General features: G+C 46.6%; 4 protein-coding genes and 1 pseudogene across 9 annotated transcripts; 4 read left to right on the forward strand and 1 right to left on the reverse strand.

Moving 5' to 3' along the window:
* Positions 1–11543: 11543 nt before the first annotated feature.
* On the forward strand, positions 11544–77738 carry LOC108931630 (SLIT-ROBO Rho GTPase-activating protein 1-like). 3 transcript variants are annotated; one of them, XM_018747544.2, is made up of 22 exons: positions 11544–12145; positions 34549–34744; positions 40437–40599; positions 46486–46548; positions 49105–49287; positions 49710–49838; positions 51617–51838; positions 52323–52424; positions 57434–57631; positions 57998–58082; positions 59070–59097; positions 60201–60234; positions 60937–60997; positions 61760–61837; positions 62256–62390; positions 65158–65263; positions 65665–65889; positions 67271–67350; positions 70800–70980; positions 72351–72485; positions 74438–74765; positions 74984–77738. In XM_018747544.2, the coding sequence occupies exons 1-22, from the start codon at positions 12079–12081 to the stop codon at positions 75359–75361; spliced, it is 3177 nt and encodes a 1058-aa protein (XP_018603060.1). In that variant the 5' UTR covers positions 11544–12078; the 3' UTR covers positions 75362–77738. The 3 variants fall into 3 exon arrangements, with proteins under 3 accessions (XP_018603060.1, XP_018603061.1, XP_018603062.1); XM_018747545.2 differs by having other exon boundaries at positions 74441–74765; XM_018747546.2 differs by lacking the exons at positions 11544–12145; positions 34549–34744; positions 40437–40599 and adding an exon at positions 41965–42016.
* Positions 77739–79831: 2093 nt separating this feature from the next.
* kics2 (KICSTOR subunit 2) lies at positions 79832–83676 on the reverse strand. Of its 2 annotated transcripts, XM_018747217.2 has the most exons (4): positions 83519–83676; positions 82633–82881; positions 82037–82325; positions 79832–81178 (listed from the first exon to the last, which is right to left on the reverse strand). In XM_018747217.2, the coding sequence occupies exons 1-4, from the start codon at positions 83559–83561 to the stop codon at positions 80362–80364; spliced, it is 1398 nt and encodes a 465-aa protein (XP_018602733.2). In that variant the 5' UTR covers positions 83562–83676; the 3' UTR covers positions 79832–80361. The 2 variants fall into 2 exon arrangements, with proteins under 2 accessions (XP_018602733.2, XP_018602734.2); XM_018747218.2 differs by having other exon boundaries at positions 82633–83676.
* Positions 83677–83853: 177 nt separating this feature from the next.
* LOC108931483 (protein mono-ADP-ribosyltransferase PARP12-like) lies at positions 83854–90172 on the forward strand. 3 transcript variants are annotated; one of them, XM_018747246.2, is made up of 9 exons: positions 83854–84262; positions 85677–85812; positions 85961–86240; positions 86611–86700; positions 87175–87307; positions 87486–87654; positions 88049–88169; positions 88269–88367; positions 89610–90172. In XM_018747246.2, the coding sequence occupies exons 1-8, from the start codon at positions 83931–83933 to the stop codon at positions 88361–88363; spliced, it is 1356 nt and encodes a 451-aa protein (XP_018602762.2). In that variant the 5' UTR covers positions 83854–83930; the 3' UTR covers positions 88364–88367; positions 89610–90172. The 3 variants fall into 3 exon arrangements, with proteins under 3 accessions (XP_018602762.2, XP_018602764.2, XP_018602763.2); XM_018747248.2 differs by having other exon boundaries at positions 88293–88367; XM_018747247.2 differs by having other exon boundaries at positions 88052–88169.
* A 5992-nt stretch (positions 90173–96164) lies between these two features.
* On the forward strand, positions 96165–99075 carry LOC108931505 (dynein regulatory complex subunit 4-like; annotated as a pseudogene).
* An 876-nt stretch (positions 99076–99951) lies between these two features.
* Positions 99952–107656, forward strand: parp12b (poly (ADP-ribose) polymerase family, member 12b). The gene is made up of 9 exons (XM_018747591.1): positions 99952–100505; positions 102383–102518; positions 103803–104064; positions 105956–106051; positions 106163–106289; positions 106486–106654; positions 106756–106876; positions 106972–107068; positions 107346–107656. The coding sequence occupies exons 1-9, from the start codon at positions 100168–100170 to the stop codon at positions 107410–107412; spliced, it is 1413 nt and encodes a 470-aa protein (XP_018603107.1). The 5' UTR covers positions 99952–100167; the 3' UTR covers positions 107413–107656.
* Positions 107657–142451: the final 34795 nt, after the last annotated feature.

Genomic DNA, 142451 nt, shown 5'->3' on the forward strand with positions numbered 1-142451 from the left:
ATGTGCTGTTCCCCCCACATCCTGTAGACATTTAGTTTGGGTTGTATCCATGGCAACAACAACATTAGCTTTGCTGATGGTGAGATAAGCCTTGAGCTGAAAATCATCTCAGAGAGAAGCACTGCAGGGATTTTGATTTACATGTCATAATAGCAGTCATTATTATTATTATTATTTTTTTTTTAGGTTACCACTGTATCAGTGGGCCATAATCTACTTTCCATTATAACAAATTCCATAAAGTGTGAGTAATAAGCAGAAAAATCAAGGGCCATAGGTCAATCCCATTCTCCCTGTTTCACGCTATATTCCCTTCTTCTTTAATTTTTTTTTTGTTACCTTATGTAGGTGAACAATTGTCCTGGAAAATCTTTTGGTCGAGCAAATGTATTTGATGGATACATTTCTGATCAGTCCTCATAACTTATATTATGCAACTCCATACATGTTTTCAAAAGTTTCAAAATTTTAAGATTACTTTGCTTTCGCTTGGATTCTAGAAAACTGCAGTGTTTTTGCCATAAGGAGGATTTTTAGATGGGAAATGAAAATTAACTAAATAAATTAACTAAATAAAATTAATTTTTATATCCCAGGACAATATCTCCGTTTATTAGATGCAGGTTACCTTAAAGTACCTGTGATCAATAAGACCTCAGTAGGAGGTTGTGCCTTTAGTTATAGAGCACCTACTGTGGAATAGCCTACCAGTTACTGTCACAAATGCCCCGTCTGTTTCTGTTTTCAAATCCCGACTTAAATGTTCACTCAGGCATTCCACCTCGTAATGTAAATCGACCTGCCTTGGTTGTTTATTTTATCACCTTTACAAAAATGCATTTTAAATTTAGTTAAGTAACAAATTACTAACTCTGTCCTATCTTCTCGTTGAGCACTACCTCGCTATATAAGATCTGAGGAGGCCGGCCAGCGGTGACAGACGAATCCCGAGCTGACAGAGGATGATGTCCATCTGCCATGACGATCGAGACGTTCCATGCCGAGCTCGGGATCCAAGATGCCATTTACCAACATTATAATTACTTGTTACAAATTGGGGTGGGCAACCACTGGCCCGTGGACCCCCAGAGGTTTTTTCTCCCTCAACCTTCAGTTGGGAGTTTTTGTTCCTTTCCCCAGTGGCCAGTAGGTATACTTGTAGCTCTATAATAAGTTCTTCATTATGGTAGCCATTAGTTGACTGTCTTCTTTGTTTGTATCAGTTTTTCTTGCTGTATGCCTGTCTTAAAGCGCTCTGTGTCACTGCGTGAGAAGAGCGTGCTATAAAAAAAAATCAATAATAATAATAATAATAATAATAATAATAATAAATAATGACATTTATTTTAAAAAAAATAATGTGCTGAGAACGACGGGTAACAACGCTCCATGAAGTTCTCTTACAGCTCCTTCCTGGGTGTTAGAACAAGCAGCTCGCGTGACACGCAGCAGTAAATGAAAGTGCAGAATCACCTTGGTCACCAATGGCCTTGAACCCCAGGCAGCCTGAATTCACCATGTAAATCGATTCATTAAAATGCTGTTAAGCCTAATTCACGCGGCTGCCAGCATTCAGGGGGTGACACACAAGCACTTTCTCTCTCTCTCTCTCTCTCCCCCGCTGATATCTGCATCGGGGCTGAAGGTGACTGTCATCTGTCACCACATGTCATTAACATGTGGACATCTCCCATGAAGCATCAGTGGTGATGAGAAAAGGAGCCTGACGGTGAAGAGCAGAGGGGCAAAGTGGATGTTCTATGACTTCTGGAATATTCCCCAGGCTGCAGGAGCACAGCTGTCGAATTCTTGCCTCTTTCAGTTCTCGGCACATCAGAAAGATTTTACGCACACAGCAGACAGGATCCATCATGGTAAACAGCAGGGCAGGCAGGAGAAGGGCTTCTTCAGCATATTGTTGGCATGAGAATTTAGAGAAATGCAGAGATTTTAATCTGGATCCTTGAGCAACATTCGAGCAGACGTGCTCGTTCGGCTGCAGGAAACGTGGGCTGGTTTGCCGAAATCTCTCGCCCGCGGGACCCCAAGGTCCGAGACCTTCATCGTGGATCCGTGAGATACATCGGTACAGGACAAAATTTGGAGTATCCAGCAAATTCTGAGAGGCACTCTCATCACACACACACATACGCACACATCCACACACACATTTCTGAAACGCAGCTTGGCTGTGCATGTCACTGTTATCATGCCCTGCCCACTTTTCGTCTTCTCTTTCCATACGTCTTTCATTAAGTTCTTCAACAAGGCGGCCTCTTTTAACAGCAAATCACTTCAAAGAAATGTAGCCATAATGAGCAGAATATATTAAAAAATAATTTTCCTACAGCAAACAACTTAATGTCTACCTGTGTATACAATATAGTGAGTTCAAAGGCAGTGGGGGTGAGTAGGAAACAATGCAGGTCTGTTCTCTCAAATCTCATTGTTTTACTACAATCTGTGCTTTATTTTACCTGCTGGTGGTACAATCTTGTTGCGTTACCCCACATTATGACTGCTCCGGCGGTGCGCTAATGTCCACTGCTCGTTTCAGCTTCTTACGATATGCAAGGCTACTAATTGTAAAACAGACGCTTAATACCCTGTGTTTGACACTGATGGGTCGGACAGTAGGTGGCGTAGTTGCTAAGGACTTCCATCGGTCTTGTTGTCAAGCTTTTTAGCAAGGACTTTCACCCTATTTGCTGCTTCCAAAATATCCAGCTGTGAAAAACAGCGAAAGGGAAGGCCTCTTTCAAGAATTTTCCCAAATCCTGGAGGAAAGGGTGCAAGGCGGAATGTTCTCGTGCCTCACTAGCTCCATCTTCTGGTACAAAGACTATGTTTCGGAGATGAAGTCCTGTGCAGAACATTTGTTTCAGTTTCCAACGGGGCGGAACGCAAAAAGATAAATGTCATTTGTTCCTGTAGGCTCTGGAATGCAAAGATGTAACCAGGGGATCCTCAGCTTACAGACCCAATTGGGGCCAGAAGTCTACTTATGATATTTTTTGTTCATCACAGGAAAGTTATATTTACCAATAACTCATTGTCAGTAACAGGTTAATAGTACAGTTGTTTCTCTGTAGTATTCACAAGTTATGTTTGGTCATTTTTTGGGCATGACAATGACAGGTATAAAAATAGAGTGTATGTTTCTATATATATGTACACTACTGTGCAAAAGTATTAGGCACTTGGTTGGGGGAAAAAAGCTGAAAAGTGAAAATGCTTCCAAAAATAATGCTCTTAGTTAATAAACTTCCTACAAAGCTCAGTTGCCATCCATCGTCAACAACCTTTGTCCTGAGCAGGGTTGTGGTGGGTTTGGCCGGGTCTCGCTCTGTGGCGGTCTAGGGTTTGAGTCCTGCTTCAGGTGTTTTGCAATGGACTGGCGTCCCATCCTGGGTGTGTCCTCGCACCCTGTGTTGAAGGTTAGGCTCCGGTTTACCGCGACCCCATTTAATTTAACATGACTGAAAGGCAAGGTGTTTCAGCGGCCATCACTGCTGTCTCACAGCGCCTGGGCTGTCAGCAGTTAACCTGAAAGGCACCTTTTCAGACTATGGGTGGAAACCAGAGCACACAGAGGAAATCCACAGAGACACAAGGAGAACATGGAATCTGCGCTCAGTCTGCACAGCTTTTTTTCAACTCGAGAGAAAATTTTATTATGGCGCATTCTCTGCTGAAAAGCAATTTCCAGTATTATATCAGACGCATTGCAGCTTCAGCAATTCTACTTAATGAGTTTCAGAAAGGTCAGGAGATATTATACAATGAGACAGCTACAGTGCATGTTCAATTACTTCTGATGATATTAGATTAGTTTAATTGTTGCTTTTCTTGAAGGCAAAACGCAGCATGAATTGGCCTTATGAAAACTGTGTACATGGATGTCAACATCAATTCATGTGGCACTTAGTACAGCTGTTCCTATAATTACATCAGAAAAATTTTATGAAAATGCTAAACGGAAATATGAAAGGTTGACAGAGAATTAAGAAACATTTGTGCCAATTCGGTGCTGATTTGAAGAGAGAAGGGGATATGATGAAAAGGCCCTGGAATTCTTCCCCGTTTCACTTTTTATGATCCTTGGAAAGTGCTACCCTAACGAAATTAAAAAGAAGGAAATGAGCAACAGGCTCTGTCGGTGATCAAAGTCATTGCTGTTATTTGCTTATTATAATAGGACATTTATGAAGCACTGTGGCCAGCACTTGATATTAAATCAGAGGGGAAAATATCAAGTAGTGAAGGCAATTGATTCAACCTCCTTTGACTTGTACTGTACCGTACTGTACTGCACTGTACATCCTTTTGGAAGGTACTGCTCCACTTCCCAACAGAGTTGTGAAATAGCTAGGGTTGCCACCCCCTGCAGAAGAAAATAAGAGACACTTTTGGGTTCTTTATAGGAAAATAAGGGACAGTATAACGCACACTCAGAATTTATTTGTGGCTAATGTATATCAGAATCAGAATCAGAATGAACTTTATTGCCAAGTATGTTCACACATACAAGGAATTTGTCTTGGTGACAGAAACTTCCACAGCACAGACAGAATGACAGTGACAAGACGCAGATGAGAAGATAGAATATGTGAATAAAGGATAAAAAATATATAAAAAATATAAAGTACACAATATACAAAAAATAGTCACTAGACATTATATGTATGTACAGGTATGTTCTATACAAACGCAAGGGAATGTGAATAAGACATATGATGTGATAAATAGATATAATTATAAATATAAATAGCGTTGTGTATTGCACTGGTTTACTCGCTTGGGGGGGATTTAGCTGTTCATGAAGTAGATGGCCTGAAGAAAGAAACTTTTCTTGTGCCTGGCTGTCCTGGTGCTCAGTACTCTGTAGCGCCGGCCAGATGGCAAGGGTTCGAAGAGGAAGTGGCCTGGATGTGAGGGGTCTAGAATGATTTTGCTAGCCCTTTTACTGACTCTGGACAAGTGCAGTTCTTGGAGAGCTGGGGGGGATGTGCCGATGATTCTTCCAGCAGTCCGAACCATCTGCTGCAGTCTTCTGATGTCTGACTTCGTAGCTGAGCCGAACCAGACAGTTATAGAGGTGCGGAGGACAGACTGGATGACTGCGGAGTAGAATTGCATCAGTAGCTCCTGTGGCAGGTTGAACTTCCTCAGTTGGCAAAGAAAGTATAACCTCTGCTGGGCCTTCTTCTCAATGGAGTCTATGTGGAGCTCCCACTTCAGGTCCTGTGAGATGGTGGTGCCCAGGAACCTGAATGACCCCACTGTTGCCACAGTGCTGTTCATGACGGTGAGTGGGGATAATGCTGAGGTGTTTCTCCTGAAGTCTACGATCATCTCCACTGTTTTGAATGTGTTCAGCTCCAGGTTGTTATGACTGCACCAGACAGCCAGCTCTTGGACCTCCTGTCTGTAAGCAGACTCGTCACCATCCCGGATGAGGCCGATGAGTGTGGTGTCATCTGCGAACTTCAGGAGCTTGACAGAGGGGTCTTTAGCGGTGCAGTCGTTGGTGTACAGGGAGAAGAGCAGTGGGGAGAGCACACATCCCTGGGGGGCGCCAGTACTGATCGTGCGAGTATTGGATGAACATCTTCCCAGCCTCACTAGCTGCTGCCTGTCTGTCAGGAAGTTGGTGATCCACCGACAGATGGAGGTGGGCACAGAGAGTTGGGTTAATTTGGACAGGAGGAGGTGTGGGATGATGGTGTTGAAGGCCGAGCTGAAGTCCACGAACAGGATCCTCGCATAAGTCCCTGGTTTGTCCAGATGTTGCAGGATGTAGTGCAGTCCCATGTTGACTGCATCATCCGCAGACCTGTTTGCTTGATAAGCAAACTGCAGGGGGTCCAGCAAGGGTCCAGTGATGTCCTTGATGATGTGTATATGTGCAAAAAAGAAGTCTCTGCTTGACCTAAAACCTAGAAGTAAAAAGCTGAGATGAGGATTAAGATGTTGTCTTTTTTTTTTTTGCAGATAATCAAAAAATAAATAATTATTCTTTATTTTGTTTTCTCTTCCTCACTGAGCAATCCATGGGCCTATCACCTGACTGGGCAATACTGTATATTTCATTTAATTTTTAATGTATTTATAGCCTACATCTATAACATCTAAAATAAAAAATGTCAAATGTAGTTTTATACTGGAAATGTATTTTAACCAATGGATTATACATCTTGTAATACATTTTGAAAAGTAAAAGTTTAAAGAAAATGTCAGTGTAATACAACATACAAAACAATAGTCCACCATTTCAGCATTGACTGAGGTGGGTGCAACCAAAAAAAAACTGGAAATTGCTCCCTGGGTCTTGTGCATTCGGTCGTTCCGTCGATGATTTTCGTGGATGCGTCTTGTTTTACGTCGCATACTACAGTAACTCCACCGTAGCTGAGAGAAAGTTTATAGTTCGCCATAAATTCGTTCTCCCTGACTTCGCTAAGCAATCGGTTCTCCGTCTCCCATTCTTTTAAATGCTTCTGTAATCGTTTTCATTTACAAGGTGGACTATTAGTAGCCATGATGACATGATCTACTGATCTAGTTAATAGCTACCTGCCTTAACCCTCTCACGGTGGGGGGGGGGGTGGCTGAGGGGGCTTGCTGTGGGGCTTGTGTTCCCCTTGACTCTCCCCCCACTGTCAAATGTAGCATCCACGTAACGTAGCAACGCCCAATGACAGTCAGACTTACACACACAACACAGCTCTTTTTCGCATCCATTTTGGCAATTTGTTTTCCTATCTTTCGTGGGAACTGCAAAGTTTATGTATGCAATAAATATATGTAATAAATACTTTTAAATGTCTCTGGGTGCGTAAGGTAAAAGCACGGAACAAACCGCATTCTGTATGATTTTAATACAGAATGCAACTCTTATCCCTTAAATACAGAATAATTCCATATTACGGGTTAGGGTTGGCAACCCTAGAAATAGCTCCTCCTGGCCTGACATGTAAGGCCCACACAGCTACAGTATTAACAGGGTGCAAAAAACCGCCATAAGAGGTTGTCTCTGAATAAATAGAACTGCTTTACATTCAGATGAGAGTTTTAGAGGTATCACTGATATTCACTGGCTACCTTCTTCACACAACATCTCTTTTCTCAAGAGATCTCCAGAAGGAGTCCATTTTGTTTTCTTTTTGGGTTTCCCTCCCTTGGCGTGGATTTGGAGCCACAGCTGTCCATCAATTTCAGTCCAGGAGGCATCCACCTGATTCGCTGGACCAAGCAGGAAAGGCGGGACTTCCCAGCTATTGAAAGGATACTTCCTGGAGGCCATTGAGAGTCTTGCTCATTGACTGATAGACAGGTACAGTGGATTTTCGGTAGTGCTCTTGGGCTTTCTGTTTGCCTTCTTGTTTGTACTTTGATATTTTCTCTTCTCCTTTCTTTGTATCGCCTTTATATTGCTTGTCTACTTGTTTGGATGTTTGATCGTTTTCTTTCTTTAGACAGTATAGAAGTAGTGTAGTTAAGAAAGTGGCAGAAGACTTCATTTTGGGTTCTGACCCCTTTTTGCTTCCAATTTGAAGTTAGAACGTCGCTTGTCTATAAGGGTTAGCTTAGTTAGGCTTTCTCTTTGTGTTTTTCATTACCCTTTACTTTCTCTCCACTTTTGTAGAGTTTGCTTGTTGGCTCTTTGTTTTTGTACACCCTGATTAACTGCCCTGTGACCAGAACATTAAGCACACACAGTCCTGTTTGTGCACCGTATTTATTGTCTTGTCAATTTGTAACTCAACATGGTACAAAAAACCTCTATGTTGCACCCCTCTATACCCCTAGACTACCTTGGGGTCGTAAGAACATCACTCAGACAGTCGCTACGAAGACAAGTAAACATCTAAGAGTGAACGCCATTAACAAAGGCCTACAGAGAAGAGTCTGTTTCTACTCTTTGGCATAAATCAGCCTGAATTATCCACCTGCACAACACTGTTAAAAGAAAATAACTTTTTATTTTAAATGTGTTCCGCTGCTGTTAAAGTAGGAATTACGAAGGTCTACCCTCTGCACTGAATATACACCAGCGACACACCAGTGTCACACAAACAAGGAAAAACCGGAGGTGTACAGAGGTCATGCTGTATGTCAAACTACCGCTGCCTTGAGCTTTTTTTTAAATCCTCTCTGTTTACTTTCCTCACAGACTCTAGCTCCTCTGGGCCTTCCTTTGCTCATTAACTGAAAAGCTTCCTCTCAACCACCACTGTTATACACGGTTTGCGTAATGTGGAGATAAACAGGATGCTGTCGTGAGGAAGCTGAGTTTAGCTTCTTCTAAACATGTGTCAAGTATAAATTAATATATGAAACTTGGGTTACTGGGGAAAAGTTAGCTTCAGATTTCTTGTCTGCCTAATTCTACTTTAATTTCCGTTTAAAAAGAAGACTACACGCATTAAGTAAATACAATGCAAGAGTACAGTAGAGGAACGCAATATAGCACATGTCCAACATACAAGAGCACTTCTCGCAGTCTAGAGCCAATCCCAGAATCACTGGGCACAAGGCTATGTACAAAACAGAGTAATACATAAAGATACAGAGGGAAGAATGATCAAGGTGCATAGACATTAATTCTAAGAAAAAAAAAAAGAAATAGCCAGGTCCTGCAAAATTAATGTATTAAATGTGAGTGTTTTGGGCCTGAGTCAAAAAGTGGTGTCTGTCAGCCCGCAGCACTGTGTTCGAAGGCTCTCGAGGATATAGCCACTCAATGTTATCATCACTAATTCCTGTTTCCATTAAACGAGGACGGGGTGAGTGAGTAGGAAAGTGTGGGGAATGTCTTGTTGTAAGGAAATGGATGCTGCAGAATAAAGGCAAACACTTTATGAATATTTATGAAATTGTCCAAACAATTCATGTCCATTGTCCAATCAAAAAAATACATATATATTTGTTCATTTGAGTGCTCAAATATTGATACTGTAAAGTGACATTAGCTGTAGTCTCGCATAACAACAGATTTGATTACAGACTCCGAATCATATTAGAACTTTTATTTCAATCAATTAGAAAATCACAAAGGTTATGCCAATTTGGGTGCTTTCTCTCGTTTCCATAAATAAGTTTACGATTGACTACACGATAGCCACTATCCCTTTTTGGATGGAAGTGTTTTGCTCCTGCCTTCTTTCTTTAAAATGGCAATGTTTTCATCTGATTTCCCAAAGGATGCAACCTGTCATTTTCAGCCTGTTACTCGTACAGGGAAATGTAAACACAGCTAAAGCACTGCAACCCAAAACTGCAGGCCTTAATGTTTCGTGAAAGTCTCAAAAAATCATACACTGAACGAAGACAGAGAGATCCGTGTTAGTCCTTAACATTCATGTGTAGACTTGTTTAGAGACAAGGTATTATTGCCCTCTAGGCCCTTTCTGGCTCAGGCAGTGGTGAGTAAACAAAAACTCCCCATCAGATATTACCATACAGGTAAGTGTGAAAATTACAGCATCTGTGTCGCCCTCTAGTGGCTGTGGAATGTAAGCGCACTGATTTAGCGGAGCCGCACGTGGAAACTCGCACCTTTGCAGCCTGGGCTCTTATTATTATGATGTTGCTGGCTGTTTTTCTGTTTCTTCTAGATCATCTGGTACGTTTTTCCCAACTCACCGCTGGAGGTCAGCTGTCAGCTCTGCCCAAAGGGTCCTGTGCTGGAGACAGCTGTATAATTTACTGTATAATTATTGAGGGCTAAAAAAAACAGGGAAGAGGGCTGAATGAAGTGCAGAGCATCCCTAATAGAATACTGCAACCAGTCTTTAAGATTGTGTCAATAAAAGACAAAGCTGAATGTAGATGCAACAATGAGGGTGACCAAATTCATTCAATGACATGATGTGACAGAGCTCACACAGCTCTGTCTCCAGCGCTATTGTGGTGACGACATTGACTATGAACGTGAAATCATTTAGTGCGGAATGATAGTTTGCAAAACAGAGAAAGATAAGATTTACTAGACATTTTTTTCCAAAGCAACCTCCAATTAAATCTATGTAGTGTGATCAGCCTACACCCCTTATTCGCTACGGTGACTTACACTGCTAGATACACTACTTACACTGGGTCACTCATCCATATGTCAGTGGAATACACTCTCCCTGTTACAGTATGTCTTTGGATTGTAGGAGGAAACCCACACAGACATGGAGAGAACATGTAAACTCTACACAGACTGAGCAGGGATTGAACCCACATCCTCTCACACCACCCACGCACTAAGACACAGCACCACTACTCACTGTGCCACCATGCTACCCATACACATCTCCATATGAAATAATTTAGTGAATCCACTGGATTTAGATACAGGAAAGGGTAAGAATTCTGTTCTAGATTGATGCACATTTAAGTGTTTCCTAAATTAGTTAGATATAATTCAAACTCTTCTTCCTTTTGCCTACTTCTTTGGGTCACGCCCCATCCTGCACCATTGGACTTCAGTGCACTCCTCCCCTCTCTTGCAGTTTTATTGTAATGTTTTGTATGTAATTATGTTTGTCTGTTCACATATGTCTCTACTTATTTCACTTGGTTACTTAATCATTTTCTACTTATTTAAATGTTTGGTTACTTATGTGTGCATGTATGTACATAAATGTCATATGTGTGTATGTTGTACATTGTATGCTGCTGCAGCCAAAGCGGATTAATAAAGTTTCGTTTCATTGATTGATTTATTGATTAATTCATTCATTCAGCCATTGACCTCACTGGTTTCTTACAGCGCTAATTTTTAATTTTGTGTAATACAAGTATACTGCCACCAGATGGCAGACAAGCAACATAATGGAATAACCAACAATAACGAGCGTATCCGCACAATGTATCACGGTAACTAAGGTTGCCTTATACCGCATAATTTTAAACAAGAAATACTCTATTGCTTAATCATCTTACAGTAAATATACTGTAAACTGGCGATGAATACATTTACACTGCATCAGGAGGATTGTTTGTTTCGTTAGACCAGATAGCCTTTAAATACCTGTCTTTCGCAGGTTTATTTACTAAATTCGAGCGTGCAAAAGAAAAAATAGTTCACGATTTATGATTAATATGCCCACGCGGGGCTCGGAAATTCGTATTTATTTGTTGAGATTATGGCCACGCGCGGATGAGAGGATCCTGCGCGCTCAGTCAGTGGATCCTCCCACGTGTTGATACCCGCGAGGGCTAAAGGGAAGGGCTCGCGCAGGCTGGGCTTGGCTGAGACCCCACGCGTGGGAAGGGCATTTCCACTGGAGAGCGGCTCCTCCGCTCCACTGGTCCGAGGGGTTGTCAATCCGTGGACACGTTTCCGCTGCGTGCGGCTCTCCGATCCCTCCCATCCATCCCTCCCATCTAGTGCGAGGGGCCCGGGCTGCTGGCTGCTGTGTCCGGGACTGAGTGGAGGAGGGACGCGGAAAGAGCCGAGGTGCGGGACTCGCGGAAAGCTGCGGTGCTCCGCTCCGTTCTTTCTCCTCGGACCGTCATCCGTCTCTCTTTGTTCTGCCTAAGGCTTTTCATCCCTTTTTTGTGGGGAAAAGAAAACGAAACGTCGTGTAAATTAAAGGACACAGACTGAGACTCAGACAGAGAGAGAGAGTGACAGGAGCCGATAGCTGACCGCGCTGTGTCGTGTTCGCTGGCATCCGCGGGCGGTGAATGGAGCCGCTCCGGAGCGCGGGGACCCTCCGCCTCTGCCCACATCCCGCTCGCTCGGGTTCGGGCTTCTCTGTGCTGCGGTAGCGCGTCACAATGGACCCTCGCGACGCTCCCCGGCGCCTCCCCTCCTGAACGAGAAAAGTTTCTTCTCCTCCTCTCTCTGGCTTGCTTCTTTTTCCTTTTCAATCGGACGGGACGTCTGCGGTTATAATAAATCAATCGAGTCGCGGTTTTAGTTTCACCGCCACTGGTTGCATGTGAACCTGCCTGTGTTCCTGGAAGGAGAAAAGCGGCAGCAGCAGCGGCGAAGCGGGAAGCGGACCGGGCGGATCTCCGTGTGTGCAGCCGCCGGGGGGCACCGAGCGGATAGCAGGCAGTCACACTCACACTGCCACGATGTCCACCGCGGCGAGGTTCAAGAAGGATAAAGAAATCATCGCCGAATACGAGAGCCAAGTGAAAGGTCGGTGTGGCTGTACATTCAGAAAAGGTGTTGTTGTAGACCTGTTGTTACTGCGTGTTCTTACCCTCTTTCGTCTTTCTTTCTTTCTTTCTTTGTCCGCACTCATACGTGACACGACCAAAGTGTGAAAACAATATCTCGGCTTCCCTTTGTTGCCGCTCCCACTTCACAAGCACAGTTTTTTGCGAAGTAAGTAAGAGGGGTATGAACGCGGTTTTGTGTTCCGACGGGACACCGGGCACAAACTGCGTGGTTTACTCTTCTCTGCCTGAGGTAGATGTGGCCCCTCGCGCGCGAAGGTAATGCGCGCGGTGAAAATCACGCGAGCCTCCACTCATTACTGTACAGTACTATAGAGTACAATAGTGTTGTGCAGTGTGTTACACCTCTTACTCACTGGTGTAGATATGTAAGCAGGACTTACCTGGTGTCTCCTGCTTATTATTGTACAACGAGTCTAATCGCTGCAGTTTTTTTTTTAATAACTGTTCCAAATTTTCATTACAAAAGTTCCTCGGTCCACAATTCACTTTAAAACTTTAAACCTTCTCTGCTTCTCGCTACTGTCCCGTTGGTCTTACAAGCGCTTTCCTTAGTGCTCTGTCTGTTGGACTAGGTGTTTAAACTTGATGATAAACTCATAGGAAGCCATGTTACACATCTGGGGGAAAAATAAAACTTTCCGCAAGACTTGTTTGTTAATGTTTCCCGGTGATGAAGCCCTTCTTCTCGGTGTCATGGCCTCTTGTGCATCTGAGGCGAGTTGGTGGTGGTCACATCTTTGCAGGTGAAGAAGGAGGACTTTCTCAAGCGCAGCGCAGACTTAGTTATGTTGAATTTGTGTGTCATGGGCTTCTTCTGCCCGTTGCCGGAGGGGATGCGGGTGGTTAAAGCTACCGCCTTCTTCTCCAAGGACCCAGGATCAAACCGCATCTCCTGCTGTAGTTCCTGTGATCAAAGTACTAACCCTTCAAGGAGATAAGGAAAAATTCCCCAGCTGTGTAAATGGGTGGATTATAAGTATTTTAAAATAATTCAATTTGGTCTACTGCTCCTAATGGGATTGAGTTAACTATGGAGGACTGGTTGCTCCTTCAGAAAGCCTCTGAGATGCTGGTTGTGCAATGGTATCGGTCCATCTGCAGGGTGCGATGGACATCGCTGTATCCTCTCCTTTGGCTCCTGCTGTCCTTGAGTCTGCCGTGCCCATGCACAGTGTGAAATGACTTTGTACCAAATTAAATTTTATTTATTTTGGTCTTGTTAGCTTGTTTATTTTTTGAGGAACTGACTGTCTGTAGTATGTTAGTTACCATGGGGATTTGTTCCCCAGCCAAGGTCCGTTTTTCCCTGGAGCAGTTATAGCTGGAACGTCCTGAATCCGAGAGTCTCTATCAGAGCTGTTGGTGGCATAGGCGGTAGAATTACGTGTCAAACTCTGGACTTCAGGCTACAGTTTCCCAGGAATGCAACCCCCCCAAATGGTGACTAAGATGTTTTGACTCTTGGTAGCCATGTGTGATGCACAGTCATGTATGATTCATAGGGAACACTGCTATTTTGAAGCGTCGCTGTCATGCGATGTGAACCGAAGGGGCTCCGACGGCACTGTGGTACGGGAAGTAACCGCCACGCTCTTTCTGGACTGCAAGAGCGACCTGCCAGCAGCCTGTACACCTGCTTCAACTACGCAGTCATTCTCTTCCCTTATTTCAAAATGCCCTTGTCCTAGGTTTAGCCTGCTTATTTTGGTCATGAAAAGCATTTTGAGCTTCAAGGTACAGTATGTAAGCAATGAGAAGAACTAGTAAACACTGAGTTGGGTGTTGATGTAATTTTACCCCCTCTGCACATACTTTCCCTTCTTGTTTTGTCAGTGTGTCTCCTTAAATTGGTCATAGCAGTTGAATGAATTGAGAAACTCATTTCCTGTCTGCTAGTTCACAATACGGTTTCCAGTTTTCCATCAGACGAAATGGGGGTGTTTTACAGCTTCCTTCTAAATAACCTTTGCACTACACTACTATGTCAAAAGGGCATAATAAACTGAATGCTCTATTTTTGCTGTAACATTAGGATATCTTTTCCTGATCGTAAAAGGAAAAAGTTTATTCTTGAACCTGTAGATGTATTCAACTGGTAGGTATGAGGTGTGGAGGAGAATTGAACCAAATCTCTCTTGTCATTGTAATCTTCTTGTCAGTTTGAAGAGTAGTGCTGGAAGGGGAAACGGAACTTGAATAAGTGGAATATAAGTTGGGCTGAGTTTAAAAACTGCTATGGAATATGCAAAAAGGACAAAGTAGGAGTGACGCATCCAGCACTGTTTTAAGTTGCTCGACATTTGCTGGTCTGAGTCTCAGTTGAGGCCCTGGTCATGAACACCATGAACAAAGGTACATCGTAAATAAAGGTACTCATCTACGGTCAGTGAGGGGCAGACACTTGCAAGGTGTGTGCATGAAAGGATGAATGAATGACATCGGCTGCACAATTTAGACACCACACTGAATCCAGAATTTTTTTGTGTCCAGGAAGGACTGGCATTAGGTGGTTTTAGTACTGTCAAAGTGACATGCTGTGTCTTGGCGCTTATATTTTCTCTGTCCTTTTCAAGGGATTTGACACCATCCTGACCTTTCTCAACACCACTGGCACATGTACAAGGAGATCCCACCCCTCCCCATAGATAAGTGTAATTACACATGGGATGCCATATGGCTATGTCCGTTGAAGAGGGCCATGAATTATCGGTGGGGGGGGGAATGTTTGTGATTAAGACACTTTAAGTATTGAGTGAACTAAAAAGAACCCTGGTGCTGAGCGTCCATGCAGTTGGTGCACAGTGGATTTACTCTGAATAAGGGAGTACAACATTCCAGGGGATATCTGCAAAACTGGTTAATGGCATATGTTCACATATCATACCATGTTGTGAATTTAAGATACTTCATATCGCAAATGTGTCATGTGTCCCTTTACAGCCCTGTTGCCTCCTCCAAAACTGTCCTGTGTAGTGGGTGTTGCTATGGAGTAGTCACCCCATGAGGTCTTCCAGGGAGACATGGGGAAAAAGGGCTAAGCTGACGATGTTTCTCACCTACAAGCAGCACCGTGTTTCAAGGCATTGCTCCGCTGCATAATAACAGGCACTACGGGGTGTTCAGACTGCTGAATCCTTTTAACAGCTGCTTTGACACTTCCACAGAAACAGGAAAATGCCCCCACCCTCAGCCTTACCTTCACTAAAGCTGCATGTTTAGAGACTGAATTATGACTGAGAACAGTTGAAAATGCGACAAGCCTCTCTCCTTATTGTCCCGCTTGTCCTCTGCCTCTGTGTTTTACCAGTCTTGTTTGCTGCCAGGCTGCAGTGTCCCCTGGCCGACGTGAGCCGTTTTCCTCCACTGCCGTCCTTGTCATTCTGCTGATGTGATGCTGACATTGATGGTGTCTCAGTGGAGACCTCACACCACTATGATGTCAAAATATGCGTTGGTTTTTTTTTTTTTTTTTTTTTTTTTTTTTTTTAAAAAAAAGCACAGCGTTACTGATTCAATTCCTCGAGCGGAGGTCTTATAAATTTTATTTTGGTGTTAAGAGGCCGTGTGCCTAGTTGTCCGTGCCGCAAAATATGCAAGAGCTGTACTTAAATCTGTACACTTCAATATAAAGATTAGTATGTAGCTTCCATGGATTTAAAGATTCATAGAAATTCACTTTCAGTGAAATTTTAGCCAAAATTCATAAATTGTCCTTATATAGCATGAAAATCTTAATTTGCGGGTTGACATAATTAATGAGAAAAAATAGATTCATGCCAATTTTTAAAATCCTAACCAGGTAGCTAGTAGGAGAAAGGGGGCATCTTCCAGTAGTCCAGCCTATTAGTGTTACAGCAAAGCTTGACTAGGAGAACAACTGGTAGCATCATGGTTAGAGCTGCTGCCTTTGGTCCCAGAGATCACAGGTTCAAATCACCACCTCTAGCTATAATATACTTAGGCAAGGTACTTGCCCTCAATTGTACCAGTTTATAAAAAAAAAAAAGGAAACAGCTATACAAATAGGTAGGTAATTTTTGATGGCTTAACACTGTAAGTCGCTTTGTGGAAAGGTGTCTGCTAGATAAAGAAATGTAGAGGTCGGGCGGTACAACGGGGCAATTTGTCAGGATCACTCCAGAAAATATCTTTGCATTTTCATTCTAAGGTAGAAGTATGGTGCAAGATGGGATATTTTCCTAAAGTGTTGTCGAAATGTGCCACCACTGATAGGCTTTCTCCATTTGGGTTGAAGTTTAAAAGTATCTTGGTGAGTGTGAAAGAAACTTGAAGCCTGAAGTGGGAGGCGTGGGGTGTGTCCTTGTACAACTTTGCTGTATGGTTTGAGAAATGAGCAAAGACTGAGGTAATGAAAGGCCTCTGCCTTTGCTGCTGCTGTTCCTGCAGGCTCCATGGGAGATGATGATAAGAGGCCCATCTCTAGCAGGCTTATACCTTGTTCTCCTCAGCCTCCAATCAGGCCTACTGACAGCAAGATGTGGAGGAGAAATAGATGGCAAAGTGGCTGCATGAACCACAGATCACATTCTGTCCTTCACCTGTACTTTGGTATGAAACGTCATATTAAAACTGCAAATCAAAATAAAACTGGATTTATTACTAATTTGTTTAGTTGACTCTTCTCCAAAGGGATTTGTATACTAAGCTCCTTACCATGACACACTCCAGGACCATAGGAAAAGGTATAAATACTAAGGTATTTACAGTTATTTCCCCTTCACTACAGCTGGGTCATTTTTACTGAATCAGTTCAGGGTAAGAACTTTACACTGTAATGCAAGAGAAGGAGGTGGGATTCAAACCTAAGGAGTGGAAGGCGGTGGCACAAATGGCTACACTACCTGAAAATATTAAGACGTTTTCTTTAATTTGCATTGGTTTATTTTCAAATCAAATCACTTTATTGTGACTTCACCATAAGCACAAGTGTACAGGTGGTGAAAATCTTTGCATTCTCGCAGCTGTGCAGCATAAATAGTAAAAGTACACATTCGTAGTAGAATGATAAAGTGCAGTACATGGGAAGTAGAGTGGGTCGTGCATGTGGTGGCGTTAAGAGCTCAACAGTCTGGCCTTCTCTGAGAAGAAGCTGTCCCATAGCCTGCTGGGGAGGGTTCTGATGCTGCAATACCATCTTCCTGATGGTAGCAACGAGAACATTTGATGACTCGTGTGGCTGGAGTCCCTGATCCTCCGCGTTTTCCCTCACACACGGCCTGGTGTAGATGTCCTGGAGGGAAGGAAGCTCACTACCTAGTGTTATTTTCATGGTACCCTATGGTATCCACTGCTTCTAACAAAGTGCAAATGTTTTGACTGTTCATAATACAGTATTTGTTGTTTTAAACCCCATAGCTTGGGTAGATTTGACAGTGAACAATCCTGATTGGTGCTGGAATCCAAAAACATGCTGTCTCATCACATTTCCAGCACAGTGTGCCCCCGTTGCTCACCTACCATCTGCCCCGACAGGTCTCCCCTCAGTAAGTCAGACCTCCCCCCCCCCGAGCCACCCCCAGTGTTTTGGAGTTAGAGAGGTAGTGGTTATTGACAGGACCATCTGTGGTAGCTATTGGCAGCCCCCACCCTTAATAAACTAAGCTGACACCCTGTTCCTTACCCCCCATTGAGCTTTTTATTCTACACACAAAAGCAGTTGCAGAAAAAATGAGGAGGTGGGAAATGGGGATCTTGGGGGTGGGGGGTCTCTCCTTTCCTGCCCCATCCAAAAGGCCAGTAGAAAGATTGTAGTTGAAGGGCAGCAGATGAAAGGGAGGAGCATTGTCTTTGTGAAGGTTTCTAACTAGCCTGTGCTAATTTACTGTTCTTCTGCATAATGAAGCTCATGTTCCACACAGCCTACAATCCACAGTGGAATCTTGAAGTTACTCGTGTGAGGAACAGACACTTTTCTCCAAAGCAACTTACAGTGCTAAGGTCACACATTACTTTTGTAACCTTGGGCAATTTAGGGTAAGTATCTTGCTCACTACTACCAGAAGTGGGGATCAAACCTGTGACCTTTAGAGCCAAAGGCAGTAACTCTAGCCACCATACTACCAGCTGTCCTTCCGTAAGGAACCCGATCACCTCTGTTCTGCTGCTCTTTTGCTCTCGCCGATACATTGCTTATCAGCAAGGAACCCTGGGTGAGAACTGTGTTGCCTGTGAGGAGGAGGATGGGATTCAGTGGGTTGGTGAAGGCCCAGGGCAGAGAGATGCACAGAGCGAACACTCGCAGGGATTTCACCCTAGTTAGGCACAAGGGAACACCATGGGCCTGACGAGGAGTAAAAAGCACTAGGTGATCCATAGTGGAAAAACTAACGATGGGAATCCAGTGTGCTTAAGAGTTCAAAACCCTTATCTTCTCTGTATAACCAACTTAATCTGTAGGCGATGAAATGTTTATAGAGTCTGCAGGAGAGAATTGCGACTAGTCCGAGATGCTGTTCACTTTTATTCATTTCACTTAATGACATATGCCACTTTTGTCTGCAGGCTTTAGGCGGTCGCTCATTGTTCTCGTCGGCAGCAGACCTGAAACTTCTGTCTATGCCTGGAAGTCACAGCTTCCATCTCATGGTGCTTTTCATAATGTGTACTTTTAAGTCTGATTTTCTCTGAAGGGACTGGGTGAAAATGACAGCGAACAGCCCTTTTTTGTTTGATCTACACACTGCGATTCATTTATGGGTCAGAATCGGGTTGTTGAATTGGCCGCAGGCTAGGCTAGGCTAGGGTGTGTCTTGTGACTTTTGGTCTTTTGCAGAAGTCGTGTTACACCAAAAACGCAACGTAGTGAGAGGAAAAGGATCAAGGACACCATAGCACTCTTAGTTATTCCTCAAGGAATAGGATACACATACTTGGTAATGTATACTAGATTGTGAAGAGGCTTTGAAATGTGAATCATTACCTGTGACACACTTCAGTGGAATTTAAAATGAGGTGCACTCGCTTTTCTTTGCTTGTTAAAATGTTTTATGCCCAGTGTTGAGTTGTAGAGCAGTCATATTAGGGATGAAATAGTAGAGTGATTGTTTATAAGATGGTCGTTGGAGGAAAACGGCATAATCGGGTACAGAGCAGTGGTTCTGTTTTTTTTTTTTTCTTCCTGTAGGAGGAAGTCATTTCAAACAAGGAACTGTAATAAATTTCTTATTCATTCAGCATCTTTTTTTTTTCTTTTTTCTTTATTTTTTTTTCATTTTCAAAGGATTTTTTTTTTTCTTTTTTGGGGGGATGCTCTAGTTGCCTTTTTGCCAGTTCCCGACACCACCGTTCTGCCGCAAATAGCCTGTTGAGGACTCTGCAGTGATTCGCCAAAGCAACTTGATGCTTCCTACTTCCATGGTTTCCACTGAAACTGAACTTTACCATCCTGTCTGAGTCTTGTTAGAGAGACAACATTCCCCCATCCAAGATAAGCAGGATTTAACTTCAGTAGATGTTCCCCAAAATACCATCTATTACTTCTCCTTTTGAGGTATTACACGATGTCACACAATAGAGCGCATTCTTCACACTCCCAGCCTTTAGGTCACACTTGGGTCTTTCTGCCCTTGATAATCTGATTGCATTAAGAGCAGAGTGAGGATACAGCAGTTTCCCCCCCCTGCTTTGTGATCAAATGTCATTTAAGGCCAAAGATTGAATTTTACATTTCTGAGCTTCTCTGCGTTATTTTTCTTAGCTTTTTCTGATTTAGCGATATTTTAAAAGGATTTAGGCTTTTATTTTGCTTTGGGATTTTTCAAAGATTGAAGAGAAAAAAAAAAAAAAGCAGCATGACAGGCTTTACATTTATTCATTTAGCAGACTCTTTTCTCCAAAGCAACATACATCAATTGAAAAATAAAATTTGTGCATTACATTAGCAGTGAGAGCTATATTTTGCTGATGAGTCAAATTGTGTTTTCCTTAAATGACAAGATAATGATATTTCCTGAAGTAAGCAGTGTGTACCAAGTAGAACATGCAGAACAGATACTGGGAGGGCGTGAACTCTTAATCTTACAGTTCCAGTCCAGTTTCCTGATAAAAATGGGTTGCTGGGGTTGAGAATCAAACTAAGCATATTTGTCTTCATATTACAAACAATGGCATTTGTGATGTTTGTTGCAGGCAATTATGTCATTCCATCCACTGGAGTCATCCCATGCCCATTGGAGTCACAGTGCACTCATTTTCTCTGTGTAATTGGAGCTGCTGTGCATGCTGACTCGTTTAGTGCACGTTAGCCGGGCTTCCCATTCCATCTGAGTAGTGGAGAACTGGCTCATCTGAAGATGTTGCCTTGATCCACCTCCAAGGTGTGAGCCACCCGTGAAATCTAGCCATAATGAGGAAGTGGAGATCAGTGAGCTGATTGTTTCCCTATTGTCTGCTTCCATGCAGGATGCCTGACCTCATGATCCCTGAGAAATTGGTCCAAGTAGGTGGATCTCCACTCTGTTCAATGGTCATTGATTAATGAAGCTAGAAAATGTGTATCCTTTAAATAACTGCCCAATTGTCAAACTTATTCCAGCAGGAAAACTTGTTGATGTTCTAGATTGTTCTTAACATGATAATCCAGGCCTAGTCCTGAAAGATGGCTTGAGGGGTGGGATCTGGCTTGAGGGGTGGGATCTATCCCAGGGCTGGGCAGCAGGCATGGATGGAGGGGGTCTTTCTGACTTTCCAACTCTGTCTCCTGGAGACTGATTGTCACTGGGAGCCAGGGTGTGGCTTGCTCTCCAATCATCTGTAACTTGCATTAGGTTTCACTGCACCAGACTTTCAATAGCTGAGTTTTGAGGTATCCAACCGTTTCGTGCATGTTTCCTTTTTTCATTTCTTTTCTTTTGCAACTTCCAGAGAGCTCTGTGGAACGGTGGCCCTCAGTCATCCACACACAATAAAGGGTCTTTGTGGTGGAGAAAGGGGTGGGAGGACAGGGGACTGAAGAACGTGCATACACTTCCCGTCATGGATGCATGAAAGACTCAGGAAAAGGCAAATGCACAGATACGAATCTGTGTGCCATATTTCTCCTCATTGTTTGCCAGCTGTCTAAAACAGTGGGTGGTGGAGAATGGGGTGTGTGTCAGAGGGATGTTATGGGATGTAGTGCTCAAAGGCTTTCCATTGTCTTGAATAGAAAGAAATGTTTCCTCTGTAGTAGGACCATATTATGTACCACATGAATTTTAAGAAGGTCTATTCGGTGTGTAAGGAGTTTAAAAAAAAAAAAAAAAAAAAAAAAAAGTAAACGGATATATATTGTTTTAAGATGTTAAATACCATATAGCTGCCTAGAGTCAGAAGACGAGTTTGCATGCAATTTGATTTGGTAGGATTAGGGTTATACAGTTTTCTCCATTGGGTAGACTTTGCTTTATTGGAATCTTGCCAGTTGTCTCATCTCCTGAGCTAAATGTCTTGTAATGAAAGAAAATTTAAGTACAAATGCACCACCGGATACCTATTTGTGCCATATATTGTCCTGCGGTTTGAGAAATTTGCATAATTTAGAGGCTGGTGTTGGGGTCCGCCTCTTGCCTCCTGGGGTGAATGCTTGATGGATATAGATTGTGCCGCTGAGCAGGACCTTGTCTAGTGGGACAGTGAAGTGCAGCAGCACACTGAAATTGTACCCCGCGCCTCTGCACAATATGCATCAGTTAATCCGGGGTGTCCTGGCGCTGGTTCCTTGCATGAGAACACCCCCCCCCCTCCACCACAGGCCTGGCCTCAAGCACCACAGCTGTGGCTGCAGACATCCTGTGGGTGCGAATATGAATTATGCACACCATGCAGCATTGGAATAAGATATAGGTGCAGTAATATCTCCAGTCTGTTTGTGCTGTGAAGTGCATTGGGATAAACGGGAGGGGATGAGGACTGGTGACCAGTCTTCCAGTACAAATGTCATTTTGAAAAAACGCTGGTTCCCCACTCATTAGAAACCAGCCTTGACAGGTTTGTTTAGCCTACTGGATGAGAGGTGTTAATGGGTGTCTGATCAGCATTAATCCCAGAAGACACTTGGTAACCTGGGTTCTGAGCCACAGACATACTTTTTTTTTTTTTTTTTTTTTATTTTTTGGGTACATTACAGCAGTTTAACTCCTGTCTTACCTGTTATTCTACAGCAGTGTTTGCTTCCTTTCTTCAAGCATATTTGTGTGTTTTTGTCTGACCTGCGTCTGTGTGCTTGGACGTCCTCGCCCCACCCCACCCCCTGACTCGAGTTCATACATCATACCTATAATCAGGTGGCATCAAGGATGCTGCTGCCGTCTCCTTGTTACCTTGTGGGATCGTATGATTTGTCTGCTTAATTACTCGCCAAAGGCAAAATGAAGTGTCAGCCAACTGGTGTGCAAGGCGGCCGTGACAGGAAAGAGAACCTCTGTGCCTCGGGCAAGGGGCTCATTGTTGATGTCCAGGGTGTGAGGGGGAGGATGCTGGTGAAAGGTTCCTGATGCCTGCTGTAAAATGAGACGAAAGAAGGTCCTTCCTGTGCTCTTGTCGCACATTCAAGCGCCTATCTGACAAGCCATGCCGTTACATGGAAGAGAAGGGAGAAGGGAGGGGGAGGTGGGTAGAACTGACAGCCCAGTATGGGGGCTGAGGGCTGCAAGTAAAAACATGGGACTCTGACTGTGTACTGTCATCTGTGGGGTGTGGGCACAATGCATTCTTTCTGTGGAGATCTCCTTACCATAGGTTGCGTTGGGTAGGGCGGAGGATGTGGTGTTGATGGCAGCATTTGCTCTTGGGTTACATGACAGATGCCGTGTGAGAAATCGATATGATGCTGGTGAGTGGGTGGGGGGCTGTGGGAGTGTGGTAAACCGCGCCAGGACCCAGGGTTCGTGGCGTGGGTCTGTCGGGAAAGGTGGAAACCTGAGCAAAGGGGGCCCCAAGGTACCATTCACAGATCAGAGAAGCAGTGCCTGAAGGCAAGACACTGAGCTGTGAAAGGTTTTTTTAAAAAAAAAAAAAAAGGCCAAACTTGAAGCTTTGCATAACTACTAGGCTCAGTCTGTCAATGTTAACGGTTTAATAATTTTCGAATGGCACTAATGTTCCTGAAGTTATCAGAGCATTAGACTGTGCAGCAGCTACCCTGTGTTGCTTGACTATGTAGTCATGCCTTTTTGCAGCATCCTCCAGGTCTGCCCCAGGTCTGCAAAGCTTTTCCTTACCCCATTTAACACACATCTACTGGTATGTAACTTTTTGTGCATTTTTTTAATGAAGTACATTGCATATTTGTTGCCATCTACGACTCAGCAAATCTTCTGGTGCTAATAAGCAATTTTTGTCTGTTTGTTATTTACGTGTATCAGCTCTGTGTGCTTGAATTGTCAAGTGTCTCTTTAACCGGGCAGCTGGTGGTGTGGTGGTTAGACCTGCTGCCTCCGCACCCAAAGGATGCAGGTTTGAATCATGCTTCCAGCTGTAGTATCCTTGAGCAAGAAACTTACCCTAAAGTCCGTCTGTATTAATGGGTAAATAGTTGTTACAAGCTTAACGTTGTAAGATGCTTTGGAGAAAAGCATCAGCTAAATGAATGAATAAATGTAATGTAACCACGAGTATAAGTGGTTAAAATAGCCATGTGTGCCTTCGGATTGACCTTAGCCATTAATACACTCGTTGTTCTGATTTTTAATAATATTAAGTAATCTGGTTAGTCAGAAGTTGGATTAGAAGTCCTGCAGTGCATTCTACAGTAAGAGCAATGTAACAGATTTAAACAAAATGTTATGAAAAGCAATATAACAAGTCTGCTCTTTTGACTATGCGACCTTGGTGAAATATGAGATTAGTTCCCCTCTGCCAGAAGTTCACCCCCGCTCCCGTCGTCCGACCCCAGCTTGCGCGTCGGCACGTGTCCCGAATTTCCACACCGCCAGTTTGTCAACGGAGTCCAACGAGGAAGGGGCTGCGGTCTGCTCGTACCTCGCTGGCACGCGATTCGTATTTTAATGCAAGCTGTGCGCTCTGGTCCTAACGGTCTGTCTTATAATTTCAGTGGCGGAGCAGTCAAGAAAACTGCGCTTAAACGGTTTAAGTGAGGAGATCCAGCCCAGCTGAGCAATTCAATTGAGGTACAAGACTGCAATGGAATATTCAGTCGTCCCCTGCATCTTATTTACAGCAGCTGAAATGAATGGATGGCAGTCCAGCTTCTCGCTTGCTGTGCAGTTCGCGGTTTTCGTTCCAGCTGACCTCTTTATTACTGAACCTAGATTGTGATTTTGACTGACGTTGTCACACAACTGGAGGTGCGGTGGCGCAGTGGGTTGGACCGGGTTCTGCTCTCCAGTGGGTCTGGGGTTCGAGTCCCGCTTGGGGTGCCTTGCGACAGACTGGCGTCCCGTCCTGGGTGTGTCCCCTCCCCCTCTGGCCTTACGCCCTGTGTTGCCGGGTAGGCTCCGGTTCCCCACGACCCCGTATGGGACAAGCGGTTCTGAAAGTGCGTGTGTCACACAACTCAAGTTAATTAAATGCATCCATTGAAAACTCATATTCGTGTGTGTGCGCGCATGCTCCTTGTGCACTTGGTTGTGTTCTGCTCATACAGATTTTGGTCGTCCTGTAACCATACCCTCGTAGCAATGTCCGTCCTAACCACATAGTAGCAGAGAACTTCCCCAGAATGCCGGTGTCAGCGATGTCCCGCTTGGAGACCACAGCTTTTGAATTCCTTTTGTTCCAAGCTGGACCGGGACACTTCTGATAGCCACCATAGGGTTGAGGTACAGACCTTTGTGTGGGGTGTGTCAGGAAGAGGATATTTTAAGAATCTATAGAGTTTGTGCAGCAGATGCAGAAACCAAAACTGTGCATTTGGATGAGAGGAAGTGCTATTTGTCAGTCAGAGTCCAGCCTCAGGGCAAAAGGTTTTTTTTTTTTTTTTGTTCTTGCTTCATGGCATAATTTTCATCAGTTTGACAGGACCACACAACAAGGTTAAAGCTCATAGTTTTAACAAATCAGTTGACTATATAAATTAATGCATGTATTAATTAGCAGGTACTTTTAATTTTTTTGTAATGCTTTTTAAGATGTAAAAGGTTGCATCTGTAGTTGCTCATTTAGTAAATGGACTTTAGTTACGATGTAATTGATGGGACATTGTGTAAGTGTCATTAATGACCGCCTTGGTATTTACAAAATTACCCTTGACTTGTTCTTTATCTGTGTAGCCCGTTTATGAGAGGTTAATTCCCTTGCTCGTCCTTGGTTGCATGGCTGTCAGTTGTTATATTTAGCATGGAGCTGTTTTAGTCCCCCATGCACTCTCCGTGAACTATTAGCTCACAACGTCCTGTGGTCCAATGAATCTGCCAGGATTTTCTTCCTGGGCTCTGGGTTTCCTGTGATTTATCTTCTTTCGGTGCTTGAGATTCGTCCTGAAAAGTAGATATACCTAAAGTAACCCTAATGCTGTTGTCGCCAGCCTCCTGGTCCCAGGTCTCACTTTGTGACTACAGAGTGCAAACACAGAGTATTCCAGTTTTGTATTAAAACTGTATTAAAAAAAAAAAAGGCTGTATTAGAGCAGCTTGCAGCATGGTAACTATCAACGTGGACAGTAATACCCCAAGATACGCCAATTTGGGCAACGAGGATGTAACTTAAGTTTTATTACCCCTACATCACCTTATGAGACACTTCCTTGCTTATACAAGGAGCGTGTTTGTGTTTCATGTGCGTTCCACCTGCTCTGCGATACAAGACCAGGACCACCGTGTAGTTTTTCCTCTACAGTTTGACCATGTGCAAAAACCGTCTTGGCACAAGGCATCAGAAGCAAACTAATCTGTGGTTTTCCCGCTCAGCAAAATCACTATACATACATACATATATGTATATATTATATACACACACACACATACACAATACTTTTTGTGAGTGTTTAAGTGTGCAGTCCATAATGGTTACAAAAGAGCTGAACAAGCACAGGTAGACAACCATTGAATATTATACAGTATTAATGAAGGTGAAACTGCCTTATTTTGTGTAGGGATAACTAATTTTAAGTACTGAAGTAGTTTTAATGCATTTTGGTGGTATGTTAGGATAAACGGATGTTAGTTTTGGGGCTTGGGAACGCATAAAAATGTTTAGCTTTGAAACAAGTGAGAATGACGTCTTTGATTTATGTGAAATCTTACAAAGGGTTTTCAGGAAAAAAAATTACGTTTTTCCAGCAGGGCAAGACTCATCTGGCAGTTTAAGTTTCCGAAAGTGCCCTGAACCTTCATGAAAGGTTCTTAACCCGAAGTGTTCCAGTAACATATGGGTGTATATAGAAAAAAATGTTTGGCTCTGCATCAGAATGATAAATGTACATTTCAGTGTAGGACTGATTACTTTTACATTTGTCTTTTTTGCTTTGCTGTGTTCTGCCCTCATGTCTCTGTCAGACTTGACAGATCAGGATTATCAAACATCAATCATGTTCTTGTATGCTTTCGCTGATAACCATCGATCACAGTCCTAGCCTTTTTATACTTTTCGGATGATGCGGTTAAAAGGCTGTTCGGTCCATCCGAGTTGGCACTAGCTGTTCACGTGGCCTTTAGCTGATTTTCAGATGCACACAAAGGTTTTGCCATTGAATAAATTCTGAAGCAAAGTCTTCTTTCGTTCTCATTAGCTGTATTCAAATAGGACTTTCAACACATCGCCAGTTGCTGGTAGAAGCTTTTGTAGTTGGGCCTTTTGACTAATTGACGTTGCAGCAGCATCTGAATCGTGATATTTAATGTCTGCAGTCTGACACTGACCCTTGTTTCTTTGTGTTTTGTTCCTTTCAGTAGACTTTTTTTAATTTAAAAGCAGGGAGAAAAGGGTGAATGATGAAATGGACTAGCGTACCTCCTCAACCTTGACCATTTTAGACATACATGTTTAACTGCTCTTAACAGTCCCGTGTCCCTGTTTTGGATGAATAGTTTCCTCTCAGACTTTGTCATGAAAAGGCAGGCTTTCTCACAGATTGACTCTAGCAGTGTTTCCATAGCTGCTAGGTGATGCGCTAAGCTTGGTTGCTATGGTGACGTGTCCGTTGCCCTGTGGAAAGAAAGGTAGCATTTCTGAGGTGTGACCAAGAAAGGTCTGCTTGTACCCATCGATTCCCTCTGGCTTTCGAACACCTGGCTGTGCATTGTCTTTATGTGGAGGAATGTGTCTGAATAAGGTGGGATCACAGAAGGGGGAGGTTCTACGGATGTAGATGAGGTGGTTATCGAGCAGAATGGACTCTCAGTCCCAAGAGGAGAAGATATAGCACGTAAAGGCCAGTCCTGCTCATCTCATTCAGGTTCAGGCCCAAAGATCTATTGTCTGAGAACAGTCCCCCCCCCGGCCTGGTAATTTGAGCTGCAAGTGGTTTCAATTGAAAATACTTGCTGGATGCCTCAGTTATGGCTAGCAGTGGATAACAGCAGAATTAAGTCACATGTTTATTCAGATTTGGGTAGTAACTTGGAGGGGCCGACAGATTCGCAGAAACACTTTTTTTTTTTTTTTTTTTTCCTCCTCTCCTCCCTTTGCTTTATTTGGTTAAAGGGATTATAACCGTGTAATCGCCTCAAGCCATTGGACATACTGGCTGTAGGGACTAATTTAACCCCTGCAACATGTGAAGGATTTCTGAATGTGCTTGTGTGACATTCAGTTCCTTTCCAGAATCCAGGCACATGTTTTTTTTTTTCCATTTTAATTAAAGAAAAGAGTGAGCAATTAAACTCCACCCACTTCCAGAAATCAATACTTCAGCTGTCCTTCGGAGCCCCCCCCCCAGCACAACAAAAAGCTTCTATGAAGATTTACATTTGCAACAGCCTTTTAGTAATATTACACCCTTCGAGATGTAATTTCTCTGAGTGATTATCGAGCACAGGACCTGCCAGTCACAGGCTGACTCTGCATCTCCAGTCATCGAAGACTCCCAATTTAATATACGTATTAGTGGTACAGTACTCTTAGCACTGACGCATAATGGATAGCCAATGAGCAATAACTGTCTAGCATGTAAGGACTGGACCCTTCAGAAAAATATGAAGTGTAATGCATTTGTATGAAGCTTGCCCGGTGTGAAATCTGCCTTAGATTGCATGTTCTTAAAAACAAGCTGCCACTTCACTGCACCTGTAGATGTGTACACGTTTCTGTCTTGGAAACCGGATAATGTTCAGGGAGCTCCGTTTAATTAGTGCTTCCGTCAGTTCCTTTGAGGTGTTTCGGGGGAGTTTGTTCTCCAGATTGTTGGGGGGGGAAAGAAAAAAAAAAAAAAATCACAAACTGTGCCTTGCTGTGCGAGAAGAACGTGCTCTGGCAGGCACTCTTTGAGGCCAAATGATGGATGTTGAGAACCGTGGGTTAGCATCCACGAAACCTCGGCGACGTTCTCCTCCCCAGTCTGGAATTCCCAAACAGAAGTGTAAAGGTCCCGTCAGCAGACGAAAGGTGCTGTGTCATTTCGCGAAGAAACATCGAAGACTGAGCGTTATCATGAAAACAGTAAGTTGGGGCCCACCATTCAGCGTCAAACTGTAGTCTGCTTACCTGTTTTGATTTTTAAGGGACCCTTCTCACCACCTGCCTCACAGCGGGCGAGACGCAGCCGCCGAGCACAATCTAGTAATAAATCGCAGTAGGGTGTGCCCAGACCTCATAGACAGGAAAACCCAGTGGTGAGTTTGGTCTGGCTTTGAGTTGCTCTTCTACCTCTGTCATCGTGTTGCTTATTCACATTGGTCGTCTCGGCAAGAGAAGCTCGGTCCGACCCGGATCGGAGCCTCGGTCAGAAATCCAACATCCTGGCAGCGTTTGCTGCTGACACACTAGCCCACCATGAGCCTGCTCTTTGTTTGAGTCCGATCTAGCTGAAGACAGCAGCTCCACCCACCCTTCAGGTTCACCCTGATTGCACACAGTGGTGGGTACTCTGGTATCTGCCTGGCTCAACCGCTTAACTGTTCCCATGGAAACAAGGTTTAATAAATAAACTGCTTTCAAATATGCAAAAAAATATAATGCCATTTCACAAAATGTTATCCTCAAATATCGAATTCTGTCCAGACATTTTAATGTGCACAGGATTTCATTCTTAGATAATTTATAAAGCTTTGTGTTACTGTATATGAGGATCGTATTACATTGTATAACGACTGATTTCTGAATGCCGCTGCATGATTCAGAATTTGTGCCTTCAAACATGGTGTGTGTGTGTGTGTGTGTGTGTGTGTGTGTGTGTGTGTGTGTGTGTGTGTGTGTGTGTGGTCTGTGGGGTGAGGAGAATGCTTTGTTTAAGTCAGCTTATAAAGAAATGGCAACCTTATAAAACTAGAGAATTGGAAGAAACCAGAATGTTTTAAGTTTGTAAGACAGGAATTACACCACAGAAGTATGAAGTTACAGGAAAACAAAGCTATAACCCCTGTCAGTTGTGGTGCCCTCCCCCAATACCTTAAGAGGTATTTCTTATCCCCACAATTTTTTAAAAATTATTTCAAGTTTAGTCTGCTTTAGGGAGTGCCCGTTGGCGCAGCGGGTTTGGCGGGGTCCTCCTCTCTGGTGGGTCTGGGGTTCGAGTCCCACTTGGGGTGTCCCCTCCCCTTCCAGCCTTGTGCCCTGTGTTGCCGGGTTAGGCTCTGGCTCGCTGCAGCCCCGCTCAGGACAAGTGGTTTCAGACTCTGTGTGTGGTCTGCTTTATAGTAAACAAAATTGTACAAACTTTCACATTTTCAAGTTGTTTTGAACCATGTATTAAAGTTTAAAAGTCACAAAAAGATGAAGCATTACTTTTTAATCCACATGACTGCCCCCAAGTCTTAGGTCATGCTTCTATGCTAGAGGGCTATTGCACCCTCACACAAAGTCTGCTGGAGAAGGCTGGTTGGGTACATCGGTGTCTACACACACCTTATGGTGGGTGTTGTCTCCAGACTTTGGAGTCATTTGGGAGTGTATCCTATCCAGGCTGTAGATCTCAGCCCCAGCGAATGTTAGGTGACGTGCCCTCGGTGACATTGCACCCGCTCTGCCATTTATACAGCAACCAGCTTGAGGGAATCAGCTGAACTTTGCTTCAGTTGCCAAAAAACTGACAGCGTGCAGATCAATGGAGTACTGCAATAGCAGGGATGTCGACACGCTCTGCTGTCTCCATTAAAAGTTCTTGGCGTTTTGTCGTGAGAAACCGTAGGAGAAGTCAAAACACTGCTGTAAGGCAACTCTTTTGACATCTTCAGAGTCTACTTTTCTTTTGCCAAAGTACTTCTTTTCTTTAAACAAAAGTTACTTTTTTAAAGCAGGTTCAGTGGAAATGTTGTCATAGTTCTGAACTCTGAGATGAATTCTCCAGCTTGGAAGAGGGGGCAGTTTGCAGCGTCTTTGCTGTTCCTCATCTGAAAGCCCATGATCTGGAAAGACTGAGCAGACACTGTGAAGTTCTGTCATGCTATTCGTTTGGTCATCTTCCCCCAACGCAAAATAGTTACAGATGGCGAGAATGTAGTTCCTCCTACATTTAGCATATGTGCCTCGAGTTTCTGGTGTAATTTGTTTCGCCAAATGACGAAGTGCTGTGAAATATGGCCTGGTTAATGTTTGGCATAGGATGTGGTAGAATGGGAACAGTGGGAAAGAATCACCAAATTTGATGGGAAAGACGGTGATGTGCTTGTAAAATATATACAATGTACAGTGTGTGTGTGTGTGTGTGTGTGTGTGTGTCACACACTGTCTTGAAACCACTTGTCCCAACCGTGGTCGTGGTGAACCGGAGCCTAACACAGGGCACAAGGCTGGAGGGGGGAAGGACACACCCAGGACGGGACGCCAGTCCATCACAAGGCACCCCAAGCGGGACTCAAACCCCAGACCCAATAGAGAGCAGGACCTGGCCAAGCCTGCTGCGCTACCGCACCCCGGTTCTAAAATATCAAAAGGTAATCTGGTGTATTAGCTTAGTAATAGTACACAGGTGATATCCTGGTAGTGATGTTTGCCTGTGTAGGAGTGGTATGGGACAAGGCAGTTTAGTTCCAGTGGATTGTGGGAAGTTCTGGTCTTCTCAGGGTAAGCAGATACCTCCCCTGCACTGCTCTGGTTTCCCCACAGGCATCCTGTGCACTGATGAAACCCAGCACTACTCTCATTGTTACCTCCAAATCTCTCCCAGAAACATGCCAAAGAGCCTACCAGTTGTACCCCCAGGCTCCCTGTGTCGTCCCAGTGTTTGTTGTTGTTCGGCAGGCTCACAGGTGCTCCCGTTTAGCTAACCCCCGATGGACTGTTTGAAGTTGATCACAGAGGTCTTTGATGTGGTCACCCCCACAAGCCCATATCCATGCCTCTCTTCAAATGGCCTTACAGGCAATAGAATGCTGTCTGTGACAGAAGGTCACATGATGACCACCACCACCCCCCAGTGATCAGACTAAAATCTGTGTAAATCAAAAGGGATTTTATCCGCATTCAAACACTAATGTAGTGTCTTGACTTGCCTTTTTCGTAAACTTGATAAGCCAAGTTGTTGAAGCAGCTTTGATCACTGTCATTGTACCTCATCTGAAGCAGTGTGGTTTGGAAATGCTGAGAGGACCATCCATCTCTGAATACATATTCCACAATACACACTTAAGCCAGGGTACAGGAAGGGAGTCTAACGGGGTTTGCCATTGTTGGCCCAGGTTCGATATGAAATCTACACTTTTTTTTTTTTTTTTTCCCCCCCCCACTAACACAATTTTCTGTTCTGACATAATTAAATTAATTGGGGCTGAGTGAAAATCGCAGAGAAGCAACCCTAAATTATTGAAATGCTGCCCCGTTTAGAGCCGCTTTATGAGACAGAGGGATTACTCAGCAGTTGTTGGGTTTATAGATCGCATAATCTGACTTTGCAGTTAACTAAGCATTTAATGAAAGGGGACTTCCCTGTTTTAGCATTTACTGCGAGCAAGAAATGTTGTAGAAAATGCAGTTTTAAAAAAAAAAAAAAAAAAAAATTCATTTTTACTTTGCAGTACATTTTCACACACACAGATGCATTGTCTGAACCACTTGTCCCATACAGGGTCACGGGGAGCTGGAGCCTAACCCAGCAACACAGGGTATAAGGCCGGAGGGGGAGGGGACACACCCAGGACGGGACGCCAGTCCATCGCAAGGCACCCCAAGCGGGACTCGAACCCCAGACCCACTGGAGAGCAGGACCCGGTCCAACCCACTGCACCACTGTGCCCCTCTCCCTACATTTTCATTTTGTATCAAAATGGTTTTCTTGCAAATTGCACAGTTAATGAACCTTGAATATAATAGGCAGATTTCCAGGTAATGGTGCTTGTCTGTTTTCTGTAAATGTCTTTACACATAGATTGTTTCGTTCAGCATCTCCTTCGTTGTACTTAGGAAGAGTTGGAATGTGCCGCACTCCCTTTCCAGTCATTAAGGAACGTTGCAGTCTTGATTTCTTCTGCGCTCTTCTTGCCAACCTGCAGCATGAGTCGCAATCAGTCAAACAGCAAAGCAGTTGCTGGGGATTACTGATCGGATCGTGTTTGTGTTTTGCACACCACGAAGTTTAATGCATTGTACACTGATTAAAGAGAAGGGATAAGCGCCGTTTCCACCGTCCGGCTGGATTCGATATTGTTTTCCATACTCCCTACGTTGTGAAGAACGTTAGTGTCAAGTTTATGAAATCTCATAATGGGGCATGTTGAGGATTTGTGTTACAGGTTGAAACTACTGAGAGGAGGGGGGTGCGGTGGCGCAGTGAGTTTATCTGGGTCCTGCTTCTCTGGTGGGTTTGGGGTTCGAGTCCCGCTTGGGGTGCCTTGTGATGGATTGGTGTCCCATCCTGGGTGTGTCCCCCTGGCCTTGTGCCCTGTGTTGCTGGGTTAGGCTCCGTCTTGCTGCGACCCTGCTCGGACCAAGCAGTTGTAGACTCGGCCTGTTACTGAGAGGAGCGCCTCAGTAACCAATCACATTGCCCTTCTGCTCAAGCTAACCAGAAGAAATTATCTAGTCCTGTTAAACGTCCTTCTGTTTCCAGTTTGTACATTTTACATCTCTTGTCTGTGCCTTTGTTCAATATCTGACATGCAGAGTATATTCACACAGCCAAGCAGCTCCCCGGCTGCAATGCAAACAGAAATCACTCGGTGTCCTCTTATCAAGGTCAATGGAGCCCATGATGCTGCTGGATTAAGCCTCTCCTGCGCTCATTTAGAAACATTTAGGGTCTGAGCTGGGGGAAGAAAGACTGATGAGTTGATTTAAGGTGATCTCGGTTTAACGAGGCCACCTTACCGATCCTTAGTTTAGAGATCAAGTGTCGTTATTAGATGTTCCGGGGGAGGGGGCATGCCCTCAGATCCAGGACACCCCAGTCTGAAACATTTCTGGGGTATCCCTCCAGTCATCAGGAGTCAGTCATACTTCGTAGGCAGGAGTGGAGATGGACAACCATTTGTTGGACTGAGGGAATCTGCTTGGTATCCAAAAACATGCCTAGTTCTTCATGGTGAGGATGGGTAAAGTAGCAGTGGGTATTGGAAGCCCACCAGGGACTTGAGTTGACAGAGCTGATGTTCTCCCCGTTTTGTATGCTGGTGAGAAAAGCTGCAGTATTTCCCACAATCCAACACAAGAATGACTGCTGCGCTCATTTCCAGTGTCTCATCGCAGGGAGTTGCTTCTCTAAACTGGTATGCTAAATTGGAACCTAGTTGGAGTCACTTTGGCAAAAGAAGAGTTAAATTGGCATCGGTTTTGTAGTGTTTATCCAGCATTTGAAAACCACTATTGACATTACTGTGGGCTTCCTGCAAATATATTTCCTCTCTTAAAATAGCCAGGCCCAGACTGCACATTTTCCAGTTGGTTTGTGGTTTTCCAGGTTTTAATAAAGATATTCCATTTGAAGTAAATTCATTTTTTTTTTTTTTAATAGATGATGTTTACTTTTTGCCTTCTTGGCACTTCTGGCATGAAATACCATATTTTATTATTCAATTTACTCATTTCCATTTTTTTAATGTTTACAAACACTTTTTTATAAAGGGGGAATTCATGGCAGAGTTGAATATGTAACATTCTCCCATTTTTACCTGTGTACGCAAAGGAAGTGCATGAAATTGGGTTGTAATGAGGTTTTGATTATGGGGAAAATGTGTGAGGGATGAATTTACAGTTGCTGTGGGACACAAACGCACGAGTCTTTAGTGGCTGCTAACCTCTGACTCGTGTCTATTACGCAGTGGTATGGTGGATGTGGTAACCAACCGTCGTATCTCCCTGGTTCCCCACGTCCAGAGATCCGAGCCCAGCTGGTCGAACAGCAGAAATGCCTGGAACAGCACACAGAAATGCGAGTGCAGCTCCTTCAAGACCTGCAGGACTTCTTCCGCAAGAAAGCCGAGATCGAGGTGGAGTACTCCCGCAATCTGGAGAAGCTGGCCGAGCGCTTTATGGCGAAGACCCGTAGCACCAAGGACCACCAGCAGTACAAGTAAGTGTGTGTGTTGACGAGGGTCGGCGCCGCCTCCCATCCCAGCTGAACTAACCCGGAGTTCATTAGTGTGGATTCATCCTGCTCGCTTTAAGCTCTTTAAAAGTTTTCTTTCTTTTAGTACGATACAAACGTCTACGTACAGAACTTTTTTTTTTTTTTTTTTCCCCCCTCCTTTCCCCATATGTGAGACGTTTCTGGCAAAACTGGTGATTGAGGGAGCCTTCGTCTTATGATCTGGAGATGCAGTAAGTGCTCCCAGTGCTAATAAAACACAGCCGTTCACTTTTTGAACAGCATCTGCTGGTATTAACCCTTTTTTGCTCGTGGTTCTTTATAGACTACTCAGCTGAGTTATTTTAGCTGACTGCAATAACCGTATTCTGACACGGCGTTCGGAACGTTGCGTTCGGAATGGCCTTCACAAGTTATCTGAAGCCGTTGGATGCATTGAATGGTACTTCTGGGGCATCATTTCGCACTATACATGCAGCCCGTCCGCAGAAAAGACATTTCCATTTTATTCGCACTGCGCAAGCGATTAGCAGAGAGGTGAAAGCTGGACGTGTTTGTCCGAGTCTGCATCTGGACAGTGTGTTTTGTGAAAGAAATGGTTTTAGCAGGTGGGATCAGTGCCAGTGTGGGTAACTTATTCTTCCCCTCTGGTTTTCATCTCTTTATAAAAATATCACTTGCCTCCTGCTTGGAGAGCAAACATTAGCAGAGCTGTGAAGAACATATTCCTGAGGTCTAAATAAGAAAGCTGTATACTACCTGTTCCTGCTTAGCAGAACTGTGTGTGACTCTCTGTTTTGACGTTACTAGTATTAGCTGTGGAATTGTGATGGTGTTCTTGGGGGTGGAAAGGTACTTGGAATGGGGTATCGGGTAGTGCAATGCTTAGGGACGCAATCCTTGAAGCTGAAGGTTGTTAATCCTTAGGGAGTGCACATTTCTTACAATTCTGGGTTGCTTCACGAATGATCTGTCCTCCTAAGTAAAGATTCTGGTTGAATTCTGTGAGGCTTTATTTACAAAAGCTTTGGCTAAGCTGATGATAAACCGTTATGACCGAAAATTGCAGGAGCCCAGTTCAGCTTCTACTCCAACCGGAATCGTACAGCTTCAACACAATTTAATTTAAAGTTCTTATTTTTTTCCGCAACATGGGAAATACTTATGAGAAGAGGGTCAGAAGGCGAATGAGTAGATGTTAATCCTGTATTCCCTGTGCTCTTCTGTCAGCCCCCAACCCCCATGGTTCTAGCAGTTAGGCTGGAAGTGTGGTAGCGGTGATTCCTGGTACCGATGTCTTCTCGATGCTTCAAAACACAGCTGTCTCTGAACGTGCACCTGTCTGCTCATGTTGTTTTGCCTATTCCCATGGATCACCACAGCCAGCTTCTGAATGCTGAGCCTCCTTTCCCGCTTTTTTTTTTTTCTTCTTCTGCTCACCTTGTGTGGAAGGAATGTTTTACTTATAGAACGTTGGTGACCATGCAATGGGCCACATAAGAAGAGTAAACATTTTCTCAGTGGTTCAGTTGGTCTGGGATCCCTCCCTGCTAAAGGTTTGCATCAGGCAAATTACAGCCTGTCAAACCATCACCGTGTCATAAAATCAAGTGTTTCGGCGAAGGCTTTTCAAAACTAAACACACCACAGAGGGGTGTAGTACAATTTGTGTTTGTGAAGTCTTTTAAAGACCTCACCACAGATAAGCAAATGTAAGATGAGAATTTCAGTCAAGTAAGGCATAGGAAATCAGTTCTTCCTCATTATTATGTTGTTACATATAGTCGCTCTATATCAGTAGGGTTCAATATGGATATCATCCAGATGGTAAAGTGACATTCCAGCAGGCTTACTCAATCATTATATCACTCAGATTTTCTCCTGTGTTTTTTTTTTTTTTCTCCATTGTTGGGTTTCCACCACATTTCAGTCCAGAAATTAATTTGTATCTTTCTGTCGTCATAATAAACCTTTAGTGTTTTTGTGCTGTTTTATGTGAGAGTATCTTTGCACCTAAAATGTTGACAGTTATCGTTAAGTAATTTGATTTAAATATCTATATTACCATGAAAATGCTTTTTAATGTACCACACTGGCAATTAAGCCATTCCCCGTTTTAAGCTCGTCTGTTGTATTAGTAATATGCAAATAGGACTCTGGGTCTGAACTATGACCATAGGGCTACTTTCTGTCTTGCTTTATTAATATGGGATCAATCTGTGGATAAAAGTCTGACCAAGTCTGTGTGTTGTTGACAACTTTTTCTAATACAAACACTTATTTCAATGGCTTTAATCACCAAATCAACATCATTTTCACATTTCTTGGTCATGTTACACTTCAGTGGCAGTTAGTGTACTGACTGCAGAGCTCTTTGGAGAAATATGAATGAACACCAGTACCGTATTCCAACGCAGTCCGAACCGGATAACCAACGGAAATCATTCACCATGTTCTGCTCCTTCCCTATCTTGCGCCATCATAATATTGTCCCTTCTGCCTCAGGCTGAATGGAGGATGGGGAGCAGCATGGAGTTCTTCCTAGACCTGAATGCTTCAGTTCTTAGAGGAACTGTATTGGGTGGTCTAACTGCAATATCCTGGCTGTGGCATGCAAGCGTGTATTCTACTACCAGGCAAGGCTGATGGAATCCCAGATGTTCCAGTTGATTTGCTTCAGCTGAGGACTGTGACAAGTCATTAGATTGGGACTTCCTTGAAGATGTCTTGTGGAAGCAGTTGACCTCATTAGTGAGAACATGACCAGGCCCTCCTGGTTCGCTAGATAGTGTTTTTGTTTAATTTTTTTTTCTTCCAATGCCTGTTCCTGGTTTGGGTGGCTTTTGCAGATGGTGCTCTATCCCCCCCCCTTCTCCCTCATAATTACTGGAGTTTAATGTGGTACAGTCCACAATACTGAGTGCTTTTAATTTCATAACACATGTCATTTTGCCTGTGGATGGTTTCACTAATTATAACAACACATTCCCTCCGTCCGCTCTTTATAAGTAAGTCAAACGGAACACTCAGCCACAGATGATGTCCCCAATTTCTTGACATTCCCATGGACTCTACCAGGGGCTCGAAGCAAAACAGTAAATTTTAAGTATTTACTTATGTAGTTTTAGGAGAAAAGGGGGGTGCGGTGGTGCATTGGGTTGGCCCGGGTCCTGCTCTCCGGTGGGTCTGGGGTTCGGGGTTCGAGTCCCGCTTGGGGTGCCTTGCGACAGACTGGCATCCTGTCCTGGGTGTGTCCCCTCCCCTTCCAGCCTTATGCCCTGTGTTGTCAGGTTAGGCTCTGGCTCCCCACGACCCCGAATGGGACAAGCGGTTCAGAAAATGTGTGTGATTTGCAGAATGTGGTAGTTTTAGGAAGACAAAAGGTTGATATTATGAGTCTGATTAAGGTCTACGCATTGTCACCTTTAGAATATAGTTTTAAAATATGCAAATGTGTTAAAATGTTGGCAGATACTGCTTTGGCTGAAAGTGTCTGCAGCGTCAATAGTGAATGGATTTCCCTAGTGTTCAACACTGTAAAACGCACAAGTTTAAATAATGTAAATTATGTTGTAAATCTCAGACACACACAATGTCTACAACCGCTTGTCCCAAGTGGGGTTGCGGTGAACCGGAGTCTAACCCGGCAACACAGGGCGCAAGGCTGGAGGGGAAGGGGACTCGCCAGGATGGGACGCCAGTCCATCACAGGGCGCCACAAGCAGGATTCAAACCTGAGACCCACCAGAGGACCCAGCCAAGCCTGCTGCACCACCGCACCCCCTCTTGTAAATCTCTTCTCAAATAAAAATTAAGAAAACTTAGAGGTCTGTTTCATTTTTGTAAACTCTTGTGGCTTTTGTCTTTCATCCTGGGAAGTCAGTTCCTGTTTTTCTGTCCACTCTGACAGTTGTAAATGACAGCCTTTAAGTCTACCAGGATGTTTTTGTTCATCGCCATCATCCTTCCTGCCTTTGGAGCCCCGTGCAGTTCAGGGACGCGTTGTCACCTGCAGCACAGACAATGGGTCGGCATATTCTTCCTGAGCAGATTTGGCGGGTGGAGTCGGTGCCATGGAGTGACTCCATATGGTTCCTCTTTGCAGGGTTCCAAGTCCCATGGACCCCAGTCCCTGGTTTCCCTAGTGTGAGAGGAATGCACTCGATTAAACACATGAAGCCAGCTCCAGGCTGGGCTGGGCTGCACTGGGACTCGGTATAGCTCGTCTGAAGTGGTTTTTCCCTCTTTTTTTTAATCTTCTCAGTGTTGTCTTTTTGAAATGTTGTGTGTGCTTGATAAGGGTCCTCATTGTTTGGGTATCTGTCTATACTACAGTCTGTCCCAGGAACAGGCTTCTAGAAAGAGAGACTCCAAAGACATACTCTCCGCACACCCTCCACAGTGGGTAAAAATCAGACATTATGAAATGACTTGTTTGTGCTGGTAGGAAGGCAGGATGGTGTGGTGTACCCTGGTGTCCTGTTAAGGCTTCAGGCAGGCTAACCAGAATTTTAATTTCAGCCCAGTAAGCCTCAGGTATTTGTTGTAGAAGAAAATAATTGCATCCAGATCCGTAATTACTGATTTTCCTATAAAGTGCCCTGAAGGTACGACTTCTCATTATTGAAGATTTTTCTGCAGCAATGCTACCAGTTTATCCTTCCTTTAAAGCCAGGTTGCAAGTTCGGTCACATCCAAAACAAAATTTGATGGAACTCTCACCTGGAAATAATACTCCTGGAAATGAAAAATGCGAGACTGAGATACTGCTTTTATGTGCCATTAAAAACAAGTTCTGCTTTGTTTTTACATCCATTTCTGAGTTTTTAAACTATACGCTACAGTTGATAACATCTATTCTGAAGAGAGGAGAGAGTAGTGTGCTGCCCGTACACGAGAAGCTGTGTGTTTCCACAAAGCACCATCTGACACCCGCTGGAATGTTTGCGCACAGACTCCAGGAACACGGCTCGCTTTGTTCAGCTCGGCTCTGCGGTTCAGTTGGATTTGGGGCCTGTTTTTTAAAATCGCCCCCTGGGATCTTCCTAAGCTTAGCCCGGCGGACATTCCCTCAGATGCTGTGAAGTCGCTGGAGTGAAAGATCTGGCGGTGTGAGTTTCGATTCATAGTTTGGAGGGAAACCACCTTTCTGCAAACACATAACTAAGCCAGTGGGTTCTAGCGAATATCCTCTGATAAATTACTTGTGCCTCTTACTGCCCTTATTGTGCCTCAAGGCCGCGGTTCGACCGAGAGCTCCTCTGTGGCACTCCTCCAGGAATGTGTCAAAGGTACCAGGAGGTGTGCTGCAGTTTTCCGAATCATTACCCCTACAGCCTGATTAAATGTGGCCTGGGGCAGAAGGTAGCCTAGTGGTGAGAGCCACAGATTAGAAACTTCAAGGTTCCAGAGGCCCAGTGGTAGTATTCTTAAGGTACCCACTGTGAAATCCAGATGCCTCAATGTGTACGGAGGTGATGGTGAAAACTTTCACAGTGATAAGAAATCAGGATGGTGTGAATAATGGTGTTCAAAGGCCTCTGTTCTGGGCAGCGATCTGCTTAAATGATATAAACATCTAGCTATAGGAAGTTGGTTGCCAAACCCCTGGCGGTTGGCTCTGGGCATCTGGGTTTGTCCTCACTGACCATGCTGTTCGGTCACTTCCTTCTCACAGGAAGGATCAGAACCTTTTGTCCCCCATCAACTGCTGGTACCTACTGCTGAATCAGGTGCGGCGTGAGAGCAAGGACCATGCCACATTGAGTGACATTTACCTGAACAATGTCATCATGCGCTTCATGCAGATCAGTGAAGACTCCACCTGCCTCCTGAAGAAGGTAAGCAGCCCGGCCCCACCTTCTTTTGACTTCCCGTAACCCTGTCCTTAGCGCTTCTTAACCACAAATGCTGCCGTATTACCCTAATCCTCGTGGTCTCCGCCGCTGCCATAGCACGAACTGCACACAATGCATCTAATAGCATTTTTCAGAAGCGTGCAGAAAACGAAATACTTTGAACCGGGTTTTTGAGGTGGCCGCTCCAGTTGTCGGGTCGCATTAACCTTCTGCTGTGGTACTTTTGCTTGGAGTGCTTCAGAAAAGCAGCCTTGCCCACAGCGCTCATTGTACGTTCTCCTCTTCAATTTGGTGTCTTGCCGGGCTGCTTGAGACCCGCCCGTTGCTGGTCACGATGCCAGCCTACAAAAAGGATGACCACCGAACTGGGAACACGCTTCCCATGAGTACAGCTTACATGTGGCAAACGTATTGCTAAATTACAAAGCAGGGACAGTTTTCAGCAGCGGTTTTTGGTCCATTTCATCTCCTCTGTGCCAAGTAAAGCAGCTCGAGGGGTTTGTTGCAGATGTGGCCTTAGGAAGGTCGTCTTCATCTTGGGGAAAGGCAGGAGCCTAGTGACATTGCCTTTATCATTGTCAAGTGCTCCCTGCAGATTTGCAATCTTCCACAGATTTGTAGTGTAGTTTTTCTTTTTTTAAAAGCAACATTTAATTCAGAGTCAGAGTGACAGTGCTTGTCTGTCTCTTTCTTCCAAATCTGTTATTACACCGCATCTGAATCAATGAAATTAAACCTGTCCCTTGCTCATTTTTACAGTTACTCTTTGCTTCTGTAGTTATTTATGAAAGGCTGTGATTTAATTTGTAGCGGGATGGTATGTTAAGACGGTCACTAGGTCATCCTCCTTGTCTGATTAGTTGCTTACATTTTCAAGCCTCACGGAGTGCTACTGTCAGTACAGTTCGACTAGTTTTGTGCTGTGGATATTTAGAGAACAGTAGAGTTTGTATGACAAATTTCAGCTTTCATGGAAACAGCAGCACAAGATAAATTTTAGCATGTTAGCAAGGTATTTATTGGCTATGTGTAGAGTGTTTGCATTCAGCAGGCATGATTTAAATATGGAACTGGGAAAACACACACACACACACACACACACACACACACACACACACTCCAAACTGCTTGTCCCATACGGGGGTTGCAGGAAGCCGGAGCCTAACCCGGCAACACAGGGCGTAAGGCTGGAGGGGAGGGGACACACCCAGGACGGGACACCAGTCTGCCACAAGGCACTTCAAGCAGGACTCAAACTCCAGACCCACCAGAGAGCAGGACCTGGTCCAACCCACTGCGCCTCCCTCACTGGGAAAACAATGTAGGAAAACAATCCACAACGTTGACAAGAGTATCAATGACTGGAATAGCTAGCCTTTTCTCACCGCATCAATTCATGGTAAGTACCTTGAGCAATGGTACTGCAGCCAGGGTGGGATTCAAATCAAAATCAAATCAAATCAAATCACTTTGTCACTCACCATAACCACAAGTGTACAGGTGGTGAAAATCTTAGGTGCATTCTCTGTAGCCATTCGGCGTAAGTTACAGGAATGTACAGACTGCAAAAAATATATAATATACACAGTAAATGCCTGTACAGTGTGTACAATATTCACATAATAAAATATACTCTATATATAGCCACTGTTGGTGATAAGCGCAGTGCATGGGAGGTAGAGTGAGTAGTGCATGTGGTGGCATCATTAGTTATGAGTTCAACAGTCTGATGTCCTGTAGCCTGCTGGGGAGGATTCTGATGCTGCAATACCGTCTGCCTGATGGTAGTAGCGAGAACAATCGATGGCTCGGGTGGCTGGAGTCTCTGATCCTCCGTGCTTTCCTCACACATGCTTTTCTCAGTCGTAGGATCCTCACATTGTGATGCTATAGTCCAAACAATGACAGCACCCTCTATATATGAGCATCTTTTTGGTTTTTCAGCTTAAGTACTTATGCTTTTTTACTCACACACACAATGCCTAAAACCACTTGTCCCAAGCGGGGTTGTGGTGAACCAGAACCCAACCCTGCAACACTGGGTGCAGGGCTGGAGGGGGGAGGGGACACACCCAGGGCGGGACGCCATTCTATTGCAAGGCACCCCAAGTGGGACTCGAACCCCAGACCCCCCGAGAGCAGGCACAGGCCAAACCCGCTGCGCCACCGTGCCCTCAAAATATATAACAGTTTACATAAAACTAATGAAAATATGGATGCACACCTGAGAACGCAATGCTGTGTTTCATGTAAAAACATGAAACAAACTAAAGTGCTGTTTCCACCATCCTCGGCCCGTACACACAGCAGTTTGTGTGTTCATCCACTGGGACTAGTAACCCAGGTGGCTTCTTCTAATGTTTTCGATGAAGCTGCTTCATCTGAAATTCCATACACCTACAGAAATTGGCTAACCAGAAACACTCCCTATACTAAGATAAGTGGTACAAATTCTTGATGTCTGAATAAGTGGAAGTCAACTTGACAATTATCCTTATAATGGGGGATGGATGCTCATGTGTCCTGAATAATTCTGTGCTGAAGAGAAAAAGACTAAATTCCCTTAACTACACTGTTAAATGGTTTGCCTCTATATTCCATCCAACTACTTTACATCCTCGTTTCAAGTGTAAATGTTTGTATGTATATATTGACATGCAGGGGGGCGCGATGGCGCAGCGGGTTTGGCCGGGTGCTGCTCTCTGGCGGGTCTGGGGTTCGAGTCCCGCTTGGGGTGCCTTGTGATGGACTGGCGTCCCGTCCTGGGTGTGTCCCCTCCCCCTCCAGCCTTGCGCCCTATGTTGCCGGGTTACGCTCCGGTTCACTGCGACTCCACTTGGGACTTGCGGCTTCAGTCAGTGTGTGTGTGTGTGTGTGTGTGTGTGTGTGTATTTACATCCAGGTGGCTTCAATACGTAAGGCCATTGTAAAAGGATGGAGCACACCCCTCTTTCTCGACTCCTCACTAGACAGCTGGAAGTCCACGGGGGGGCGCCCTGTCCGGGAAGTGCCACGACAGCCATGCCTTGTAATTAGTGCACCGTGACCTCTTTGATCTCGGCGGAGCGCCTAAGATGAAGCCGCTCTTAAAAAAAGGCATAAACCAATGAGAAAAACCCCCACTGTCTCGCTTGGTCGTTTTCAGCCGTTGGAGGAAGGCAGCTGCTGCCATCTTGTAGCTCTCCCCGCAGGGATTCGAGGAAATGCGCTCTGGGATATAAAATGAAGTACTAATGGTAGACAGACGTTTAGGCTTTGGATATTCCGTTCCATGCCCTTGAAACTTTTCTTTAAAATGGAGAGTGTATTGATGTTTGAAATGTTTGGGAGCTCAGACTGTAAGCTCTTGTGTTAAGAAAGGAGTTATTTTTGTCATAGAAAGGTAGCTACTTCAAGTCTTTGACAGCTTTCATTATTTGAGTATGGTCTTATGAATTTCATACCGACTTTAATTTGCTAAGTAATTGTTAATGTAGCAGTACACACGCACTGTCTGAATCATGTCCCATACGGGGTCGCGGGGAGCCAGAACCTAACCCAGCAACACAGGGTATAAGGCTGGAGGGGGAGGGCACACACCCAGGATGGGACGCCAGTCCATCGCAAGGCACCCCAAGTAGAACTGGAACCCCAGACCCACTGGAGAGCAGGACCTGGTTCAACCCACTGCACCCCCGATGTAGCAATTGTTTTTTTTCTTCTTAAAAAAAAAAGTCATAAGGCTTAGTTTAGTTTTTTGCCTTCTGCAATCATACATTCTGTATGTGTTAAACAGTCATTAATTCTAATGTCTGTAACATGCAGTAAATTGAATTAAGCTTTTAATTCAGGAAGTGCCCATTTAAATGTCACAGCACGCAGTGTCTGAATGCGGCTGTGCTGCGTCATCCGCCTTGACTCTCGCGTGACGCAAAGAGCAGGACGGCCAGTATTTGACGCCCGGCTGTCCGAGCCTACGATTTCTGCACCGTTCTCCTTAAGCAACCAAGCCGTGGAGCCTTTCTTGTAGGCAGCTACAGATTGCAGCGCCTCGCTTCTGGAAGCGTTGTGCGTATCCCCTTTCCGTGCTGGGAACGTCTTTCCCACACCACTGCTTCCTGGATCCTTCGATTGATGCATCCCAGCAACTGTCCGTGAAAAATGTCTGCTGATACATATCAAAAACACCTGTCAAATGAATCTCGCCCCGTGGCAGGGTAGACAAACCATCGGGCTCCTTTATCAGGTGACTGACAAATGAGCGGTACAGTCTATAACAGGGTGTGAATTTGTAGGCTTCATTTAACAAGTTACACAAACCGTTCTTTCTCAAAACCGCACACGACACTGACGGCTGATCGCAGAGGTTTGTAAAATTAATCATCGCGTTTCGACAAACCACTCCAAAAAGTTCTCATCCCTGACTTATGAAATGAAATCCGTCCAAGTATTACGAAAAGCAATAAAATGGCCTGAGTATGTTTTTGGTCTGTGGTTACGGCCGACCCAGTGTTCTCATCCATTCCTTTATTTACTGCTTCGTAGTACTGCCGTGAATACTCGACACACGAACCGCCTCCGCCTCATCGCCGAGTACCAAGACGGCACATAACCGAGTTTATTCATTCATCGGTTGTTCATATAAAAAATGTCTGCATGTTTGAAAGGACATTTGATGCCAGCTCTCTATTTTAAAGGGGGACTTTTCAGTATAACTGTAGTTTCTGGAGTAGGTTGTTCTCACTAGTTTGAAACCCACACCCTGAATACCCTCATCCATTATGGCATCAGGTACAAAAAGCTGTTGAAGGCTGGGGAAAAAAAGGGAAAACGGCGATGAAAGGTTGTGATTTGTGCCGTCGAGTCAGCGTACGCGTTCCGAATCTCATTTTCGAAACTGGATTGCGTCCGTGACTTCGACGATGTGGACCCCTGCCGCAGACGCATCCCAGCTGGGGTGAAAGAGGACATTGCAACCGCAGCAGGATGATGGGAATCCAGGTGGATGTGCACCAGGCATCTGTGATGGGTCCCGTTTATAGCCAGCTGACAGAAACAACATTTCAGCACTTGGTTATCTTCATAACAGTCCAAACAGCTCCACCTGACTTTTCCATCACTCCCTACTTCATTTTAAAGCTTTTCTTTAAATAACTCTTCACATGTGCCTGGTGAAAGCCTTAAGATTGAGCTTTATATAAATAACTTTGTCTAATTTTTTTTTTCTCCTTTTCTACCCTACACTGTAAAAGCAGACAAAGCTTTTGTTGTCCTACTGTTTACTATTACTATTTATGCAGTCTTCAGATGTGTTTTTTTTGATGATAGCATGTTATCCTCAGACCTCAAAATGTCCCTCTAGTTTCTGTAGGCTCTACAGAGGTTGGGACTGATGATTGGTTTATTTTTTTTTTTGTTTTTAATTTTATTTTTCTCTTCAGCATTTGCACCAGTAGCTTGTGGGAAATGTGATTAATCCTCAGATCACAGTGCAATTGAAAAGACGATGCATTTAATACTGAATCAACAGATGTGTGGAAATTGCAGCATGTTGGAGGGTCTTCCTCAGCTTATGCCCCAGCATTACAAACATTGCAAATGTACGTAACTGGCTTGCAAGCTTTCTTCTACCTATCGGTCAAACTTCTTGATGTGTCTACCCCACCTGGCTCTGGAACATGCTGTTCCGCAGATCCAGATGATGCCCGCACCTTAGTGTTGGGGCCAGTGGAATGGCCAAGGATCATTTGGATGCAGCTGTATAGTGTTTAGTGCTTACATTGAATATCGTGGTCTTTAGCTGCTGCATTTCTAGGTCTGTTGTCTGTTCCCAGACTGGATTATATCAGGTGATTCTGGGCTTTGATAGTCTTTATATTTCTTTTCCAGACCAAAGACATCACCTTTCAACTCCAAGAGGATCTGATGAAGGTCCTGAATGAGCTGTACACCGTAAGTGTTTTTCTCTCTGTAACCCAACACCATTACGACCGTATATCACACAGAAGATTATATACATATTTTTTTTCCTTCTCATTTCACGTTAGTGATGCATCACACTCCTTGTTGTCACCTAGCCTACTCTAATGCCAAATTTGGCATCGGTAGGCCATATAAACTCCTCAGAGATACAAAAATGCTCAGAGGAAAATAAAGCTGGAAAGTGAAATTTGTGGTGGAACCACAGACTCAAACACCTCCTTTTGAATATTTTCTAAATGTTCAGAAATATGCAAGAAATTTACCACGGGGTGGTGGTCTGTGGGAGAAGTGAGAATGACTGAGTCCTGTGTTACTGCTGAGTCTGGATTTAGGACTGTAGGCCCCATTATATCCATTAAGTCATTAACATGTCTTTAATTTGGGGAAATCCATGTGCATAAAATACCAATCCAACCTGAATTGTCGCTCTCTGAGAATAAACAGTGCAATAGAACATTGACACGGGCATTTTCTGAGTGCAGGGATAGTGGGCATAGGGTCTGTTACGAGAAAGGTTTGCATTTTTGCTGTTAGTCTCTAATCCTTACAGAAACTCCCAAAACTTTGCCACGTGTTAAAATCTACTTCTTGAAATAGTACTTTACCAGCTGGGTGTATCTGTCACTGGTCTTTTCCAATGTATTTAAAGTAAGAGGACTCTGTATTACCTCAGCGGAGTGACCCATTATAAAGAGGGACCCATTAGGAGATGGCCTCTGGTGACTCCAGGATGCTATAGCCAGCTGTGGCCTAGCACCTTCTTTCTCACTTGGATGTTTCATGGTGATAGTAGCCAATGAACCCACATTCTTCTTATATCTGAACATCATGTAATAGCTACCAGCATCATCCCTTCAATATCTCATCCTCAGGTGGAAACCTCTTTAGTACCAGGAATGCTTGCTGACTCTAATGCAGTCATCTGGATTTGTCATCAAAGCTTTTTCTGGTGATTGTCAGATGGTGCTGAAGGACATTCTTCAAAGCTGCATCAGGCAGAGCTTGTCCCTGCTAACGTGGCCATCTCGCAAACGGTCCACATGGGCTTGGTTTTGTCATTGAACCACTGGACCAAGATGAACCAGTCCGGTTGCATCAGAAAGCCGCAACTCCTCTCGCGGCTTCCTTTCAGTCAGTCAAATAACAGGTCTGATCTTGGGCTAAATTGGTCCTTCTAAAAAGAGGAGGAAAGTAAACACTGCTACACTGGTCCAAACCAATAAATGTAGAGCGCGCCATGAGGTTATGCGTCTGCTGGAGCTGTGCGCCCAATTATGTGGTTCCAGTTGAGTTCAGATGCAGCAAAACCGTTTTCTGCCGTATACACTAACTCAGTCTCTCTCTCTGTGTCTGACATGCATGCTAAGAAGCCTTCTACATTACCTTAATGTTACCTTGATTGTAGTACATCCACTCATTTAGCTGAGAAGGTTCTCTAGAGTGACTTGGTGTTTAGCTGCCTTCAGTTATTTCACCATTTATACAACTGGGTAAGTTCTCTGGAGCAATTCAGGGTAAGTATATTGCTTAAGGGTACTACGGCTTGAGGTGGGATTCAAACCTGTGTGACCTTTGGGTCCAAAGGCAGCAGCAGCTGTAACCACTATGCTACCAGCTGTCCCCAGGTACAGGTTGTACTGGTCGGCAGCAGTTTGCAGGTCGAAAGTGGGCTTATTTTCTAAAGGTGTAGAACAGTACACCGTGGTCAGGGTTTGCTACGTTAACATCTATTCATTTAGTTGATGCTTTTCTCCAAAGCCACTTACAGTGTTAATCTCCTTACAATTAGTTACCAATTTATACAGCTGGATAATGTTACTGGAGCAATTTAGAAAAAGATCCTTGCTCAAGGGTACTACAGCTGGAGGTGAGATTCAATCCTGCAGACTTTGGCTCCAAAGGCAGCAGCAGCTCCAACCAGTATGCTACCAGCTGTCCCGAATGAAAGCCTTGAGTCAGAAGGTGAAATGGAAACATTCTCGGTGTGAGCTGCATCCTCTGCTTTCTGCTCAGCCGGTTGCAGAATCCCTTCGCAGGTGAATGAATCGGGACCTCAGATCACTTTCAGAACCATTGCTCAAACTGAGCGTCACCGCACCATGATCGCAACCTCTAACATCAAAGCCTAGGTGCCCTTCTGTCAGCACTCCTACAGCATGCCTTGTGATTACCATACAAGCGATAAGGTGTTTGAACTTACTCTGAAAATCCATCCTTGCCCCATTAATGAAGTGCTACATACTTTTGTTAAAGAACAGTGGTCTTTTATATGATGGTAATTTCAACCAACTGCTCAGTACGCTTCAAAGATAACCCTGCAATAAATAGTGGAAGGTCAAGCAGGGCTGTCACTTAAGGCTGGAAGTAATCCTCTGCTGTAATTTTGCAGGCAATTCCTCTGTACTTGGCACTTCAGCTGGCAGTTGATTTGCAGTGAGTGGATGACAGCTTTCTTTGATCCAAAGACTGCCGTGCAACATCTGTTACCCCATGTTGATCTCACACCCCTGAACTCTGAACCCGCAGGTGATGAAAACCTACCACATGTACCACACAGAGAGTATGAGTGCAGAATACAAGCTGAAGGAGGCTGAGAAACAGGAGGAGAAGCAGGTGTGCCGTGGCGGGGATCCTGTTTTCAGTATGCGTATGGAGGACAAGTACCAGAAACGTAGTTCCACCAAGAAGATGGAGAAAATGAAGGAGAAGGTAGGACTCGAATTGTCGAGCGGCTGAATACATCTTATTCGCTGGCCTTGTGTTTCTTCAGAGGATGGTATTGATTTGGCAAGTTTTACACTAGCGGTAACAGAACTTTTCTTTCTGATTGAATCTGAATCTGTGTTAGTATCCGTTGCCCAGACCGTCTACTTTCTGGAGGCTGAAACACAGGAAATACAGTAGGCCCCATTTCTGCTGATGATTCATCTAGCAGTCATAGGTTCATGTTACACTTCCTAGGACTCCATCAAGCAGGAAAAAAAAATGCAGTAAGCTGCTCGCACTCTATGAACTGTATATCTGTTAAAGATTGGTGTGTAAAGCAACATTTCTCATTATTCAGAGTACATTGAGCCTTGCTTTGTATTCTGTTTGCATTCTACTCTGACCTCAGTTACTTTTTCTCTCAGCGGCAGGCCAAATACTCAGAAAACAAGCTGAAATCGATCAAGGCACGCAACGAGTACCTCCTCACTCTAGAAGCTACGAACTCCTCCGTGTTCAAGTATTACATTCATGACTTGTCTGACTTAATTGACGTAAGTATGCTAAGGAATAAAACAATGGCTGCATTTTGTGTGGCGCAATCTACTGAAGGCTGTAAAAAAGCTATTTCTTTTATCGTAAACTGAGTTTTTTTTAACTCAAGGTTGGTGACGTGTGTTGGGCGGGAATGTGGGATTTGGTTACAGCGAGTTGCCCGAGTCATTAGTGATGCCTCCTTATGGATTCTTCACCACGCTCACCTTTTCTGATCTGCAGTTTATCAGATGACAGGATATTCTTGCGGTGTGGCACAGAGCTGGTTTGGGTTCAAAAGGGACAAATACAAAGTCTTCACCTTTGGGTGGCGAGTGAGATCAGTAGTTGTCCCCCCAGAACGATCTTACTAGAGCCACGTCAGAGAAATCCTCTTTTTTTTTTTTTTTTTTTATTATTATTAAAATTCATTTATTAAATGATCTAAAAAGAAAGGAGAATGTTTGTTTTGGTGGTGGATCTGTTGTTGCTGTCCCTGGGGTAATATGGTATGCGTGAGCTGAAAGTTATGATCCATCCCCTTTGCCCTCTTGCCTTCCTGTAAGATGGATTTAGGGCACAGTTCAGCCACCTCTATCACCCTCCTGTCAGAGTTTCCGGGCTCTAGGGGGGTACACCTCCCTCTGGCAGCTGTAGCTGCACGGTGTCACTATGTAGCATACGGTGGCCACCTGTCATTGAGTTCGAGGATGTCGCATTGGGTCATGTACAGAAACCAAAGGTTCAGCCTCACCATGCAGTTTTAACTCAGGATGTACTGGAACTGCAGGGTGTCCTGATATGCCAGTATTATATGACAGTTTTTACTCTTAAGCTTATGAAGGGTCAAGCCCTGTAAGCCACAAATAAATCTCATTACTTTCGCAGGCCATCCTGTTCTATTATATTTTCAAGGTAGACCTGAACTCCTTAAGAATCATCTCTCGAAGTGAATGTTTACACGCAAGTCTCTCTGGGATATTATTTTTCAGCTCCAAAATAAACGTGCCATTTCCCGGAATTACTGGGGGAAACCTGAGAGCTGGCCTTTTTTTGGGCCCAGCAGAAGTCAGACACCAAGTCTGACCTTGTCTCAAAATCTGCTTTGCCCAACATTTTCACTCCCCTCTTACCAAAGTCCCCATGAGGAAGCACTGGTGGTTTCATATCAAATTGAATGTCTGTGTGTGTTTTTTTTTTTTTTTTTTTTCTTTTTTTTTCTTTTTTTTTTTTTTCACTGCTCAAAGGACGGCATGGGTTTGCAGGCAAGACTTTTGATCTACTGGGAAGAGAGTACAGTGGCTTCCTGGCACTACTGCAATTTCTCAAGTCCCCAGAACTGGTTTAAGCATCATGAGGGAGAATAAATTGCTTGTAGCAGTTCCATGTTTAACAAGCATCTTGTGCTGATTAGCTCATAACCCCTGACCAGTTGTTACTGTGATCAAATCCAGCATTGGCTAGTAGGTGGAGAGAACCTACAAAAGTCATTGTCACCATTAGGAATAATATTTGTTTGTCAACCTCGAAGAATCCTGAGTTTCAAACATTTTTTTGCATTCATATTTAAATTTAAAAGAGGCTTTTCTCCAATGCAATGTATATCTACACTGTTCCAGTTTGAATGCAGGAACTGACGTTTGAGGCATGTGTTTCGTGATTGGATTTGTGTCTGTGGGGCTAGTATTAAAACATATGAATAAAGGTGGGTAATTAAGGACAAGTGTTCTGTCTGTTTCTTTTATGAAATGTTTTTTCTTTTCCTCTCCCCCCCCAACAATTTTTCCACATCGGGCAGTGCTGTGACCTGGGCTACCATGCCAGCCTGAATCGAGCACTGCGAACATATCTGTCGGCCGAGTACAACCTGGAGACATCGCGCCACGAGGGGCTCGACATCATTGAAAACGCTGTGGATGGCCTGGACCCCCGCAGCGACCGCCAGAGGTTCATGGAAATGTTCCCTACAGCTTTCTGCCCTCCAGCCAAGTTTGAGTTCCAGCCCCACATGGGAGATGAGGTCAGTTGAAGGCTGAAGAGCAAGTGATAGTGAATGATGGAGGGAAAAAAAACAGTAGCAATATCATGTGTGCTCATGCTTATAGTTCCTCTGTGATTTTTTTTTTTTTTTTTTTGGATACCATTAACTTGTATTCCATTTTATATAGGTGGTAGTATAGTGTGTAAAATTTTAATAAAATGTCCAAGTTTAGTGAAGTTTAGTTTCAGTGGGTATAATTACCCAGTTTTGTTCAACATGGCAGAGTGGTCATTACTGTGGTACAAAGAGGCCATATTAGCCAGTCTGAATGGTGTCAATTTGCCTTTGCCCTTCTTATGAAATGTTTCACTTTCACCCTGAACTTCCTGTATTTTTGTCCCTGATGTTGCATCTGTGTGAACTCTCAGCTCCATTCATGGACTTTACCGCTACACTCTCTTTTGGAAATTTAAGCAACTTGCGGAATTGTTGGCTTCCTCTGCTGTGTTTCGCATCCGGTCAGGTGAACCAGATCACTGCGCAACCCCCAGTTCAGGCTGAGCTCCTGCTCAGGTTCCAGCAGCTGCAGTCACGCCTCGCCACCCTCAAGATTGAAAATGAGGAGGTAGGTCATGAGCTTTGCCGAAGACCCCAATCTTTTTTTTTTTTTTTTTTTTTTTGTTCTGGGAACAAAGTACAAAAAAGTAAAACCACATGAATATGCCAACGTGAAAGGCTGAGTGTATAATGTCCCATAATGTTCTATTTTTCTTCCCTTTTGATATTCGGTATTATTTAAGGTCATTTTTGGGTTAACTTGAGATGGTCTTGGAACACATTGGAATTTTTTCCCCGTAATGATAGAGTAGGAAATTTCATTATGGGGTTTTCCAATATCCGAACTGTTTTCGGGAGCAAACTAGGGCCAGATAACAGGGATAAGTGTACTTTATGGTCACTTCTGAAGCTGGACCCTTCTAAATAATACCGAGGAGCTTGTTTTGATTGTAGAACTGCCATATGCCTCCTAATAATGGAATGAATAACTCCTTGACTGCAAGACCACCCCTCTAACCGCTTGTCCAGACTAAATTTAAATTAAATCAGCCTGCAGGTGGCTCTAATTAGTTCTCCAGTTGGATTTCACATCTATTTGAAGAGAAGGGCTTGTGTGTTCATCACACATAGGGGTTTAATGACCCTGCAGAGTGCACTTTAAGGGAACTTTTCTACAGAAAATTACTGTATGACTAACCAGTTAATGATGTGGATTTTTTTTTTCCCCTCTTGCTTCCATTGGAACATGTTATTCATTACTTATCATTCTTTTGTTGTAAAATAAACTGAACTAAAACAAGGTTTGAAACTCACAGTAGTATGTCTCAAGCCCTGGCAGGCCTGACATATTTTTGTTTGTAATGGTCCTCATTTGCATTGGTAAATATGCTTTCCTGATAGTTTTCTTTTTCTTTTGGTCTTTGAGGTTGTCCGCTAAATATTCAAAATAGCTGGGGTATAGCTCCAGGATACAGGGCTTTCCTTCCATGTCAGCTACAGGACTTCCATGTTCTCTAGGCGAATGGAAAACAAATAGGAGACAGGTTTTGCTCACGCTCCATTTGTGTCTGGACTAATTCCAAATAACTCCCCTGTTGAACCCCTCCCTGGTAATCCTGCATGCTGCCTCATGGTTTCTCCTCCTGCCTCGCCATTGAAGCTTCATAACTGTCAGTTAAACTTTTAATCTAACTTGATCCAGTCTAGCTGAATGCTTGCTGAATAAATTCAACAGCGAGGGTGTAGGGGAGGAGGAAGTTGTTTCTGTAGGTTCTTCAGGGAGTGTTCTTGCGTGGGTGCCACCTTTTCATCCTTCCACCGTTCACGCCAGTGTAATCATCCCACCTTTATGTTCACTGAACACATCAAGAGTGAATGTACATTTGCCATGGCGTTGCTGCTGTTGTACTCTTGTCAGATGAGGCCAATAGCAAGAAAAACACTAATTTTATGAAAACTGCTGATGATGCTTTGAGCTCTCTTATAGCATGTTATCTCTACACCTTTGCTTTATCTACATTTGGTCTCAGCTCCCCTAGAAAGCAAGCTCTGTTTTATAACTGATGATTATCATATGAAGATACAAGACTTAGATTTTTCATGAAAAGGTACACTGATATGAGTCCTTTTTTAGTTCTTGAGTGAACAGGTGTTCTGAGCCCAAAATATGGATTCAGGTTTTGGTTGCAGCAGATTTCTTGTTATGAACATGCTGGCTTGTATGATGCCAAATTGTTATGCTCCAGAGAGGGATGATTCAGAAGCTGTGTGAGAAGGGGTGGACACAGCGGCAAAAGACCTTCAGCAGCCAGGAAAACCAAAAGTATTTGTTATATTAATTAAAATGCAGCTGTTTCCTAGATCATACTTTTCAAGAAGGGTGCGCCAATTGATACTTCATTAGAACTGACAGAAGTCCTTGCATCTGTCTTTCTATGGGATTGTAAGAGACGAGGCAGGAGACAAGAGGTGCAGTTGCCCCTTGATGAAGGCTTTTATTTGAGCGGGGAGAAGGAAGGGGATGGAAAAGGGGTACCAGGGAACAGGTAGGATGAGGTTCCGTGCGGGTCGGGGGGCTGGGAGAGTCGGGATGGTCGGGACGTGGGCGTTGTCTCTGGGATCGGGTTCAAGTTCTGGTTCATCTGTCTCGGTCTCCTCCTCGATCTGTTCTTTCTACTGCTGGGCACCGGGGAAGAAATAGGGAGTGTAATTAGCCCCAGCTGTGGCTGCTTTGCCCCCGTCTCTGCCCCCCTCCCCGGGCCGCCTCGGCGTGCTACGGGGATGCTTTGCTTTGTGCTCAACTTCACAGCTATCAGGCATCATAAGAAGTGTTCAAGCTTCTCCTGACTTCCAACATTCTTCAGAAACCAGTTGTCAAACTTTTGCTTTCCACATTAAGCATAATAGCAAATAGTTTTGATTTAGGGAGGTAAAAGAAAATGAGCTTTGGCTGTAGAACGCACAAATAATGCAATGCACAAATTTGTATTTTCACTGAGATGTACGTCGCTTTGGAGAGAATCAAATGTAGAAGCTAGGAAATCCTGCTGAAGTGGTCACTACCTTATTGGCACTTTCTGGAAGCTCTTAGTTTCCTTTCAGTAGATACACATGAGGTCGTTTTTTGGATTAATATCCCTGTATGTGGTTTACATTGAAAACCATTGTGGTAGAATGGCGTTGAGTACTTTTACAATACACCTGGGTATCCTGTCATTGTTTGAAATGTGAGCCAGCAATCAATGACCTATAGCTGAGAACACAACCGTGTGTGTGAATGTGTTGGTGTCATCACATGGATCACAGGCTCAGAGGCTGTCATGGTGGCTTCAGCCAGCCAGGCCGTAACCAAATCCAACAGGACACACTGGTAACGAGTAGTCTCTTGAATAATAAATGAAGTTCTAACAGCTTTTTGCTGGAAGGTTTTTTTTTTTTTTTTTTAATTTTGCACTGCATGGGGCCTTTCAGCAAGATGACAGCTGGTTGCATCTGAAGAAGGTAGGTTTCTCCCTATGAGGGGGGGGTTACTGGCTATTAGCAGCGACCTTTGTATGGGGGGTGGTAATGGTAGGTTTCCTGGATAGGGGTTGGGATGTGTCTTGGAAAACCTGCAGTTCTCCAGTGTTTCTTAATCCTCTAAAAGTGCAGAAAAGATGTTAAACTGGTTGAATAATGATAGTAAGTTGAGTCAGGTGCGGTTCACTGCCCTGCTGGAACAAAAACCACCTGGTGTTGATGCTTCAGCACTCATCTGAGTGGAGCTGCTGGCTAGTTCCTTGAAGTTCTCCCCAGGGGATTGGATGCGATGGGGGAAAAAAGCCTAGAAGAGGGGTGCTTTGAAACTGGACATGTGCTTCAGTGTTGCTCTTTACTGTAGTTACCACACACATGCCTCCCTCTCCTTATGCCTGCACTCAACCAGAGTAAATTTTATAGGGACTAGCTCTGAGGAAGGAAGAAAGGTGTCTTTGGCACTGAGAGACACAAGTGTCCACGATGAAGGTGTTGCGTCCACTGCTAGAGCAGGACAAGCAGTATGCTCTGCAGTCACGATACTTCACAGGTCCAGCATGTGGGTATCAGCAGTAGTTGGAGGTTTTAAAGTGTTTTTGAATGACGACACAAGTAGAGGGAACTGGAAGTACACTACTTATTCATTATTTGTGTTTTTTTTTTTTTTTTTTTTTTTATTATTTTCAGAATAACCTTTGAAGCATTACAAGATGCATGTGCAGTGATGGAAAGCAAAGCTCAATTTAAATTCAGATTGCATATGGCATAAGTGCACTTTTGAGAGCAGAGTACAGCAAATGGTATTTTAAACCAAATTCATTGAAACCATGTAATACCCAACATACGCCAATAATTCAATGCAAGGCAGCACCGGGTCAGTTTACAGACGAGCGCCGACCTGATCTCCGTCCAGGCGTTTAGTTTCCTGAAGGCGTTGCCGTAGCCAGCAAGTAGGGATTAAGGAACATTAGCAGGCTGCTGGCCATTCAAACTTTAAGGGGAAATTTGTATGATTTAAGAGAGCCTTGTCAGCTTGGTGATGCTGTAGTGCAGAATAGAGATCACTTAGAGGTCAGGTGTGTAGCTGCATGAGCAACAGTAAATCTGCATCCAGGGGAAGCAGGGCCAGGCAGGTGATCCTTAAAATGCTTGCAAAACATGAATGTGGCATGAATTTAGCACAGAGGACCAATAATGTATTGAGTCAAAAATGTGAGAATTCTAAAGCAAAAGCCTTTGCCTGATACTATGGCTGCTAAGGTGTTAAGTTTAAGGCACTTCCTTTTCTACCACACACACACACACACATATATATAAGAGAACAGCATAGTTGCTCTGTCTTATTGATGCTGTTCCACACTTGTTAGCGTAGCCTGTCCATTAGGCAATGAGCCTTGGCAGCCTCTTGGTAACGGGATACATGAAGTACGGAGGTATGGACCTGCTAAAATTGCCAGCAGAATGTAATAGAACTGTACTGGGAATAAAAAGCAAAGGAATTATAGACAGAGTGGTCCTTTGAATCTTGCTAGGGTCCCCCCCCCCCGTAACCCAACCTGTTAAGACATGGCCAGGAGTGTGTTCGAGGGCCAGAGTGATCCTTTCTTTATGCACAGTGTGTGCTCTGCTCTGCCTTGTGAAGCAGAACTCAAATACTCACTGTGAACCTCTCTTTTTGTGGAGACTCATTTGGTTTGTCCTTATAGAATTGTACCTATTTCAGCCAACTACAACCCAGTTATCACTTCATTACTGATCAGCTATTTTGCTGGCACAGATAAGTGAGGGCCACCAATTGTTAACCCTTTAACACTTGATACTAATATCACACTTGTTATGCACATACCTGCACGTTGTTTCTCTTTCTCCTAATGTAATACACAGATTGTATTTTTTATGAGATATATGTTGCTTTAGAGAAAAGGATCTGCTAAATGAATAAATGTTATGCAGATTATGGATGTAACACTACTGTGCTGACATTGAGCCGTGTTAAGTGGCACTGAATTTTGAGCAGATATGAACCTTTTGGTTTTGTATCCATTTGTTCCTTTCCCACAGATCAAGAAGACCACGGAGGCCACGCTGACTACCATCCAGGACATGGTGACCATCGAAGACTACGATGTGTCTGAGAGCTTCCACCATAGCCGCTCCACTGAGTCAGTCAAATCAACTGTGTCTGAGACCTACCTCAGCAAGCCCAGCATGGCCAAGCGCCGTGCCAACCAACAGGAGACGGAGCAGTTCTACTTCATGGTGAGCGCGTTCAGCTGGAATATCATGCAGTGCAGCAGATCTCCTTTAGAAGTGATTGTATTTGATATACTTCTAGACATGATTGCTCTGGTAAAGAGAATTCTTATGAGTTTCACTTGAATGCATTGGAACAATTTAAAGTTGCATTCAGTATGTCAACTAGGGCAAGGTAAGTCATTAAGTAATTCAATATTTATATACTTTGGTGTATTTTGTAGAGTTGTAGATAGAGGGCCAAAAAAACAGGAAAAATTGGTTGCAGAATGGGTGTAATGCCAGTAAGTTTAAAGGCAATCAAAGTTCATAGCAGTAGGAGACACATACTGCTTTAGCCATGAAAGCCTAGCAAACTACATTCTACCACAGAAATTACGAGAGCTTCTGGAGGGCAGCAACCTGATTGCCAAGCTGCAGGCGAAGCACGACTTGCTGAAGAGGACACTGGGAGAAGGTACCGATCCTCTTACCATGCTGTCTGCTCGGTTTTCTTCAAATCTATTAAATCTGCTTCTTTATGTCCTGAGGAGGCCTAAGAGTTTGCTGATAACTGGCTGGGTCAGCCAGGTCTCCTGCTTACTGACTGCACCGCAAAGTCTCAAGCAATCATTCTGTAGTTGAGTCTGTGAAAAGGAGTTTCTGGTCCTTGCACTAATTTATACTGCTTTTGAAGAATTTGAGATAAACACTGACTGTCGGTGGTAGGATGAGATTGAGACGTCAGTATTTCATTAAGCTGTGCTAACAGCATGTTACTCAGTTAATCTTGATTTCAAGGTGTTAAAGGAACTGATACTGAAGCTTTCCCTGGAGAAGATGAGCAAAGCAGAGGTAGACGAACATGTGAGATAGATACTCCTGGTATTTCTCTTCTCATCGTTGTGGAGGAGATGCTGTTGGCCTGGGGGGCAAGCACTTCATGGTAAAGGCTTGACTACGCAACTGCTCTAATAGTGTTATAAACACAGTAAATCCTCCCCGTTGTGTTACAGACAGGAGAATGTAATTAAAGGCCCTTTCTCCAACAGCCTGTCATACTGTCAATGAAAGGACAGCCTGAGAAATGAGTCATGGCTCAGCTCTCTTGGCTTTTTGCATATCATGGGTTCCCCTGGTTTTGCTCTTCTCAGAGAACATGGTTGGTTCTCCTCTGGTGCCTTTCACCTTCTTATATAGGCCTCAACCACGTTTTCTGCATACCTGCACATTATGAACAAGTGCATTTGTGTGTATGCATTTGTATCTGTCCACTCGTGCCTTCTCTGATCCCAACAAACACATGGGTATGATGTGTTACTATGCATGAAAGCGTGTAGAAAACTTCCACAGCAACCAGGTGGCAAGCTGTATGCATTACTGTGCATCTGCACAAATTGCCTTTACCCCCAGTGTTCTCTCCAGAGAGTGACCATATGTAACATAGGATCTCCTGTGTTTGCAGGTTACCGTGCAGAATACATGACCACCAGGTAAGAGACAAGTCACCCTTTAATTCTTCATTTACTTAATGAAGGTTTAACCTTTGCCAGTTCAGTCGTCACCATTTATCCATTTGTTTTCCCCTCAAAGTACAATACCAACACCAACTTTTGAGAGAATGCATGCTTTCCACCCCCTCCCTCCCTCCACAATGCAGACTGCAGGTTTCATTGGACAACATAACATTGGTTGACCATTGCGTGATTCCAGCTGACTACACGTGTTGATTTGAGAAATCAGGGAGAGAAGCCTAGCCATATTGTCCACCTGAGGGGACATAGGCTAGTTTGACAGGCACTGATGTTGACTGGCTCCATACTATAGCTCTATTAAAGACCTGCATGTGCTCCAGCCAATAACAAACCACTTCCTTTGTGCTGAGCCAGGTGAGGCTACACAGGTGGAGATTAACTGAAACCCCAGGAGTTCTTCTGGGGAATGTAAAAGGAATGCAGCCCTGCAGAAAACGTAGTATGTTTTCCTTTCCGCAGACAGCCCCCCCCCCCCCCCCCCCCCCCAGTCTAACCCCCAAACCTCAGAGAACCTGGGCGCTTTCGTTCTGTTCCTTCTTTACTCACAAGTTTAGTGGAAATTTGGAGTCGATATGTCAAGGTACTGAACCACAGTATCTTCACTTCATAACCCTACTTTTCTGCTTTTTCTGAGGCCGGTTTACTGTGCCCCATACATCCATGAGCTTCCTGTTGCATTGCCGTCTGTTATTGCAGACAGTCACTGCAAGAAGGGCAATGTGGGGCCAATGTACTGGGTGATTGATAGCCCATGAGGGGGATAGACTAACAGGAGGCACAGCTGTCAGGAACTGGGAGAAACTGGATGGGCTTCTAGTGTTGGCATTGCCCCTGATCCCTCAGCCAGCCTGACAGCCAAGAGAGCACAGCAGAGGCTATCCTACAGCACCAGCTGCTTCCCTTCTGCCCAATTCTGAGCCTGGCACTGGCCATGAGTGGAAGGCTAAGGGTTGCAGAACTCTGATTGGTTGTTGGTGACTTCTAGAGCGGGTGTCTGACTTTCTCCCTTCTTCCCTTTTTTTTTTTTTCCCCCCCCTACCCCCGCTGCCTCATGCTCGTAGCCGTGGACGAAGGAATTCGCACACCCGACATCAGGTAAAGTGCAACATTGCTGGCCCTCCAGGGCCTGTTACTTTCCATCTCCATATCTTCTGTTTCCTCTCGCCTGCTCTGCTGTGATCATCACTCTCCTTGCCCTGCTTCTTGCAGTAGAGATTTGGATTCAGAAGGTTTACAAGCAAAGGTCAATAGTATATTGCAGCTTCAGATGTCTCCATTTGCTCTTACATAGGGATTGACATTGCTCATTTATTCCACGTCTTGTGGTGCAGTTTGGGAAAGTACCTTGTTTTACTTCTAATATACTGGAATTCTTAAAATAGGACAGTCCTCCTTCCGTTTTGGCCTCAAGTGGCACCCTACACAGCATCTAATGAGCTGTCAGGCTTTGACAAGCAAATTCATTTACTTCTCACCGGTGTCTACCATTCACTATTTTCCACTTATGTTTCCTTCAGTTCTTTTGGCATTTAAATATTTCAGTCAGCACAGAAAGACATGGTAGATGCCTCTTTAACAGGATCGTGTCTGAATATGCCTTTTGGTTTCTGTAAACCGTTAAAAGGCTTGGGTCTTCACCCGTTCGCTAATCCCACAGACGAGTGTTTGACTCAGAACCCATATTTGTGGATTACTGACTGTAGCTGCATGTGTTTTTGGCTTTGTGGTCTTGTATATAAATCCTGTTAGCATAAGTGAGTAAACCTGCTGAGAATGATTGTCTTCCCTCCACCGAAGGACTCTGGACAAGCAATTCCTCGCGTGGTAGAAAGCTGCATCCGTTACATCAATCTGTATGGTAAGTTAGTTACATCTCATGTCTAAACCAAGCATGCATACATCATATCTGAATATCTTTAAATAGCAAGCACTGTTGTATACATTGTAAGTTGGCAGCTTCTGGAATGCATGTAACAACAAGTTTTGCGGGTAGTGGGACTGGGACCAGATCCGGGTCACCCTACCCCTTGAGCAATAAGCAAAACAACACCTGTTGTCATTGGACTCGTGGCACGCTGCCTTCTTGGCTGCAGGCAAGGTTCCAGCCATTGTGTGGGAGTGATGCATTGTGGGTAGGGACCATTCCTAGCAGGGCCTGTTGAATCTGTCCCATTTTAGTTACAGTCACGGTGATGTGTGTGCAAATTGCACATTGCTCTGCTTATGTTTTTTGACAGACAACCTTCTACCCAAAGGGCCCAATCCTTTAAGGAAAATTTAAATCAAAAGCAACAGATTAAAAATATCTTGAGAAGACAATGACTGCAGTTAGCCATGGTGTCTTCCTTCAGGAACCCAAATCTGCGTGCCAGAAGTTGGCCTCAGACTAATTTAGCTGAGCGTTGAACTCTAGCTGACCTTCTTTTTTAATAAACGCTAATCTACACTGGGAGGCACTTAAGTGAATGTTAATTGTATTGGCTCACAATATTATTTGGCTTTATCAAGTAACTTTGGAATTTTTTGCCCTTTTGCAACTTTCTAAGTTGAAATGTTCTCAGTGGCTTCGAAGTTGTCCGCTTTGTCCACGTGTCATCCCTGCCTCACTTTTGTTCTTCAGGGCTCCAGCACCAAGGGATATTCCGTGTGTCTGGCTCTCAGGTGGAGGTCAACGATATCAAGAACTCATTTGAGAGAGGTAAGAGTTTCAGGTCTGACTCACAATGTTACCTATAATGACAGAGCAGAGTAACTCATTTAAAGACTCACCGCAAACTGCAGCTCTGAATAGCAGCAATTTCCACAGCATTTAGGAAATGTCATTAGCTGGGTACAGATGACCCTGGAATTAGAAGATTAAAACCGAAAAATGTGGTCTTAATTAAAGAAAATGTCTGCTATTAAATATGTAAAGTGGAATAAATTTAGTCGTAGGAAGAAAAAAAGGTTAAATTTTTCCGTCTACCAACCACAATGTTCTTCTTAACCTTTATTTCTTCATTCCGTTATTTGTTTTGATACAGATGAGTGTTCTGCACAGTATGTAGAATTCATATGGTCTGCAAATTCTGTGTAATTTTGTTACACTTCAAGTTTTGCCACGGAAATACTTACAGGTAACGACCCTCTGACTGACGAGGAGAACAACCACGACATCAACTCCGTGGCAGGGGTCCTCAAACTGTACTTCCGAGGCCTGGAGAACCCCCTCTTTCCTAAGGAAAAATTCAACGACCTTATTTCCAGTGTCCGTAAGTTTCACCCCAAACTTTCAAAAAAGTTTTTTTGCCACAGTGATTCAGTCAGTCATCAAATGATATAACTCGCTTTGAGCTCCTGCCGAAGGAATCTACTGACTAAAAACTCGTGATTCATTTTTTGGTGTTGGGTGCTCTTTCATCCAGTTTTCCAGCACATCCAAGCAGCCTGAGGTCTTGATAACCATTTGACTCAAGTGTTAGCTTCATAGCTTTGAAACAGTGAAGGATTTGTTCTGAAGGACACAAAGCTCTGCCTGCTGCATGGTGACAAGCCATAGAGTTGGATGACTATATATTGCAGGCGCACTAATGAAATGTACTGTGTCTCATAGGACTGGATATCTTAACTTTGGACAACACTGAAGAAGTATTCCATGTGGTGTGGACATTTTTTCTTGCTCTGCTGAACTCAGAACATCTTGTTTATTTCCTCCTGACCCCAAGCATTGCATTTTGACCTTATGTGGCAGAAGGGGTATCAGGCATCGAGAGTCAATAGTAGTATGTATATCCATTCTGTGGATGCCGCTCATTATGTGTGCAGAGGCCCACAACGAGAATTTTTTGGTAATTTTTACAGCTAACCAAATGTACTAGTAACAGCTTCTATTTTATTTCCTTTTAGAAAGCAACCGGAGTAGTGTCGCTCTTGAATGGTGTTGTACAAGCAGCTGAAGATGGTTCAGCACTTCAGCAAGGCTTGATGCTGCTGCTCTAGGCCGCTGCTCTAGGCCGCTGCTTAGTTTGTCTGTTCGTTTCTCAAAGTGTCCTCACTTTAACCAAGAGTGTTTTAAAGTGTTCAGGATGAGACTGTCTGGGAAGAATCTCAGCAAGGCGCTCAAGAGCGATGATAAGGACTTTGACAGTTGGTCCACAAAAGCTCTTTTCTAAGTGACACCTGGATCCTTTGCCTTCCTTCACAGTACTGTGGCTATTTTAGGAGCTGTCTTCTTGTAAAATGTGCTGTGTAGAAGGAAAAGAATACATGAAAGGCAGCCATTTTACCAGATGTGACTTCAACCTTGATGATTGACTTGTTTATTTGTCTGTCTGTTGAGGTCATAAATGTGTAAATCTACAGGGCCTCTCTTCCTACCCCCTCCTGTAAGGCACGGTTAGGAGGTAGGGAAAAGGGCGTAGGAGGTGACTCATGCCAGCTGCAGATCTTGCAGGATGCATTTGGCAACAGGGAGCACTAACAAGCAGCAGTGATATTTCTTCCTCTCCTGGAGGCTGTTGTTCGTTAACATCTGCCTCTTCCTTGTCACTATTCACCACTGCGCTTGAACTTAGACAGGTGTTCATGTGTCTCTCGAGAGCTGCTGCTACTAGGAGGCCAAACCTATCGGCCTTATTAAAATGAGCCTTATTAAAATATAGAATATACTTTATTGTCCCATTTCTGGGAAATTTTTCTTGGACAACCGTGACATGGCCATGCACAACATTGGACTCACCTAAAACAATACATACCATAACATACAATAAAATAAGAAATAAAGCAACAATCAGAATATATTTAAAAATCTACTGTATACCTATACATATATGGGGGGGACGCATTGGCTCAACAGGTTTGGCCGGGTCCTGCTCTCTGGTGGGTCTGGGGTTCGAGTCCTGCTTGCGGTGCCTTGCGACAGATTGGCGTCCCGTCCGGGGTGTGTCCCCATGCGCCCTGTGTTGCCAGGTTAGGCTCCAGTTCGCCACAACCCCACTTGGGACAAGCGGTTTCAGACTCTGTGTGTGTGTGTGTGTGTGTTTGTTTGTTTGTTTTTGTTTATTCTTCCTCAAGGGCATATGAATTGTAATCGTCGTTTACTGCTAAAGGTCTTCAGCATTAATTCTGCATATTTTCATGGCAGCTCTACTTCTGTGTGACTCTGCTGTGGAGCTGCATTATACTTTGGCTCAGGCTTTGAAAGCCCACAGCAACCTCTTGACTTGAGCTGGTTCATTAGGTTGGCTTTTGTAGACAGTTATTCCTGATCCTAGGCCCTCACACTCTTTCATAATTAATCAGAACTTCATCACACGTACAGCAGGAATACAAGTCCATGAAAAAAGTGGGTCTAGAACAGGAGATGCGTGAATCTCAGGTTCCGAAGGGCATGCTGCCAAATCATTGGCATATCTTAGCATGGTGCATTAGTAGCCAACCTCTGAACTTTCACTACATTTTCCTGGTCATTCTTTCAGAATCGTATTTTGGTTCTTATCCCAAATGCCTTAGGGTTTATTCCCAAAATTCAGGCAAACCTAGCCACTAGATTGGCAGTGTAGGCGAGATGCAGATGTATACCACTGAAATATGAGTTGATGTTCTTGTTGATTTGTGCTTATCCGTCTTGTGTAGAATGTACACAGATGAGCTGAGGTTCACTTCCATTAGTTACACCAAACCATACTCAAGGATCAAATCAGTTAATCACCGTCCACAGAGGAACATGAGTTTAATACTTGTCGCCATCTGGTAGTCACATGACCACTCCGGAGGCAGGAGGGATCCTAGTGAGCTGGCAGACCCACATTTCCTCCGGTGGGATGGGTCATTAAGCCTAAACAAATTTTTTTTTTTTTTTTTTTTTTTTTTTTTTTTTTTTTTTTGTGTCCTTAAACAAACATAAATCAGTTAAAACAAAACAACTAGGAAACTAACGAATTGGCCATCCTGAAGAAGTACATGGGGCAGGAGGCGTCAAATGATTGCAGTTTTCCTACAAAATCTAATATCCCCTCCATCTGTCTCTACCTTTGCCAGGAATCGAGAAGCTGTATGACAGAGCTCTGTACATCCGTAAGATCCTCCTGACTGCGCCCAGATCTGTGCTGGTTGTCATGCGCTACCTCTTCGCCTTCCTCAACCAGTGAGTCCCACAGCATGAGTCAGGCCAGACCCTCCCTCCCTCCTGCTATTGCTGTAGCCTTAACCAGCCCCACCTCTGACTAGCACATACCAGACTGTGGAAGAGCAACAGTTCCTAGTGACTCCAGACAGCTGACCCAACTATGTGAACAGCATGCTTGCTGCCTCACTGATATTGTCCTATGTATGGGAAATGAGTGTATCTCCCTTTACAGAAATGGGAGAAGGAGACATGTCAATGAAACTCCAGACTACCAGAATGACTTACACCATTAATTTTGTATTAGAGACTGTCATTATTTATACTTATGTGATGGAGTGGGAACAGTTATTTCATGAACTGATGTAGGGTTTCTGCAAGGCATTCTGATAAACAGATTAATGACCCCATCTTCTCTGCAGCCTGTCACAGTACAGTGATGAGAACATGATGGATCCATATAACCTGGCCATCTGCTTTGGGCCCACTCTGATGCCCACACCAGACAGCCAAGACCAGGTGTCCTGCCAGGCACATGTCAACGAGGTCATCAAGACCATCATCATCCATCACGAGACTATCTTCCCTGATGCCAAAGAGCTGGAAGGGCCAGTGTATGAGAAGTGCATGGCGGGAGGCGACTACTGGTGAGTGTCCGCTGTTTTTGTGGCATTGGGGGGGGTTCCTTCGGGAGGGGGACGACATGATTTTAAGAGCTGGTTTACAAGTAAGGGCAGAATGTCAGAACAGATAATGAACACAAGTTCAGCTATCTTTTACTCCAGCCCCATGAATGTGCTGTGTATCTGGAGACCCCATGCAGAAGTGTGAGTAACTTCTCAAATATGCGGTGAGGTGGTAGAGAGTGCCTTCTCTCTAGCGGCAGGTAGTTTCTAATTGCAGGTTATGATAAATGATGAGGTGTTGCTGGGAAGGGAACATGGTAGTATGCTGAAAAGATATATTAATTCTGCTTGAAAGTAATGTGCCGGTAGAATGTCAATGTTGCCGCCATCATCATCAGTCATACGGCTTGTAACTCCGATGCAAAAATCCTAAGTCTCATATTTTTCTTTTCCCTTATGATAAATTGTCCCACATCTCCCCCTGCCTGCTTCTTTCGCATCATTCGAAGAAGCCAGCTAGCTGAATTAATCAACTGTCATAGGAGGGCTACATCTTATAGATACTTGCACCGAGTGCCTGGTTTTGGCTTATGTCTGTTGCTGCAGTTCCCTTGCAAAGGCACGGCAGCTGGGTGTTCCAGCAAGTGGCTCAAGTGGAGATGTGAGGTTGTAATGCTTAACCTGTCACCCTAACAAAGCACTGGGCTGCTGTCTGCCACATGAATACACAACACTCCTTGGACTGGAGTCTTATCTCCTGCCGATATTTCCTCTTAGATCTTCATTTTATACACAGATTTATTCCTCTTTCAAGATTTAATGCCAAGTTTCAAGTGACTTATGCTCTGGCTTTATTTGATATTTTCCGTTTTCCTCGGCTGCTTGTGCAATGAGAGTTTTTGGTAGTCCAGAGCCTGTCCTTGAAGCATGGGTGGGGGACTGGAAGGTATATTCTGGGTCAGGACACCAGTCTATTGCAGGGCAGACACGCACAGACACGCACACTGTAATGGCAATTTAGTCACTGGTCGAACTGAAACACGCCTTTGAACTGTGGGAGGTAGTCCATGCTGACACTGGGAGAATGGCTGAACTCCACACGGACTCAGCCACGTGCAGAAGCTGTGCGGCCCCTATTGCCACAGGGTACTGTAACCAGGGGTGAGGATCAACCCTGCAACCTTTGGGTCCAAAGGCAGCACCTCTAACCACTACACTACCAACTGTCCCTTATCTGGTTATTAGATTAATGCAGTGGACATGAACTCAGCTTTGCAGTAAGAATGCTGTCACACGGCAGCCTTTCTTATTCTACAGATGAAATTTTGTGGTTTGGTTGAGTCAGGCATGGTTACATAGTGGGTGTTACCTCTTCATTGGATGTCCCTGTCTGTGCCTGCAGTGACAGCCCCTACAGCGAGCATGGTGCCCTGGAGGAGGCGGACCTGGACGGCGGAACTGAGCCACACACCAGCGAGGATGGTACGTGGCTGAAACTTGTGTAACCTCTGTGGGCGTGCGCTTAGGGGTGCACTGTGGACAGGGTTTTGTTCTCAGAATCTACTTGTCCTTGTGTTGTTCCATTTGTTTGGACTGATCCTTTACCAGTAGCCTGCATAACTTAGTTCTGTCTCCACCCATCCAGAAGACATAACAAATTCCAAAAGAGTATTGCTGTGCCCTTGAAGAACCTAGCTGGGAGAAATTAAGAGATGGGCTTGTTCGCCTGTTTATTCTGCTTGCTCACAGCAGAAATTGAGTTCTTTTTTTTTTTTTCCCTGGTGTCCTACTCCCCAAGGGCACACCATCCTCGGTGGAGATGTCTGCCAAAGCTGCGTTTTAGTCAGGCTGGACCACACTGCTTTTCAATGCCTTCTCCGGTTAATCCTACTTTTCAACCAACATGGATGGAGCAGGAAACTAGATCTGGATTCACAGGAGTCTTTTCACATTCTAATCACTCTTCATAACCCGTTGTTCCCAGTGGCTCAGCGAACACCACTAAAGAGGCTTTGGCATCTTCTTGGTCTCTATGGTGAATGATGCATTGTGGGTATTGGACCATCATTAAAAGTTATCCCACAACTTACACGGTTAGTGCATAGCATCGCTGTTTTTTCCCCTTTATTAAACACTGTGAAGACCAGGGTAACAGTCTGTAGAAGGATATCCAGGATATTCTTTTTCTTTTCTTCTCTGATGTCACTTTCCAGTTTTGTACACTTGGCAAAGTGTTTGTTTTTTTTTTCTCCATATCCGATGCTATCCTATTTTGTTTCCCATTATTTTCCACAGATTTTACACCACCTCTGCTTCGCATAACTCTGAATGTTGTTGGGTTGCACACAGAAGGCTGCTGTAAATGTGACATTTTGTTGTCTCTGCTGTGTAGCTAAGAGGAAAGGCCTTCTTCCCTCACAGCGCCTGTACTGTTCTGTTTCCTGCCTTTTGTGTTTCAAGGTGAACAAGGGCTTTTGGCAGACAGCTCGAGTGAAATAGGCAGTTTGTGGGGTGGGTTTTTTTTTTTTTTTTTTTTTTTTGTTTCCTTCCTCAGAAGGAGAAGTTAGTGGGAATGTTTGTGCTCCTCTCTGGGTTTGATGGGCTGTCTCACATGTGGAAGGGGTGCAAGTGATTCATGACCCAAGAAAATATGTTGAGCAAGTCATCCAAGGGCGGAGGAGTGTGGGTCACGATCGCCAGGGACAAGGATAAGACCCCACCCCTGCCTGTCGGTTCAGGATGCAGGTTGCTGTTGAAATGTTAGGAATTGACTAGGAGAGGAATGGCTGTGCCATGGGTGTGGTGGCAGGGCTCCCCCTGTCTGAGAAGGCAAGTGGGCTCTCCCCTGCGAGACAGAGGCTTGTTTCCATGGCAATGAAAGCCAAAGAAATCCCACTTCTCCTGCCTGTTAAGTCTCAGGATCATTAAAATCCTAAACACTTGTTTCCAATTACACCGCGTTTTACTTCAGTTAACATTAGTATTTTATGCTGTAACCATGCAATGAAAACATGGCGTTAACTCGCATATTGCCTTACGCGTTACACTGAATGAACACACAAATTATGTATTTCCAGTATATCTTATAAACACATCCATTGTCTTGCATGAATATTACTCAGTGATCGTTGCTTTTAACGACGGGCGTAGGATACCACTTTAATTTAGGAGACGGCTTGACAGTCATGTGAAACTCTTCATGTAGAAGAATAGATTTCTGTTGGGTTTTTCTTGCTTGGTAATAATCTCACAGCAGTTGGTCTTTACCTGTCGCTGTATTAGGCTGTGCCAGGATTTATTGTTCAGCCAACAGGAAATGGACCTCCCAGGGTGGTATCAATGACTCTGCTGTTGTCTCATCCAAGAAGCCTATAATGTGGGCCTGCTTGAGCCGCACAAAGGAAACGCTCTCGCGCTGTTTGAATGCAAGTGTCAAAGGTGAACCAGTTTCATCAGTTGAGCAGGGGTCTCGTCGGCAATGCAGTTCGGGTAGCTGTTACACGGAAGTTCATCGTGCCTCTTGAGATGTGTCACAGAGCTGCAGATGCCACCAAACGCACTGAGATGGCATAAGCCATCATGTTGGATAGTCTTCGTATAGCCTGTTAATATTCACCCAGGGGACTGGCAGAACCTAATTTGCACAGAAGTAAGAGAAAATGACAGGACCTTGTCGAATTTGAGATTCAAAGCAGCAGCGCGGTCACAGAAACCCAGGCGGAGAACTCGGCCCCAAAGCAACGCTCTATTACGCTGAGCGTTGGAGAGTGAGGAGTCGGGGAGTTTGCGAAGGAGCCGCTTCTTCATTCATTCAGCCGGATGTAGACATTGCATCTTATCCTCAGAATACTTTTCTCTGCATTGAGGTCATGTGTGATGCATAATACACCTATTTTAAAACCCTTTCTTTTCAGCACTGTCAAAATATTTACTCCTTTGGATAATGGATAGAAAGGGTCAAAGGAGGCACAGCTGGTGCATTGATTTTGCGCTATAGTGCAACAGCAATTCCACAGACAGCCCTTTCATGAAATATCCATGGTTACTATAGAATTTTTGACCTCGGGGCTCACGGGTTGGGTTATAAATCCCTCCCGGAGGTCCTGACCTCTGCTCTGCCCTGCTCATTACCACACTCCTGTAGCAGGGTGTAAAAGATGCACGGTTCAGGCACATCTCTAAGGTGGATCTGACATTTTATACTAATGTTTTCCTACACCGAGAGGTAGGCTTTGATGTTTGCTTGTTCTCATTTGTGTACATATGCTCATTTGTCTGTCTGGACATGAAAACTGGGCCAAAGAGTTTGTTAAATGTGTGAGCCCTAACTTGGGCTGCATATGGTTAAGGACCAAGGCTTTCCACCAAAAGGTTACTAGTTTGGGATATGTTTTAGTGCTCTGAAATGCTCCTGTTTACCTACCTACCTACCCTGCATCTGCCCTTTCCTGTTGGTCTCTTCGGCGTTGAACCCCGTCTCTACTGGTACTGCTAGCTGGTTGTTTCTCTAATTCCCTTACAGGCACAGATCATCGATTGCGCACAGGTGGGCATCCCCAGTCTGCACTTTCTCAGTAAGGCAGATTGAGAGATGGTCCCCATATAGTGTGCCTCTCTTCACTTATGTTTTATTGACATGTCGTCTTACCGCCACTGAGAAAATGAGAGCTAGGATGATGTCCCCTAGTAACAAACCATACTCTGTGTCATTACAGCAATGTTTGGTGAAACATGATAGCATTGCCCTTTGTGCACACTCTAGTTTGCCTGGCTTGTTCTGCTGTCAGATTGGGAGTAGGCAGTGGTTCCTAGTTAATAGGATGGAGGAGTACCTGGAACGCCGAGTTCTCTCCGATTTCAAGACAGTGATCGATGATGCAGGGGTTACTTTTGTTGCTTCTGAAAGCAATACGGCTCATTTCCTTCTGCAGAATGCGAGCCCATTGAAGCCATTGCCAAGTTCGACTACGTGGGCCGCTCCACCCGTGAACTTTCCTTCAAGAAAGGTGCCTCCCTGCTCCTGTACCAGCGGGCATCAGATGACTGGTGGGAGGGCAGGCACAATGGCATTGACGGACTGGTGCCGCACCAATACATCGTGGTGCAGGACATGTGAGTATAGGACTCCACTGAGCCATGGTGTGTGAGCAAATGTCCTGGGAGGATGCTGCACATCAAGCTATAACAAAAGGCTGATCCAGGACTGTAGACATGCCTCTCACTCCTGTTGAATATCACTAGACACATTGGTCTCCCTCTGGATATTGTGCTGTGATGTCATCAGGATGTCAGACCAGCAGAGTCTTTACACACCTCGACGTGATCCTGTCAAACTAGTTGCTACTGACAGTCTAGTCCAGCAGCCTGCCTGTCGGTGCTCTTCTGCTGGGCTAATAAACCCTGTTCTGCCTATTCCCCGCATCTACAAAAGAGGTCTTGTCAGAAGTGCAAACGCTGTCGGCAGTCCTGAACGCGCCAATTCACCAACATGGCTCAATACATTATATCCGATCCCTTATTAAAATTAAAATAGAGAAGCCCTGCTACCTCCAGAGTGTTACCTCTGTGATGACATAACTACTTTAAGCTTCCTCATTGGGGTGTGTATCAATAATTCACCACATGGCTGCTGAAGTGCACATCTAAAGTTAATGGAACAGAGCTGAGAGCTTGTCACGGGATTTCCAGGCATCCTTTCCAATGAGAAAGCTCTAAAAATAGTTACATAACGGCCAGGGCAGCAGTGACATACAAGCAGGAGCACAGCTCTCCGGAGGAGAAAGCTTCCATTTGCACCTCCTGTGGAGAAAAAGGCTGCGTGCTACCAGCGGAGGCCCGTCCCGTACTTAGCACTGCTGCGCGCAGACTCCACCTTTGCTGTATCTGAGGTGGAGACCTTCAAGCCACAGCAAACAGTGTGATAATCAAAAGGCAGATGCCAGGTGACCACAAAAGCATACCACACAGCTCCTGTATTCTGGTATTGTCAGCCAGGAGTTTGCCGTTTGTTTGTGGCGGGTACGCTGTGCAGTCAGTGGGAATTATATATTTGCTGACACTGGAGATGTATCTACAGGAAAATAAACACTTTGCAATGAATGTAAGGAGGGGCACAGCGGGTTTGGCCGAATCCTGCTCTCTGAGGGGTCTGGGGTTCGAGTCCCGCTTGGGGTGCCTTGCGATGGACTGGCGTCCCGTTCTGGGTGCGTTCCCCTCCCACTCCAGCCTTGCGCCCTGTGGTGCCGGATTAGGCTCCGGTTCGCCGCAACCCCGCTTGGGATAAGCGGTTTCAGCCTGTGTGTGTGTGTGTGTGTGTGTGTGTGTGTGTGTGTGTGTGTGTGTGTGTGTGTGTGCGCGTGCAATGAATGTGTTGTTTGACTTTTTTTATCTTCTATGTTACAATTGGTTGACAGATTTGAGTGTAGTTGGTATGTCACCATGGTGACACTGCTGTGCTTGTGGCTCCTCTTCTTCTTGGACAGGGACGACTCGTTCTCAGACACCCTGAGCCAGAAGGCTGACAGCGAGACCAGCAGCGGGCATGCCGTAGAGGACAAGTGCTCTGGCAAGGATATTGGATCCCCTGTAGAAAGAGTGCAGGAGGCCTATGTGAGCAGGTGAGTGAGAAGTTTCCCTCTTGCTAGTGAGCTTTTCAGGCCAATGGTCCTCTGACAGACACAACACCTTTTTCAAAGAGCTCTGAGAAGTGGAATAGCTATGCTGTTCTGATGCATTCTCCTCTACTAGAAAGAGGGGGTGCTGCGCATAGAGAAATGTCTGAGCAACTCGCTGTGATACCCCCAGGCCCCCCACGCTTTGTTTGCCTTGTAAACAAAAGGTTTGAGATCCCTGTGATTCAGAGCTGCCTTCGGGGTTTAAGACCATTGACCTGTGGCGCATGAATCTGTCACGGTACGTCAGCATGCGAGGCAGCCTGAAAAATCATTGTTCTGTGAAAAAAAAGACAGGCAAGACGAGGGGAGGGATCCAATCAGATGTTCATCGCAACCCAGCGGATTCCAACATCCTGATCCCTCCAGCCCCAGTCGCTCTCTCTAGTCAAGTCAAGGTCTTTCTCTCACACACACACACACACACACACACACACACACACACACACACACATTTTCAGAACCGCTTGTCTCATACGGGGTCACGGGGAACCGGAGCCTAACCCGGCAACTCAGGGCGTAAGGCCGGAGGGGGAGGGGACACACCCAGGACGGGACGCCAGTCCGTCGCACAAGGTCTTTCATTTAAAGATAACTGCACGACCCATAAGTCTTTAGAGGAGGAGTTATTCAAGGCCGCTACAGGCGTGTGGCATTTGTTTTGCTCATTAGGAGAGGTTCGGTGCTGAACAGTAACTCCTTCCGCTTCTCGCCTCCCTGTGTCCTCCACCTGAACTCCCTGTTCCTTGATGACGATAAGGATCCCTCTGGACACGAAGCACTGTCATCCTCCACCAGCCACACACAACATAACTGTTGATTCATTTTTCTTTTTCCGCACCGTTATCTGTATCTAGTGTGCTGAATGTCATGATGTAATTATTCAGAAATCGATGACAGTTACACACTGCCAAGATCACGTTAGTTGCCCACTATCGCATGACATGCCTATAATTTATCGTAATCCGAATAACTTCAATTTTGAAACGGCGTGAGCCTTCTTTAATGGTATTCCCAGACATTTGTGGCACTCCCAGAGTCTCACTGGTGATGGAGCTTGTACACTTGTCCTTTCTCTCTGCCCTATGTCTTCACTCCCCCTGCTGGCCATTCAGTGAATGGTATTTTTGTCACTGTCCTCTGTGGTACAGTGCCAGCTTCCAGGCACCAACCTTGTGACAGTAATAATGGGTTATTGTTCTTTATCTCTGGCCCTGGCACTGCATATTTTCTAAAAATTGTCAAAACATGTGTTTATAAGAAGCCTAAGGTCTCTCAGTATATTGGTTACACAAACTAATTAGGTCAACTGTCCTAGGATGATTGCTGGACATCAGTTCATGCGCACAAATATTATAGCAGTTTATGCTTTATTTTTATGAATAATTTCTAATCACTCGTGTAAATCTGAGCAAGCTGTGCTGATACAGGAGAATTATTTCTGCTTGAGAAATAGAAGTGCTGGCTGCTGTGGATTGTTTGGTTAGGAGAGGATCGGGAAGGGGTGGATTCAGGCAAACTGATGTTCATGGTAACTGCGTACCTATGTGTCTGTGTGCGTTTGACAAAGAGGCTCAGAAGACTTTGAACTTGACTGCTAACTCCTTCGGGCTTCCAGCTGGTTTTGATCCAGACAGCACGATAAAAGTGCTGTATGACATGTGGGTCTGTATCATACTTTACCGCAGGGGTCCCCTTGAGGCACAAAATCTCGCAGGCATGATTATTAAATAGCCCAAGCAGAAGGTAAGACATCTTAGGTCATTGCATTGACCACCTCTGCTCAGCTTACACCTATGAAACACAGGTATTCCACTCTTGAAGGACATCAGGCTGCTGATCATGTAACCCAAGTCTTTGGTCTTGCATACCTATTCCTGTCCTCCTTTTCTGAATAGCAGACACCGGAAAAGGTCAGACCCCCCTTCACGCCGGCCCCCCGCTCGACCCAGCGATGTGCATTGTGCGGTGCACCCCTCGCCGCAGGGCCATGGCAGTGGACCCATCAGCGAGGGCCACTACAGCCCAAGGGACCTTCTGAGGGGGCGTGGCCATGCAGCTCAGGACAGTCCTGAGCAGCGGCGTCGGCGAGCAGGACACAGCAGCCGACAAGAGTCGCTAAAAAAGATGGAGAGCCCACCGATCCCCCGGTCTGCCTCGTCTGGCCAGTACGGAGGCTTTTCCCAGCACCACGGCAAGCCACTTGACCCCGAGACCATCGCGCAGGTCAGAGACAGCCGGAGAGATGCTACATTATTAATAACCTGTTGTTCATCTCATTTCTTCCAATATATGCAGCTCAGTATTTTCCCTGTAGCAATTCAGGTTCAGTTCCACGGAAAAGCAGTTACATAAGAGAATTTGTAAGGGAACCTGTGTTCAGACACAAGTTAATTGTATGGTGTATTCAAGATGCGTTACTTAAGCTACCCCACCATCTCCAGGACATCGAGGAGACCATGAACACTGCCCTGAATGAACTGCGGGAGCTGGAAAGGCAGAGTTCAGCCAAACCAGCACCGGACGTGGTTCTGGATGCGCTGGAGCAGGCCAAGAGCGGACCGGTTCCCCCTGGCATCACCGACTCGCTGGGCTCACTACATGGCCTGCGACTCCGCTCAGGGGAGCCGCCCGTGCGCCGCAGCCCCTCCTCCTCTGGTGACACCATGAGTACATTCAAGCCCACTGTGGCACCACGTATGGGAGTGCAGCTGCGACCCCCTGCTCTCCGGCCAAAGCCCCCGGTGATGCCCAAGTCTGGTTCTGGACAGTCAGCGGCGCCGGCCCCCCAGGGATCGCTAGACAAATCGTGCACAATGTGAGCGCAACAGGATAGGGCTGAGACCGTGAAGAATGATAGCTGATAACTTACACGTTGGAGTACCAGTACGGGGCAAGGTGAGCCTGTAGTAACCACAGAAGGCGTGGCAATCCATCTCTTTACACTTGAAACAGGAAAATACTGAAAAATGTATAAGATGGCTTTTACCAGTAGACTTGTATTAGATTTTGCAAGATGATTGTGTTTGATTGTCTTCAGGTTAGAGGTCTCTGGTTGTTGTAACATTTATTAAAAATTATTTACAGAACTGGATCATTACACCAAAAGTAGTTGCTGTAGTTTTAAGTCTGAATAACGAAAGCATTGATATTGCCAATAAGATGTTATAAAGCATCCCTATGTTGTAAGGATCGTTAATATTGGTTTTATAACACAAAGATGTCAAAATCACATAGGCTTTGTGACTGAAGTGACTTCAAAGGCCAAGTTTATGGCAAGGAACCTACAGTAATGTAAAAAGCATCTTAAAGAGGAAGGATGCAGTCAGTATTTCCTGAATGCAGGCCATGTTGGACCAGAATCTCTCCTCCCCCCCCCACCCCCCCACCGGTAATACAGATCTGGGAGGCCTTTGGCCATAGTGCCACATGGGAATCCATGCTTGTCTGTGCCACAGAGGACAGAAACAAAACTGCTGTCCAACAAAGAGCTGCTGTATGTTAGCTTTCAGGAGTCGTTCAACAGCAAACGCAGCTTTAACAGTCCGAGCCCACTGGTCAACGGCTGTCCACGCAGCGTGGAGGAAGTGCAGTTGCTTTGCTTTCCTTGGCATATAGAGAGCATTTGGCCAAACTGCTGCGTGTGTGTACGCGCACACACGTGTAAAATTCCGTCTTTACCAACAGTACATTGTGATTGCTTATCTTCTCTAGGGTTAAGGAAAAGGACCATTCTTCGCTGTTACCTGTCAAAATCACTACCTTTGTACTCAAGCTGTATGATTCCCTGCAATATTTAACATGGCTTTAATGTAAATATTAGTGGATATATTAGTAGTACTGCTTTAGTAACCACAGCAGCCCACCAGTATTTTTTCACCATCCAAAAGTTTGAATATACAGGTCAATTTTTAATAGGTGGCTCTTTGTGTTAACCCCTGCACTATGGGAGATTGACCACACTGGTGACTCTGCTGGATGTTACTCAAGAGCCCAGTCTGTCACCGTCAGTGGCACTGAGAGGAGCCCTGTGCTGGCATCTGTGAACCTGTATAACATCTGCTTCATCGCAGTGCAACACACAGCTCTTGATTTCAACCCTGAGCACCAGACTTGAGCAGAGACCAGAACTGATGCAGTGTGGATGTCCTCCCAGAGTCCTCAGAAGCACTGGTTCTGAGGAGGTGTCCATCACTTCTTTTAAGGGCACTTTAACAGTGATGGAAGAGGTAACCGTGGACGTTGTCACCAGTTGTCCGATCATCACGTGCTCACCTTGACTAGTCTGTCTACTGCTAGATCCATTCATCTAGTTGTCTCCCTGCCAAATACAGCTCCATGTTCTTCTCAGTGGACAGGGGAACAAGCGACCTCTTCTGAATGATGCGTGCGTACAGAGCACGTGTAGGCCAGGGCTGCTCACGTTGTGGGTGGGGAATGCTAAGAACTGCCCTGCGGGATACAGCCAGGGTCCTGTCTGGATGCAACCATGGAGACATGGGGGTGTAGAAGAGAATGGCAACGGAGCACACGAGGACTCTTAGCAAAGAACCACTTTTCCTCAGAACTGAGCCAAACAATGAGCAATGGACTTCAATTTTGTAATCCTCTTTGTATTAGTTTACAACTGACCTTCATGTACATTTCCTTTTCTCCAGGTTTTTTTTTTTTTTTTTAATAATTTTGATTTATTGAAGTCCCCCCCCTGGTGAAAGCAAAAATGAAGGGGTGGATGACCAGGCTCTGTGACCTACATGTGGTTCATCCTGGTCATGTGAGCTGGTTGCATCTCAGGCTCAGTTACAGTAGTGTTCACATGTTAACACAGATGTACACTGAAAAGTGCCTTTAAATCTGCTTTAGAGGGACTTCAGACTCTTTACTGTTTCTATGTGGTAACTTTATGTTATGAGCAAGTACAGCAAGATGAACTGAATAATGCATTTCTGGAAATGTTAAATAAATGATTCAGTAGTAAACCATATATCTGGCATGTTATTTTTTAAGGTTTCCAGTATGCTAAGTACTGTTCTCAAGAGTACAAGGTTTTTTTTGTGCTTCATTGTGGATTTAGCTTAAAGAATTTTAAACATTTCAGTTGGCTCTCATGAAAGACCTCCCTTAAGTTACCAGCTTATGTGTCCTTAAAGCTGAAAGCAAGTACAAGCAGCCCAGGTTACAAGCATCTGACTTATATACAGTCTGTACTTACGAACCACCCCCCCGGTAAAGCCTATTAAAAATTTGAGTTACTGTACATACAATGATTCAGAATAACAAACAGGCACTATTTTGCAACACACACAAAAACATTGCACGTCTACAGCAGTTTGTCGGCTCGTGAGCCCGAGGTAAGACTTTTTTTTTTTTTTTTTTTGTCAGATTGACCTTTCCCCGAATGTCTGAACTTGCCTGAAATCAGAGCAGTGGGGTAGAAAGAAGCCACACCTGCACATCCTGGTTGTGGAATCTCATTTGAGACAACTGACCTGTCCTTCCAAGTCCCTTGTTCCTACTCCTGACATCCACAGCTCCCAAAATTTGCATCGCCTCCCTGACTACGCCATCCAATTCTCCGCAAGACCTACATTTGTGCATCAACTGACCCACGTCTGTCCCCGTCCACAAATCTCACCTGCTCCCTTGCGTACTGAGAAAGATCCCACAGTGGGGTCCACCCCCGTCTCCTGGCCACTCAGTATGACATTGACCACATTGCTGTTAAGTGTCTCGTGTGTTACTCTTTGGCTTTAATTTTGTTTTTACCCTCAACCATGGCATCAAAATGTAAAGGTGATGCACCACAGAAAAGGAAAACTATCATGATTTAAACCAAGGTGGAAATGCCAAACATTGGAAAAGCAGATTTTTTTTTTTTTAATATACTCATTCTCTCTCTCCTCCCTATTATACTGTAGTAACATTACATTGTATGTTAGATGTTTGTATAAAAACAGAACACTTCCAGATCCACATAGAAAGGTACAGCATATACTATGGCAAACATTTGATGGATATGAACCATACCCAACTGTTCCAATTTATGTACAAATCTTAGACTTGGGAACGGAATTCATTTGTAATCCAGGGCCTGCCTATATCAAGCTGACTTGTATATTGGGTGCTCTGGTGTGGCTATCAACTGCAGGTTTTTATAGATATTGTATATATCCCTGTGCTTCAGCTGAAATGAACACTTGAAAGTATCAGTTTTAAATTAAACTTTGTTCCCATTCCACAACCACCCAGTCTTTGCACACAACCCCAAGTGGTGTGTGGATTGACTTCCTGTAGTTATTTACAGAGCACCAGCTGCACCCCTTTTCCATTTCCCAGCTATAGTTTTAGCACCATAAGTTATTCCCCTAAAAAAAAAAAAAAAAAAACCCCCCATCCTCTCCCCTGCCCCAGTTCTTAGGAAGGCATCAGCAGTGCAGAACAGCCACCCCCACAGTCACCAATAATGCATAGAGTACAACTCAAAAATAGCACATTACTGTACCTTGCCACAGCCCCCACGCACAGCAGTTCTGCATCAAAAGTACAGGATTGTTCACTGTGTTTTGCAGACAGTGCTGAGCTATAGCTGGTGGCATGGAAAACAAGGCAGTGGCAGAGCCAAGGGAAGGTTCTAGTGATACAGCTTAAAAATTACCATTTTCTTTCCTATGTCTTAAAGTCTGTTAATAGAAATTGCAATATTTGCCTTTTTAAAAAAAAAAAAAAAAAAAAAAAAAAAAAAAAAAAAAAAAAAAAAACCATTTACTACCTTCACTTGCAAAACTGAATATTTGATTTGGCCAGGGGTGCCCAACTGTTTGCATGAAACTGTGACAATGAGCCATACTAAGCAGCACTGTCATTCTGGTCATAACTCACAGCCTTAGACATTGTAAAACAATGCATTACAAACACCAAGTTCAGAGTCATCTTTAAAGCGAACGAGATGACATTTGTGTCCGGTTCTCCCCCCACCCCACAATTCACGAACCAATGCAGGGGGATAAGTTGAATGGCACATTCACAAGAAAATTCAGTCCTAATAAGATTATGTACTTCCATCAGTGCCAAAAGGCAATTAAAAATAAACACTGAATGTTCCATATTAAGGCTTTAAGGACAAATTAAACTGCAATTACTCAAGAGAATCATTAAACAGGAGGGTGTGGTGGCGCAGTGGGTTTGACCGGGTCCTGCTCTCCCACGTGTCTGGGGTTCAAGTCCCGCTTGGGGTGCCTTGTGATGGACTGGCATCCCCTCCTGGGTGTGTCCTCTCCCCCTTCAGCCCTGCGCCGGCAAGTTAGGCCCCGGCTTGCCGCGACCCCACTTGGGACAAGCAGTTTCAGACTGCGTGTGAGAACAGTTAAATACTAAACGGGTAACTCAATAGGATTTTCACTGCTTTATTAGTCTGACAACAAAACAACCAAATCCTGATTCATAAGGGGACAAATGCAGGACATCCCCAACCCCTTTAACCCTCAAGTCAACTAGACAAGGGTTTGCCAATTATAGTTTTTAACCATTAAGGCTCAAGTAAAAATTCTGAATCTCAGTGAACGCTAAATTTGTTCAACTAGACAGATGCGACAGTTACCCATTTCTCCTGAGAAACTCACAGCTTGTAAATGTAATTGCCCTGTTCAACACTCAAAGTTGGCAACAAGGAATGTTTCCAAGTTCTTAAGCAACATTACAGCCATCTTGCCTCTTTGGAGGCGTCTTTACAAGCAGAGACCTCACACGGGTGGTAACCGCCGACTGCAGCCCAAGTTACGGTGCAAAACGCTCAACGTAAACAAGGCCGAAGAGGGGTCAAAGCTCAGCCCTTGGAGCCCGGCTTGAGCGAGGTGAAGGGTTTAGAGTTCCTCAGCGAGCCAGAGAGCTCCTGGAGGAAGGAGACAATGTGCGAGTCTTTCTCTGACTTCTTGGAGTCGAAAATGACAATGATGGTGAAGTGGGGCTCCGGCCGGGTCAGGAAGTAGGTGCTCTGGACCTTATCGTCGTAGAAATGCACCACCTTGTCCAGCGTGTTCAACTCAGCAGCGCGGTCACTCATGATCATGATCACGCTGGGCCAGTGCGTGACGGGCCGGTCTCCCGGCAGCGAGACCACGGCCGGGAACTGGTCCACGCCTTTGGGGGCCTCCCGGTACGAGTCAGGGTGGTGGTAGCCGTGGCCCTGGAAGCTGTCCGAGCCACGGTTGTCGAAGATGAGGGAGACGTTGACGGCGTCACACTTGCGGATGAAGGCAGAGATCTTACCAAAATAATCAGGTGAAGTCTTGGCAGTGAGCGCCTTCATCTCAGACAGCACCGTCTGACGGCTGAGGGCCTCGTGGAAATAGAAGCTGAACTTGGCCAGCAGGGTTTGGTGCAGACGGAGCAGCCACACGTAGAGATGAGGGGGCTGAACGGCCTTCTGCACCTGACCGCCAAACAGGTGCTTCCGCGTCTCGCGTTGCCGCTCGAAAACCTGGCCCCAGGTGTGCAGCTTCGAGTGGGCACCGTGCAGGTTGAGCAGCGAAGGTAGGAACTTCCACTCCGAGATCTCTGCCTGACACCTGAGCAACTGGGTCAGCACCTCCACCTCCACCTGGAAGCTGCTCTCCAGACGGCTGAGAATCGGGTGGTGAAACCTGGAGAGGACAACATTTCCAAGCTGCTGCCATCACTCAAAGATGGAAGTATCTAATAATAAAGGCAGGAACAAACCTCTGGCTGCAGCTTGGAAGAAGGTTCGAGTTGCATAACATTTGTTTTTCACATTTCAGCAAAAAAAATGACGAGTACGCAGACTTCACCCTCAGATTTGTTCTAAGGAAGGATAAAGGTCTTTCTTTTCAGCGTTTGAAAACACATAGCTGTGTTGAAAAAGAGCTGCAGTCCCAGCAGCAGCCCTGCCCATTACCCCAACCCCCACAGTGTTTTACCATTCTCACCTAAAATAAATGCCTAAATGAATTCAAAACTTACTTTGCTTCATATCAAATATCCTGTATAAGTTCAAGCACATATTTTGCATTTAAAAGCAAAATCAGAATAGGACTCCACCACCACAACATGGTTCTAAAAAAAAAAAAAAAAAAAAAAAAAAAAAAAAAAAAAAAAAAGAATCCTTTCTTAAATGGAGATTTGAGGCATTAAAGCCCTCTTCTATATGCACGTCTACAGTCAGTGAAGAAATCCACATTTAGTTCCCCACTTTATAACAAAGTGCTTGACAATCTCTCATGAGCATTCCTTTAAGGTGTTCTGAAGCCTACATTTGCTTTAAAAATGAGCTGCATAAAGAAATCAATGCTTTATGCATGTATTTAATAATGGGGGGGGGGGAATGCACTACAGCCCTGGTCTAGGGAAGACCATTTCAAACTGAAGGTTTGAAGAAGAATGTTGCCAGCTTCAGTCAGACACCCCCCACCCTCCTCTTCCCTCCCCATACACACTGGGCACAGAGCTGAGCGTACAATCTAACCAACGACAATGACACTAACTTAGAGCTGTACTTCTGAATCACCGGCTCCAGGAGGTGCACCAGCTCTTCAGAGTTGATGGACTTGTGGTTGCTCAGCGAGTACATCTTCTCGTAGAAGTCCGCGATCTCCATGCGGGCCTGGGTGAAGAAGCACAGCTGTTCCGAAAGGTGAGACAGCAGGTCCTCGAGGCAGGGCGCCGTTCCTCCGGCCACATTGCGCCCCGTGGTCACCACCTTCTTCAGCTCGTTGTACAGGGATGTGTAGATGGTCCTGATCGAGTCCTTCCGGCTGAAGAAGGACTGCCCACCTGTGGGGTTCAGAGGCCCGGAGCATTAACACACTTAAAAGCACGCGCATCCACTACAGTCTGTGTGGCATCTCAAGCAGCCAGTACTTCGAGTCCCGCAAAGGAAGCTCATCTGTATGCAGACTGCTTGAACATTTGGAGTAGAGGGACCCCCTGCCCCCACCACCCACACCCACAATAGACCATTAAAAGAAAAAAAAATGTAGCAGCAGTCTACAGTCAGACAGAGGGATGCAGCTCTAACTGGGGGACCCGTGCACAGCACATCTGCCTGCTGCCACGCGTCCAACACCTGCTCACTGCACACCTATCTTCTGGCCGAGGAAGGTCATGTTGTGGTAGGCTTTCTCCGCGGCGGCCAGGTGCGCCAGCGCCCCCAGGAACGAGGCCCAGATGGCCCCGGCACTCCTGCTGCCGTCCTTCTCCTTCTCCACGTAGTCCTTGGCCCTGTCGAAGGAGAACACGCCGAGCTGGGTGAAGAAGCTCTCCAGGATAGCCCTCTCCTTCGGCACGGGTCGCAGCTCCTCCTCGCGGCTCGCCTCCGCCATGCTTACGAGTACAAACAAAATATCAACGTCACTATGACGTCACTGCCTGCCGGTGTCAGCGAGCGACGAGGATGCTCGCGCGGGGGACCGCGCCCACCCGCTTCACGATCTGCGCTCTTCCTAACGGGTGCAGAAGAACAACGGGAAGACTTTCGAGGAAGGGGGGGGAAAAAAAAAAAAAAAAAAAACCCAACACGTAACGAAATGTTTGTTGATATTTGCTATACCTCAATGTACGTTATTCTATACCTAGTACTGATATAACAGAAGTGTTAACACAGGCTAGCCCTGCTGCACACACACGTGTCTGAACTTCCTTTTGACAACAGCACGGAACCCCAGGAAGGACAAACAGCACGAGTCGATAGACGAAACGCAAATTTAAATTCTCGCCAACACTACGGAGGTCACAAATCAGTTCAGGCAATAGCTTCAAAGAGAAACTGACACGTTGCACGTATGTAAATTTATACGGGTGTACAACACACCGTCGGTGCTCATATCCAGTATATACGACTTAAATTAAACATTTTCGTTATTACTCATTGGGTTTCAGACACACTGTGTGAGAGCAGTCAGTGTCATTTTTTTAACGCAAAGGTACAACTGTCCTACAGACAGAATTTGATAAATTAGATCACTTATCTTCTGCATCTTCATATGCATTCTCTGCCGAAGCCGCAGCCATGGCATCGGCGTCACCGGCTTCCGTAGTATTTCCTCTCCAGACCCATTATCTCGGCCCCGTTTCTCCGCACAGAAACCGTGAACGAAGGAGGCCGCAGCCGCAAGGTGAGCTTTATGATCACGTGGCGCCCGGGCACGTGACCACCCTCAGATAATTCACGGCCGCGAAGAAGCGCAACGGAAATTGCAGGCAGCGAGAGAACGAAACTTGGAGCGCGGCCCGCGTTACGCTCACGCGTGCGAATAGCGGGAAACGGCGACGCCGAGCGGCCGAACGATCCTGCGCGCGCTCGTGTTTTGCTTTCCATTTCCAGCGTCGGCTTCGGCGAGCGGTGCGCGCGGAGTTCGCACTTGCAGCGCGACCGTCATCATGATGCCTGCTGAACTGTCAGATTTTATCCTGAAGACTCTGTGTCAACACCAAGGATGTCTCGATTACAAGCAGCTTTGTCTCGCGGTGCGGCGGAGCAACGCCAACGGTGCTACGGATGAGATCCTTCGCAGTGTTTTGAATGACAGCACTAGATTTGTCATGGCTCGAGCGAAGAGCGGAAAGGTTTTGGGTTCGGAGCCCAGTCCGGACACCGCCGTCATCGTAGCCAAAACGGCGCTGCGAGTGTGTCCGAGTCTCGAGGAAGACTGCGACTCCTGTAGCGATCTTCACCTCTGCAGGTATTTTGTCAACGGAGGCTGCAAATACAAGTAAGCTGTCATATCTCGGACTTGATTTTTGAGAAACAAAATTATAATAATATCGCTTATGATTTGTCTTCTTCTTCCTAGAACTGACGCGCCCGGAAATTTAATCTGCGCTTGGTAATGATAACGACGTGATGATTTCCCAGTTGTATTTTTACTGAGAAAAAACTGGCTCTTGTTGTGCAGCAAGGGAGATAAAAATGTAGATAAAATTTAGTTGTAACTAGGTGTCAGTTTTACGGGGTTGGAGGAAAAAATACCTGCATGATGACGTTGAATTTTGACATGTACAAACGTATGTGCGTATAACAATGAAAAAATTCGGGGTTATCCATCCATCCATCCATCCACACACGATTTTAATCAACCGCTTATCCCGCGGCCAGGGTCGCGGGGGTCCGGAGCCTATCAAAGACCAGGCACCCAGGCTGTGCGGTCGCGAGGAAATACAGTCGGGTGACGTCATTCTCAGCTGAAGCGTTTACGGTTCATCGTGGAACGTCTCAGTTTCATTTCTTCATAACGGCGATGAACGAGGAAGTGGCGCTGCTGCCCAGCCCTGGTGTTCGGGGCATGGGTTCGAACAACTCCGTGTTTCTTGCGATGCTCCGGTTTCTTCCCACGCCCTGAAAACCTTTCACGTAATGACTGAACTGCAGGTGTTTTTATTTCATTTTACTTTTGAAATTTCCCACTATTTTTAAAAGTGTCCATGCTGACCCGTGTCATTGGACCATAAGGGTCACAAGAAAACATTTGTTTAAAGATATTTGATCAGCTTCCCCAAAAGTTTAGACAAAAATCCTGGCAGATGTTCTATGAACATTTTTGTTCTTTACCTGACAGACCACCAACTGCTCATTGACCGCTGTGCTACTTTAAGCCATAAGGAAAGTCTTGTGTCCTTGGATACAGTTTAGCATATTTACACCAGAACAGTTCCAGCTGAATCCTAAATGGTACAGTCCTTTACAGAGCCACTCCTGCAATGTAACGTAAATGTCTATATGTATCTCAAAAGAAAGATACGAGGAAGGTGATTCGGAACCATTGATGTTCTGCTAAAGTTTTATGCAGCTACTTGTGTGACGAACATCTATGCATATGGTGAAGGAAACTAACTGTACTTTAGAATCACACGTCTACAACTAAGTCTTTCTCCTAATGTAATTTCTGTGAGATGTACGTCGCTTTCGAGAAAAGCGTCCGCTAAATGAATACCTGTAAATGTAAATAATTTTATCTTTCAAAGTAAAGGAGATGCTGATGCTTTGCTCAGTCTTCTGAATAACCGTGTTGGATCACTGTGGATCTGTAGCTTCAACACTTGCACTAATGTATAGCAGATGGTCTTTTGAATGTGGATTTCAGTAGATTGAAATGACCCTTAAATGTCTCCTGTAATTGATTGTGACAGGAACAAGTGCAAACACACCCATGACCTGGACTCGTACCATAACACAGTGCTCTTGAAAAGAGATGGTCTCTTGGACCTGGACAAGGTGGAGCTCTTCCAGCTGCTGCTGCAGAATGACACCAGCCTGCTGCCTAATGTTAGCCAGGGGATTACGGGGGGAAAGTGGGTGGTGAAAGGGCAGGGGCCGTGATGGTGCCCCTTGACCTTCAAAAATCTCTCTATACAAATCAACCGTTGAAGACGCTTTCATCGACGTTTAATGAAAGTCTGCTCTTTCCGTTTAGATTTGTTCGTATTACAACGCTGGCAAAGGAGTCCACGGGAGCTGCAATTTCAAAAACGAATGCAAGAAACTCCATATCTGCAAGCACTTCTTCCAAGACAGCTGCAAGTTTGGTGCGACGTGCACACGGTCCCACACATTCGACGACAGAGCGAAGGAAATCCTGAAAGGCTGGGGTCTCAGTGCGGAGAACCAGCTCATCTTGCAGAAGATCTACAGGAACAGGTTTATTATCTCCAGAAGTGTGGAGAAATCAGATGAGACCAACCAGACAGAGGCAGGTGGGATATCACCGCATGAACCAGGGACATAACTGAGGAGAGCTGGGCAGTGCAGGTTATAACATAGTGACAAAGCAGTTAAGATAAAGGTAATAACCTTAAAAAAATAAGCAAAGAAATCACAGTACAAAGGCTAAAGTTGATCTTGCCTTAAAAGTTCTGGGGGCGTATCATTGGTAATCTCAGAGGAATTTACACCATTACCCCATTGCCTTTTACAGTTCCATGGTTTTATTTCCCATTCAGCAGAACTGTATAAATTAATGCGGGAGGTTTGGGATATTTACTGGGGAAAATACATTTTGTGTTGATATGGCGCAAAATGTGTGATTTGTATTTTTTTGCCTTTGGAATTTCACACACGCTGCAGTGGGAGATTCTTCAGCATCTGTCAAACCCATAAATGAGGCCAGCAAGGACATTTGCCTGTTTTTTCTTCAGGGCAAGTGCCGCTTCGACGGTAAAGTAGTCAAACAATTTGAATGTTTAAAGCTGGTTGTAGCAAAAGATCTGCTTTTAACGTTAATGGTGAAACATTCAACTGTATGAATGAGGAAAATGTTAAAAAAAAAAAAATCTGAGATCGAAGCTCAGATTTTATGGTATCAGTAGAAACGTTAGTTGTCTAATTTACATTATTCAGTGATTTTAAATATATTAAAATGTATCAGATATTCCAGTGAGCTGTATGTGTCTTGGGGGGCGCGATGGTGCAGCGGGTTTGGCTGGGTCCTGCTCTCTGGCGGGTCTGGGGTTCGAGTCCCGCTTGGGATGCCTTGTGGTGGACTGGTGTCCCGTCCTGGGTGTGTCCCCTCCCCCTCCAGCCTTGCGCCCTGTGTTGCTGGGTTAGGCTTCAGTTTGCCCCACCCCTCCTCAGGACAAGTGGCTTCAGACTGTGTGTATATCTTATGTTTGCAATGGTGTCTTTGTCCAGCAACATGCCGCTCCGTGCACTGCCCTTTGCCTTACAAATGGGAAAAGTTAGACAGCAATGGCATGACCTGGAAGGATGTTCCCAATGAGGAAGATGTGGAGATGGCCTACTGCAACCCAGAAAATGACTCAAGGTAATTAGGTGAAGGACAAAACAGGCTGGATCAGTGTGGTCAAAGTCACGGCTGCAATGTTGCGACGGAGCTTCTTTGGTTTGCATTCAACTGTGCCGAGGTTCGACAGTTTTCATTTTTATTTGATGCACCTGACAAGGTCATTGTAGACCTTACTGCACACTTGCCTTTTCACCAGCACGGAGTCTCCACCCGTGAATTTCCTCACCATGATGTGCGAGTCCGCTAAAGTGCGCCGGCTCTCCACTCCATCTTCGGTGAAGATGCTCTCCCCCTTCCCGCTGGCCACCGAGTGGATCTGGTACCGGAAGAATGACAACGGGAGGTGGATCGAGTTGGAGACTGAGGTCGAGTCCTCATTCTTATCATTTCTCTTACGCAGAGTGACGTATGGAACTTTATGCGTTTTTTCCCCCCCCCCTCAAATTTCTCATTCCTTTGTTAATCACATCACTACCTGCAGTTCTGTCCTCTCATTAATGTCTGTCAGTCAGGTTCCTCCCCCAGACACTGCTTTTAGAAACGATTCGGAAACACAGCCCGAATTTCTTTCAGCCTCATCGTTAAAAACATTACATTTTCCAACAAGTCTTCAGCTGAGCCCGCTGAACCCGAACTCATGTCATTAAACTGATGCAGGATTTGTAAGGGATTAACGAAACGCAAAATGTAATATTGTGCTGGGAAAATTAACTGGGGGGGATTGGAGTGAAGTGATTTTAAAAATGTCGTTCTCCGTAGCAGGTGAAGAAGTCGATCCCTTCAGCAACATCTGAGATGGTGGAGAAGCTTTATTTAGGGAACGTCAACGGCAGCGTCCCCATCAGTGTTGGAAATAAGACGTGCACTCTGAACTGTAGAGGTGTGCACATTTCTTCTTGAATTTCCTAATTCCTTTCTCCTGTTTAAGACCGGGAAGGTTCGTAAGTGTCCCATTCGTGTCCCCGGTTGTGTCTCAAAGCCCGTGTCTGCGCTGCTGTCTTAGATATGTACCTGCGGAGCGACGAAGACGAGGCCAAAGTGGCGTTGAGAAGGAGACCGCGAAGGAGAAACTGAACAGGTATTTGCTCGCTGACCGTGTGCTCCATCTTCGGTGAACGAACGGTACAAGATGCAAATAGAGGTTTTCATAATTTCATCTCCGCGTAGCTCGGAAGTCAGTCACTTAGTTTCAGTACAGCTGATAGACGTCCCCCTCGATTTATTTACGAATTGGGTTGGGTGAAAATCTCACCCACAGCTGTAACAAATTAAGAAAAAATACCGTAGTTAGATTTTTACTTCAAAATGTTAATTGAAGTGGGACACGGGACACTGCGCAGCCGGTCGCACTGGGCCCTCGCAGCACCCCGGTCATCCGTTTCCCCGTCGCTGGCGAGGGATTCCTGCGATCAGCACGTTCGCCGGTCGCCATCTTGTTCCTGATCGCCGCCGGTGACGGATAAGAGATCAGACCTGTAAACGCGTTGGAAATTAATCGAATTAATCTGCTCCCGCAGTCCTGTGCGTTTTAGATCTGTTCTAATTAATGACAGGTGATCCTCACTTTACCTTGTTTGTCAACACTGAGGTTTTCACGGGTTTGACGAAAGCTGCCAAACGTTCGCATTCCACAGGCTGCCGTCGTTCTGCCAAACCGGTTACGGTGAATCTTGAATTGTTTTCTTTTAAACGAAACCTGGAATGCAAATTTCATTACGCACACACACATTTTCAGAACCGCTTGTCCCATACGGGGTCGCGGGGAACCGGAGCCTACCCGGTAACATAGGGCGTAAGGCCAGAGGGGGAGGGGACACACCCAGGACGGGACGCCAGTCCATCGCAAGGCACCCCAAGCGGGACTCGAACCCCAGACCCACCGGAGAGCAGGACTGTGGTCCAACCCACTGTGCCACCGCACCCCCTCAAATTTTATTACATCCCTCTTATTGTATAATACCGGCAGTTTAGCATTGTTTCAGCTCCCGCTCAGTTAAGAAACACTCAAAGAATGTTCGCAGGAGCGTAGGAGTGCGTTTAGCCACAGATGGGGTGAATTCGGTTACGCCCGCAATTGGTTACAGTGACTTGGATCCACTCTGTGAACAGTGGATGGCCGTTGACTTCTTCACATCACGTCCTTTTTAGTTAGTATTCCCTGGGCAGAGTGCCTTTGTCCACTATATAACTCAAGTATATAAATGAAACTACATAAAGGATATTAAATGACGTTTCTTAACACAATGCCTCGCAGTGCACGCGGTTCAGTTTCGGAAGGGCTCACGGCTGTTTCCGCCAATTGTTTTTTTTTCCTCCACAGTTCCTGATCCGGCACAAAGACCCCGGGCCGGAGTGGGATTCGCTTTAAGCCCCGGGTGCTGCGCACTGAAGACCAGCCCTTCCTCGGCTATACTGCCGACTGAACAACGAAGCACTAACTAATGTGGCTGTCGTGCCACCGTACGCTAATCAAATAGGCTGTAGCCTGTGCCAAATTAAATAATGATGTATCAACAGCAAACTAATTAATACCTGTGAAAATGAACTCGTTGCAAACCGCTTTGATCTGTGAAAATAATGACCTGAAATTACACGTGGTCTTAGCTCACGGTGTCGCTTTCTTAGGAATATCTTGGCAAATAAAACCTTTTCCCACACTAAGACATATATAATCGCCTTAGCGGGTCAAGCTCCCTCAGCTTGTTTGCCTCCTCATCGTCGACAAGAGCGTGAATGTTTGCAAGCGCTCCCGGGTGCGAGAACTCCTTATTCTGTTCTTTGCACACCTGTGCAGACAAACAGCACTACTAAACTAATAGAAATGAACGCAAACTTGAGAACTGCCTGCAATTCTTTTTTTTTTTTTTTTTTTTTGAAATTATGGTATGGAGGCTTACTGTATTATTGCATCTTGTTTCCATTTTGGAATTTTAATAACACCGTCCTCAAGTTATCCTCTCATTTTCTGCTATCATTTTTTCACTATATAATGGCTTATATTCTGTATGACTCTGACGGTGTCCCAGTAAACTGCACCCTGTGCCTATGTTGTTTAATTTATTGGGATGGGCAACTGTGAAAGTAATCACTTAGTCCAGAACCAATGTTTTTTATCACCACGCATTACATGAATACTTGTATGTACAGTTGATAGGAAGTCAGCCTTGTGAACTCATGATGTAACTGACCACTCGCATGATTTTCCATTGCTTTCTACATCTTTCAATCTGGAACACGGGGAAATATTGAAACTCCGCATACCCTGAGCCAGATTCAAACCTACAACCAAGCAAACAGCTCAGGGGTTGTGAGGCACCAGCTTTACACGCTTTACCATCACGTCCCCGGTATAGTTATGTAAAAGCCCCACAAATATGGAAGAAAACACCTTCCGTTCCTTCATTGCCTTGGAAACCGTGCAGATGGTCAGTATGCACTGGAATTTACTTAATGGCACTTCTACCCATCCAGTTGCATTCTAAATTTATGGTGAATAGATACTATGGATCCATGGTAAATATTGATTATTCTTCTTCCTCGGGCGATGACTGGCCCTTCGTTGTGATATTCTCTTGTTGCTCGATGCGATTGGGTAAATGTTGTTTCTTGGCAACCACATAAATAAAAATTCTCTGAAAACTTCCGTCCTCTGCTTCTGTCTTTAATCTAGAAAGACATGTGCCGGTGTCACTGTGATTAAGTCCATCCATCTCTTCGCTGCTTGTTCTCTTCTCGTCCGATACAGTCGAGAGTCCAACCTTCTCACGTTGCATCAAAAGTACAATGACTTCAGTGTTATCATTTGTGCTTCCAAGGAGAATTCATTTATTCATCAGGGTGGCACAGTGGCACAGAGAGGAGCACTGCTGTCTCACAGCACCTGAGAGGACGTGGGTTCGATCCCTGCTGTCTGTGTGTGGAGTTTGCATGTTCTCCCTGCGTCTGCGTGGGTTTCTTCTGGATGCTCTGGTTTCCTCCCACAGTCCAAAGACATGCTGTGACAGAGAGAGTGTGTTCCACTGATGTAGTGTATGGATGAGTGAGCCATTGTAAGTAGCGTATCTAGCAGTTTAAATCACCTTGGTGAATAAGTTGTGTGGGCTGATAACACTACATAGAGTTCATTGGAAGTTGCTTTGGAGAAAAGTGTCTGCTAAATCAATAAATGTAAATGTAATTCTGGCCATTTGTGATCCATCCACACACACCCATTGTCTAAGCCACTTGCCCCATATGGGATTGCGGGGAGCCGGAGCCTAACCCAGCAACACAGGGCGCAAGGCTGGAGGGGGAGGGGACACACCTAGGATGGGATGCCAATCCGTCGCAAGCCACCCCAAGCAGCACTTGAACCCTAGACCCACCGGAGAGCAGGACCTGGTTCAACCCACTGCGCCACTGCATCCCCCCCACATGATCCATCCATCTCTTTGTTTTAGTATCTCCGCCAGCATTACACTTCAAAGGAGTCTATGTATTTTCTGTTCTTTTTCCAAGTTCAGCTTTCACATCCAGATAATGTTAAATATATACTTTTGGTTTTATTCTGATTTTTGATGCAATTCATTATATCTTGATAGGGGGTGTGGTGGCACAGCAGGTTTGTCCTGTGCCTGCTCTCTGGCGGGTCTGGGGTTCAAGTCCCGCTTGGGGTGCCTTGCAACGGACTGGCATCCCATCCTGGGTGTGTCCCCTCCCCCTCCAGCTTTGCGCTCTGTGTTGTTGGGTTAGGCTCCGGTTCGCCGCAGGTGGTTTCAGCCAGTGTGTGTAAATTATCTTTTCACCTTTGTCATCCAAAAAAAGTATTGAGTAAAGGAGGCGTCAACCACAACGAGAGCTTTGGCTCCCAGAAATTCAATTCAGTTTCCGTGAATGATGAAACGCAACAGAAACTGAACATTGAGCCAAGTGTTGAACTCCGCTTGAGTTTGACAGTAACGGGAAACGGCGACACCGAGTGGACGAATCCGGCGAACGCTCTCGTTTCGGTTTCCGTTCACGTTGCAGTTTTGAATTGACTTCATGTGATTAGTCCTCATGAGCGGCTGCTTGGAGCTCCGTGGCCGCCAGGGGGCCCCTAACAAATGAATGAGCCCATGGGGTGGGTGCGCTGCGGCCTCGCCGGTTGGTGAATGTCAGCGGTGTCACAATGAAGAAGGGACCAAAATAAAAAACAGAAGGGACCTGTCAGTTGTGGAGAAGAGGATGGGGACACAGAAACGGTGTGCTGGAGCCTAGCCCGGCAGTGCAGGGTGTGGGGCTGGGGGGGGCACACCTGGGGTGGGAGGCCAGTCTGTCACAGGGCACCCCAAGCAGGGCTCGAGCCCCGGACCAGGCCGAACCTACTGTGCCAACGCACGCCCCTTGCCCCATGCAGTTTATAGTAATTTACTTATAAGAACATAGTTTTTGTAGTTTTGCATTTTAGTGTTATTAACATGATGGGGGGCACAGTGGCGTGGTGGGTTTGGCCTGTGCTTGCTCTCCAGTGGGTCTGGGGTTCAAGTCCCGCTTGGGGTGCCTTGCGACAGACTGGCGTCCCATCCTGGGTGTGTCCCCTCCCCCTCCGGCCTTACGCCCTGTGTTGCCAGGTTAGGCTCCGGTTCCCCGCGACCCCGTGTGGGACAAGCGGTTCTGAAAATGTGTGTGTTTGTGGTTTGGGGTGCGGTGGCGTAGTGGGCTTGGCTGGGTCCTGCTCTCTGGTGGGTCTGGGGCTCAAGTCCTGCTTGACGTACCTTGTGATGGATTGGTGTACCATCCTGGGTGTGTCCCCTCCCCCTCTGGCCTTGCGTCTTGGGTTAGGCTCCGGCTCGCCACGACCCTGCTCAGGATAAGCAGCTTCAGTCAGTGTGTGTGTGTGTGTGTGTGTGTGTGTGGTTTGATTGATTTTCACATTTAAAAAAGAAGAAATTGGTGTAGATTTTGAGGTTAACGAATGATACATTTTCTTCCCGTTCACATTATCAGTAATTTCAGAAGCCGAAGGTATTAGAAGGCGCTCGGTGTACTTTCCCTCTGTTGAGTGAGGTTGTTGAGCCCCTCTCCCCGGGGTGGACTACCATATCAAGGGGACGTATGTGGGATTGTCGATGTAGAACTTCTGTAGCCATTCTGTGTTTGACAGGTGTACGTCGGCATGTTTCGATCCAATACTTCTCTCTTGTAATTCGTTTTAACAAACTTCGAGATCTGTTCAACTTAAGAGAATTTCCCTTCAGAAGGGCTTTCCAGGAACACATACCCTTCCTTCATCAAGCAGGGGAGGAGTGTTTAGTTCTTCAATTTTTATCAGCCTCTCATCCATTGCAGGGTGCCAGTGATCCAAAGCCTATCCCACAAACTGCACAAAGCAGGGTGCGCTATGAACAGGATGCTAGTTTGTCGCAGGACATTTATTTTATTCTCTTTTACAAAGTCTTCATTAAAAATACTGAAAATGTAATTACACAACATCCAATTCAATGCCGTTGATTCGCCAATTTATTGCATAAATATGTAATATTTGTCAGCATCTGGCCATTTTCATCTTTCTACATAATCATTAAAAGCTCAATAATTACACACACACAGGCTGAAGCTGCTGGTCTCGAGCAGGGTAGCGGCAGGCTGGAGCCTAACCCGGCAACACCGGGTGCAGGGCTGGCGGGGGAGGGGACACACCCAGGATGGCACGCCAGTTCATAGCAAGGCACCCCAAGTGGGACTCAAACCTCGGACCCACCAGAGAGCAGGACCCGGTCAAACCTGCTGCACCACCGCGCCCCCTCGCTCAGTAATTAATAAAAAATAAATAAAAAGTTGAGTAATTGAGGGGTACCTTCATTTATTTAATGTAGCTATCATAAAACATCTTTATTAACCTTTATTAACCTTAGAATTGAAAATGACAGAAAATAAAAATACTTTGTCTCCACAAACCCCTATTCAAATTTGATGGTTGACTGATTTATTCCATAGACAAGATGAGCTGCCATTGATGATCAACCCTCAGGAATACCAGACAGGAGCTGTTAGCGCTGTGGAACTGAACTGACTCTTGTTTTGTTCAATTTTACTGAATTCTGTTAGCTTCTTGCGGAACTGCAGATTGTGTTCACACTGTAGCAAGGAAACACTTTAGAAAAGAGATAAGCAAAGAAAATGTAGCTTAAATAAATACACTGGATCGTGTTTGTATCTTTGAAAATGTATAATTTGACCACTGCCAGTGTTAATTTAGCAACTGGCAAGACCAGCAATTGTGTATCACTGTGGCATCTTCAGTGTATCACAAAACTGTGATTAGCGTTGCTAAGGCATGACTTTGTTGATAATTGGGCCGTTGCTAGGATACAACCGTACTGAAGACTCGGTCAGCTGAAGACGTATGCAGTTGTGACAGTTGGATAACTGCTCAAGTTCAGTTGTTTCCTGTTTATGATGAACCGTTATTGTTGGTAGCATCTACCGGTAAATTAATTATTAACAAATTTATCATTAACATTTCTTTGCAAAGCGATAATATCAAAATGGTAAGTGATTTTAGTCAGCCTACTGTTTTTACTGGGGACATTATTCGCATTATTCTCTTTCCTGTTAACTTCTTGGTTAAAGAATTTGCAGCTGCATCAGGCTGCTTTTTGTAAACCATGAATAAGCTAGACATGTGAAATCCTCTTTCGGTAACACTAATTCATCTTACAAATATGTAGGGAGACGATTAGCCAAATAACCTTGCCGATATCATATACGTTATAGCTGCTCTTAATGCATTAGCATCAATGTCGACTCTACGTGACCTGCCCTCCACTTGTGTCCTTCACTGACTACTCAGCTGACCACTCAAAGTGGTCTATTCATTCTTCTGTCAGTGTCATGGTGTCGTGATCCTTCTGCTGATTTCAGGCCCACTTTTCTTCTAGCCTGGTTGTCTCATAAATGTTGTCGTACTCCTTTGCCAACTTGCAATCATTCGCTTTCTCCCTACTCTGTTTTAAATGAGACCTCTTGTGCAGTGTGCAACTTCTTCTAGGATTGTCAACTTTTTCTGAATACAGTCCACTTCTCAGCATGATCGGCAAAGTCAATGGATCTGTAGTGAATCAAAAACACGTATAGCTCCTTTTGGTATTTCCCACTGTTTGATTCTCCAGCAAACGACAGCAACGATGTCTCTTGATACCCATCCTTATATGAATCTGTCATGTACATCACGCCATTACCTTTCCATGCATGACTGCAGTGTATGTTGAATGACCTTGAGCATAACCTCGATGGTGTGTGGAATTAGGAATTTTGGGATAGTTTTCACACGCCATCTTGTCTGCTTTCTTCGGAACTCGAACGTCAGCTGAATTTTTCATTTGAAGGACATTGATTTTCCACTTTTGGTGGCATCCGTTGATGAGCACCTGCATATTTCCTGATGCTTCCTCTGTTGCTAACAATATTTTAACGGCAATCTCATTGCGTGGCCCTTCTCCTTGGCAATGACGTTAGTCCTCGTCTTATTTAAGTCTCCATTATGAAAGGTTCTTGTTCATAAGAAATGTTTTCTAACGCGTCTCCCATGTTGATGGACACTATAAATGGAAATAAAAAGTGTTTTCTTGTGTTATTTCAGCCTCCAAAAAAGAATGCTGGAACCAAGGGTGCCAAAGGGAAAATGCCAAAGATTACAGATGGATCCCCCGCGGAGGAACTGTCCAAAGAGCAGGTTGTACCCTCCGTGTTCACCGTGTGAACGATTATAATGTGTCATCATAACCTGAACAACACACTTCCACTCTTTACTACCAGTGACATAGTTAGGTAATGAACCCGTTGATCAAGAAAGACTGAGCGGTTTTTTAAGTAAGAACTCGAACACCCTGTATCCTACCAAGCACTTATTCTGAGACTGGAGTGTTTATAGCATGTGGTGATAGAGGTGCATGAAAAAGGTGGTTTATTTTTCTGTTCTACAACTGGTTACTGGAGCTTCTGTTCTTTGAGGTTTAATGTTTTTTTTTGTATTTTTCAACAACGACCATGAAGCTCATGGAACAGAATTCCTACCTGCGTGAGGAGCTGGATAGAGAGAGGAAGGAGCGCAACTATTTTCAGCTGGAGAGGGACAAGATTCACAGCTTTTGGGACATTACTAAGAAGCAGCTTGAGGAGAAGAAGGCTGACCTCCTGAACCGGGATAAAGAAATTGAGGAGGTGGAAGTGCGACACCAAGCAGAAATCAAGGTACACACTAATGTATCGTCGGTCATGTGTACAATATGGACCTCCTGGCCGGAGATTGACTTTAAATTCAAGTCAACCGTGTGTGTAAAATCTGACTGGTGATCGGTACAAATGACCTTTCTCATGTATGCTACATTTTGGATGTATCTTGTATGCAGTACACCTTGTTGCTTTTGTATAAGAAAGCACCCATCTAAACTTTCTAACAACTCTAGTTTTCGTTGTTTTCCATCTGTTGCTTTGTAGGTCTACAAGCAGAAGGTGAAGCACCTCCTGTATGAACATCAGGACAACATCTCAGAGCTAAAGGCAGGAGGGGTGGTGGCCACGAAACTGCTGCAGCAGGAGCATAACCAGCAAGACAATGAGCTGCGGAAGACCATGCGTACACTTAAAATGGACTTCAAGGAGCAGGAGCTCTCAAATGAGAACCTAGTCAAGAGTCTTAAACTGGTACGAGGGCCCATTTCTGGAGTGTGAATATGGAACTTTCTTGTGCAGACTTCAGTTTTTTGTGCGAATGCTAGAATCAATTTTTTTTGCTTTTGGGGATAGATAGTTAAATGATCCGAGAAAAAGCAACTTTTAGCTCAGATGGCCCTCTAATAGAATTCCGTTTCAATGTCCAGGGACCATATATTCTCAGTCTGACACCGCAGGTTTTGTATTCTGCAGGTCATCTTTTCTTTGCTCTTTTTAATTTCAACAGAAGCACGATGAAGAAATTACAACAGTAAGAAAGGACTTTGAAAGGCAAGTGCGAGGTGTGTTCATTTTGTGCTTCTGCTTAACAATCCCTTTGGACAAAGTATGGGAATTGTTTTTATTATGGCATAAAGCAAAACCCATGTCTTTGAAATGATTTTATATAGAAATTGAGGCAAAGTATGAGAAGAAGATGCAGGTGTTGAGGCAGGAGTTGGATTTACAGAGGAAAAGTGAAATCCACGAGGTTGAGGAGAGGAAGAATAGTCAGACTGATTCGCTGATGAAGAGCCATGAACAGGCCTTCAGTGACATAAAGAACTATTACAAGGACATCACCCACAACAACCTTGCTCTCATCAATTCACTCAAGGCAAGAACGTAGCACCCATCCAAAGCATAATCACCATATTTCCTGAATACCCATACAAACTGCAACATTACTTCTTAAATGTAAGAACCACCTTTTTATTTCAAGGAGAGATGCACCACATGGATTCATTTTACCAGAAAAGTTATTATCACTGAACTGGCAAACACAGATAAATAGTATGAGATATGTGATTAATAATGCTGCATTGCTTTTCTGGAAGCGTTCTGTTGGTGATCACTGAAGTTTTTCCTGGCAGCGGTATAAAAACATGAACCCGTCTTATAAAATTGATCCTTTCTTGAGCAGGAGCAAATGGAGGATATGAAGAAGAAGGTGGTGCGGCGGGAGAAGCAGAAGGCGGAGGTGCAGCAGCAGAATAAGCGGTTAACAGAGTCCCTCCAGGAGGCCACAGATGAGCTGGGCAAGCTAAAAAATCAAGTTGCATACCATGAAAAGGACAAGACTGCATTGGCAGTAAGTACAATCTCTGGGAAACAGCGTCAAGATGATAAGTGTTCAGACTAAAACATCTCTCCTTTAACACCTGTAGAAACACTCATTGTCTTTATGCTGTTGGTATCAGCATTTTTTTTAATCTGATCTAATTAAGAGAAGACAATTTTTCTCATTCTTCTGTTTTTCAGCTTGTGTATAGAGTACCTTTTAAATTTCTCAGTTAGGTGTACTCTATGTTGTACCCTCAGTAAAACGTTGAAGTTCATTTTAAAAATGGTTGAGTTTCACATTTATCTAAAGACAGAGATGTACTAAGTAAAAGAGCATTAAAAGACGAGACAGATGATGCCGCATCTTCTTACAGGTGGCCAAAGCACGTCTTAAAGCTGCAGAAAAAGAGATTAAAGACTTGAAATGGGAACGCGATGTGCTGGAACAGAACTTTAACAAGGTTAGATGCTCTGCTAAAGCTAAATCAATTTACTTCTATTCCCTGTGCTTTTGCAATACTAATGTATTAGGAGCAAGTTAACAGCAAATTAGGTCCCTCGTCACTTTCCTTATGTCTCAGCAACCATGTGTAATTTGAACCTCATGCACATGTCCAGGTCCAAGCAGAAAGGGATGAGCTGTACCAGAATTTCTCCAAGGCCATCCTGGAGGTGCAGCAGAAGAGTGGCTTAAAGAACCAGCTGCTGGAGTGCAAGCTGAGCACCCTCACTGACAACATGAGGAGCTGCAGCTGAAAGAAGTCCTGTCTGGATGTCATGGGCTTCAACGTGGTGATCCTCAGGCTGGAGGTCCAGTTGCCTGCAATGAGCTCAGGTCTTCTTGAAACACTCCGAGTTCCTTCAGTTTTGTGTACCAGCTGTTATTGTACACACACAAAGACAGACATTAGGCAGGATCATTTCTGTAAGCTATGGTTCTCTCATAGGCAGGCTCTCAATGACCACTTATAGACATGCTCCAAATATCTGAGCCTTGGGCCTGCAGGGCTTTGACCACCATGACATTAGGGACAGATGCCCAGAAACAGTTGTCTCCGAATAACCCATGAGACTGATACCTTCTCTTTACTCTTATGAACAGTAAAACTTGCGAAAAATCCTGAAATCTCTTATTAATCAGCCTTAATTTTACTTTCCAAATGACATGAAAAGGCCCTGCTGTAGTGTCCTTGAGTCAGGTATCTTAGATCCTCCTGGAAAATACCACGTGGATTGTTTCAAGTATACATTGCATAACGGAGAAGCTTTATCTAGGTGACATGGATGCCAGAATATGGTGGAAACAAAAAAAAAAAAATTAATGTGCTTCGTGTTAAAAGGCAAAAGGTTTAACAGCTGTTGGTGCGGATAGTCTTTTTTCCGGCTGCTCAGTTCCTGACCAGACACCAGCGTGAAGGAAGCGCAGCAGCAACTTTCATTTCAGACACCGGTGTACAGTATTTCACTATATGGAAACTGAAAGTAACTCAGTGATTTTGTCCTTTTTGAGAGAATTAATGAATAATCAAGAAGACAGGACTGGCCACGAAAGAAAATGTCTCTTTTATATGTCACACCAGTTTTGTGGGAACAATAAAATGGCACTAAGGGGTTTACATGACGGTGGAAAGAGAGCAACTCATTTGGTGAACTATTTTACAGTATTTGTAGCAGGACACATCTACTGTAATGTATGTACGGTAATCTGTGGTGTGGTACCCTGGTATATAGATGTAAAAAAGTTTCTTTCTGGAATTACGTTCCATTAAAATATTCTTTTTCCTTAGTCGATGGCTTTACTGCCCTTGATTTTGCCCATCCTGGCTTGTTGAAAGCAAAAGCGAACGGCAGCCGTGGTCCGCATTTAGACACATCACGGGTGGCAAAAGAACTCGACGAGTCATTGCAATGAAGAAATATGATGTTTAATGATGGAATGTGGGGCACGCGGCGCGTTGACTGCAATGACAGCGCAGTTCCAGACGAAAGAAGACGGAATTGCGCGCCGCTAACAATCCCTCGATGTCTTAGATCGCATCGCACCGAGTTCTGAGAGGGGGGGTGCTGGGTGCGCGCGCGAGAGACCGCGGGATGCGCGCCTCTCCGTCATCCAGTGGAAGCGCGCGGCGCAGCCGGCCAAGATGTCGTTCGCCAGGGTGATCCACTACGCCACGAGTATCCTGTGCTGCAACAAGGGCTCCATGGACCTGCTGGAGCTCTACAGGAAGGTGTTTCGGCGCTTCGAGATCTCGGAGGACCACTTCTGGTACATCGTGAGGAAATGTCCGCGCTTCGCCGTGGTGAAGAACGCCGGCGCGTGCGACGCCGCGTCCGAGGAGCGCGCCTCCGACTGCACGGTCGTGGCCAAAACGTCGCTGCGCATCTGCAAGAACTACACCAAGTACGAGTGCGGCGACTGCCAGGAGCTGCACCTCTGTAAATACTTTGTTTACGGCAACTGCAGATACGGGAAGGGGAGGTAAGGACGGCGCGGTGGGGGGAGGGTGGCGAACGAAGAAAGAAAGAGCAGAAGGAGCTCTGCTCCGCCGCCGGCCGTGATCCGCCATTTGTGATCCAGCAGAGCGGCTTCACTCCGTTCCTTCCTGCCGACTCCTCGAGCCCCATTTCACATTTCCGGACGGTTCCCGTCAGTTTTTTGCTGCTCGGCTCGTGCTCTGCTGGCGTCCCGGTCGGAGCGCGGCTCGTGACCCCGTCTGTTTGAGCAGCGAACAGCGGGAGGGGCTTCGTGACCGCGAGGAGCGCCGAGTGACAAATAAATAAATAAATAACCAGCTCCTCCGCTTCCATTTGGTCGCTCTCGTTCCCTTTCATGTGTATCGTTCCCTACTACTAGTTTTCGCGCGCGTCACGCTCGAGCTTCTCTCCTTCCCAAGGATTTCGCGCGGAAAGCGGGTAAAGCCTAAAGCGGCTGTCTGTGTGCGGTTAAAACGGGCAGAGAGAGAAATATAATATAATCGTCTAGTGTTGTTCCGTCTTCCACACACACTTTTTACCCCGGTAAAACCGCACGAGGCCTGTGTGGCCGTCAGGTTGGGCCTAGTAACACACAGCAGGTTCGCACCCTCAACTCCTGTGTGTGTGTGTGTTTGTCGCTTCGCTTATGTATATGTATTACGAGGAATAACTAGTGTTGGCAACAGTACTCTGAGGAGTTACACACAAAAAATGAGCAGTGCCACTCAACGGACATCGTGGCGCTGTCAACAAATTCTGAGACTGGGCAGCGTGCGCTGCAACAGGGCCGTTTTGGGGGTCGGTCCCAGAACTTATTGACTGTGCGCCACACACACGTACGCTGGGAACCAGGCTTCATTCCAGCCTTAAGGTCCTGCTCGTACCGGTTCGGTTAAAATGACCCTGCTGCTGTATAACTAAGTAGTAGCTTGATGTTTTCACTTGGAGAAAAGTGAGTTATAGCAAAAAAAAAAAAAAGTTGCAGCCACACGGTGAATGGAAGTAGGGAAGTGTGTGTGTATTGTGGGGGGCAAAAATATTGTCATTAGTATTGATATTGTTAGTAGTAAATACTGAGGGGGTGGGTCGTGTTAGGCTTCTTTAAAAGTTGGGGAGAACAGTCATAACCATTAAAGATTCAAGAGTTTATTGTCATGTGTGCAGTAAACGGTTCCTTACACCATACAACGAAATTCTTACTCTGTGAATCCTCTCAGCGGCCTATGAAATAAATTGTAAGGACATAAGGAAAGAAGAACACAACGCGGAAATCACAAATTTACAAAAATTACTATTCCTGCAAAGTCACAAATTTACAAAAATTACTATTAGTGCAAAAATCCAAGAAATAAAGTTATATACGCATATGAAGTGTGCAGTGGGCAATGTAAACATGGAAGTTGTACATGTGCGAAGTCCTGCAGAGGTAGATTGGTCTATTCGCAGTTGAAAGGGGGTTTGTATTTGTGTGCGCAAGGAATGCGGAGGTCGTCTGTGGTCTCTGATGTTACCGGCGATGTGTGTGTGTGTGTGTGTGTGTGTGTGTGTGTGTGTGTGTGTGTGTGTGTGTGTAGGAGGGATGGGAGGTAGCGGACACCTCTCAGCCTCGGCGGGTAATCTGTGTCTGCCGTGATGGGTGGAGAGGCAGTGGATGGGTGTCGTTCACCATCTTTGTTGTCCCTTTGTTGCGAAAATTAGCATAATGTCTTCCGTATGTTGTTTATTATTTGTTTACTTTTGAATAAATAGCCTTCTCGTGAGTGTCGTGCTGAAGCTGTAACCTTAAAATTGCACTTTTTTTCTTTCTTTAAAGGTGTGTATTGAAGAGTCACAGCTTGCTCGGTGTCAGACACTTGAACACTGATCTGTTCTCTCCCCTAGGAAGCAGTGTAAGTTCTCACATGATGTGAGGTCAGAGCACAACTACCCCCTCCTGAGAGAGTGTACCCTCCACGAGCTTCATGAAGAGGACCTCTTCCTGCTCCTGCTCCAGAACGACCCTTCTCTGCTCCCAGAGGTGAGAACATCTAGCAGGTTCAAGTGATCTCTAGGTATCAGCTGTGAAGGGCCGTTGCCAGACATGGTCATATCCGAAGGATCTGATGAGTAAGTTGCTTGATATGTAACATTTTTCCCCTTGTAGTACCCATAGAATTTAAGTTATTGTCCATTTTTTGTGGTTTTCTGTGTATCGTAGCTCAGAAGATTTGTGTTTTGTCTTGTGTCCTCTATCAAGATCTAAACTTCTCTCCTTTGCTTTACACACCTTCTAATTTGACAGCCATTTCAACCCTGAGACAGTGTGCAGTCCCAGTGCTTTGCGACTCCCGCCAGTCATCCATTCTGTGAGGGATCTCCTTACGTAGGTCCATCGGTCCATGTAATCGCTGGTAGCTTAACTGGACGCTTGATGGACGCTTGTTGTTTCAGGGATGAGGAAAGTTTGGTTTGCAGATAGCAGACAGCTGCGTGTCCTGCTTTTTGGTTGGAATGATAATATTAAGAACAACATGAAATTTGTGTGGACCGTCCCCGCAGAGACCGCAGGTTGACCGCACGCACCACAAAATGGGGACATCCTGCTAACCAGGCAATCTCCTGCCATCAAAAAAGACAGAAGATTATATATAGATTATTGTAACATTTGTTCTAATTGTCTAGAATATAAGTATCGTTCAAGTCTTAAGTGCTTCAACTGCCCTGATGCACATGCAAAAAATAAATAAATAAAATAACAACAAAAAAGGAAAAGAAAGAAACAAAAAGAAGACAGATTTTTTTTTTTTTTTTTTTCTTTGGTCTGCTGTATGGATGAAGAATTCCTCCAAACCGGACATGTTACCTGCTGTTTAAATGATGGATCTTTCCTGTTTGCTTGCCAAAAGTGTTGGGATTGTCACTTCATCAAGTTTGGACTTGGTTGCAAAGCAAAAAAAAAAAAAAAAAAAAAAAAAATTAAAACAAAAAAAAACACCAAAAAAAAAGAAAACAAAAAAACAAAGTTTTAAAAAAGGCAAAAAGGAAAAAAAAAAAATGCAGTGTCCTGTTGATGAAGGTATTTGTTCCTGGAGAGTGCCTAAGATGAGAGGTAATGTAAAAACAACTTGGTGTGAGGTTTGTCAACACTGAGCACGGTGACTCATAATGTTAAGCGTGTATTTCTGCATATCTGCACTGCTAAGCCTCCTAAAGGCAGACAGAAGCAAACTGTCCATGTGGCGAAGTGCTGAAGAGTCGTTCTTATTATTTTTACAGCACAGTGTTGCGTTCTTTCTTGTTTGCTTCTCTTTTGTGGATACAGGTGTGCTCCCATTACAACAAAGGTTCAGGTCCGTATGGGGCCTGTACGTTCAAAGCCACGTGCACCAAGGTGCACATCTGCCAGCACTTCATCCAGGACGACTGCCGATTCGGCCACCGCTGCAAGCGGTTGCACACCATTGACGATTTCGGCCGCCGCATGCTGGAAGAGAGAGGTCTTAGTGGGGAGGTCATCCACGACCTTCCCTTCATCTACAAGAATGTGTACCGGCTGAATGCTAGTGTCTCCTACCCGGAGAGAGGTTAGTGAAAGGAGACTGGGTGGCGAAGTAGTTAATGCGCTCCCCCACGTGCACAGTTCCAGTTGTGACTAAAGACTATCAGTTTGGATTATTGTTATTAGCATAATGTATTTGTTTAGCTGACATTTTTCTTGAAGGAGACTTGCTGTGGCAGGCCTATTCGTGTTTGTACACGTGGGTGAATTTTACTGGAGTAATTCAGGGTTAGTCCCTTGCTCAAGATCGTATCAGTCTCTCACCGAACAGGGTTTATTAGTTCTGTGAAATCACCCCTTGGTGAAGAGATCAAATAAACCTTATTAAAAACAATAATCACTTCATGGTCAAAAAAAGTCAAAATAAATAAATAGAATAACTAACATAGGGGGTGCAGTGGGCTTGGCTTGGTCCTGCTCTCTGGTGGGTCTGAGGTTCGAGTCCCGCTTGGGGTGCCTTGTGGTGCACTGGTGTCCTGTCCTGGGTTTGCCCCCCTCCTCCAGCCTTATGACCTGCGTTGTTGCCGGGTTAGGCTCTGGTTCGCCTCGACCCTGCTTGGGACAGGCGGTTTCAGTCTGTGTGTGTGTGTGTGTGTGTGTGTGTGTGTGTGTGTGTGTGTGTGTGTGTGTGTGTGTGTGTTTTGTTTCTGGAATAACTAACATGAATAAAAAACCGAAAAGTTATTTTTAATGCCTATTACATTAATATTATATCTCTAAAGCTGTTGTTTCTGGCTTTTCCTTTGATATATTTTTGTTCATTTCTTTATTATCAGTAGTCCATTGTCCACTTCAGGGTTGCTGTGGTCCATAGCATCCCCCCAAGCATAGGGTATTACGCAGTGTACTGGAGTAAGGCATTTTAATGATTTGGCTTCATGAAATAAAGTTCCCATGAATACTCTCTGTCACTGCAAATGATATATGTCACTGCTGTGGATGTTCATTCTGCATCTTGCTCTGCCATCTTTAAGCACAGAAACTCCCCTGAATTGGTCCAGCCTATAAATGGGTGATTTATTATACAAAGCTTTGCTGGTGTAAGTCCCTTTGGAGAAAAGCATGAGCAGAATGAATTAATAATGAATCTGCTGTTCCATTTGTGCTATCAGATTGTCATCAGCGGTCATGATTGGTTGAACCTCTCAAAGTGATTGTTCTCCCATGTTGCCTTATGCTAAGTATAATTAGGTTTCTGTATATAGTTAGTTATTGTATTCTAATATGAATTTATTATATTCTGTAATTTTCTTGTTCCCATGAGTGTCTGCATTCTATATGTATTTATTTAGTGGACACTTTTCTGCAAATCACCTTACAGCGTTAGTGCACTTATAATTATTTACCCATTTGTACAGCTGAGTAATTTTACTGGAGCAATTTAGGGTAAGTACCTTGCTTAAGGGTACTACAGCTGGAGCTGGGATTTCAAACTGCAACCTTCATTCCATTTTTACTTTGTTCCTCTTGTGCTGAACCAGGGAGCCAGGAAGAGAGTAACGTTTGTTGGGAGTCACCTGTGTGTGTGGGTGTGTGTCCTCCTTTGTACTGCCTGTAGCATCTTTTTCAGGATTGCGCCCAAAACATTAATTAATATTATATTAATCACCGTATAAGGAGCAAAAATGCTGTTGTACTGAAATTATAAACCTGTTGTGTGGAAAAAAGGTATATAATTTCACAAGCTATTACTGTAATTTTTTTTTTATTATTATTTTAAACCCCCTCCCCCCATTACACGGACCCCTGTATGTGAGGGATCCATGAACTGCAGCAGGAGTGAGAACTGGAACCCAGGTCCTTTGATTGCAAGGCTTTAACCACTACAGTCCCTGCCGGCCTATAATCGCAAACACCAATAACAGGTGTGGCTCAGCCAACATCACTGAAGGTGCGTGGACGTGTCGTTGTTTCAGAAGCCGCAGTGGAGCCCATCGCCAGACCCCTCATGCAGAATGAAGAGCGAACCGAGATTTGTCTTCATTTCATACGAAGGAACTGCAGGTTCCAAGGTGTGTCCGGCTGAAGTGCCTAACTTAACCCTTTTCGCTTCCCCAGAAGCGTCACAAGCGTGAAACCAAGACGAAGAAGACCATCTGGTAACAGGTGTCATGTGCTCTTAGATCAGTGCATTCGCGTCCATTTCAACCTGCCCTACAAGTGGGAGGTGTTTGATGGCGAGGGCTGGAGAGACCTGCGGAGGATGGAAGAGATTGAGAGAGCCTACTGTGACCCTCGGAACACCCACAGGTGAGCTGCCTGTGCCGCGTTCTTTAAGTTCTGTTGTTTTTCGTAACGCTCGAGTGAAAAGTAGCTGTGGAAGTGGCTCACGACAATCCCCGGAAAGCAGCGGGTGTGCCGTAATGGCCTTGTGATCAACTTTGGAGAGGTTCTCAGTAGAGTAGTTTCCGCTTACCTTACCAGCACTCACTGCCATTGCCCTTAGCCCGGGGTCGAGACCCGTGGACTTCCTAACCATGACCCGGGACTCCGACCCGGTGCGACGGCTCTCCACCGCCTCCTCCGTGACCAAGCCTCCCCACTACATTCTAACCACCGAGTGGCTCTGGTACTACAAGGGTGATCACGAGAACTGGATTGAGTACGGCAAGCCCGTAAGTCCTCACGCTTCTGCTCTGTTATTGCATGTTTACATTTGCATTCATTGTCGCTCGTCAGTGTCGGCGACCCTGCGACTTCCTCACGTTTCCTTCAGGATGACAAGCAGCGTGTGACTTCGGTCGCGTCGCGAGATCTGGAGCTGGCGTTCCTTACAGACGGCAGTGCGGAAGTCACAGTGATGAAGGGCCATCGGCAGTATTACCTCAGTTTCCAAGGTAACCGTCGCAGCCTCTGTCGGCTCGCCTCTGGTGACACGCGAGACAGAGTGCGGGGAGCTGTGTCGTGATGGCTCTTTGTGCCGCCCATGCAGATATGTACCAGCGAAACCCAAAACACAACACCAAGAGGAGAGTGAGGAGGCGCCCGAGATTCGTGTCCATCACCGAAGTGGAGAATAAGATCGCACGGTAAACTTGTGCTTTGAATGTGGCAAATCCCAGCTGTCCAGCAAGTTAGGGGGCGGAGCCTGAGGTAGGGGTTTGAGCACAGGGGCACCGACTTGGGGCTTTTTGATTTTCTGGATGACCAGATGAGTTGCCTTTCTGTCTGAATAACGGCACTTTAACTCTTCGGCACCTGCGTCAGTGTCTTCGTATGCACTTGTGCTCTGCTCCCTATACGATGCCCAGCTAAGAGAACCGCCAAGCTCTTAAGTTCTCTTGTTTCTCAACTATACCTCTCTAGGGGGATGGAGCAAGATGTGAGGAAAGCGCACAGATATCATCAGTTGGAGTTTGCAGAGATCTCCTGAGAAGGGTTCGTTTATTTGCGGTCAATGAGGCTTCCAAGTTCACCACCCCCCTCTTTGCCCGCTGTCCTCTGCTTTTAGAATTTCTTCAAACTGACTTTTAAACCCGGTTTTGTATACTTCACATACCAGCGATCAACGCAGATATCGACGTCATACCCTGGAAGGAGACTGGAAGCACATATTTAAAAAATTGGATGTTTTAAGTAATATTTCTGCCAAATAAAGGATATTACTGAATAAATCTGAGCTGTGTTGCAGGTTATGACTGTGTTCTTCATCGGTGTTTCTCATTATTTTATATGCAATGGAGAGAAGTGTAATAAGTTCAAATTTATATAAATGCCATTTAAAAAATACATATTACAGTTGTGTACCTGTGTGATGCCATGTAACCAAAAATCAAAGTAGCTTTTGAAACTGTGATAAGTGGTAGTAAAGTGAAATATTTTAATGGATACGGTGTTTCTGTGTGCTACATAAGAGGATGTGAGTTATAGGATGTCACCTCTACTATTGTAGTTAGGCTTCACCTAGAGCTGTTTAAATAGCGAGTAGCAATAGCCTGTCATGTCTTGTGTCTTGGGGTGAACCTGGTTCTTTACCGTGTGTTTTAATGCGCCCCGCCGATCCTGGGTTGTCGTTTGGCCCCCTTACCATCTGTACACACCCCTGTTCAGCATGCTGTTCCCGGTCGTGCCAAAGCCACCGTGCTGCTCAGCGGCATCATTGTTCCTCTGACCAACTGAGTGACCGGTGCAACCCGCGCTCTTGCCTGCGGTTCGCCATCGAGCCCGAGTGGCAGTTTGGTAGTCGGCATCAGTGTGCTTTGTGTGTTTTATCCACAAGGAAGGGAATGTGGAAGGAGCAGCGGGGACTGGCAAGCAGACCTTTGTCTCCGATGTGTTGAGCTGCTCTGTAATGTGAACTCATTGTCTGGAACCGTATAGGACACTTTTAATTCTTTCCTGCAATAAAAACATTTTTAAAAAAATTCTATTTTTGGGATGTTATGAATTTATCTGCAAGTGTCGTTTCAGACTTTGTTCTGCTTGAAAGGAGTGGTCATTATTGTATAAAATATTTATTTAAAAAAAGGAAATGTTAAGTCCTAAATTATAAAATGAATAAATGATTTATTTCCTGATGATTTTCTCTAAAGCGACGTGGAATTGGTCATTGCACACCTATATTGTTACATGAGAAAGACTGATTCTCATTAAATACTTATTTTGTGCTAAAACTCGGGCACAAGTGGTTCGCACACTTTCAAGCAGCACTGTTAGTGTGTAGCTGGGTACATTCTTATGTATTTTGAGCTCAGGGTGCTCACGTTCGTACTTAAGAAAGGGAAGTGCTACTGCCCATGCACAGAATTTCGACAGTTGGTAACGGCGCACCGTGTAAATGTATGAAAGGGTTTAAAAAATGGGCCGATGGGCCGAGTGACCTCACGTCTAAAGCACTCATTAGAATTTATAATAGGTTCCATTTAATTGAGAACTTATTTATTCAAATGAGTCCCTTTATGGTGCTTGGCGAGATGCTACATTATTACATGAGCCAGGGCTGCCTTTTAGAGCGTCCAAGTTAAATAATCCTCCGTTACATTCAATACCGAACAGTTAGTCACTCAGTACACATGTGTGCAGTTACGGTAAATCATGAGTCGACAGCTTCAGATGCACATGACCCAGTAGAAAACGGATACATTTTAATGGGTTCAGATTAGTCTCAGTTGGGGTAAATTCTGAGGACTATTAGCAGCATAAACCTAAAGATGTGATAATCAAGGCTGTGGATTGATTTCCCTCCCCGGCAGTGAGACAAAGGAAAAAAAATGTAACGTGAGAAACATCGTTACCCTTACATAGTAAAAATAAAAAACACAATCTAGTAGCCAATGTTTTTATAGAGCACAAAATTAGTCCATGGTGGGGGGGGGGGTGTGGTAGTGCAGTGGGCTTGGCTGGGACCTCCGCTCTGGTAGGTCTGGGGTTCAAGTCCTGCTTGGGGTCCCCTGAGATGGACTGGCATCCCCTCCAGGGTGTGTCCCCCTCCAGCCCTGCACCCGGTGTTGTTGGGTTGGGCTTCGGTTCATCAAAACCCCGCTTGGGACAAGCAGCTGTAGACATCGTGTTTGTGTGGACTTAAGTGTTACCATAGCCGCAGCTGTAAACAAGCTCGTGTTTGTTAGGATCTTAGGACCACCCTTTGATCTTAGTACTGACCCCCCTAAGAGACACGCACACGCAGCAATCCTGCGGTGGTATCTTTACCGGAGTACGAGAGGCCCCCGCAGTCGAGCGACTGGCTCCTCTTCCAGAGCAGGAGGTTCGAATTAATTTAAATAGGAATGATTTGCATACACATGCCATCCCTAGACCAGACCATACCCAAATAGGCCTCTTTTGTGACTGCGACAGGACTTCACACGCAAATGAGCGAATGATACGGCTGCACGCGACCGCAAAATCGTCTTGACCGCGTGGTCACCTTGACTCACGGCCATGTGGAATATATCTGCATGTAAGCACAGCTCTCATGCATATGCATGAGATAACCCTCACAGAAGACGTTTTCTTCAGCAGAGGGCAGCAAAACACAAGGTTCCCGGTGCCTTTTCTGCATCATAAGCGATTTTAAAATCCGTAGCATACAGGCTTTGTTTGTCAACGCAGAAGTAGGGAAAGACAGGAAAGCCCTGCGGTGGCGAGGCTGGTCTTCCAGCTCTGGGGTGTGAGCAAGCATCTTCGTGGAAGTGTTTCTTCTCGCTAAAATACTACGAGTCGGATTGTGCTTTTGGAGTCCGGACGCCCACGGCACCGCGTTTAAAGCGTATCTGTGGGGCGATGATGCGGGAGCTCAGAGCAGAATACGCCCGACACGTGTAATTGACATGGGTCGCCTGAGCAGCGAGAAGTTCCTGCGTGGGTTGCCGTGGCCGACGGACAGCGGCTGCCCACGGACCCAACCGTCTCGTCTTTTCCCATCGTTCGGCATGAGCCGCGAAACGGTGTCCGCGGCAACGTGAGAGGAGGCCAACGGACACCGGGGCCGGTGCGGCATGGGGTTCCGAGAGGTGTCCTGCATCAAGGCACCATGGTAGGACGGGGGTGTGGGTGAGAGTGGCGCTGTTACCCTGAATACCCCGTCTTCTTCCCAACAAAAAAAAAATCTAAGCGTACTTTGCCTCTTATAGCTGGTATTCTCCTAAGTCCCGATTGATTCCATGCTTTTGTGCAGCCAAACGATTGTGAAATTTTACCTTTGTATTTGGCCTGACATTTAATTCCAATTATGCACACAAAATGACAAGTGCCTCTGGGCATTCAGCGAGACCGGCTCAGCAAATTGATCTTGAAAACATTAGCGTCTGTTGGAAAATGCTTTTGTCTCTAGAGAACGGAACTTCCCAGTTTGTCGAGAGCCTTCGGAACGCAGTGCATAGAGCAGCAGGTGGCGTCGTGCCTAAAGTCACACGCTCGTGCCCAGACTGGAGGACGGTTGGCTGACTCGGGTCCCGGCCCTTGCCTTTGGGAAAAGCGTCTGTTTTAAACGATACCATTAAAAATCGCCATGTTTGAAAGTGCACAAGAGCTCTCCATTAGGAAATACACACACACACACTTTTTGAACCGCTTGTCCCATATGGGGTCGCGGGGAGCCGGAGCCTAACCCGGCAACACAGGGTATAAGGCTGGAGGGGGAGGGGACACACCCAGGACGGGACACCAGTCCATCGCAAGGCAACCCAAGTGGGACTCAAACCCCAGACCCACCGGAGAGCAGGACCCGGTCCAACCCACTGCGCCACCGCACCCCCCATCATTAGGAAATACACACACACACACACATTTTCAGAACCGCTTGTCCTATACAGGGTCACGGGGAACCGGAGCCTACCCGGCAACACAGGGCGTAAGGCCGGAGGGGGAGGGGACACACCCAGGACGGGACGCCAGTCCGTCGCAAGGCACCCCAAGCGGGACTCGAACCCCAGACCCACCGGACAGCAGGACCGTGGTCCAACCCACTGCGCCACCGCACCCCCTCCATTAGGAAATAATTTAAAAGAAAAAAAAAAGGCGATATTGTGCATCGGGGGCAACGTTTGTGTTTGAGCATTGCCATGTGTGGCCTTTCTGTCTGGAATCACAAAAGATTATTGAAGCGTTAAGTACATTTTCTCCATATGCTGTTTTCCACCGCTAATTTTTTACGCAGTTGAACTAGAAGCGCGCAAACAAGGGGGGCGGAGCGACGGAGTCCAGTCCTCGACCGGAGCGTCGCCGCAGTCCTTGGTCAGCGAGAGCCGACCTTAGAGCGAGGACAGTTCTCCACCGGGTCGCGCTTTACATTTGATGTTTTTTTTGGACTGCAGCGGTTGAAGGGAGGCAACAAGGCAGGCTGTGGCATCTGGAATCAGGGCCGCGTTCGTCTTCCAGGCAAAATATGTAATATTTCCGGTCTAATAAGCGCGCGGGGCCCCGTGTGAAGCAGCGTCCCGGCGCAGCGTGAAGCCGGACCAGAATAACGATGAAACGAAAACACGTAGAGCGGCACTAAGCTGTTAATGGAGCGCGCTGGAGAAGGCGCACGCGTCCCGAGGGCTGGAGGAGGAGAAAGAGGACCACGCTCTGCTTCACCTGTTTCTCGGTCCCCCCCCCCGAACTCCACCCGCTGCCGCTCCGAGGTTTTTGAAGTGACCCAGAGACGTGTCGAGGGATCCTCAGCTCCTCGGAACTGGTTTGTTTTGTTCTCTTAGCACGCGAGCGGCCGCCAGCTGTCCCCCGCAGACAAACCCTCGGCGGGAGGCTCGCGCCGAGACGGGCCCCGTCTCGCATGGAAATGCTCGAACGGTGCCAAGGCCATCCCCGGGGACAAAAGCTCAACGGAGCGTTTTGGGGGCAGTTCGTATACATATCGTGCACCCTCCCTCCTAACGTCGACCTCCTCTCTCTCAGTCACCTGTCCCCACACCTGTGACACTCGCTATGGCTCAGACATGCTTTCAGAAATGATCCCAGCCGTGCGTGCCACCAGGAGGACAGAAGAGAGTCGTGCGACCGACAGCTGAACAACAGCTTCGGAGACCCGAAAGGCCGCGCGTTAAAATCGGTACCAAATGTGCCGGAGTCATCCAGAGTTTGTCCCGCCGTGTTTCTGGCTCTTGGCGTTCTTAGCAGACCGACTGATCGATGAGGTGCGAACACCACGTCTGAGAAGTACGAGTGCCTTCCAGCCGAAACACTCCTCCGCAGACAAACACAAACAAGTCTCTTTTCCCTTGTTCATATTTCACCGCAAAGCCTAATGGAAAGGCAATCAATTACCGCTCGAAATGCCGAGCTGAATTTGCGGACCGTTTCGGATCGTCCCGTTCCCTGGCATCGGCGCACGGCGCGATGCTACGCCGGCCCGGCGTTTGCCTCCCAGTTCGGCGTTATTTACATTCTCTGCCCCATTTGAATAACAGCCCTGAAGTGCCATTGATAAGTGCGTTCAGCCTGAGCTCCCCGACAGCTCCTTCCTTATCGTGCGCATGCCGCGGGGTTTCCATGGAAACCACTGTTTATGCTTACCCACGGTGACGAAGGCTCGTGCATTCAAACAAGGGGCCCGTGCGGGGCATCGCCGATGGACGGCGTTCGGTGCCGGCACGGCGCTGCCCTCCGGTTCACGGCAGTGGGACGAGGGGAAGAAAAAGAGGAGGAAGCGAGCGGACGCCGCGATGCTGGGAATGGCCTTCTCCATCGACACCCCCGTCCTCGTGACCCAGACGTGAAAATCGGTACAAGTCTGAATGGTTCATCCGCAGTTTACAGTCACTCGGGCGGTTTAATCACGGATCAGTCTGTTTATAGTAACACATTAGCATTTGTACTTGTAATGCAATGTGCGATTCATAATCCGCAGCCTTCTGTTTCCCGCATCTCGGGTTCTTTAGCATTCTGGCAGCGCACAAGTATGTTTGCAAGATGGGAAACGAGGCGAAGATTGATTCCAGGATTGTGGAAGGAAACTGGAGCTTCCCCGGTCTGAGCGGAGGCTGTCTGAGCTGGCAGGGCTTTGAGGGCTGAGGGCGCTGGCTAGACGAAGCAACAAGACACAACAAAAACGCACTTCCTGCATTCGCAAAGGTTTAAAGCAACCATGTTTAGTCTCCGCTCGGGGAGTGTTCCCCGGATGAAATTACACGACCGTGCCTGTCGAGATGACCGCAGCATGTGAAGGGGCGGGGGATGCTGGGTGAACGCAGCGCCGTTGTTTTAAGTCAAGGTATAAGTGCTTATTTCGGGGTACACTCGCATGGCATAGGGTACGAAACGTGCTCCCTGCGTGTGGTAAAGAGTGGCAGCGTCCCCTTCGGCCCAAAGGAGGCCACGGTGTCGTGGTGATTCCAAAGCCACGGTCCCTTTCCGGATCTTTAGTACACCGTGGAACACATGGACAGAGGGAGGAGGGACATCCAGAACACACCTGCCCACCATGTCTTTGACTTCCAATCGTCCATTGACACCTTTAGCTCCCAGCAGGAGGGTCTCGCCCTCCAGAAACCCGAGACCCGGGGTCACGTCCCTTTCGGGACGACAACCCAAACTACATCCTCGAGGCAGTCCCTCCCCCGCCAGCGTGCTTTTTGCACGTACCCTTGAGTCTCTCCTCTGCTCAGCCATCAGAGCGAACCTCATTTTCCTTACTACGTTTCACCTTATCAATTACCGCCTGACCTTCACGCAGCGCTCCGTCTGGTGACAAATGAGATGCGTTAGGTGCCCGTCGTTGACGAATTAGACGGGTACCTGTAGAACTGTGGGTCGAACGCCGGAAAGCGTCTGTCTCAAGATGAGCAGAAAACCGCGTGTGCTGCGAGAGGACGCCCGCAGGATCACGCGCCGGCACGCACACCATTATTCTTCCACTGCAGTCGAGAGCCTGCGACAGACTGCAGCTGGATTCTTCTGCGCTGCGGCTGTGCTGGACAGTGCTGTGAGATGCAGACGCGCATGTGCGAGCTGTCAGTCGGGTCTTTCTCCCGGCGGCAGGGGTCACCCAGGGACGGGCGACTCGACAGCACGGCCGCAGCTCCGCACCGGGGATCCAGAGAGCGAGAGACAAAAAACTATTTCCATGGCAGCTCTTGTTCCATGGAACTCCTTTTAGGAGATGAATACAGACAAACAATGAAACCAGTTGCGTGGAACTTGCTTTTTTGAAACACTGCTCCCCTACACTATCCAGGACTTGCAAAGCGGCTGCTGCCATATGTTTGGGCGTCAAGGAAATCCCAGGATTCCTCATTGCAACCTTTGACGCGATGCATTCTTGCTCTCGGTCCTGCACCTGGTCCGGTTTCAGGGCCTCGCAGAATGTACCGCGGTTGACCGTGTCCAGCTGTAGAGAAGGACGTAATGCTGGAAGTCCCAGAAGTACTCATCACTGAAGCTGTAGCACTGGCCGCTGAGCTCACACAGGGCACACGGTCCGAAAGTCCAGCACAATGAATATTACGAGATAAATGAAAGTCCGGTACGAGAGTCCGAGACTCGCGTTTCACGCCCGACGCGGTGGCAACGAGTTCAACTTTGAACCGCTCACCGCTGGCCCTTACCGACCAAGTAAAGCGGCTCACTTTCTGACTCTGAACTCCCCCTCGCCACCACCGCCCCATCCTCGTGCTTTGAAACGCACGAAAGCGTCACCTCGGCAGAGACGGGTCAGTTCATTAGTCACGTACAGATTAGGCGTAATGCCTTAAGAAACCGCTCGCACACAAACACGGGCAATTATCGAGCGAGAAGGACCGGTGTTACGAAGCGAGCGGTGCGATGTCAGGGCAATTAGAGCGTGGACAAACATCGGGGGTCACACGGTCGTGTCACGTAGGGAAAGCAGCCGCACGGCGCCTCGGAGAGCCAGGCTGCTCGAGAGCTGTTATTACATTCCACCGCACTCTGCACAGACACGGTCGAACACACGATGCCTTTACAGTTATTCGTCTGGTGCTTTTCCCCAAAGAGACTCGCAGTGTTACGCTACCTACTATTATTTACCCATTTGTATAGCTGAGTAATGTCACTTTACTGGAGAAATGTAGGGTAAGTACTTTGCTCAAGAGTACCACAGTAGTAGATGAAATTCAAACCTTGCTTTTCCTCATCCTCAACCCCGTGTGCTCATTTTGACGTAGAACTACGTCTTTCTCCTCACCAGGTACGTGGGGTAACTTGGGAATTGACCGTCACGTAAAAATGCAACCCGTAACGTAAAAATGCAACCCCTCTCGCCGCTACTGCTCGCAAATGAAAAGACACAGAGAGATAGCCCATATACCGCTGGATAGAGGAAGGAACACCGCATCTAACGAGATATGAACGGCCGCTGCCGGTTGAGCCTGAGCGAGCTGGCAACGTTGAGAAACTGTCCCACATTTGGCTCGTTATGGAGTTGCCGCGGTTGCGCTACATGTCGCCACGTTTGAACCACACGTCATAGCGTTGACGTCAGCACCTCAGGTCGTAGCTAGAGAGCCGGGCTATCGGACAGGTATCACGCCGGCAGAAAACCCTACATTTAGACCGAGGTAGGGGGACCGAAGGCGAATCATCGAATTAAACATTTCAAAGATGCCCAACGAACACGAGGCAAAGTCCCATCGCGACTGACGAGCTGCACTTAGGGAGCAAGCCGAGGCCTCTGGGATTCGAAAGACATCAGCCAAGACACCGGCTCAGCGAAAGCGTGAGCGGCATACGCGGGAGGCTGCAAAATCGCCTCAGGCGGCCTCGGAGTCGCAACCGTCGACTTCTCGATCACCCGACATCGCCGTGCGGCACGAGCCCATGGACGCGGATGCAGCAGCGACCGACCAGATATCTGGGCCGAGCGGCTCAGGGCTCACCACCCACACGTAGTTCTACGTGAAGATATGCAGCACAGTAAAGTTATGCGCCTGAAATTTTTTTTCCCCTTGCCAATATGAGTGCAGGAATGGACCTAAGAGCGTTTGAGGCTCCAATGAAAACGGTCTGATCCCGAACGTTCTTCCCTAAAAAAAAAGAAACCTGCACTCAGATGCGCGGTTTCACTGACAATTTTATGTTGCGCTCGCCGTGCTCCTTTTTGACACGAGCGCACCGCGTCTTTCGTCGCGAACCTCCACGCAAGCAGACACGAGTACTTGCGAGCCCCAAGACGAAATCCGAACGGACTGGTATGAGAGAACATAACAGCAAATGGGAATAATGATTAAAATACAATGTGGTCGTGTCACACGTCGCAGCTGGCATTTTCAAAGCACGCAGATTTATTAGCTTTATGAACGTGAGCTCTGCAGACGTGCGTTTCAGTGGCTGTGATTTAGGAGCTTTATGTTAATACGATTTGCTCAAGTTGCTGCATAGGGATGAGCAACGTCACTGGTTCCAGAACTATTTTAGCAGGTGAACGGGCAGCACTGACAATGGTTTTGGGGCGGTGGCACTGCTGCTAGCATAGCGGTTAGAGCTCCTGCCTTTAGGTCCAAGAGTGGCTGGTTTGACTCTCACCTACGGTTATACTACCTTAAAGCAAGGTCCATACCCTAAATGTTGTGGGTAGCTTAACATCGTGAGTTGCTTTGGAGGAAAGTGTCTGTTAAATAATACATCTGAGGAGTACATTGTTTCCAAAGAACACCAGACCTCGCTAAGTTTCACTATTTGCGCTCGACCTCCTGTTCTCTCAGGTTCCTCCGGAGCCGGGAGCAGTAATAAGGTCTGGTGACACGGTGAAGCCCGGCTGTGGATCGAGCCCGGGGGGACTGGTGCGAAGACTCGGAGCCCCTGAACACCGGCCAGGTCTCGCGGACATCGACGCAGCCAGCCGCGTACCGGCACGCACGTGCCTTGAAGGAAGCGGTGTTTTGTTCGGGCTCTTAAATTTCTCTGCTCATCTTCCGTTAACCTTCCTGTGAGAATAAACGGCCCTGGCCGCTTGGCAGGATTCTGAAAGAGAAAACATGCCATCAGCGCTCCAGGAAAGCACAACCTCAGCAAGAGAGGAAAGGCACACTAGGATGGAGTGGATAAAGGAGTGGGAATTTTAAACTTCCCAGATTAACACCAGCGCAGAAACCCTAACCGCAATCCCCTCGCAGTTCCCTTTTCGAGACTTATTCCAGGAAACAGGGGGCCGATAAGTCCTTTTAAGCAAAACGGGATGCGGAATCTGTCTCATTGTTTTAACTATCTCTGCAACAATTGTAATCGGTTTATGGAAAGTGCTCGGGGCCTTTTCCATGCGGACACAATGGAGTTTTAGAGAGGGTGAGCACGGGACTCGCCTCAAGCGCGGAGTTGCAGGATTAAGAGAGGGTCAGGACTATCCTGTTCCCATGATTTTTAGCCCCCTCCCCCTAAAAAGGGATATCTCTGAAATCCATCTGGCATGCAAACCCTACAGCCCAACCGCCTCAACCCAAAGCCCCATTAAAAGCCCGTTCCTGCAGCCGTCACAGTCATTAAGTGTGCGAGCAGCCAGCAGTCCCTCCACGGCACATATTACGGTCATTAAGCGCTACGCTCGGGCTCTGCTGTCTCACTCTGCACCTTGGGCACCAGGGCTCGGAGCCTGCGACTTGCGGTACCGGGGTTCGGACGACTCATTTCCTGCTAGCCCTCGCACCCAAAGCCACGGCGAAGCTCCTGCCGGTAAATGTTTTCTTGCAATGGCATCATCCTTGTTAAGTAGAGGTGGACTGGGAACGGAGGTGTACCGGAGGGGAAAAAAAGGAGTCGGTGTTTTCTACCCCAATTGGAGATTTAAGAGCATTGTCAATCTGAGAACCGCATTTTCGAACTGGGAGGGCGCCACGTTAATTAACTCGTCAAATCCCAGGACGGATTCGCCGCGGAAACAAACCCACGCGTTTCCGAGTGGATTTCGGGTTAATTTGAGGGTTAATGGATTGCCGATGAGATTTTTGCGCAGCGCAGCAGATCCGCTTCTCTCAAAAGGATGACAAGGCCCCTTAACTGAGGGAGACGGGAGTGTGTGCTGAGTGTGTATGTGAGGCTGACCGAGATGCACGTGTTTGCCAGGGTTTTGGCGATGGTTATGATTTTCATATTCAGGTGGGGTATTTTCAAGAACTTTTTAAAATTTGTCTCTGTGGTTGGCTTGTGACAGATGTTGACATTTGGGAGGCATCTGTTACAGAAGCCTGTCTGAATTTCATTTTCAGCATTTGGTTGCAGTAATTTGGATGTAATACAGTTAAGGCCTCCAGCTTTCCTTGGCTCCCTGATGTCTAACCGAACGGCACTGAACCTGAAGCCGTCTGCGGTGTCAGACCGAAGCCCCGTCGAGCGCTACATAGACACATGTACGTCGGGCATGGGCTCCGAACCCATACGTGTGCCCTTTCAGACCAAGAAACCTGTTCTTGCCTTCAACGCCTGGAGTAACTTGATCTTTCAAAATACCTCCTCAGCTGGGAAAACAGGTCTGTTACCTGTGTGAAGAAACCATGACCCCGCGAGGGGCAGGTCAGTTCATCTTGAAAACAGATCGCAAACCCCCACTTCAAACAGCACTCAGGAGAGCCCTGACCCCTCAAGGACAAGGGGGTTGGTTGTCTGTGAGCCTTGGTGTCATCTAAGGAGTACGAGAGACTCCCTGTGCAGGGTTGTGCTGGGCGCCTGGGGATAGGTGTGCTAGATGGACCCCATGGAGCCTGGGACAAGGGATTTTGACTTGGCGTCTTCCACTTTGCACTCTTCTGCAAGGGGAGCGGCAGTGGCTCGTTCTCAACTCCCCGAACTCTCGGGTTCAGCTTGGCTCTTCTGTAACTTCCGAAAGGAACGCGGAAGAGCTTCTCCAGTGAAGGTTTACTCCTCATCCTCGACCCAGACTTGTCGGGTCGGTACGTTGGCTCTGAAGTCCAGGTGGAGTCCAAGTGAGCACAAAGGCTGGCCGCACCGACTGGGGCCCTCTTTCCCGCACGGCTTGGCCGCTGGTGGCGGAGCACATCCTTGCGACATTTTCTCCTTCCGCTCGTCTCCAAGTGCGTCGCCTGAAGGAGGTCCGAATGCTTTCGCGCACGTTCTCGCTGTCGCCCTCAGTCTAGCCTTTTTCTCTTTATGAGTCCCTGTCCTTGAGCGCCCCCTCTCCTACTTCGGCGCCGCTCCTACTCCGCGCCGTTGGCGCTGCCGGTGCGCAACGGCAGAGCACAGGGAGCCCGCAAGGGGCTGGAACACGGCACGCGTGCCTCCCCCTCTCCATCCACCATCTCCAACCTTCCGCGTGACTCATTAAGCCCCAGTTTGCTTTAATAAATTCCAGTTATTTATGAAGATAAAAAGGCAGTTTAATGAGGGCCCCCGGAGGGGTTGAGGTTGTGATTTGCCGGAGTCGTCGGCGAAGGGACCGGAGAGACGCGAGGCGCGGAGCGCATCCTGGGCGGCGGGCGCATTTGCCTATGATGCTATTTTAACCAGGGCGCTGAAAAATCCTGTGCTCGTTCGCTGCTGCTTCGTTCCAGGAAGCGGTTAAACAAACTCTGTCACCTCCCGTCTGTGTTCTCAGAGCTCGGTCATCTGTGCACTGGGGGTTTGATGAACACCCATGCGTTATCTCCACTTCGGCCTATGCAAATGTTTGTTATGCACATCGCAGGTCTTCCATGTGGTCTTTTAACTCGTAAATAAATAGAATAATTAGACCATTTGTCATCATGGCGCACTGCGTTTTCTGTAATAACCGTTTTTACTCAACCGGTGAATTACAGCAGCGATCATCGGCGCTGCCTCGTGCACTCGGTGACACCGCGTTGGCTCTGTGCTTCTTTTCCCAGCAATCTGGTCATGGGTTGGAAAGAAATAACTGTTTATTGTTTTCTGTGATACAATAAAACTGCACCCGAACACCGAGCAACATCTCTGTAAGCAAGGAAGTCATTCCGTCGATGACAAATCGTTAGCGGAGACACCGAACCGAACGGTTACGTGATCTTAACCCTTTCGGACGCCAAGTTTTTGAAGATTCATTTTTTTAAATTTGAATGCCTTTCTTTTTCACGGTGGTTCGGAGTCTATCCCAGAAGCACCGGGTTCTAGGCAGAAGGGGGTACACCCTGGACGGGACCCCAGTCTATCACGGTGTGCACACACACATGCGCACACACACACACACACACACACACACACACACACACAACTGCGCGTTTTCATTTTTTTGTATTTGAGTTAGGGAAGTGTTGTGACACGCAATCCCAAACAGCTCCCCTGAAATAAACACGGTTAAGGGCCGATCAGTATCTCATACCGCTTTCATTTTCACTTCTCATATCGTTCTTCTGCTGTCAACTTAATACCCAACTTACTGTGATTAGGGACAAATTTTTTGCAGTCGCCTTAAGTTTCCACAAAGAAGCGCAGAGACTCCTATGGGTTGTTTGTGTGCCGTCGATCCTTTTCTCCCGTCTCTCGCGGCTCCCACTGAGCCATTAGGATGCAGAGGAGGTGCCGGTGTTTACTAATAAGGGCGTATTGTGTGTCGGCCGTTAGGCTTGCGTTTCCACGTGTTTCGTAATGAAAGTGACAGGCGAGCCGATCCTTAATGGGCCGCTCTGCTAAAGCCGCTGACACGGCCGCTGTGAAAGGGAGGGAGCTTTTTTTTTGGGGGGGGGGTGGCACGGTGATGTGCGTTAGAACCACTAAATGAGATTAAACGACTGCCAGTCGGAGCCCCCCGTTCGCTGCGCTTGTCTGTGCTGCGGAAACCTCCCCCCCTCTCGTGCAAAGTGAGCGTTCTTTTGTTTGCGTTGTTTGTGATTTTGTGCGTGTGCAAACAGTCGGAGTGCGAAACAGAAGCGGCGCAATGCTCTCGCGGTATGAACGAGCAGCGGAACAGCTGTTGCACGGGGTCACGGATGAGATCCAGGAACAATGCGGCCTAAAAAACAGTGCAAATTGCCCCCCCCCCACACACAGACACACACAGACACACACACACCAATCCTGCCCATTCTGCGATCCGCAGCATCACTCGATCTCCCTCCCTGGTCTTTCGTGCACGTTGCTTCCTGACGCAGGCAAAGTTGTAGGCAGATTATAAGATGCCCGTCATTAATAATCATTCAGAAGAGAAAATGTCAGCTTATCGTATTACGGTGTCTGCAGCGGCACAACGGATGTGCGGAGACCTGCAAGACCAGATGAGCTACCGAATGCTTGGTGCGGACCCTGACGTGGGGGTATCTGCGTATCGGATTGCCTGCATGGTGCTGTTTGGGGCTTTGATCCCCTGTGCGAACGGAAGGGGGCGGACAGTCCAGGGAAAAGTGATTCCCGAAAGGTGGGTAGCCTGAAGAGGGTCCCCGGGGAGCAAAGGGACATCCATGTTTGCCCATATAATGCATTTAAATACAGAGCCTTGTAACCACCCAGACGCAGCAGCTCTTGGATTGTCCGTCATCTGTAGCCGAGGGGTCGGTTGTTCCCACTCGGATGCATCACGACAGTCTCAGCGTCTCTTTGCTGTTGCCGTGCGCTCTCGGGAGAGTTTTATCTGCGAACTGGGGTCTTGCCTCAGGGAAACCCGGTTAAGATGCTCCTCAACATGCCTGCGTCGCGGCCAGACAGCAGGGTCATGGGAAATAACAGCCATCTCCTCATCTGCCACTTGGTTTAGTAGAGAAGGACAAAAAGAAAGAAAAGTGACTCCCGAAAGAAGGTGTTAAAGGGGTAGCTGGTAACATACTAGTTAGAGCTGCTACTTTTGGATCCAGAGGTTGCAGGTTTGAATCCCACCTTCAGCTGTAGTACCCTTGAGTAAGGTAAATTACCCCCTGTATAAATGGGTAAATCACTGCGGATTAATGTCGCGAGTCACTTTGGAGAAAAGCGTCAGATAAATAGACGAATGTGAGAGTCTTTGTTCCAGGTGGAGGGAATAAGCAGCGCTTTTACACGTTAAAGGGGGGCGTGCGACATAGTTCAAACAGCTCAGGTTAGAAATACTCTACTGTCAGAACTCGTGACTCAGCTATGCTGTGGACATCTGGTATCAAACACGGGTTTCTGTCTAGAGTTTCCTGTGTTTGTTAGTCATCTTCATTGGCACGGGCACACGAAGTAGAGAGAGCAATGCACTCTTCAGAGGCTATTTTCAGACGCCTGCTATATGATAGGGAGGGGAGATTATGCTCATATAGCCCGGCGCTGAGCGCTCCCGGGGGGATCTCTCAGGAGACCCACCGCTCCGGCTTGAGACAAGCCTTTGTGCACCCACAGAAGCTATAGCTCTCCTTGCCGTGGCCATAGTGGTGACAAGAGGACATCGGATACTTTAAAACACTGAGCTGCTAGAGTCTAATAACCAGCGAACAAAGTCCAAGGGAGAAGCGGCCCCGGATCAACAGGCTGACGTTGTTATCGGCTCTCGGGTCATCCTCCCGCGTCACGCACCACCTTGCAGACATCGGTGCGCTCGTGATCAAATGAGAAGAAAGCCACATTCGTTCCATGGTTGTAACTTGCCAAACAATTGTACTATAACCGTAACTAATACTATATATCTTATATGCATTCATTCATTCTTTTGCTTTTTTGTCCAACAAAATGGTGATCATCTGTAGCATGTGTGTGTGTATCTGTGTGTGTGTGTATACATACCTAGGGGGCAAGTGATATATACAGTATATATATATTAAAGGAAGCACTGAGCTGTCCTGTGTTAGCAGCTCATTCATTTGCACACCAGGTATTCATGGAGTGCAGTTAGCTTCTTCAGCCAGTAGGTGTGGATCACGTCAGGTCCTGGTGCTGTTCAGCTCTTCATACCTGAGATTCGCTGTTGTGATGATGACTGGTTCTTGCTCTGGGATGTTGTCGTGGTCTGCTCTCAGGTCCACCAGCCTCCGGGCACTAACGTTACGTGGCGCCTCCTTCTCCCATAGATCCTTCCACAATTGCTCGGTCGCAGCCTTGGGTGGGTCTGCTCTTGTGCTGCTGTTCCCTTGCAGCTGGGAGCACAGTCTATCTAGATGGTTCTTTGGAGAACAGGTTATTTATTTTCCTGGCCTCTGCTTCTCTAGTATATCTCTTCAGCCTGGCAGACAGAGCTGCGAGTCTTTGTTTGGCAGTTTGCAGGACCTCACTTATGGACATCTTGCTGTACTTCTTTCTCATCCAGGATCTGTCTTTCATCACACCCTTCTGCACCGACTAGCATGTCTCCAGGTTTCCTTGATCTTGGCCTCCAACCTTCTTCTCCACAGGGGGCATTCTCTGCATTTTGCAATCTTGATCTTATGAATAGATCAAGTGAAATGAATAAATGTTATAGCCCAGCATCACTATCGCAGTGGCATATACAAGCTCATTGGGTTCTGTGATGGTAGTAACGTGAATAGTGAGCAGAGGTGTGTTGACGTCTATTGGCACCTGTTCTGATGGAAGTTTGTCAGTGAGGCAGGGGCGTTGGGTCCGAGGCTTCACTCTATTCATTCTGGCCATGATTCTTGTGGTCAGCTCAGAGGATTCAGCTGTCATGGTCAGTAGGGTTGCGTCAGCTGGTTCTGTAACTTTGCTCTCCTCCAGCTGTAACGCTTCAATTCCATGCTTTCCATGCTATTAAGTGCCATGGCCTTTCTGTTGTAGCCTCTCAATATCTAGCTGTGACAGTAGCTTCCTTCTGTCGAATTTTGAGCATTGAGCTGTGCTTCTTGGCTAATGTGGATGTTGTTCTTCTGCTCATCTATAGTTCCCACATACAATGCATGTAACCCCTCTCCTTGGGTCTGCTGTTATAGTAGCACTCCATCAATTCCATGTTCTCAGTCTGTATCCATGAATGTCTTGTTCCAGTAGCTCACTTGTCATCAGGTTGTCCTGGTTCCCCATCACCTGTCTTCTTAATCCGGTCAACGTCCGAGCCGGTATGGCTTCAGCTAGATCACAACGTTACATATTGTCAGAGAAATATGGCAATCGAGTTCAATTGTTTTACGTTGTAAATAATTGTGGGTAGCTTAATATTGCAAGACACTTTGGAGAAAATGTGTGTGTGTGTGTGTGTGTGTATGGGGATGTAGTGGCAGATTGACGTAAGCTGGTGCCTTGCTGCTCCTGAGCTGTTTGGTGGGATTCGAGTACTGCTCAAGGTGGGTGGAGGTTGCATGTTTGTCCCTGTGTTCAAACCCCCTGATATTTGTGGAAGACAGCTCTAGCAGACCGTGACTGTTCCTTCCTTGTGTTATAAACCATGCGACTGCTTGCTATGACTCAGGGTTGACTTGATATCATGCCCATCGGCATACATGTAATAGACTACCGATGGTCACCATTTCTGTTCACGATAAGCCTACGGAATGCCTTCTCCACTCCAAAAGTGGACGACACATCTATATATACATGAAACTCACACACATCATCTGAAGCCACTTGTCCCGTGCGGGGTCGTGGGGAGCCAGGGCCTAACCCGGCAACACAGGGCATAAGGCTGGAGGGGGAGGGGACACACCCAGGACGGGACACCAGTCCATCACAAGGCACCCCAAGCGGGACTTGAACCCGAGACCCACCGGAGAGCAGGACCCGGTCAAACCCACTGCACCACCGTGCCCCCCCACACATGAAACTATCTGGTTTAACTTTGTTACATATACGTATGTATCTATGCATGGTGGGAGACAGACAGTGTCCTCTGCCTCTGCAGTACGGCAGAAACAAAAATAAATGCTGATACTTAGAGCCCTGTGCCACCAGCCATGCCGAATGGGTTCAACCAACCAAAAGGGTCGGGAGTCATAATTCGGTCAGAGTCAGAGGAATGAGACGGGATGTGAAGGCGGGGGGGTAACAGGTCTGCACAGCTCTTTGCTACACTGACACAGCCCTCCGATGACGTCTTTTTGGGGGGAAAACAAACACACTCTTTGAAAGAATCGTGCAGAAAGGCGGGCTCTGTCCCGGCACATCGTAAAAGCATTGTCAAAGACGTAGTTTTTTTTCGTCGTGAAACTGTTTTGAGCTCGTAAATTATTTATACCCGCACCAACCATGTTGCCAGCGGGCAATTTTCCCACGGTGCGCCGTGGAGCTGGCGAACTGTGTGGTCGCTGGGTGTGATGAGCGCAGCTTTGTGTCTTTTCTGCTGCCCCCCTCATCAGTCTCTTTTGTATTTTTCGACGAGGGGCACAGATGCGCATCACAGTATTCCTAAGCAACCGATATTTTGCGCTCCAACTTGTCGTCCGAGGCGCACGCGGGTCTCCTTCCGTTACCGCGCCGGTGCGGAGCGTCATGGAAGCCGTGCGGCACCTTTCTGTGTCGCACGCGTCAAATGCCACACTCTCTGACCGCGGCCCCACAAACCGACACAAACCAACGAAAAGGTTATTAGTCTTCCTCGAGCGTTTCGCCCAAAGTGTGCTTTTCCTTAATTGAGTTCCCAGCATGCCATCTGCTTTTTTCGCAAGCTATTTTTATGGCGTATTAATCAGAGTCTCTGACGTGAACCCCAGTGTGTTTCTCCCAGGGAAACAAGCCTTCTGGAAAAGCGCGCCATGATACAGGAGAGCACAGAGCCCACGGTGCCAACCGCCCCCCCCCCCCCGTCTCGAGCTTCCTCCACAGCGTTTCGCCTTCTCTTCTGGAACGGAATCTGAACGCGAGTCCTTCAACGCCATCTTCTGCTTCCAGGGCCTTTCGGGATACTTTAAAAGAATTTTTTTCTTTTACGGTATCATTATGCGGTGCGGTCTTCTAATACCATGTCGTTTTGCTTCAAGGCCCCCGGGCCGAGCTCAGAGCGTTCCCCTTCCCGCTGCATGTTTTCACGTGTGCCTACGTTACCGTACTCTCGTGTGCACTGTCATCGCAACACTTCGGCTTGTCCACCGGCTGAGACAATCTGCAGCATCCACGAGGGACGGTCACCGCAGCCGGCCAGGCTCTGTTGGTTAAGGCATCGCCTTGCGATCCGAAGGCTGCTGCAACACCCCGGGACGAGTTTCTGAGCCTGAATTATTCCATTCAAAATACCCAGCTGTATAAATGGGTAAAACTGTAACTCATCCTGGACTGAAGTGTCAGCTGAGCAGCTAAAAAAAAAAAAATACCGAAATCTAGTGAACTGAGCAGCGCTGTTAAGGGCTGGGCCTCCTGGAGGGGGTTTATAAGACTGGAAAATGCCCGGCCCCCATCTCCCTGCCCCCTCTCCTTCCCTTACTAATCCGTCAGCCACAGATGGAAGGAGGGCTCTTCTTCCATCCTCTTCTTCGGCGGCTCGCTCAGCGTGCCGAGCGTTCGGAAGAGCGCATAAAACTGGGTTTTGCAGCCGGCGTTAATAAGGGAAGGGGAGGAGGGTGTTCTCCGAGTCCTCGCCGTCCGTCTTGTTGCGTGCCACTCTGAGGGGAGCGCGGAGAAAGACCGCATTCAGCAGCACCCGGCCGCGCTTTCGAGGCACTAATTAAATCTGATGCTTCGAGCCTGCCGTGAAAGACAAGCTATCATTTTCCAACCCAATTACATGTGTAATCCTTCAACTGCTTCCCTTTTATTCCACTGACTTTGTTTAACAGTTTGAGTCAACAGACTCTTATTAAATGTGCGCGGGGCGGAATTCAGACTGACAGCCCCTCCGTCAATTTCCGGACTCGGGTACCGGTGGGATCCAGTCCCCCCCGGGGAGGTCCTGCACTGCAAAAGTGTTAAGGAAAGGTATCAACGCAACTTAAAGGTATAGAGTCTCACGCGGCACCACGGCCTTTACTTGCTCCGCTACCTGCTGCTCCACCGAGTTTCCCATAGCGAGCAGTCAACTGAAAATGAGAGAGAAGCGGGAGCGTTACCACTGCATCCAGTCCGCTAAACGGACATAAACAAAATGTACTCAAATTCCTCTGTTTGCGGGATATAGCCTCCGAATTGCCCTGTGTTTGTTGCGCGGCTTCTATGGAGACCGTATTTATGGGTTTGTTTATGGGCTTCCTCTTGGCACCAGCCCCGAGCCCGGCTCGGCCCCGCAGCCAGGGGCCAGGCACAGACGGAGAGAGAACTGCCCCGGCAGCGCCCGGGAATAGAATAACACTCCAAGCCTTTGTTTAAAAAAAACACTCCAAACCATTGTTTAAAGGGGAAAAAAAAAAAAAAACACCCTCTTAAACAAATCGCCATTTTCAAAGTGAAATTAAGTCAGCTCTGCGATCGGGATTCCGGTCAACGGGACTGGTAGCAGTAAACGGGGGAAATCGTTTCAGGATGATTCTTTCACGTGTGTCTGCTTCGCCCGCCCCCCCCAAACCCAGAGGGGAGCGGCGGAGTCTCCGAGAGAAGCGGACGGGGGTGCCTCGGGGATTTGGGGCGTCTGCGGGCCGGCGTTGGGTTTCCTATCGATCTGAAGCCACCCGCCCCGCTACGGAAGGCGCCGGAAACGTGCCCCGCGGTGCAGGGAGGGGCCGCGAAAGGCAGGCTGTCGTCAAAGTGTGACGAGTCAAGGTCATCGGGGCAAGGCTTCCTGCGAACTGAAACCTGCGAGCGTCGTCTCCTCGCCGGAGCTGTGAAGGAGCCGCACACACGCGCACATATCAGTAATTCACACACGTATGGCTGCAAGCAGTTATTTACAGAGGTGTCCAGGAGAAACAGCTGACACTGTGCCTGCAGAGCTGAAGGAACACAAATCTTGCTCGCTCAGTTATCACCAGGAGCCCCAAACCCTGTAAGCAGGATTCGGCACGAATCTGATGAACGCGAGACAAACATAAAACACCCCCTAATCCGGACCAGTAGTTAAGAACCTGACTGAGCCTCAGTTTGTATCATCATTGGGGTGTCCTTACATTTTTTTTTTACTTAATTTTATTATTATTTAGACAAGGGGGTGCAGCGGCACAGCAGCGCAGCGGGTTTGACCGGGTCCTGCTCTCCGGTGGGCCTGGGATTCAAGTCCTGGGTGTGTCCCCTCCTCCTCCTCCAGCCTTACACCCTGCGTCGCCTGGGTTAGGCTCCAGCTTGCCGCGACCCTGCTTGGGACAAGCGGTTTCAGACCGTGTGTGTAGTACCCCAAGCAGGACTCGAACCCCAGACCCGCCAGAGAAAAGGACCCGGCCGAACCCGCTGCGCCACCGCAGCCTCCTTGCATGTATTATTATTTACTAAAATAAATATTATTATTTAGTGAGTCATTTATATCATTGCTCTTCACTTTTCATTATTTATTAAATACTTTTATCATTGTTGTGTATCGCATTTGAATTCATTTTTGCTCTTTAGGGTGGATGTTCTTTTTGGTTCTTTTAATTTGGTTGTCCCGCCGCACGTAGCTTTGGTGTGTTCTCAACCTCACTTTTTGGAGATGACACGACCGCATCTGTGTCATGGGTGTTTAAAAAAAAAAAACATTGTTTTAGTACTGCAGTGAATCATGGTTGTCACACACACACACACACACATCTTCTGAACCGCTTGTCCCATTCGGGGTCACGGGGAGCCAGAGCCTAACCTGGCAACACAGGGCATAAGGCTGGAGGAGGAGGGGACACACCTAGGACAGGATGCCAGTCTGTCGCAAGGCACCCCAAGCAGGACTCAAACCCCAGACCCACCATAGAGCAGGACCCGGTCCAACCCACTGCGCCACCGCGCCCCCTTTTCATGGTTGTCAATTAAATGATAATATGATATTCATTTCTATCTTTCATTTGTGCCCCATTTCATCGTGTCCTGTTTTCCTTATCTTTGGTATGTTGCAGAAAAGGGTCTGTGAGAAGTGTGACCACGTGGAGCGATGGGCAACATCTGGAGTGACTCTACAGAGCTGTAATAAGACATTACTTTGTTACCGAGACTCCAAAAAACCTTGAATCGAGGAACCTTGAAACAACCCGCTGTACTTTAAAGGGGTTGGACTGGGGCGAGGAATAAAACGGCACAGTCGCTAAGGACGTGGACTTGAGGACAAAAGGATGCACGTCCATATCCTGTGTAGGCCGCTTGCTCTTCTGCTCTTAAGCTCGTATCTTAAACTCCTTACTCACGGATCATGGATCAGCGGTGTAAGCAGATGGAAAAGTGTAAAACTGTAAGGCGCAACGTGCAAGTCGCTACGGAGAAAGGCCGACGTCTGCCGTGCACCTCGATGTAACACGGCGGGGCAGAGCAGACATCGTTGATGGCTCCCGGTCCTGCACTGCCATTGATTCCCTCCCAAGCCCCCAACATACGTCCCAAGTGCCCGCTGAGGGGGAACAAAGCGCAGGCCAGTGCCAGGGAGAGTGCGAGTGATGCTACAGGGCGACATGAATAAATTACAGGAATCAGATCTTTGCTCAGCCCACGCTTGTCACGGAGGATGCAGGGCTGCACCGTGAACAGGAGGATCTGCAGAAAGTGACCGTTCGGTTCATCAGCCACATGAAACCAGGGTGAAGGTGCATGTCAATCAGGGAGTCGGCTGGACCAACTGAGTCAGAACCGCTTGCTGTACATACAGCCCGACCGAGACCTCACAAGGGGCACCGATTATGCAGGAGGAATCGCTGCTAAGAACTCGCTCACCTTTTCTGGCTTTTTAAGAATATGGATATGGGTTCATAATTTACAGTTTTTAATGGCTGACCCACCGAGCCACAGCTGGGCTGACGTCTAATGCCTCAGTAGTAAAATGGAGGTGAAAAGGTGGAAGGAAGTCCCCCCCCGTGACCTCTCACTGGAGCTCCGTGACTTTAAGTGCCTCCTTAATGAGGACCGATTTCATATGAAAAATCGGTAACTCGGAGATAATTAGACCCCTTTATTAAACACCAGTAATTGGCTGAGAAGCCTTTCAGGCAAATGACAGGAGCAATTCATTTGAGGGGTGCCGTGGCCCTGTGAGACGGTTCGGCGCTGGATTCCGAGGCTCCCCAGAGCCGTGATCTCGAGCACGAAGGCCCCGGTCCCAGTCCCGGTCCCGGTTGCTCGAAAGCGGCGGTCTTGATCTCCAGGCGAAGAGCTCTCTGCCCACTGGTGAACACGTTCAGAAGGGTCTGCGAATCAACCGCAACATCAAAATGGGCATTACGACAAGGCATCTCAGTGGGCGCTGACCCCCTCATGCATATGCAATTCATTATATGCATATGCAATTCCGAAACATAGCTTTGGGCAACCATGGACACGAGCTGTCAGAAAGCTCCAGTCGGCTGTAAACAGAGAGCATATTAAAAGAATAAAGACCAACTTGCCTTGCTGGTTGCGAAATGCTCAACGACATTACAACAGTAATACATCCGAGAGTCTAATTCCTTCTCGAACATGAGGGTTAGAATGAAGCTCGAATCCTTTGTTTCACAGCCAACCAGCGGTCCTTCTGAGGAGTCCGTAAAGAGTCTTCGCCACTACATCCAGAGCCGTGGGAGCAGAGAAGATTTTCACAACAAAGTCCTTTTTAGCCTTCCGGAGCCTCCCGGCGTCCTCCGTTCGGTCAGTGGCACCCGTCTTCCATTTATGGTAGCGGCCCGAGGACTGGAGTGCTATCTATTTCCTGTTGGTATCAGCGCACATGCAGATGTAGAACAAGGCTGTTATTTGTGGAGAGAGGTGCTGATCCCTCGGAGATGGCAGATATTTTAAATGGATTGTTGCGGGATTACCTCGGTAGCGGTTCAGCCGCCCCCTTTCCGGTTTAGGTTCCGCGAGACACTTTACCGCTCTACCGATGATCCAGCTATTCGGCTGAATTACTCCGGTAAAATTACGCAGTTAAACACGCTAGTCCGATTAAAAGAAAAGCAGGTAAATTGCTGCAAGCGAAAGAGTGCCGAAAGAAACCGAAAAATAATAGCTCACGTTATGTGCGGTTACTTGAATGTGGGCATTATGTGCTTTTCGGGCTGTTTTTTTTTTTCCCGCATTAGAAACACAGCGCTGCGTCAACTTAGCAAAGAACTTCTATGGTTATCCAGACTAAACAAACAGAGAAAATGGCCAGGCCCGGGTAAATGGCAGCCACTGGTGGGAGCTTATTACTGTTCTAATAGAGCAGAAGCTCATTAAGGCGGAATTGCGAACACATGTGGCGCCGAGCGCTTCACGAACGACTGGGGCGGAGGGGTCCTGTAAAATGCTTCAAAAGTCACATCGCCGACTGACTTTCGGCCGTTTCTTCCTCAAAGCCTCTTTTATGGAGCTTCTTAAGCCTCGTTGTCGGTGATGGTTTTCTGCAGATGCCGGCACGCAGCCGGAGAAGGACGGAGCCTTGGGGGGGTGGTGGCCCGGTTGCGAGCAGGAGCTTCCCTCGCACTGGGAACCGCGTGTCACTGTACCGGGGAGCAGGAACAAAGTGTCCTGGTGATGATGCATTTTTCACGCACTGGGAATGAATCATGTGAGGTGCAGTGTGACTCAGAAAGGGAGCTGGTGAAGTTGACATGATTAGGCAACAATCAATCCTAGACCCCTCAGACCTCTGCGACTCAAAATTAATAAAGATGCACATACATACAGTACATTTTTTTTTTTCATAACCGCTTGTCCCATACGGGGTCACGGGGAACCAGAGCCTACCCGGTAACACAGGGCGTAAGGCCAGAGGGGGAGGGGACACACCCAGGACGGGACGCCAGTCCGTCGCAAGGCACCCCAAGCGGGACTCGAACCCCAGACCCACCGAAGAGCAGGACTGTGGTCCAACCCACTGCGCCACCGCATCCCCCCACACACATACAATATTTACATAATAAATAAGGCTGCAGATCTTTGGTTTTCTAATAAAGTGGTTTTCTTTTATTTTTAAGCCAGGTTTTTTAATTAACTTTTTAATTAATTTTTTAAATTTAATTTTTTATTGCATATTTGAACCGACCCTACCTGATTGCCTGGGTTTGCCTAACTGTAACCCCAGCTGTGGTCTCCTGGTGGGCAAGCTGTCAAAGATTTACTGAGTGATGCTCTCTGTGGACAGCGCGGAGGGGGCGAACGTTCCCGTTACCGGTCTGTTTGTGGATCCTCTTCCCACTTTGGGAATTTGGAGAGTTTTGTCAAAAGCGACGAGGTATGTGGATGCCACTCGGACGCACCGCGAGAGTCGCCGTGAGCGATCTCGCACCCTGCGGCCCCTAACCTTATCAGGATATTGACCCCATGCGGGTTGGCGTTCCTGGGGACTCACAGATATTTGATATGTTGTCATTCTTCCGCAGAGGAGCGAGGGTGGGGGCACATTTCCGTACAATACCCCTCCCCCACACGGTGCCGCCCCATCCCTTTTAGCCATGAAACCGTATCTGCTCCTCGACGCGACGACGGAGCGGAGGAGACCGAGCCAGGGAGAGATTCGTTTCCCTTCCCACCAAACCCGACTCGGAGGAGCACGCCGTGACCGAGGCCGAGCTCGTCCGTTCACGCTTTGCCTCCGCGCGGCCTTCTCCTGCCCTTCGACATAATCAAACCCCGTTTGTCTTCCTCTCCGCCGCGCTGCGGCCATCGTTCTCGGAAAGAGATGCGCACCATATGCCGGCGGAGGTTTACACCAGCTCTGAATGTGTCGCTCTTTGAGTCAGGTACTGTAATTAGAGTGTGCACGCGAAGAACGACAGATGGCAGGTTTTTAGAAAGGAACCGACTAATTACACGCTGCTAAAATAATTCTCCGGAACATGATACCAAAGGCAGAGCGCTCGCACAGCGGGGCCTGGAACGCTGCCTCCACGGACCGTACGCTCCTTCCCCAGGATCCCGACAACTCCCAAGAGGGGTCCTGCCGCGGTACCCTCAAACGACCAGTCGAACACCCACTTGCGTAAAGAGACGCCCCTTTCGACCGTGTGGACTCCGGTGGACGACAGCGTGCAATGCTCCGGAACCGCTTTACTGACCACGGGGCCACGAAACAAGAACAATCGATGGGCGAAATTCTAATCTGCTTTGGATAAAACACCGGCTGAGCAACGTGCTAATAATGTAGGTAGGAACGCGAGTTCCCGCCTCCCTCGGCGTACCTTGTTACCTTGTTTTCCTTCGTCTCCTTTGTGTTCTCTCCCACCATCACACCCCACCCCCAACAGCACCCCCACCCATCAGTCCAACCACCAGGCAAGGACTCATTAGGGTGCACAGGGCATTCACCGTGACAGACTGGGAGGCAGTGAAACTGGAGCGAGCGAGACCAAACCAGGCCAGTTCCGTCCTCCATTAGCCCCCCCCCCGAGCACCCGGAGGGAACAGCATTACCTCCTGAAAAGCCCTTTATAAAAAGTCGTGTGGCAAGCAGCGTCTCCGAGGTGATGTTTTTGGCCCGGCTACAGTGAGCGACAGTATCGATCCACTCCTACGGTTCGAACCCAGACTCCTGTTTAATTCATTATGATTTAATGAAACGAAACGCCAGCTATTGCGTTCAATCTCTTTCGCATCGAAACGCTACCGTATAAACGTGCGACGCGTCACGGGCCCGCGGAGGGTTGCGGATCCGTGCGGCGTTTCAGACGCGGTGCCAAGCGGTCCCCGAAAAGCCGACGCCGAGCACCTGGCAAACGTGAAACAAAAAGACAGCGGGTGATGTTCATTGCTTTTAGGGAAGGGCAAATGTGTTGTGTTCTGGTTGTCGGGAGATAAAGTCGCACGAAACGACGCTTTGAAGCGGCGGCGTGGCGGCGTCTCCACGTGAGCGGCGAGGCCGAACACGCAGCTAAACGCTTAATCTGACGCACAGCTCAACACATTGGGGCGAAAACGACGCCAAATGCTCAGTCCCAGTGAGGAAACCGGGAGTCTTTTACACTTAAACTTGTGGGAATGAGGAGCTCTAATTAGAAGAGCGCTCTTCATATGCACCATATGCGGTTTTCAATGAGCATCGTACATGTGGGCAGCGTTCGAAGCGGCACTTTCGACCTTTCGAAAGGGATCGCCGGGGCTGCTGAATGCCGGCGTAAATAATCCTCTCTGTTGAGCCAATAAGAATTATTCTAAATAGGTCCGAGCCAAAACTGATCTGAGTCATCAAATCCACATTTGGAAAAGCAGAGCAGTTTCACCAAAAGCAATCGCGGAGCGGAGCGGGTGAAAAGGCCGTAGAAGCGACTTCGTAGCTCTCAGAGCGCAATCATTCAGTCGCTCAGTAAGGGGTCCTCGACCTGGGATCACCTGAGGTCACGCAGTCCGTGTCGCACCACAGCGGAAACGCAGCGGGCTCAAACACGACGTCGCAGATGTTGGCTTTCAGAGGTGAATACACTTTAATACCGTGGTTATTGTGTTGGCTTCAACGCCTGGGCGGTGTCTGCTTCCCATAATGCAGCAGTCAGCACTGGGTTTAAGGAGATGGGCTTGCGCCTGGAGCAGCTGATACTGTAGTGGTCAGAACAGCTGCCTTTGGATCTGACGGTTGCTGGCTCAAATGTCACGTACTGCTCTAGTACCCTTGAGCAGGGTATTTAAATTATCCAGCTGTATAAATGGGCAAACAGTTATAGGTGGGGGAGTGCTGTGGTGCAGTGGATTGGATCAGGTCCTGCTCTCCGGTGGGTCTGGGGTTCGAGTCCTGCTTGGGGTGCCTTGTGATGGACTGGCGTCCCGTCCTGGGTGTGTCCCCTCCCCACTCCAGCCCTGCGCCCTGTGTTGCCGGGTTCGGCTCCGGCTTCCCGCGACCCCGTATGGGACAAGCGGTTTCAGATGGTGTGTGTGTGTGGTTGCAGGTATCTTTGTGAGTTTCTTTGAAGAAAAGTGTCAAATAAATGTTAGTCTCTCTAGGGGTCTGATACTGGTGGGGAAGTTTCTCAACTTAGACCAGAGCTCCACAAACGGTGTAAATTCATACATATTGGACCAAAGCGCAGTCGGAGCACTGGAATAATGGCAGTAAGTACTGTTTACGAAAGAGCTCTTGGTTTTGCGTTTCTCCGTCCCGACCCGTCGTTGCCGTGTCGGGTGTGTTTCCGCGGAGACAAATTACGTCGTCAGTCCTGGCAGAGTCTCAGCTTGAGGGAGGGTCCCTCTGCTCGATCGACCACGTTCTTCCGCTTTTAGACCCTTTTCATAAATCAAGCGCCGGTGCTCTCTTCCCCAGGCTTTCGGCGCGGCTCCGCTGGAGGAACGCTCCTTTAATATTTCACCGCCGACAACCTCGAGGCGGCCCGTTGAAGAAATGTAACGGCGTCGAGCGGAAAACCCAGTGACAACCAAAAAGGGCAAGAGAAGCTATTGTACGAGGGAAGCAGACACACTGAGGAGTTCACGACAGGCGCCGAAAATTATTTTTTGAGTTTATCATGGAAGCACACGACCCGGTTCTCTCTGGAGCTTACAAGGCGTTGTAGTGCAAAGGCCGTGGCACATACAAGACCGAACGGTTAAACAAATAATAATAGTGTAAGTAACCTCTGACATGACAGGAGCAGTTGCAGCTGGTGTCACGTTAGGGTCTTTAGGGTTAGTGTCTTCAGCGGTGTTTGAACTCTTAGCACCCTGGTAAGACCTGTCCTAAAGATGCTTTTTTTGATTTTATTTTTCTGCACGTCTCCTGTCAAGAAAGAACAAAGAAAGCTGGGCAAAAGTGGTAGCGACCCGCCGAACGGAAGAGGTCAAAGCGGAGGGTGTGCGCCGCGTGCGCTGACCTGCCACTAGGGGTCACTGCTGAGCAAAGGCCCAGACTCTGCAGGGGGAGACGACGGCGAGAGTCCCGCTGCCGCGAGGAGCTTTGTCTGACTAAGCGCTCGCACAGCAGACCTCAGCAGACGCCTGGGCTTTTTTTTTTTACAAGGACCTTATCAGCAATACAGCCAGGAGTTTCTCCCCTCGCCGCTCGGCGCCTTCCTTGGCGCCTCTTCCGACAAAGTGGACAGCGGTGGCAGGAAGGTGACAATCGTGGCGTCGGAGTTGCTTCTCCCAGGGACCGAGCAGTTCTGAGGTGGGGTCTCGTGTCCCCCGCTCCCCCCCGGGACAGGCGATTAAGCCACAGATTGCGTCAGGCTTTCGCATCCGAAGGTAGCAGGTTCACGTCCCGTCTGCTGCTGTGGTACCCTTGAGCGAGGTACTTACGTTAAAGCACTCCAGAAAAATGACCGAGTTGTATAAATAGGCAAAAAATTGCAAGTAGCTTAACGCTGTAATTCGCTTCGGGGAAAGAAAATGAATTTAAATGGATGCTTTGATTGAGGGGACTACAGCGTGGGGTCCCAAGTTTTGCCGGAACCAAGTTCCCCAGCCCTCAATATAGCGCATATGTGTTTTTTTATTTATTTCTACAGGTGCTGCACCTCCTCAGGTGCGGGGGGCTTCGACAAAGAGAGCCGGTCCAAAGGGGGGCCAACAGGGTCTTGGAATGCCACGAAGGTGCTGGCCAGCAGAAACATTTAACAAGCGCTCCCCTCGTTGGTATTCATGGGAGCACAGTGGCCGCCGACCCTCCCGTTTCGGAGTTAATTAAGCTCCGTACAGGGCCTCCAGCATGCCCCCTCCCCCACCCTCACTCCTAGACCTTGGGCTAACTGGCCACGCAATTCCAGAAGCCTCGACCCCAGCGAGGTGGTCTGCCCCACCTACTCCGCTGAATCCCGACGTTCCGCCATCCCTTTGTTCGGGTTCGGGACCCCAGCTTCCCCCCCCCCGTCTACGCAAGTGTGCCGAGAGGAGCGGCACCAAACCGACGTCTCGGCGTCGACGGCGGAACCGTCACACACGCTTCGGGTAAATACGCGTCGTGGACTGAATTGAGCCGCTGCCTTTTAATGCGTGTTGCGCTGGAATTTATTGCCCGAAAAGAGATCAGTCACTGGTATTTGAGGATTTAAAGCCCCCTTGCTGTAAGGAAATTATTTCCTTTGCTGTTTCTGTGTCCCAGATAGGTTTTGCAGCTGTAAGAGGCCGGCCGGCGCATTGCTGGGTCCAACCTCTGTAATTTGACCTCGGCGATGCACGAGCACTGCCCGTTACGCCGCTGGGTGTCCGGCTCAGTAATGCAGGCCTCTGTAATATAATCTGACTTTTGTGGATTGCTACCCCCAGGGGGGCTCAGCCCCGCCGCAGGGCGAGCGCTGTGGGGGGAAGAAAAGCTGGCGGTGGGTGTGTGGGGGGGTCTTTCATTACTGGGAGCAGTGGGGAGCGGGGTAATGTAGGGTCTCCAATATCTCTCCTTCTGCGCCTCTACACAAGGGGGGCCGTCCTCCTGCTGTTGATTTCTCCTCCCCAGGCTTTCGCCGGAGTCGGTGAACCATCGGTGCACACCCACCGCGGTGCTCGTCACATACACACACACACGCACGCGCATTGACGCACCTACAACCTTTTTCCAAGGCCACATTTCCACTGCGATCCTCCCTCTACTGCACCTGTCCCGCCCCGCCGCCATCCACAGGGGCCGCACACCTCGGCCACGATTCCGGACCCCACAGGCATCATGTTTACGCACCGTTCCTGCGACGAGGACGGCATCACTTCAGGGGAACGGAGCAGAGAAAGCAGTGAGCCACACCTGCAATAACAGCGAACCAGCAACGCGCCACCTTGCCTAACGCCAGTCCCCCACCCAGCCTCCAGGTGTGTCTGACAATCAGGTCTTAAATCGTACCCACACTTATTGTGCTCCATTTAGCTTGGGTGTCATGTGACAGCGTACATGTGTACGGGCAAGGCTGACTTAACATTACTTTGAAAGTCACATACTGCTAAAATGGACTGAGATCAGCTCCAGTTTAGTCCTTCCACTAATACATCACCATACAGTGTACTGTATATCTCATGTATGTGTGTGTGTGTCCATATATAGAATGTACCACATTAACTATATAAATAAAAGAGTCCTTTGTGGCGCATGTGGCTGCTGTGTAGAACCGCCGCTCCTTTTTCGCCATATATTTGCCCATCAGGAGAACATAAGCAGCGAAACGCTGCTTCGGTTCTTAGCGCAAGCACGGCCGAGCACTCGGTGGGAATGAAGCAAGAGGGAATTCGGTAAGAGCGCGAGAGAGTCGCTCCACTCGTTTAGCAGCGATCTACCTGCCCCACATTCGCTTATTCATCATAAAGCCTGTTCCGGAAGGTTTCCTGTGCTTGGGGATCGGATGGACATTGGGAATCGGTGCCTTCGAGCCACCTATAATGAAGAGATCTAATGAACTGGAGCAGTGTGTGCGAGCTTCTATTTGTGTGCGTGTGTGTGTGTGTTGTGATATTCACACCTCCGAACATCTCTGTTGTGGTGCGGGTCCTTCAACGCGACTTTGCAGGGAAGTGACTTTGATGTAGATTTTGACAAGGGGGGTTATCAGGAGCCCTGCTACCAGCTTCGTACTTCCTGCGAGGAGCATCCACGGGTGGACGACGCACGTACACGCCGCACAGGTAACGGACGGCCAGCCTCAAGCAGCGTGACGATCCCAAGCGCATACGTGTTTGTCCACAGGCGGCAAAGCAGCTGACCGCCGCAGCAGGATCAAAAGCCGGAGCCTCGGCGAGGACGGCGGCCACAAGTTGGCTCCAGCAGCGATTAAAATAAATCTCATCTAAAAAGGTCACCCCGCATAAGCCCCCGGCACCACAGAGTATTAAGGAATGTGGGACGAAATTGGCGGCTCCGCTCGGACCCCCGGTGACATGATTAGTTGTGACCGCGTCACCGAGGACGCAACCGGCCGGGGTGACGGGGCGACGGCCGAGGGGTCGGCCCAGGCTGCGCGGTTCCCCGCGCCCCACCCCCTGCCCGGAGGAGCGGCGCCCGCGTAACCCGGCCTCCTGGGGGGATGGAAGCCTCTGGCCATAGACTTCGTACCCCCTCCCGGAGGATTCGCAGCCATTTTAATTATCAAGGTTTATAATTTGATTCTGGTGGCAATAAAATTGGCAGTCCTAACTCAGGGTGTAAAACCTCCTTAATTATAATAGTCCGCTTCATTATAGCAGACAGCTCGACTAATGACTCACCCTGAATTACACCGGTTTTTGCATTTTCCTTCATTGTTTTGCATAAAGAGGCACATAAATATTAGCTGCCACATATTGCATACAGTGATCTTTGGATGATGTGACAGATAATGGAATTTTATTTCATTTGGAGTAAATACTGTTGATGTTACGTTGCTGTTAAGAGCATCCGGGGGGTCCGGTCTGGAGGGACGGACGTCTAAAAGCTGTAAGCATTTCAGGTACCTTTCTTAAGGGTGCTACAGCAGCAGGCGAGATTTGAACCTACAACCTTCGGATCAAAAAGGCAGTAAGTCTGACCATTATGGTACATGTGTACTGCTGCTTGACAGTATTTTATATTATTCTTGTATGAAATATTAAAACGAACTTATAAAATCTAAATGTTAAACCTTAAAATAAACATATAAAATGAATAAATGACTATGATTTAGACCCCCGACTCTGCTTACCTACTTGGTTTAACCAATGCAACTCGGGCTTCACTTATTTTAGCAGGTGCACTACTTGCTCGTTTCTACTACACACGTGATTTACTCTAAAACAACATACAGGATGGAATTAGTCATTACACACCTATTATTTCACATGAGAAAGGCAACCAAGGGACAGAAGGGCTTCACATACTTTCAAGCAGTGCTGTATTGGACCAATTTCCGTGCGTTGGACTGCGGTTTGTCCGCTCCTTCGACGGATTCGTGCTCTTCAGGGGCCGCACTTGTCTAGACTGGGTGATGTGTGCTGTAACCTACATCCCAGACCGGATGGATGACATCTTCACTCCCCCCATCCACTGCTGCTCTAGTGCTTTAGTTTGATCAGTAATCATCTGTCCCGTCCTCCAGGAACCGGGGGAACCTTTCATCTTCATCAGCCGACAGAACCGACTCCTCGCTCTTTGGACTAGAAACAAATGCGAAGCGAACGAAGAGTCACAACCAGTCTCGAAAGCACCGTACGCGCTTGTGTTGTTTATAGAGAACAACCGGATGAGGTGGCTTTTAAGGGAAATGTTTATGGCTGAAATATCGGTGAAGTGGGAGTAGGATTTTTGTGAAACTCTCTCTCTCAGACACACACACACGAACAGAATATCCATTCCCACCCCTGAAAATAGCTCTCTAAAATCCTTTTGGAGGCTCTCTAATGAACTGTAGAGTGCCTGATGGTCCTCTGGCACCTGTGCTACATGGTGGGAAGCGCTGTCCTCAAGGTGCCGTTTCAGCAGTGACTGTTTTACCCTTGAAGCTCTAGTTCATTTAGACAAATGACGAACGGTGAAGTTAAGCGAAGACGCCGAAGAACTGGAGCATGAAGGGCCCACTCTGTCGCCACAAGGGGCAAATTGGGAGTGGAAGTGTGGTAATATTGACTTATTGTCATATTTTGGATCTCAGCTTTGAAACCGGGAGCTCTGAAATGATCGCCTGTGTTTGGGTCAACTTGGGTGTGGGAATCGATCTTATCAATCATGGATTCTCTACGATGGGATTCAGCAAAACCAGAACGAGTCAAAATGCAGATCTCGGATTGTTCAGGTCAACGATGATGATACACGTGCCTTCAGATATTCAGCTAACATTTATGAAACTATTGGCGTCCCATCCAGGGTGTATCTCCCTCAGCCTTGCACCCAGTGATTCCGGGATAGGCTCCGGCCCTCAGTGACCCTGACCAGGACAAGCTGTTAATGAAAACTGATGGATGGATGGATGGATGGATGGATGGATGGATGGATGGATGGACGGATGGATTTCTACAACTTGTCAGACAAAAGCGCTGCCAAATTTAATGTTAAACTTGATCATTTCTTCAGTTACAGCAATTTCTTTCACCACTTGCGCCTAACCCTGGTGTAGCTGATTAGCCAAAAGGCACATTTTGAATAAAGCACTCAGACAACATGTTAGCTTTTTCATTTCCAGTTGATACCTTCATTTCTCAATTTCTGCGGCAAACTTCTCATTCATCTGCGGCTACGCTGGAAAATAAGTCGTCCGCCAAACAAACCCTGGGCTCCTCTCCTGGGCTGCAGACAGATGGAGCCTTTGCTGCACGCTGGTTCTGCTCATGCAGAGATCTCACAGAGCTGAGCAAGACAGGAAGCTCATAAATCAGGCAGGAATCACATTGTACATACGATAGGAGGTCAGCATGCTGGAGGCCTCATCCAAAGAAGGGTCGCTCCCTCCACCTCTGATCTGCCAGTACCCCTGCACCATGGGCCGATATCGCACCCATTATTATTGGGGATGGCTGGATGACTGACACATCCATGAAGCACAGAGACATAGTGACTCACTGAGGCACAATGAAGCACTGGGACTATTTTAAGGATGCAACCTTGGGAAAAGCTAAGACGGTGTCCCTCAGAGTAAAATGGACGTGAGCTGTGGGCTAAGTGCCTGGTCAATGCTTGTGGCTGTTGTGATGATGAAGAAAGAGGTTTACCTGTGAGCTCGGTTTCCATCCAGCACACTGTAGGTCTACGACTTGATCTGCATGACAGCTTCTGACTTTGCTTCAGTGGAACTGAATTAGAGTAGATGCTCACTTTATTATGTTTACAGCATCCACGGTCGTAACTGACTCTTACGCTACTACTGTGGACATGGCAGGTGAGACCAGAGGGGAAGAAGAGGAGCGCCCAGAAGCAGTTTGACTGCATTGGCCTTCATCAACAGCATGGGTCACCAAGAAAGACCCCCGTAGCAGGTTGTCCAACGCAAATGCAGAAGGCGGTTCAGAATTCCTCCGGTTTTTTGTAATCTCCAGTTGAGGTGTGAATGATAAAATGACTGCAACTCCAAACTGAATACTGATATTAATATTCGTGAAAAGATTCACTCTGTCATGGTGTCACAACGGAAGGAAGCCGTCGGACCCAAGTGCGGAGCGTCGGGGTTCTAAAGGGGAATCCAAAAGCCGTGGTCACAAGACAATCCAAGGGTAGCTGATGCATGAACGTTACCAGAGGGACTATCCGAAAGCCGTAATCCGTGAGACAAGCAGGAGTTCGTGGAAACCGAGAGATCCAGGGAGAGAAGGGAAAGGAGACGGAAGAACAGGGTGGAGGACGGATGGAACAGGAGAGGTAAGGAATCAAGGAGCACGCTAGAGCGATGATCGATGCTGAACAAGGTCCCGCGTTTG

The sequence above is a fragment of the Scleropages formosus genome, chromosome 2 (genome assembly GCF_900964775.1).
Source record: "Scleropages formosus chromosome 2, fSclFor1.1, whole genome shotgun sequence".
Taxonomy (NCBI): Eukaryota; Metazoa; Chordata; class Actinopteri; order Osteoglossiformes; family Osteoglossidae; genus Scleropages; species Scleropages formosus.

Coding starts and splice junctions, on each gene's coding strand:
- LOC108931630 (XM_018747544.2), top strand. CDS start 12,079: ATGTCCACCGCGGCGAGGTTCAAGAAGGATAAAGAAATCATCGCCGAA. Junction 49,288..49,709: donor TGGAGAAAATGAAGGAGAAG/GTAGGACTCGAA, acceptor TTTTTCTCTCAG/CGGCAGGCCAAATACTCAGA. Junction 72,486..74,437: donor CAGGAGGCCTATGTGAGCAG/GTGAGTGAGAAG, acceptor TTTTCTGAATAG/CAGACACCGGAAAAGGTCAG.
- kics2 (XM_018747217.2), bottom strand. CDS start 83,561: ATGGCTGCGGCTTCGGCAGAGAATGCATATGAAGATGCAGAAG. Junction 82,882..83,518: donor TGCATATGAAGATGCAGAAG/ATAAGTGATCTA, acceptor TTTTGTTTGTAC/TCGTAAGCATGGCGGAGGCG. Junction 82,326..82,632: donor CTTCCTCGGCCAGAAGATAG/GTGTGCAGTGAG, acceptor TGAACCCCACAG/GTGGGCAGTCCTTCTTCAGC.
- LOC108931483 (XM_018747246.2), top strand. CDS start 83,931: ATGATGCCTGCTGAACTGTCAGATTTTATCCTGAAGACTCTGTGTCAA. Junction 84,263..85,676: donor AACGGAGGCTGCAAATACAA/GTAAGCTGTCAT, acceptor TGATTGTGACAG/GAACAAGTGCAAACACACCC. Junction 86,701..87,174: donor GGGCAAGTGCCGCTTCGACG/GTAAAGTAGTCA, acceptor GTCTTTGTCCAG/CAACATGCCGCTCCGTGCAC.
- parp12b (XM_018747591.1), top strand. CDS start 100,168: ATGTCGTTCGCCAGGGTGATCCACTACGCCACGAGTATCCTGTGCTGC. Junction 102,519..103,802: donor ACCCTTCTCTGCTCCCAGAG/GTGAGAACATCT, acceptor TTGTGGATACAG/GTGTGCTCCCATTACAACAA. Junction 106,052..106,162: donor AAGGAACTGCAGGTTCCAAG/GTGTGTCCGGCT, acceptor ATGTGCTCTTAG/ATCAGTGCATTCGCGTCCAT.